This window comes from Lolium perenne, chromosome 2 (genome assembly GCF_019359855.2).
Source record: "Lolium perenne isolate Kyuss_39 chromosome 2, Kyuss_2.0, whole genome shotgun sequence".
Taxonomy (NCBI): Eukaryota; Viridiplantae; Streptophyta; class Magnoliopsida; order Poales; family Poaceae; genus Lolium; species Lolium perenne.
The window spans coordinates 302,534,066-302,678,244 of NC_067245.2; the positions used below are offsets into that span (position 1 = coordinate 302,534,066).

Genomic DNA, 144,179 nt, shown 5'->3' on the forward strand with positions numbered 1-144,179 from the left:
CCGGCGCGCCGGCGCGCCGGCGGCAGATCGATCCCTCCCGAGAGGAAGATCAACCCTACCACCACCAACTCGTGCTCGCGCTAGGGTTTCCGACGACGGAGGAGTACAACTTCTTCTCACGACGATCGCGGCAACAGAAGACACATGCACGACGATCGGCGAGTTTTAAGCGGATTAGATCTTAATTAACTGCTCACGTGATCACCTTTTTTTTTTAAAACGTCACGTACATATACCGTATCCATACATATGGGTATACACGGGCTGGATATGGGTTCGGGCTAGCCCAACGCTTTAAAAAAAAAACTCAATATGACCCCTCAACTTCACTTAGGGGGGAGCACCGGAGCAGCCCCCCCAGTGTAAATATTCTGCATTTCTTTATGAATGGGTGTTGGTGACTCTGGTAGTGAGTGTTGTGGAACAGAATGTTCTTACTCCATGTATAGTTTTGTAGACTAAATTTTTAATCGCTCGAGTTGCCACGGAGGAAAGCTGGTCCAATTTGCTCCAACAGCTAGTCAGCATGGTCAACCGCAAGCATGCTAGTCACTCCACATGGCACAATTGTTTCTTGCCCCGTTCCACACTTCATAAGGTTATGTGCCCTTAAATATTACTACAAATGTTTCAACATCACAGGTTGATCCTCGTTCTAATGTATCTGCAACATGTTGGTCTGTTTATGTTCTTATAAGCTTGTTGCTTTATCATGGTTCTGCACATTAACGGATGACTTCTATGTATCCCCCGTCACCATAAACCCTGTGAACTTTTTTACCGTAAAGTGCATCTTTATTAACTTTTAACAGAAAATTTCGAACAACGACAACCACTGGGCCTAGGGTTTCACAAAACCACACCAAAGAAATTTTTATCAGAACAGCACAAACTTTGTGGCCAATTGTTTCAGAGAACCCAAATCTCAAAATTCAGTAAGTTCGACAATGTTTCCAATTACCCAGGCCCACAAGTGAAGTGCCGTGTGGTAGAGGGCGAAGCACCACACGTGATGTCCTCAGAAATTCCCCTGGAATTTGTCCTGAGAAAGGGCCGGAACATCCAGTACTGCTACTGCAGAGTCCAGTTAAAGAATAATACTTGTGGTTGCTCATTTGGAATTTCAGAATGAACAAAGAGAGCATAACAAGAAAATCAGGTAAAGAAAAAAAATTGAAACGCATGAAGGAATGAAGTTATAAATCACCTACTTCCCTTCTGAGGTACCTCTTCAGGTATGTAAATACGCCAAGAATCATGATGCTAATTCAGAAAATAGCACCCTACACTCTGATCAATTTGGTTTCTGTACTTAGCACAACACAAGTCTAAAAGAAAATAGCATTTTTATGGCTTAACCTTTAACAATGCACCATTTTTAACAGAAGCATTTGGTCAACCAGATGGGAGTAGTCTGGCGATTAATAAACTGCCAGTCTCATATAGTAAGCATAAAAATAGCACGAAGACTCTAATCAATTTGGTTTCTGTACTTAGCACAATACAAGTCAAAGAGAAAATAGCTTGTTTATGGTTTGAACTTTAACAATGCACCATTTTTAACAGAAGAATTTGGTCAGCTAGATTGGGGTAGCCTGGTGATTAATGAACTGTCAGTCCCATATATTATGGACAAGGCGCTATCATAATAATATCTTGCTCTTTTGAATGTCCCAATCTTTCATCTAATTCAAATTCTTGGGGAGCTCATCACTTGTCTACGATAATACGAGTTGATTATTGCGAGAAGTCGCTGCGTGTCCACGACACCTCCAAATGTGAGGTATCCCAAGATGTAAATAAAGAAGAGAGGGTCGAATTTCACTGGTTGGTGAAGAAGAAGACAGCGACAAACGATTAACAGCAAATAGCCAGACCAGGATGGATCAAACTTGCAGCGTCCGTGCGTGCGTGGCACATCCCCGCCACTCTTTGCTGCTACGAAACTGGCATGTCAAACTGCTGCCCACTCCCTAATGACCTGCGCCATGACTACTCGGGCTATTATTTCCCAAATAAAAACGGGAATAAAAATTGAGAATCTATTTCTACATTCACTACTAGGAATAAGCTTATAGCCGCACTTCTTACCGCCGGCGAGTCTGATTTGAAGATGCCGGCGGTAAGGCATTTTAGACCCTCCTCACATTACCGCCGGCGAGTTGAAACAGGGTCGCCGGGGTAGTGCAGTTACCGCCGGTGAAATGGAACCGAAAACACCGGCGCTAAGGTGGGCCGAGACAACCCGGACGGGCCTCCAATTACCGCCGGCGATTTGGACTCAAAAACTCCGGGGTAACACAATTATCGTTGGCGAGATAGAGTTGCATGCGCCGGGGGTAAGTTGGGCTGTTGTGGGCCAAAATTAGCTTTTTCCCTTTCTTTTTCCCTTCTCTGTATACCGGCCTGGCCGATTCGTCCTCCACTCCTCACGCCCATCCTCCACTCCTCCTCCATTCCCCAACCTCTTCCTCCTCTCCCACCCGGCGGCGCCCCGAATTCCCACCCTCTCCCTCCTCCACCTCTACCTGGCGGCGCCCCCCACTCTCCACCCTCTTCCTGCTCGAGAGGCCCCAGCACCCCGAGGAGGAGCGGCGCGCGCGGCCAGGAGGAGCGGCATGGCGTGGCGCGGCGCGATGCGGCGACGGAAAGGTGCGCGGCGCAACGCGGCGACGGCATGTCGTGGCGCGGCGCGATGCGGCGACGGCAAGGGCACGGCACGATGCGGCGATGGCAAGGCGCGACGCGACATGGCGACGACTGGCGGCGCGAAGCGGCGACGACTGGCGGCATGACATGGCGACGACCAGAAGGGCGGCGCCGGCAAGCGGCATGACGCGGCGACGGCCAGTGGCGCGGCCAGGCTTGGCAGATTAGCAGGACTTGATTGCTTTTTTTTTAGTTCATAGGGACCTAACTGAAATGTGTGTATAAACAATTAAATGAACAGACAGGACAGTGGCCTGGTGAGTGACCGTGGCTTTTTTTTGGTGCCAAATAGAGTATCACCGGCGAATATGGGAAGGCGCCGGGGATCACATCACTTTACCACCGGCGAAAACGAATGTGCCGGCAGTAATGCATTACCACCGGCGAGGTGATCGCCGGCGAATGCGAAGGCGCCGGCGATAGCTAATTCTATGTGCCAGCGGTAAGCCGGTAAGGTAATTCCTAGTAGTGATTGCCTTGGCACTTCTTACAGTGAATGAATTTGTAATGTGTGGTGATGACTTACCAATGGTGAATCTGCTCTTCCCTGCAGGCTGATGCTGGACCTCGGAGCATCCCAAGCAGTCAGCAGTGGGGGATGGGATTCAAGTCATCGAGGGGGCAAGGTGTCTTGCAGACGGCGTCTATCGCCCGCGAGGGAGATACTCGCCGCCGACCCGCTCGAGCACGGCTCTCACAGGCCGGGAAAAGTTGACTAATCTAACGGCTCAGCCCTAACTTGGACGGCCCAGCTATCTGGAACGTACATTTGCTAAGCTTTGTTTTGGTGTGTGCCCTATTGGCCAAACATGGGCGCGCCTAAAGAATGCCCGTTAGCGTGCGGTTTGTACGCATCGCACGCACAGGGTCTGTAGTTGGGCTTGGCCCATTTAGTTGTTCTGGTTAGCGACGATTTGGACCGAGGTTCTGTTTGCACGTACGGATGGACAAAATTTCAAATTTGAAATTTGCGCAGTTTTGAAATTTGCTCAGATTCAAAATTTCCAGAATTCAAAATTTTCTTAGATTTATAATTTGCTCAGATTCAAAATTTGCTTGAATTTAACAGTATGAAAAAACTTTTGGTTTCTTGTTTACTTCAGACATGAGGCGGTCCTTGGATGAAGAGGGTTTGAAGGATCGTTGTGTCAAACTTGAGGCTGCACTTAAGCATAAAAACCGTAGGAAAATTCATGGAGAAGAATTGTGGGAGGAGTTAATTTTTATCCATGATTTACTTGAGAAATCTATGGATCCTCTTGATATTATGAAGATTTTGGAGAAGCGCCCCTTCTATCCACACCGTGAGGTACCATCCATGGTGCACTCGTCTATCACATAACAATAGGCTCGCCTATGTTTGGCCACGCCGTCCTACTATCCCTGAATGGTCACATCGCCCGCCCGCCCCGGAACTTGGCCATGGCGGAAGCTCTCGGGAAAAGGATGGGGAACTAGGACAAATGCGAGCGGAGCACACCGGAAGGGAGATGGTGGAGGGAATCGTGTTGAACAACTCTAGCGGATGTACAGGTGGAAGCAGTTGGGCAAGCTAAAATTGCTGTCCCGCCAAAACGCGAGGAGGAGTACATGTCACACTCGGTTTGGCCGTGCAACATGTGTATATTTAAGGCTTGTTTGGTTTCTAGCCACACTTTGCCAAGCCTAATTTTAGTAAGTGTGGTAGCCACAAAAGTGTGGCTAGGATTTTGGAAGTCATAAAATGCGGCAAAAGTTGGCAACAAATTCACTTTATGACAAGTGGGCCACATGAATAGTAAAGTGTGACAGTTCTAAAGTGTGGCAAAAACTAAACATATACCAAATTGCTAAACTTTGGTTTGGCAAAATATTGCTGGGAACCAAACAGACCTGTAGATCAGTTGGGGATTTTCTCTGTGGCCTGTAAAAAAATTTACGGGTCACGCAGGTTCACACGAGATCTGATCTGCGCCAATTTTTCGTCAGAAACTGAAAATCAACTACTCCGTATTATTTTACAGTTCCGTCTTGTTTATACTAGATCTTCTATAGATGCTCTGATCATCTAAGTTGGGTAAACAAAAAGTTCTAGAAACGGCGATTTGCACACGTGTCCTCGACGACGTACGTACTCGCGGAGCTTAACGCGCCTAAGCAATCCCTCCTCAATCCGTGTGACCCGTCGCTCTCCGCCATATCTACCGGCATGCGCCACCGTGCCACCATTTAAGTCGACGAACCCCTCAACGCTGCCTTCGTGACTAGGCTCGTAGCAGCGGCGTCGCACTCGTACGCGTCACCGTCGACAGACGGAAATAGACCGGAACCCTGTGACACCCGGCGTAGACGAGAAGATTCAACTCGCCGGGGAATCCGCCGTGCGCGGACCCACGGCCACGGCTTCTGCCTACGCGCGCCGGCGCCGGCGTCCAAGCAGGAGATTCCACGGACGAATGGGGCCCCGACCCGAGCAATTGGACGCGCCACCACACCAACCGTCGCCCACTTGCCACTCTTGGCTTGCTCCGGCCGTCGGAGGACCCAGATCCAGGGATCACCGTGGTGGTGGTCCGAACTAATTTGGACTCTTTCTCACCCGAATCAGCTACTAATAGGCTGTATTGCATTTTGCACCAACTATTTCTTCTATGGCTGCTCTTGTACGTCATCGGTCGTCGTTGCGAGCGCGCGTCTGCGCGCACGAGTTTTCGCCGCTCACCCATTCCATTTGCTTCTAGATTTGCGAGTTGGGTGGGCATGTCTCTACTCTGACGTTCGAGCTGGGTTTCATGGACTGGCTCTTGTGTTCAAGTCTGATGATTCCTTGAACCTTGTCTCTGTACATTGTGCCTGTGATTGTTTCAATAGCGTCGTAGCTGAGTTCGAGTGGTTGGAATATAGTAGGTCGTATGCATGTGTAATGCTTCATTCAGCGAAATAAACATATATAATGCTCCGTGAACAAAAAAAAAAATCATCAGAAGATAAGGAAAGGACAACAAACGCAGGTTAATTTTCTTTCCTTTATAGCAGATACAAAACAGAGACATCCTCCATGTTTTCGAACTTTTAGAGCATCTCGGGCGGTGCCGTGGGAGTGTCGGCACACTGCGCCACGTCGCAAAACAATAGATGCTACAGAACCGCTAATGACACGAGGCAAAATTGATGAGGACATCCCTACCTCAATGCCACCTCCGTCATTACAAGCTGAAGATGAACCTGCTGTGAAGGTCAAGTCCGATGAAGTAAGGATTGGACCGATAACAAGAGCTCGTGCGAAGCTACTTAAACAACAGGTGAATTTGTTTCTAAACGATACTTTGATTGATGAGAACTTTATACTGCCTAAGTCCTATGATTTATGTATCATCAGGTATCAAAAGGAGACAAGCATCGCACGAGGAGGAGAGGAGCAGCTGGACATGAAGATGGACGTCAAGATGGACGTGAAGCTGGACATGGAGCTGGACATGAAGATATCTCATGGACGCGCGAGGGAGGAGCGGGAGGAAGGCGCGAGAGGAGAAGCAGAAAGTCCAGGCCGGTCCTGCACCCGGTCAACCGGCCCCCAGGCCGGGCAGCCCGGTCCCTGACCCGGTTGACCGGGCGCCAACCGGACCGGGCGCCAACCGGATTTTGACGCTCGTACCGGACGAAAACCGGAAACCTCGCAGCTTCCGGTTTCCGCCGGCCGATCGACTCCACGACCGGACCATCCGGTCCACAGCCCGTTGACCGGATTCCAGGCCGGACGCGTCCGAGTCTGTTCTCGACAGATCTATTGCAGGTCGGTTTTCTTTGTATCTTTTCGACAGAACTTGTCCCGACGCCTATATAAGTGCCCAGGACGCCCCTAGTCGCTTTAGACCACGTTTAAGATAAACCCTAGTTCTTAGTTGTTTGCTTATGCAAAACTATTGAATCCCTACACCATATTGCTTGATATTGTGTAGATCCTGATAAAGTCTTGTGTGATCTGCTGTTCCATTGGGAATTAGACGGTTGCAACTTACCGCTTCGTGGTCGGCGGCTACGTGCGCAAGTGTGTGGAGTTGCGAATATCTTGCAGGATTGAGAGCTGTTGCATTGGCGACAGGGACCAATCGAGAGATCTCGTTGCGTCATACAAGTTATCATCCACTTCATCGTCGTGTTCCTCCGCTGCTATCACCCCGTGATCATCATCACCACCGTCGCTTACTGAGAAGATCGGGCCACCCCATATCATCTTGGTATCAGATTTCCAGTTTTCCTCGGTAAGCCATCCACAATCCACCCCATAGTTGAGTTGTGAGTGTTTTCCTATCCAGAAAAAGCCAAAAATATTAGGGTTAGGGTTTGCCATAGCCTTAGATTGCACTAATTTTGAGTTTTAGTTGCTTTTCGTAGTTGTTTTTGCGTATCTTTGTCTTCCATCTAGTTTTTAGGGTTTGATTTTACTCTATCATCGTGTGTTTTCCATTATCAAGTGGTGTCAGTTTTTGTTACTCCGAGTCCACATAGCGTACAGTGTGCTTGTTCCCAACCATAGACACAGCCTATCGATATAAAGTGACTAGGAACTTCCCCAAAAGAGACTAGTTTTACCGCTCGTCAGGCTGCTCATTAGGTTTGGTGTGTTGCATATTTTGTTGGCCGTGTTATCAAGGAGTTGAGTCATAAAAAAAACAGAAAATAGAAAAGAAGCAAAAAAAGAGCTACATAGCTGCGTGTGTTCTACAAAAAGAAAATCTAAAAAGAAAAGTGAAGTGCTAGTTGAATCAAGTGAAGGCCTAAGTTTACTTTACTGCACCCGTAGTTGAGCAATCTTGTGCCTGTCTCGTTGAGCTTTGCTAGCGTCTCTCGTGTGCATTGCAACTTTTCCCACATATAGTTGCATTGCCCCATTATATCGCCTTGTGTGAGTATCATTGGTTGTCTACGGTCAGCGCTAGAGCTTGTTATTGGTGCAAATAGGTAGCCTAACTACAGCCCCACATATATCCTGCTTTGTCGTGTGATTTGTTCTTATACCCTTGATATTCGCTTCGCTACATCCGTGCACTAGTTGTTACTACAAGTGGTAAGCAACACTAATTTACTTTGGAACGGTAAGATCTCCTTTTCTTCTCAGTTTTGAGTGAGTTGTGAGAGTACCACCAAATATTTTTCATTTAGTGCACTAATCTACTAACGATGTCTGCTAGTGATCATAAACTTGTGAACCAGAAAAACAAGAGTGCTGCAGATATTATCACATGGAGGGAGTATGAGGCTCTTCGTAATGAGATGCGACGTGAATTCCGCGCTCAGGATGATGAGCTTAAGGGGACGGTCCAAGAGATCTCCCAGAAATTGGATGCTACTCATGTGACCGTCACTACAATGCAAGATCAAATGACGGATGTACAGCACAGTCTTGTTGATTTGCGCTTGGCTGTTGAGAATTTGACCGCACAACAACAACAAGACGATGATGACGATCCTGATTTGCAAGATGACGCACACAATGCTCGTGGTGCGCCACGTGGTTATCGTCCTCGCGGTTGGGCTCCACTTGGCCGCAATGGTCGTGGACAAGATGAGGAAGATGGATTGGGTAAGCCCAAGTTTTCTATACCCAAGTTTGAAGGAGGAGCTGATGTTGAAGAATACCTCACTTGGGAGCTCAAGATTGAGAAGTTGTGGAACTTACATCCACATTATACTGAAGATAGAAAGATCAAGCTTGCTTCTTCTGAATTTGATGGCTATGCATTGCGTTGGTGGGATGCTTTTGTTCGTAACCGAGACGAGGATGGTGAGCAACCTATACGTACATGGCGTGCCATGAAGGAGGCGATGACTTCTCGCTTTGTGCCTACAAATTACTTGCGGAATATATATGATAAGCTGACTCTATTGAGACAAGGTGTGAAGACTGTCGATGAATACTACATGGAGATGGAGATGCTAATGCAGCGTGGCCGTGTCCGTGAGTCTCTTGAGATGACAATGCAGCGTTTTCTGAATGGTTTGAAGTATGATATCAAAGGCATTGTTCGTCACTACAGTTACACCAATATGAATCAATTGTTACATCATGCAAGAGAAGCTGAATCACAGTTGGCTGACGAAGCAAAGATCAAAGGACAAGCTACAGGAGCTGGGCGTTACACACCCCGCGCGGCCCCATCTACGGCGCCGGCGCCTTCGACGCGCTCCGCCCCTTACTCTACTCAGCCTAGTAAGCCGGTCTCCAATGTGTCTAACACAAAGAAGTCCGAATCTGCTGCAAGTACGAGTGGCTCTAATGTGTCTACTGCGCGTAACCGTGATATGGTTTGTCACACATGTGGTGGCAAAGGTCACTTCAAGAGAGATTGTCCTAACCGCAAAGTCATGATTATCAATGAGGACAATGAGTATGAGACTGGAGATGATGTTGATCCTAATGCTCCAGAAGATGATGACTATGACACTGATGGTGAAGATGCATACCCGTCTGATGCTCGCACCATTGTTGTGTCGCAGCGTGCTCTTAATGTGTTGCCTAGTGCCTCTACTCAGCGCTGCAATTTGTTCCAAACAAAAACTTTAGTTGGTCCTGACAAGGCTTGCAAGGTCATTATTGATGGCGGGAGTTGCCGCAATTTAGCAAGCAAAGAATTGTGTACCAAGCTGAAGTTGAAGTATCTACCGCACCCGCATCCATACTATATTCAGTGGTTGAGCGATAATGGTGAGATGAAGGTAAACCATATGGTGCGTGTTGAATTTGCTATTGGACCGTATAAGGATTGCATTGACTTTGATGTCGTTCCTATGACGGTGTGTCACCTTTTATTGGGTCGGCCTTGGCTCTATGACCGTTCTGTGCAACACAATGGCCGCGCCAATACATATCACTTGGAGTTCAAGGGCAAGAAAATCAACCTACAGCCTATGACACCACAGCAAATTGTCAATGAGTCTCGTCAGAAAGTTGAAGTGAACTTGGAAGATGCATCTTTAGATAGGCGAGAGAATTGTAATGTTGTGAGTGATATAACGAAAAGTGAGAGAGTGAATTCCTTAGTTTCATTAGCCACCAAAGACGACATGAGAGAATTTAGTGAGGATCCTACAGCCATGCCTTTTGTGCTCTTATACAGGGGTACGGTTTTGGTTTCTAACGACATGACCCCTCTTCCTCTTGGTGTTTCTAATGTTTTGCAGGAATTTGGCGATGTGTTTCCGGATGAGGTACCCGCAGGACTTCCACCATTGCGAGGTATTGAGCATCAACTCGACTTGATTCCCGGAGCTTCGCTACCCAATCGGGCACCATATAGAACGAACCCCGAAGAAACGAAGGAGATACAGAAGCAAGTACAAGCGCTACTCGACAAAGGTTATATCCGCATAAGCCTTAGTCCTTGTGCTGTTCCTGTTATTCTAGTTCCTAAGAAAGTGAAGGAGATATGCCCAAGAGGCAATAATAAAAGTGGTTATTATATATCTTTATGTTTATGATAAATGTTTATATACCATGCTATAATTGTATTAACCGAAACATTGATACATGTGTGATATGTAAACAACAAAGAGTCCCTAGTATGCCTCTTAACTAGCTTGTTGATTAATGGATGATTAGTTTCATAATCATGAACATTGGATGTTATTAATAACAAGGTTATATCATTGTATGAATGATGTAATGGACACACCCAATTAAGCGTAGCATAATATCTCGTCATTAAGTTATTTGCTATAAGCTTTCGATACATAGTTACCTAGTCCTTATGACCATGAGATCATGTAAATCACTTATACCGGAAAGGTACTTTGATTACATCAAACGCCACTGCGTAAATGGGTGGTTATAAAGGTGGGATTAAGTATCCGGAAAGTATGAGTTGAGGCATATGGATCAACAGTGGGATTTGTCCATCCCGATGACGGATAGATATACTCTGGGCCCTCTCGGTGGAATGTCGTCTAATGTCTTGCAAGCATATGAATAAGTTCATAAGAGACCACATACCACGGTACGAGTAAAGAGTACTTGTCAGGAAACGAGGTTGAACAAGGTATAGAGTGATACCGAAGATCAAACCTCGGACAAGTAAAATATCGCGTGACAAAGGGAATTGGTATCGTATGTGAATGGTTCATTCGATCACTAAAGTCATCGTTGAATATGTGGGAGCCATTATGGATCTCCAGATCCCGCTATTGGTTATTGATCGGAGTGAGTACTCAACCATGTCCGCATAGTTCACGAACCGTAGGGTGACACACTTAAAGTTGGATGTTGAAATGGTAGAACTTGAATATGGAATGGAGTTCGAATATTTGTTCGGAGTCCCGGATGAGATCCCGGACATCACGAGGAGTTCCGGAATGGTCCGGAGAATAAGATTCATATATAGGAAGTCATATTCCAAATTTGGAAATGATCCGGTGCATTTATGGCAGGTTCTAGAAGGTTCTAGAAAAGTCCGGAAGAAATCATCATGGAAAGTAGAGTCCCGGAGGGACTCCACCTTGCATGACCAGCCAACCCTAAAGGGGAGGAGTCCAAGGTGGACTCCCCTAGGGTGGCCGGCCAACCCACCTCAAGGAAAGGTGGGAATCCCACCTTGGGTGGGACTCCCTCCTTGAGTAGGTTTCCCACATATGGGAGGTTTTAGTGTTGGGGTCTTATTCGAAGACTTGGACTAGAACTCTTGGTGCTTCCACCTATATAATAAGGGGCATAGGAGAGGGGGGCTGATCACTTCAAGCCTCAGCCTTGGCCGCACCCCTTAGAGGGCCGGCGCCCAACCCCCCTCTCTCCCCAAACCCTAGCGGTCTCTCTCCTCCACCACATCCCGCACGCTTAAGCGAAGCTCCGTCGGATTTCTCCACCACCACCGACACCACGCCGTCGTGCTGTCGGATTCAAGAGGAGCTACTACTTCCGCTGCCCGCTGGAACGGGGAGGTGGACGTCGTCTTCATCAACAACCGAACGTGTGACCGAGTACGGAGGTGCTGCCCGTTCGTGGCGCCGGAACCGATCGTGATCAAGATCTTCTACGCGCTTTTGCAAGCGGCAAGTGAACGTCTACCGCAGCAACAAGAGCCTCATCTTGTAGGCTTTGGAATCTCTTCAAGGGTGAGACTCGATACCCCCTCGTTGCTACCGTCTTCTAGATTGCATCTTGGCTTGGATTGCGTGTTCGCGGTAGGAAAATTTTTGTTTTCTATGCAACGTTCTCCTACAGTGGTATCAGAGCCGTGTCTATGCATAGATGGTTGCACGAGTAGAACACAATGGTTTTGTGGGCGTTGATGCTCTTGTTATCTTTAGTTTGAGTACTTTGCATCTTTGTGGCATAGTGGGATGAAGCGGCCCGGACTAACTTTACATGACCGCGTTCATGAGTCTTGTTCCTCGTTCGACATGCAACTTGTATTGCATAAGAGGCTTTGCGGGTGTCTGTCTCTCCTACTATAGTGAAGATTCAACTTACTCTTCTATTGACAACACTAGTATCACCGTTGTGGTTCATGTTCGTAGGTAGATTAGATCTTACTCGAAAACCCTAAACCACGTAAAATATGCAAACCAAATTAGAGACGTCTAACTTGTTTTTGCAGGGTTTGGTGATGTGATATGGCCATGATATGATGATGAATATGTATGAGATGATCATTATTGTATTGTGGCAACCGGCAGGAGCCTTATGGTTGTCTTTAATTTTCATGTTGAGTAGTATTTCAAAGTAGTTGTAATAGTTGCTACATGAGGTGAACAACCATGAAGACGGCGCCATGGACCTTGACGCCACGCCGACGATGATGGAGATCATGCCCGAAGATGATGGAGATCATGTCCGTGCTTTGGAGATGAAGATCAAAAGCGCAAAGACAAAAGGGCCATATCATATCACATATGAACTGCATGTGATGTTAATCCTTTATGCATCTTATTTTGCTTAGATCGCGACGGTAGCATTATAAGATGATCCCTCACATTAATATCAAGATAATAAAGTGTTCTCCCCTCGTATGCACCGTTGTACAGTTCGTCGTTTCGAAGCATCTCGTGATGATGGGATGTGATAGACTCAACGTTCACATACAACGGGTGTAAGCAATGTTGCACACGCGGAATACTTGGGTTTGCTTGACGAGCCTAGCATGTACAGACATGGCCTCGGGACAACGGAAACTGAAAGGTTGAACACGAGTCATATGGATGATATGATCAACATGTTGATGTTCACCATTGAAGCTACATCATCTCACGTGATGATCGGTTTTGGTGTAGTGGATTTGGATCGTGTACCACTTAACAACTATGAGGGATGTTGTATTAAGTGGGAGTTCATTAGTAATTAGATTAAAACATGAACTAATTATCATAAACATAGTCTGAGTAGTATTTTGTATTAATTTTGTAGTATTGGCATCCGTTTACTAATATGCGCTAGTCTTGTTATTGAGATAGAAATACTGTTAAATCTGATAAGAAACTTTACGGATTAGTACCGTATTGTTAAAGAATCAAGAATTTATTAAGTCCTATTGCAAACTTTTAGTAAACCTCACATTATTGATTCAAAGAGCTATGGTTTCAATTATTACCCAAAGTTATCTTGTCTCCGTGAAACTTGAAGTTCAAATCTGTTTGAAAAGAAAGGAGCTGAAAATTTAGTTTTCAGAAATAATCAAGGTATGAGATATATGTGATATCTAAGACCTTATTGCAAGATGATAGAATATAAATTTGGTGAGACTACATAAACTCATAAGTTTTATGGGAATGTATGAAGGTTGAAGACGCCAGGCGTCACAATCCTCCAACTATTGGGGCACTAATAATATTCGCATATTCATGAAGATTATCATCCTTAGTATGCACCGTTGCTAAGACTCGTCGTTTCGAAGCATCACGTGATGATCGGGTGTGATAGATTCTACGTGTGCATACAACGGGTGCAAGCCAGATTTGCACATGCGAATACTAAGGTTAAACTTTATGAGCCTAGCATGTACAGACATGGTCTCAAAAAGTTGTCATGAATTGATGGATAAAAATATGAGTGAAATTGTTCATCATATTACAAAGTTACTAATAAGTGAAATCTAGAACACTTGTCATATGATGATCAACTTCAAAGAAAGAACCTCAAGGTTATTGGTATTTGACCAACAAACCTAGAAGTTATTGATGTTGAAGTGTTTTTCTGAATAATGAGGAAAGCTAAAAGAGAAACTGCAAAAGATATTTTGGCAAAAAGAAAGAAAAGACTAGAAAGTCTAGCTCAAGTGTATATAAATGATATACATGTTATGGTTATATTCCTAGTTAGGTCACACAATGAAATTCTTGGGTATTTGTACCATATTGGTTGGTATGAAGTGTCATACAAAACAACGCAATACAAGAATACAATGGCCTAAGTGACTGACAAGGAATATGATAAGAATGCACGTCTGGAACAAAAATAAAGTGTTATTATGTTCGTCGTTGGCATTCTATCTAGCCCTTAGAATTTATAATAAAGAACTTAATAATTGTTATTTTGCTCTGGTCAAATGAAAACAATGAGTTGTTCAAATTATGACATTACTCCATGTACGATGGATACGTTATTATAAATCTTAATGGTGAAACACATATACATAACACTGACGCTAAAATGCCATAAGGCAAATGATTTGAATTCCACTTATTTGTGGAACCGCCATTTAGGTCATGTTAGAAAGGAACGCATGAAGGAACTCCATGCAAATGGATTTTTGGAGTCATTTGATTTTTGAATCGTTTGGCGCTTGCAAATCTTTTCTAAAGGGAATGATATAAATACCGTTCATAGGCCAAAAGTTGAACGGGCAACTAACTTAGTGGAAAAATACATGAGGATGTATGTGGTTCACTGGGCATAGTTGTGTGCGGGAGATTCTTCTACTTCATGAAAACTTTCAACAATGAATTGAGTATATATATGTGGATATATTCAATAAGGAAGAAGTTTGAAACATTTGAATGGATTCAAATAAATTTCAGCATGAAGTGGAAATCATCGTAATAGAAAAGTCAAATATCTATGATTGGATCATGGTGGAAATATTTGAATTACGAGTTTTAGCGAACATCTAAGAGAGTTATGAAATTGTTCAACAACTCACATTTCTTGGAGTATCATAATGATGATATAGTATCCAAGATATGTATCCAAACCTTGTTGGATTAATGATGAGATAAAAATATTATGACGCCATTATATTTTTGTGGATTATGCTTTAGTGACTACCGCTTTTACACTAAATAGAGCATCATCATGATCCGTTGAAATGACACCATACGAGTTATGGCATAGGTAAGAAACCTGATAGTCTTTTCTTAAATTTTGGTATGCATAGCATAAGTAAATAAGTTTACAACCAAAATCGGATGAATGTCTTTGTTGGTTATCCCAGAGATTTGATCGGGAATTCTTCCCACGAGACAAAGACAAAAGTGTTTGTCAATGTTTCTTATTTCCTAGAAATTGTTTCTAGTGAAGTTTTTGAGTGGGAGGACAATATAATTTGATAAGGTTTATGAACCTGAGCATAATGATCAGAGTAGCGCAGCATCGGAATTTGTTTCGGAAGCGGCCACAACGATCATGACTCCCATGACTACAAAGTGTTTTAGTCATGGAGATCGAAGTACATATTGAACCTTGTAGGTATGGTTTACTTTGTGATCAAATAAATGATTTGTGGACAAAGGATTGATTTTGAACAATGATAAACCAACTACAAACAAGGAAGTTATGATGGGCCCTGACTCCATTAAAATGGCTATACGCCATGAAATCCAAGATAGATGAATACTTTTTGACAGTAAATAGATCTATAAAATTGATGGACTTGGATGGATTATCCTTGAATAAGCTCGACTTATCGAAAAGTTGTTTACGACAAAGTTCAAAGAGTTGACTACGACAAGATTAGATCTTCCGTAGCAATGCTTAAAATCCATATGGATTATTCTAGTAAACACTACATATTTCCTTTATGAGATATGTTAGTAGGATGGCAAAATACATTACTTATCAGAAGTGTGTATTAAAGGTGTATACAAGATACAACCAGGAGTTTTGCTGGTCCATGGAATACTAGATAGGTATACGACTTCAAATTGGATGAAGTAAGTATCACGGAGTTGGAATCTTCACCAGATGAAATAGTCAAAGAGTTTTTGATTTCATCAGAGACGATGAAGAGGCTTGCATTTGCAAGAAATTAAGTGGGAGCGCTAAGACATATTTATAATACTTTATGTAGGTGACATATAGTTGGTTATAAATAATGTAATTATATACTTGATTAAAAAGGTTTCATTCAGAAATTAACTTCAATGAAAAGATATGGACTGAAACAAATTTAGTGTCAAGATCTATGAAAATAGATTGAAACACAAAATAAGTTTAAGTCAAAGTACATAGAATGGATATTGAAATAGTTCAATATAGAAATATTAAGAAGATGTTCTTGTCATGTGAAGTTTTAACAAGACTTGAGTGTATCTGACACTCAATGAGTAAAAACACATGAGTGATTAAAGATCACGAATAATATGTACACAATCAGATATCCTATGCTCTAAGAGTGTTATGAGCATGATTCATGTGATGATCACTGAAAAACAGTAAGAATATTCTTGAGTACTTAAGAAGAACCAAGTATATATATATAGTTTTATATGGAGAAATGACAAAACAAATCGCTGTAAGGTGTTGCACCGATACTAATTTTGTCACATATGAAAATAAAATTTCAAATCTCAAATTAGACTAAGTGTTGTTTAAAAGGTAGCACAATGAGCTAGAAGTTGTCTATGCTAGATTTAGAAGAGTTCTAAATATTGTGACGGATTCTACAAAAGAAGGCAGAGTATGTCATTGTTTTGACAATGACAAAGGATGTTAAGTCAAGAAGTTCTTTGAGAACTTGGTGTAGTTCCGATAGTGTCAGAACTTTGAAGCTATATTGTGTGTGACAATATTAGTGACATATTTCAGACCGCGGAATTAAGGTTCCACCAGAAGACATATTTAATGCCGACTCATTTGGAAATGAGTGATGCGTTGAGACGCGAATGAATTACAAAATACATACGTTTCTGAACGTGTCAGATCCGTTGACTAAAACCTCTCCCGTGAGCAAAACATGATAAAGCACCGGAAGGCCAAGGTGTTATATCTTTACAAATGTAAACTAGATTATTGACTCTAGTGCAAGTGGGAGACTGAAGGAGATATGCCCAAGAGGCAATAATAAAAGTGGTTATTATATATCTTTATGTTTATGATAAATGTTTATATACCATGCTATAATTGTATTAACCGAAACATTGATACATGTGTGATATGTAAACAACAAAGAGTCCCTAGTATGCCTCTTAACTAGCTTGTTGATTAATGGATGATTAGTTTCATAATCATGAACATTGGATGTTATTAATAACAAGGTTATATCATTGTATGAATGATGTAATGGACACACCCAATTAAGCGTAGCATAACATCTCGTCATTAAGTTATTTGCTATAAGCTTTCGATACATAGTTACCTAGTCCTTATGACCATGAGATCATGTAAATCACTTATACTGGAAAGGTACTTTGATTACATCAAACGCCACTGCGTAAATGGGTGGTTATAAAGGTGGGATTAAGTATCCGGAAAGTATGAGTTGAGGCATATGGATCAACAGTGGGATTTGTCCATCCCGATGACGGATAGATATACTCTGGGCCCTCTCGGTGGAATGTCGTCTAATGTCTTGCAAGCATATGAATAAGTTCATAAGAGACCACATACCACGGTACGAGTAAAGAGTACTTGTCAGGAAACGAGGTTGAACAAGGTATAGAGTGATACCGAAGATCAAACCTCGGACAAGTAAAATATCGCGTGACAAAGGGAATTGGTATCGTATGTGAATGGTTCATTCGATCACTAAAGTCATCGTTGAATATGTGGGAGCCATTATGGATCTCCAGATCCCGCTATTGGTTATTGGTCGGAGTGAGTACTCAACCATGTCCGCATAGTTCACGAACCGTAGGGTGACACACTTAAAGTTGGATGTTGAAATGGTAGAACTTGAATATGGAATGGAGTTCGAATATTTGTTCGAGTCCGGATGAGATCCCGGACATCACGAGGAGTTCCTAATGGTCCGGAGAATAAGATTCATATATAGGAAGTCATATTCCAAATTTGGAAATGATCCGGTGCATTTATGGCAGGTTCTAGAAGGTGCTAGAAAAGTCCGGAAGAAATCATCCTGGCATGTAGAGTCCCGGAGGGACTCCACCTTGCATGACCCGCCACCCCTCAAGGGGAGGAGTCCAAGGTGGACTCCCCTAGGGTGGCCGGCCAACCCACCTCAAGGAAAGGTGGGAATCCCACCTTGGGTGGGACTCCCTCCTTGAGTAGGTTTCCCACATATGGGAGGTTTTAGTGTTGGGGTCTTATTCGAAGACTTGGACTAGAACTCTTGGTGCTTCCACCTATATAATAAGGGGCATAGGAGAGGGGGGCTGATCACTTCAAGCCTCAGCCTTGGCCGCACCCCTTAGAGGGCCGGCGCCCAACCCCCCTCTCTCCCCAAACCCTAGCGGTCTCTCTCCTCCACCACATCCCGCACGCTTAAGCGAAGCTCCGTCGGATTTCTCCACCACCACCGACACCACGCCGTCGTGCTGTCGGATTCAAGAGGAGCTACTACTTCCGCTGCCCGCTGGAACGGGGAGGTGGACGTCGTCTTCATCAACAACCGAACGTGTGACCGAGTACGGAGGTGCTGCCCGTTCGTGGCGCCGGAACCGATCGTGATCAAGATCTTCTACGCGCTTTTGCAAGCGGCAAGTGAACGTCTACCGCAGCAACAAGAGCCTCATCTTGTAGGCTTTGGAATCTCTTCAAGGGTGAGACTCGATACCCCCTCGTTGCTACCGTCTTCTAGATTGCATCTTGGCTTGGATTGCGTGTTCGCGGTAGGAAAATTTTTGTTTTCTATGCAACGTTCTCCTACAGAAAGATGGTACATGGCGTATGTGCGTAGACTGTAGAGCTATAAACAATATCACTATTCGATATCGTCATCCTATTCCCCGTTTAGAGGATATGCTAGATGAATTGAGTGGTGCTGCTGTGTTCTCTAAAATTGATTTGCGTAGTGGTTATCATCAAATTAGGATGAAAGAAGGGGATGAGTGGAAAACAGCCTTTAAAACAAAATTTGGTTTATATGAGTGGTTAGTAATGCCTTTTGGTCTAACTAATGCACCTAGCACTTTCATGAGACTAATGAACCATGTTTTGCGTGAATTTATTGGCAAGTTTGTGGTTGTGTACTTTGATGACATATTAATCTACAGCCGCAATGAACCTGATTATGCTATACATATTCGACATGTTTTGCAAGTGTTGCGTGATAATAAACTCTATGGTAATCTTGAGAAGTGCACGTTTTGCAAAGATAAGGTCATATTTCTGGGTTATGTTGTCTCTAAGCATGGAGTAGAAGTAGATGTGTCTAAAATTGAAGCTATTCAAAATTGGCCTACTCCCATGAATGTGAGTCAAGTAAGAAGTTTTCATGGTCTAGCTGGGTTTTATCGCCGTTTTGTGCCCAACTTTAGTACTATTGCTGCACCTTTGAATGAATTGACTAAAAAGGGTGTTCTATTTGAGTGGGGCGCAGCCCAAGATCATGCTTTTGATGAACTGAAATGATTGTTAACTTCTGCACCGTTGCTTGCACTTCCTGATTTCAATAAGCAATTTGAGATTGAATGTGATGCTAGTGGTATTGGAATTGGTGGTGTGTTGATGCAAGAGGGTCGTCCAATTGCATATTTTTCTGAGAAACTATCTGGTGCTAAGTTGAACTATCCTATCTATGATAAATAATTGTATGCTTTAATTAGAGTTCTTGAGGTTTGGCAACATTATTTATGGCCAAAAGAATTTATCATACATTCTGATCATGAAGCTTTGAAATACCTGAAAGCTCAGTCTACTTTGCATAAGCGTCTTGCTAAGTGGGTTGAGTTCATTGAGTCTTTTCCATACATTATTAAGCATAAGAAGGGAAAATATAATATTGTTGCTGATGCTCTATCCAGGAAGAATATGCTATTAACTCACCTTGATGTTAAAATTCCTGGATTAGAAGTGCTATGTGATTTATATGCTACTGATCATGATTTTGCTGAACCATATCGCTTATGTGCTCTTGGTAAAGCATGGGACAAATATCACATACACGATGGGTTCTTGTTTAGAGCTAACAAACTATGTGTTCCAGAATCGTCTGTGCGTTTGCTCTTATTGCAGGAATCACATGCTGGAGGTTTGATGGGTCACTTTGGGCGTGAGAAGACGCTACTCATGCTAGCTGACCACTTTTATTGGCCAAAGATGAGGAGGGATGTGGACAGGTATGTGAAGAGGTGCATTACTTGCAACAAGTCCAAGTCCAAGCTGAAGCCTCACGGTTTGTATACTCCATTACCGGCACCTACTACACCTTGGGAAGATATTAGTATGGATTTTGTGTTGGGTTTGCCGCGTACTAAAAGAGGCCATGATTCTATATTTGTGGTAGTGGACAGATTTTCTAAAATATCACACTTTATTGCCTGCCACAAAAGCGACGATGCGTCGCATATTGCTAACCTGTTTTTCGGGGAGGTTGTGCGACTACATGGAGTCCCGAAGACAATTGTTTCTGATCGTGACGTGAAGTTTATGAGCTACTTCTGGAAGACGCTGTGGGGAAAGCTAGGAACAAAGCTGCTGTTCAGTACTACTTGTCATCCCCAAACTGATGGTCAAACTGAGGTGGTGAATAGAACATTGTCACAACTATTGAGATCCATGATCAAGAAGAACCTGAAGGAGTGGGAAGATTGTTTGCCGCATGTGGAGTTTGCTTATAACAGGGCGGTACATTCTACCACGGAGCTATGTCCTTTTGAGGTGGTGTATGGTTTCAAACCAATTACTCCACTTGACTTGTTGCCTTTGCCCATACATGAGAGAGTTAATATGGAGGCATCCAAGAGGGCAGATTTTGTGCGTAAGATCCATGTGAAGACTAAAGAGTTGATAGAGAAGAAATGCAAGAGCAATGCTGCAAGGATGAACAAGAAGCGCAAAGAGATGTTGTTCAAGCCTGGTGATATGGTCTGGGTACATTTTCGCAAGGATAGGTTCCCGAAGCTGCGGAAGTCTAAGTTGAAGCCTCGTGGTGCTGGTCCTTACAAAGTGCTTGCCAAGATCAATGATAATGCATATTCGATAGATCTTCCAGTTGATGAGTTTGGTGTCAGTAATTCTTTCAATGTTGCTGATTTGACACCATATGACGGAGAAGACCTTGGAGCGTCGGGGTCGACGCCTTTTGAAGGGGGGGGGGGGAGATGATGAGGACATCCCTACCTCAATGCCACCTCCGTCATTACAAGCTGAAGATGAACCTGCTGTGAAGCTCAAGTCCGATGAAGTAAGGATTGGACCGATAACAAGAGCTCGTGCGAAGCTACTTAAACAACAGGTGAATTTGTTTCTAAACGATACTTTGATTGATGAAAACTTTATACTGCCTAAGTCCTATGATTTATGTATCATCAGGTATCAAGAGGAGACAAGCATCGCACGAGGAGGAGAGGAGCAGCTGGACATGAAGACGGACGTCAAGATGGACGTGAAGCTGGACATGGAGCTGGACATGAAGATATCTCATGGACGCGCGAGGGAGGAGCGGGAGGAAGGCGCGAGAGGAGAAGCAGAAAGTCCAGGCCGGTCCTGCACCCGGCCGACCGGCCCCTGTGCCGGCAGCCCGGTCCCCGACTCGATTGACCGGGCGCCAACCGGACCGGCGCCAACCGGATTTTGACGCTCGCACGGGACGAAACCGGAAACCTCGCAGCTTTCCGGTTTCCGTCCGGCCGATCGGACTCCACGACCGGACCATCCGGTCCACAGCCCTGTTGACCGGATTCCTGCATCGGACGCGTCCGAGTCTGTCTCGACCAGATCTATTCTGGGTCGGTTTTCTTTGTATCTTTTCGACCAGAACTTGTCCCGGACGCCTATATAAGTGCCCAGGACGCCCCCTAGCTGCTTTAGACCACGTTTAAGATAAACCCTAGTTCTTAGTTGTTTGCTTATGCAAAACTATTGAATCCCTACACCATATTGCTTGATATTGTGTAGATCCTGATAAAGTCTTGTGTGATCTGATGTTCCATTGGGAATTAGACGGTTGCAACTTACCGCTTCGTGGTCGGCGGCTACGTGCGCAAGTGTGTGGAGTTGCGAATATCTTGCAGGATTGAGAGCTGTTGCATTGGCGACAGGGACCAATCGAGAGATCTCGTTGCGTCATACAAGTTATCATCCACTTCATCGTCGTGTTCCTCCGCTGCTATCACCCCGTGATCATCATCACCACCGTCGCTTACTGAGAAGATCGGACCACCCCATATCAAAAATCTATTTCACTTTTCCTCTTCCCACCACTTCTCCGCACTCATTCCATCCTCTCGTCCGCCACTCCCGTTCTTGCATAACCCGCATTGTCGTCGTCACATTGTGTTTGCCTTTGCTGGTGGGCCAGCTCAGAAAAACCAACGAGACGCTTCTCAAGGAGTGTGTCATTGTCTTCCACGACCAAGTTTGAAGAGAGACATGTGGTGATGCCAATCCGGTTCTCTTCCGAGATTGGTGAGAACGAGCCTACCTTCAACCAATGCCATATTTTTGCCAATTATGTCATCAACGTCAATCTTAACTGGTCCTACTTCGCCTCTCCAACCCTATGGAGAATGCCACTCACGTTCGCCGACAAACACCGACAACCAGGCTTGCCATAGAGCCGGTTCACCATGCCAATTGGTGGGGCCGAAGGGGACATCCTCAACTTGTTTGACGGGATGTCGGCCACTGGCTTCGGCGGTGACGAGGTGCGCATCTGCAACTATTATCATAATCCTCAAAGTATGTGTTCATGGTTCATTAGGATTTGTGTTTGTGTTAGGAGGGCGCCAAAATCTTAGCAAACATGATCCACAATCGCAATGCCGAGAGAGAAAAAATGATGCCGCCAAGATTGCAACTCACCATGATCAAAGAAGACATGTCAAGAATCAAGGGCATGAATGAAGCGTCGCAATTTATGGTCAAGAAAATGAAACCTGATGCGAAGATCTTGATGGCCGACACGTCAAACATGAATTCAAACACAAAAAGAAAAAAAAAATTGGTATATGATGAATCATGAATGCATCCTCTATGAAATGAGTCTTGGTAGTGTACCAACAGCATGGTGTCAACACCGACGACAACTGAGGAGCCATAATGTTCCATTTGTAAATTTAGTGTCGGTTTACTCAACCTGAAGTAAGAAAGAAAATTAAACAATTGTAGTAAAGTAAAGTAAAGAAAGGAAAGGTAAAAAGAAGGAAAAGAAAGAGAAGTCAGAGATTGGAAGCGGTGTGTGTGGGTGAGGCTGCCATCACGGACGCCAATGGGACGGCATTGCGGACCTGGACTGGACGCCAACGCCGGACCTGCAGGGGCAGGGCAGTTCCCCATTCGAACGCGGCCGGGGTCGCTTTCCCTTTCCTCGGCGTCCTCGCCTGCTCACCATCTTCCTCCTATTAATTCTTCTCCCCACGGCCGCGTCCCCGTCCCCGTCCCAAATCCTTCCAAACTCCAGCGCTCCAGCCTCCAGGTCCACGCGCACAAGGGAACGGAGGAACCCACCAAGCCTCGCCACTAGGTAAGACTAAGATCCATCCATGGCTGCCCTGCTACCCCCGCCAGGCGGGATCTCGCCTCCCTCTATAAACCCCCTCTTGTCCCAGCATTCTTGCTGGTAGTGCCTTTTCTCCTTGGTCACTACTCGCGAGCGGAATTCGATTCGATCCGCGTGTGTATTGGTTGTTGGAGTGCTTGTGAGTCCCCACCCTCTTTCACTGGATCCACGCGCGGCGGTTGCTTTTGCCTTGGCGGTGGCCTGAACCCCGAAGGGCCTGCCTTCGATTGGGGATCTGGTTCTCCTCCTCCTTCGCACTAGGATTTTTTCGTCTACGGCTGGTGGTAGTTTTCTTCTGCCCGGGTGCTTCTTGGTATGGCGCAATCTGCCGATGGCGCTGATCGCCTGTGGACGCTGGGAAGGCGATGGGCTCACGGCATTGTTTTCGGGTACTACCAAGATTAACCTCTAGCACTGACACTGGGGAATTTCTTTCCGATGCTTCCTTTTTCACAGTATCTAATTTTATTTTATTGTGGGGAGAAAGTGCGCCCCTTGTTTAGTTCTGCCAAAGTTCTCTGCGCGGTCATATTTTATCATGCTTTCTGTTTCTTGCTGCTTGTGTTTGTACTAACATACACTAGAATGCCGATTGCCAAAGCCTGAAGAGCGAAGATGCTGAATTGTACCCTGTAGGAGGGCAATGGTCATAGGAATTTCTCAGTCATAGGATGCGCTAGGCTAGGCTATGCATATGTCTTTGTGATATCCTCCAATTTTCATGCGGCAGCAGGCCACCTATGCCATCCTAGCGTTGGATGCCATTCTCCAATCAGTGCCGGTCCTGAGATTTCGGAGGCCCGGGCGAAACTAAAATTTTGGGCCCCTCTTACTATTTTTTTTCGCATGTATGAGATGATGAAAAATAAATACTTTTAAGTATACATAACTTCAATATTCATATAAAACAATATTTACATGATACCTTAAAATTTTCTCCGCCAATTCCTACAAGCAAAGTCCGTGACGATGGAATCAATATCAAACTCGTCCATTAACTTCTTCTCGATGTATAGAGTTGCCAAACCAGTTAACCCCGCTCCTACAAATAAGAACAAACACTGCTAATCAAAATTCAGAACCCGAATTATAGGCGAGCATATAGTAGAATTTCGAGAGAGCTGCAGCGGGTGTTCTTACCTTCTATCTTAATCTAATACGTAGATTGGATGATTGCCTGATTGACGATGGCTGAACTAGGACTACCAACTGCGATGTCCACTGGCCGCCGGACTAGCAAGCAGCACCGTAGTACGTAGGAGGGCAGTAGTCAGCAGATCGTCTCGCGGTCGGTTGGTCGCAATCGGCGAGAACGAGGGCACGAACCAGGCGGCCTGGGAGATAGCCACGAACCGCGAGAGGGCAGACATGGAATCGTGGCGTCTGACTCAGGCAAATTGGCGATGTTTCACATATCGATAGATGGAACGAATTTAGGCGCTGACTCAAGTCGTGGCCGGCCAGCCGGATTGAAAACCAAAAGGAAAAGAAAAAGGTCCAACTGTAGACCATGCCCATCTAAAATCGTAAAATTGCTCTCTTTTTTCTGCAATGTATAGTAAGCCTATATAGAAAATATGGGCCCCCAATTTTTTTGGGCCCGGGGCGGCCGCCCCGCTAGACCCTCCCCAGGGCCGGCCCTGTCTCCAATTTACACCTTTTAGAGATGGTATCAAGCCCTTTTTTTTTTGCTTCTTATCTCTACATTTTGTGGTTGATAATGAAATGTTTTTGCTGTTTCACTCATTCTCCATTCCCGCAATGTTTCCTAACATTTCGTAAAGAATTTCATTGAACTGCTGATTTTAACAATCTTTTCTCTGAGAATGGCTTGGACCCAGCCCGTTAGTTCTAAAAGATACTTCTAAATATTCCACCGCTTTCTAGGTGGAATACTGGAGATAGCCTAAACTTACATTTTCTATTATACTGTTGCAGGATGGATGGAAGTACAAATGGCGCTAACGGTTTGGGCTCCAAGTCATGCGGTCCGCTGACCGACTACTACATTCCAGATTACATACTCAAACCGGACTCCGAACCAGTCCTCATTGACAACGCACCATCTTGTCCTGTGGTAGTCTTCATCAACTCTAAAAGTGGTGGCCAACTTGGAAGTGGTTTGATCAAAACGTACCGTGAACTTCTCAATGTAGCACAGGTACCTGGCCTAGCGTTTAGAGAAGCTTTGATGTCGAAACATTGCATTCACGTGATGCAGAGTAGCACTTTATACCATGGTCTGATAGCTGCTCACTCTTTCGCAGGTTTTTGATCTCTCAGAAGAGTCTCCTGATAGGGTGCTGCACAGACTGTATGCCAACTTTGAAAAGCTCAAGTCTAACGGAGATATTCTTGCTGTTGAAATCCAGAGGAAGCTTAGACTAATCGTGAGTGTCCTCCCTCTGATTCTGATCTGCAAAAGAAGGCCCTTTTGCCTGGTGTTTCTTTGTCTTATGTAAGGAACTTTCAAACAGGTTGCTGGTGGTGATGGAACGGCAAGTTGGCTGCTTGGAGTAGTTAGTGATCTTAAGCTTTCTCACCCACCCCCTGTTGCTACTGTGCCTCTGGGAACCGGAAACAACCTTCCTTTTTCATTTGGATGGGTATGCTAATGGCTATTCTTTATTATGAGCATGTTTATATAATGTCTAATTTTGCACTTCATGTTTGCTGGTACTCAAACACTTATATGTTTTTCACAACAAAAGAACATACCACGAGCTAGTTTTCTTGTTAGACTGTATCCAATTGTAAGAAATGCTTGCCCAATAGATGTAAAACTTTTGATAAGTAGTGACCAGCAGATGGTTGGTGTTTACATTGTATTTCCTTTGTTTCATTGTATACTGCTGCCCTTTGAAGGAATGTAACTTTTCATTTTGATGTACTAGATTTTTTTAATTCAGAGGTAACTTGGTAGTGGTTAGTTGTTATTGTAAATCTGTCAGTTTCTTCCATATGTTCTTTTTAGCTGCTCTGCATACAGTACAAGGCCGAATTTTGTATAACCTTTGCTTATCAGTTTACCAATAAATTAAGTATAAGTATTTTTTTTATTCATGTAACTTGAACTGCAGGGAAAGAAGAACCCAGCTACTGACCAAGAGGCAGTGAAATCATTCCTTGGGCTAGTAAAAGGAGCAGGAGAAATGAGCATTGATAGGTATTGTCTCACATATATATAGTATGGAGTATTACCTTTATTTGTAGTCTATGCTTCTGGAATCAAAATAGGTCCTCATATTCTCATGTTTGCATCTTGACACAAACAGTTCTTTGCACATCTAGATGCACTTTCCTGGTGTCGTCCTGCTCAGTTTAAAGTATGGGTGAAATGTATCCTCTATTCTGCTTATGACAGAAAACACTCAATCTAGATGCACTTTCCTGTTTCAGTTGGCATATCATCATGAGGATGCGAGTTCCACAGGAAGGTCCATGTGATCCTATTGCTCCCTTAGAGCTTCCCCATTCACTACATGCATTCCACCGTGTATCAGGGTCCGATGAGCTCAATGTGGTATGACAAATTTCTGTTGCTACTATTCGTATTTAATCCCTTTGGTTAATAATGTGATAGTAATGGACTAATGATGGACTGTTACTTCTGAATAACACCTATAGACCGAAATGGGCAAATGTTGTCAGTCTAATTAAGCACTTATGTCTTTGTTCAGGAGGGTTACCACACATTCCGTGGAGGATTTTGGAATTACTTTAGTATGGGTAAGAATTGCTTGTGCTCAGTACTTTTATTTCAGACAAGGGCTATGCACCATTTCAGACAATAAACTTAATCAGAATATCTAAGATATATTTTGTAGTAAATACATAAAGCTTATTATAGGGTTTGGAACACTGCAAGAACTTAAGCAAATGAACTTCATGCTTTTATATGCTGCAGGAATGGATGCACAAGTGTCTTATGGATTCCACTCTGAAAGGAAGAAAAATCCGGAGAAGTTCAAAAACCAGCTAACAAATCAGGTATTTTTGTTTGTTTGTGTGGAAAACAATAGTTTTTATATTTTCCTTCGATTATTTAGAAATAAAAATTGCTAGCTCACCTGCTTGATGTATGAATATATGACGTCTTGCAATGCATTTTTCTGTGCAGGGTACATATGCTAAGCTTGGACTTAAACAAGGATGGTTTGCTCCTTCTCTAACCCATTCATCTTCAAGGTAGTTTGTCACTAATCCAGCCATCGCGCTTCTGATCTTGCTCATGCTATATTTGATTTTTAGCACTTTGAGAAGTTATTAAGCTACAAAGTACCAATCAGTTTAGATTTGTGGGTGGAACTCTTAACAGAGTGCCATCAGCTTTAAGATAAGATTACTTTGACCTCAGATGTGTATATGACATTTTGAGCGCCCATTTTCAGGAACATCTCTCAGCTTGCAAAGGTGAAGATCATGAAAAGACCTGGTGGCCGATGGGAAGACCTTAAAATCCCCAGCAGGTAGATAAATCCTCATTGCCTTTTCCAATCGGTTTGCCACCTGCCAATTTCTGCTACTTGAGGTGGCATACACTTGGAATTCTGCTTCTCATTATTGATAAGAATTGGATGACGGTCGATGCCAAAAATTAATCAACAATCATTCTCTCCTTTTTCAGTATTCGATCAATTATCTGTCTGAATTTGCCAAGTTTCTCGGGAGGATTCAACCCCTGGGGAACACCTGGCACGAGGAAAGCACAGGACGTAAGTTTCGCTTCTTGGTAACACTTTACAGAGTCGCCTTGTCCCATAGTAATGACTCCTTCGGCAGAGATTTATAAGTTTTCCTGGCAATATGCAGAGAGACCTGACTGCGCCTTATGTCGATGATGGGCTCATCGAGGTTGTCGGCTTTCGTGATGCTTGGCATGGGCTCGTTTTGCTGTCCTCTAAAGGACATGGGACTCGTCTAGCACAGGTGAAGTACCTACACTGGTACACTGTTCGATTCATTACCGCTGACTGTTGCTGATGGAAATTTCACTGCCAGGCTCACAGAATCCGGTTCGAGTTCCACAAAGGAGCAGCTGAGCACACATTCATGAGGGTCGACGGCGAGCCATGGAAGCAGCCCCTCCCCAAGGACGACGAGACTGTCGTGGTTGAGATCTCGCATCTCCGCCAGGTCACCATGCTGGCCAACCAGCCGTGCAAATCGAAGAGCATCGATGACCCAACATCCCCATCACACCGTGCTGAAGACAACGATGACAGCGACAGCTTGGAGGATGAGGACGAGTGGAAGGAGGGGAGGAAGAAGTTCGGAGCAGCAGATACCTTCAAGTTGCCCGACGAGGTCGAGATCGCACATCTTAGCTGAGGTTTTAGCCCAGGTTCCTGCCCTGCGACCTGTTGATATGATTGAGATTTCAGAATGGTAGCTGCTAATGCTGTCAGTGATACTGCCCCTTGGTATTAGTTGCCTTAATTGTGTAGACTGGCTGGTATATTGGTTTAGCTAACTGCGAAATTCAAAGCTTTGGATTTGCATGCAAAACAGCAATACAGTTGTTCTTTTTTCCTGGAAGAGATCGTTTGGCTCGCATCTTTGGGGCTGGAATCAAAAAATTCATTTGTGATTCCGAGAATCAACTTGTTTGGCTCTCATGGAATTGGTATTAGAATTCAATTGAGAATTCCATAGATTTCATCCCATGCTTAACCTTAATTCTTCTTAGTACCTTCAGTATTTATGCTCCCTCTGTTTCGAAATATAAGGCGTCCTTACATAATGCTGGTAAACGACTTTCAACAATAACTGTGATTTGTATTTATAATATTTTCATAAAATTTGTATAAATATATATGAAATAAAAGTGAATTGCAAGATGAATGTAACGATATTATTTACACATTGTAAATCTGTATGTTTATAAAATTAGTGGTCAAAGTTGTGCATCCAAGAAGGTGCGGAAAAAAATCTGTGCCATGGAGGGAGTACATTGTTTGAAGGAAAGCAACAATTGTTAACGAAGAAGCACCAAACCGTTGAAGCCGTGACAGGCAAAGCGCGTAACAGATGACATCAAAATGGTAGGATAAGCACGGGTGACAATGCGAAACAGCTTCTAGACTTATCCCTATCCGCGGCTAACGCCCGCCGTTTCCCTGGAAAACCCACCAAAAACCACAGCGCACGCCCGTGGAAACTCAATCTGTGTACGCCAACACGCTAACGGTTACCGCTTCCACTCCTCAGTATATAAACAATCGCCGCGCCTCATTTCGTCCAAACCACAACAAGCAAAGCAAGCAAAGACAGTCTTGTCAACCACAACCAGTGTGCGAGAGCAGCTAGCGCAAGAGCAAGGAATCGGTCGATGAGCTTGAGGTACATGATCAGCAGGGTGGGCGCGCGAGCGGCGCAGGCCGTGCGGGAGGGCGCCGCCACCGCCAGGTCCGTCAAGGACAGGGCGCAGCAGCAGTCCATGGCGAGGACGACCAGGACGCCGGCCACGGCGCAGACGGTGGAGTCTGGGACGGGGAGGGCGAGCTCCGCGGCGATGGCGAGGAAGGCGGCCGAGGAGGAGAGGCGGAGGAGGGCGGCCGAGGAGTCGCTGCGCACCGTCATGTTCCTCTCCTTCTGGGGCCCGAACACTTGATATTAATTTTTTGTTTTGATTTCCATTTGAAACTAGTTATGTATAGGTGTGGCCGCGTGGTGTGAGGCGGTTTTCTGAATGTTAAGTCTGTGCAAATCTCTGTATACAGTACTGTACTACAAGGCTGAAAGTCAAGCTCCAACGATTTGTTTCTCTGTCAAAACATGGTACTCGTATCAGAGGTGAAAATGAGTTCAGACAAAGTTCATAACCCTAGCAAAATTTTCTCAACTCTGGTCAGATTTCTTCTATCAATTAGAATTTAGAAGGTAAGTTGTTTTTAGTAACAGGAAGATCATCACCTCCTGGCTCCATTGCACAACGGAGCCTGTGCTATTTTTCTGCTGAAGCTCTCCGTTTGATGCCAGATTTTTTTCTTAAACGGAAATCGGAAGCTCTGGGTATATGTGGTCTCTAGGACTGTCGACAGGTGTTCTAAATTCTGATGTAGGAGTTGCAAGCAACGAACTGAAAAAGCAGTACAAAACGTGATTCAGTTTGAAGACTTCCACGGCATACACAACCACCAAATCACCGCACGCTCGTGCTATTCTGGATGTACAAATCTTATTGTCGAGATAACGTGAAAAAGGAAAACACCATACAGGCTAGGGAAAAATTCCTTTTTTCGCGGACACGCGAAAGGCGTGCCAAATCTTTATAGAAAGGAGCAAACAAAATACAAAAGACCAACGGGAGATGCAAGCATCTACCCGCGGTCAACCCACACACACCACTCTAGCCTAGAGGCCTACTCTCGCAACATGACTCTCCGCTCCCCTCCCCGTGGACATCTGCCTCCCTAGGTTACCAAAGACCATGGCATTTCCAGAGCGTCCAGGCAATCAGCAAGACTAGAGTGTCGCTTGGGAAAAATTCCAATTCTGGAGATAATGGCTTATTGTCTCAGTAGTCAGTAGTGATACGAGGGAAAAAACACCATAATGGCTTATTGTCTCAGTAGTCAGTAGTGATACGAGCGAATGCAATTATTCAAGTTCCAAAGATTTTGTTTCTCTGTTAAAACATGATACTCATATCAGAGGTGAAAATGAGTTAAATTCATACTTCTAGCCAAATATCTCAACTTTGGTCAGATTTCTTCTATCAACTAGAGTTCAGTGGTTTGCAATAACAGGGAGATCACTTCCTTGGCTCCATTGCACAACGGACTCTATGCTACTTCAACTGAAAATCGCCGTTTGGTCCCAGATTTTCTTTAACACGGAAATCGGAAGCATTGCATACATGTGGTCTAGGACCTGACATATATACTACTGTAATACAAAATTCTCATTTAGGACTTGCAATCGACAAACTGAGAGCATCACAAAATATGATTTCAGTTTAAAAGAGTTCCACGGAATACACAACCACCAAACTGCACGCTGGTGCAATTCTAGAGATACAAGCTTATTGCCTGAGTAGTGATACCAGGAAAAAGGAACATCACATATGCATACACATCTCATAACGCGAGAACGATCTGCCCTGCATTCAGATCAAGCCTTGGGTGGAACCATGCTTGCGCTGATCTTCTTGATGGCCGGCCTGGCCATGATCCTCTCCCACCACGCCTTGACGTGCGGGTAGGAGTCGAATAGCGCCGCGTGTGGTGTCGCCATGAAGTAGAAGGTGTAGGGGAAGTGGTTGAGGTCCGCGAAGCTCACGAAATCCCCGGCCAGGTACTCGTGCTGGGACAGACGCGCCTCGTACACCTCCAACACCTTCTTGAGTTTCTCGAGGCTCTCGGCCACGACCTTCTCGTCCGTGGGGATGCCGCGCATCATCGGGTTGATGAGGCACTGGTACACGATGGGGGACAGGGCCGGGTTGTAGGTGTGTGCGTCCACCTCCGTCCACACATCCACCATGGCCGCCTCCTTCAGGTTGCCTTCCCTCAGCAGGTCGACCTCGTCCGTCTTGTACTTGCGTAGAACGTACTTCGAGATCGCGCGTGACTCTGGGATCACAAGGAATACAATGTAAGGATTGACTAAAGTTGGAAAAAATACTAGAAATCGATGGTCCGCAAGGTTGGAAGGACATGGTCTTGTGGAGGCGAGTGCTTTCGCGAACTGCTCAATTTTGCTCTCAGGGAAACTCATGAATAAAAAGTTGACCCAATCTTCTTCCATATCTAAAGATAATAGTCCTCTTATTTTTATATAAACAGCTAAGTTAGGCGCGGAGAGAGGAATTGAATCCTTGACCTCAAGGTCGTGAGCCTCTGTGAGCTACTACCTCTGTACGGATTTAATCGACGCATGGATGTAAAGCAACTGAACTAGCTGTGGTTCTAATCAAAGTCAATTACATAAGAACGGAGGGAGTACCAAACTGCTATGCTCTGCTCTAGCGTAGCAAATATGAATAAAAAAAGTTGAATACAAGACTTTACCATGTGTAGACAAAAAGAGTACTCCTTTTATAGAGAATGTTACTTTGGAAAGGCTATGGGTTATAGTCGATGTTGATTGATTATTTTTCACGTCTCTAATTCAAAACGGAGCAAAAAAATTTAATTTTATTTGGCTCCTTTATGGATACTTTCACCACTTAACATCTATGTCAATTTTTCTATTTGAATGGAACCAAAGCGCTATGTTTTCAGGGTAAAAAAAAGCGCTATGTTTTGCAGATTATTTCCTTGTAGAATATGAGATAAAAAGTCAATCTAAATCCATCAAATCTACTTATTTCGTTCTGTACTTTCATTCTGGAGATCCCTAGGGAGATTCAGATAACTGGATTTAAACCGAGCCGAAACAATATGCTGTTGGTTATAGTAAAGCACCAGAATTATCCTGTTATAATGAAACGATTGGAAATTTTAAAAAATATTAAATATACGGTGCAAAATTATACTTCGCGACTCTGTATCGATAAACTAATTTGTATTTTATATGCAATTTCTATTTAGTCTTTACATACAAATCACAAGAATGTACTTCCTCCGTACCTATTTATAAGACGTTTAAGAGTACTAAAACAGTGTGTCACAACGTCTTATATTTCCGTATAGAGGAAGTATATTCTTCCTCAATATGCTATTGAGAGGAAAAGGATAAAATCCTTTATACGATTTTTTTTTGATGAATGGAAATTTTTAAAATATGCTTTTGAGTATATCATTACAAATTCAGTCATTAATAAGTTGATTCAGAGATCGTCAAAATGACTGAAAAAGACAGGCGAACTAGATCATACCCCAGAGAAGCAGATCCCCGTCCTGGAAAGCAGGGATTTGGCCGAACGGCTGCAAGAAAAACAAGGCACGCGCCAAGATAGAAAAACATCAGCACCAAGGTCTGCTTCTACAATTCAACAGGAATGGTCATCGAGATCTAGAAAAGAAACGAAGCAGGGGATGGGTTTAAACTCATGGAGGCTACGTACGTTTCTGGCGAGGTGCTCGGAGCTCTTGTGCTCCATGACCTTGAAGTCAATGTCGACGACCTCGTACTCGGCGCCCACCTCCTCCAGGAAGACCAGCACCCGCGCCACGTTCGTCGACATCGCCGGCCCGAACACCTTAACCGGCGCCATTTCTCTGAGCTGATGCAGGCTGATGGTGTGAGATGGATCAGGTGTGTCTGTGCCTGCGTATCTATCTGCCTGTGTGCGAGCGGTGTGCAGCATGATGTTAATACCGTCCCATTTTATAGGGCATCTTCCAATTAATTCTGCATTGATACTTTGGTTGGTGGGAAGTGTGTGGACGTCATTCGTGGCTTTCTCTCGACGATGGAAGGAGGAGACTATCATGAGGTCAGTGCTGAGCCATGCGGTCAACAAATGCATGGTCTGCTAACGTCAGCAGTGAGGTAGGTGGTAGGTGCCACTGCCTTCGAGTGTGTTCTAGAACAAGCAAACTTTCCATTTTGAGATTTTTGGCCCCAACTAAAGTGATCCAGATATTTTTAAAAGATTTATATTGTAGGCAATATAGAAAAAATAATAATAACGTGGATCTAAGTATGCATACTTTCGTAGGCTTCATCCTTAGGCGTTCGCTCCCCAGGACGACGCCAGGGGCTCCAAAACCCTAGCGCCGGCAGCCCTCCCCCCGCGTCCTCTCTATCTCCGCCGTTGGCCACGGTGGCAGCGGGCCCCGGCACCAAACGTGCCTGGGGGATGATGGAGGTGGTGACCAGCGGTGACGACTGGGGCGGCAGCCAGCGGTTTCGACTCGCTTTCTCTCGGGAGGTGTGTGGATGTCATGCGTGGCTTTCTCTCGAAGATGGAAGGAGGAGGCCATCGTGAGGTCACTGCTGAGCCCCGCGGTGAACGAATGCGTGGTCTGCTAACGGTCAGTTACGTGGTAGGTGCCACTGGTTTCGAGTGTGTTCTAGAACAAGCAAACTTTCCATTTCGAGAGTTTTGGCCCCAACTCAAGTGATCCAGATATTTTTAAAAGATTTGAAAAAATATCATATGTAGGCAATGATGTGTGCAAAATATAAATTTAAAATACTTTATATTGTAGGTAATATAGAAAAATAATAATAACGTGCATCTAAGTATGCATACTTTCGCAGGCTTCACCCTTAGGCGTTCGCTCCATAGGGCGATGCTAGGGGCTCCAAAACCCTAGCGCCGCCAGCCCTCCTCCCGCGTCCTCACTACCTCCGCCGCTACCATCGTCGCTAGCCATGGTGGCGACGGGTGATACGTCGTAAACGTATCTATAATTTTTGATGATCAATGCTTGTTTTACACCAATTTATATACGTTTTATCTACACTTCGTTGCACTTTTATTCATTTTCTGGCACTAACCTATTAACAAGATGCCACAGTGCCAGTTCCCTGTTTTCTACTATTTTTGTATTTCAGAAAATTTATACAGAAAATATTCTCGGTATTGGATGAAACAAAAGCCGAAGTCAATATTTTACCGTAACGAAGACGAAATTCGAATGAGAGTCGAAGAGGAGCCACACGGGGGCCAGAACACCCCATGGCGCGGCCTGGGTGTGGCCCGCACCTAGGGGTGGTGTGGGCCACCTTGGCCTCCACCGACCTCGTCCTTCACCCTATTTATTGATGTTCCCGGGAAAAACCTACACACCCGAGTCTTCATCCACGAAAAGTTTCGTCACGTCCACCATCACAGACACTAGCTCGGGAGGGGTCTGAAGCTCTTCTCGGCACCCTGCCGGAGGGGGAGATCATCGCCGGAGGCATCTACATTCTTCAAAGTGATGTGTGAGTAGTTCATCCCTCAACTATGGGTTCATAGCAGTAGCTAGATGGTTCTATTCTCAATTTGTGCATCATGTTTAGATCTTGTGAGATGCATATCATGATCAAGTTCATCCTTATGTAATATTACATGTTTTGTTTGCTGGGATCCGATGAATATGGAATACTATGTTGAGATCGATTATATATTCTTGTCATATTTTATTTGTGATCTTGCATGCTCTCCGTTGCAAGTAGATATTTTGGCCAAGTAAATGCTTGTAACTTCAAGAGGGAGTATTTATGCTCGATAGTGGTTTCATGGCTCTAGTTTTCTGCAAGAGTGACAATAACTTCTAAGATTGTAGATGTGATGTTGCTACTACGGAGAAAACAACAATGTTTTATCCAAGGTTAATTCTAATATTTATTTTACATACATTGGTTAATGCGATAATCTGTTGCTTGCAACTTAATACTGGAAGGGGTTTAGACGATAACCGGAAGGTGGATTATTATTCATAGACGCAGTTGGATTATAGTCTATGTATTATCTTGTAATGCCCAAACGAATCTCATAGTAATCATCCTGTCATGTATGGTCTTTATTTTGTCAATTTTCCAGCTGTAATTTGTTCACCTAGCATGTTATTTATCTTTATGGAGAGACAACTCGAACGAACTGTGGACCCTAGTCTTTTCCTTTACACTGATAAATTCATCTAGGGCAAGCACTGGTCTCTTTAATTGCACTGCAAACATCTCTTTCCACTCAATACGTCTAATCCTTTGTGTTCAGCAAAATCGGTGAGATTGACAATCTCACTGTGAGTTGGGCAATTTGGTTGTGTTGTGTGTGCAGGTTCCACGTTGTTGCTGGCGCCGGTAGTGCGCCCTGCAAATAGTCAGCTAGCAACATCTTCAAAAGTCACATCTTTCTCCTACTGGTCGATTAAACCTTGGTTTCTTACTGAGGGAAAACTTGCTGCTGTACTTAGCACACCTTCCTCTTGGAGTTCCCCAACGCGATTGCCGACTTCCACGTCAACTGCCAGCAAGATTTTCTGGCGCCGTTGCCGGGGAGAAAGATGATTCTGCAAGGGAGTCTCTCATCTCCAATCTCTTTACTTTTTTATAGTTTTGCTTAGTTTATTTTACTTTGTCTTGTTTGCTTTATTATATCAAAAACACAAAAAATTAGTTTCTATTATAGTTGTTATTTTTATTGTTCTGTTTTAATTTTGCTAAAATGAGTATTTCTGAAGTTGAGGTTCGTTCTTTTAAGCAACAAGTGAGAGAAAGTTTGAGAGATGCTTGGTATAGAATAAGTAATGCACATCATAGATGTACTAAAAAAATATTCTACCATGATCTTTCTTAGAAATTTTTATATTGGTATGTCTAGCTGGAATATGTATGTTTTGGATAATCTCACGGGGGTAATTTTCTAGATACTCCCGCTTTGGAAGCTTGCAATTTAGTTGAAAGCTTAGTAGGAATACCACCTATTAATGTTGTTAAAACTGAGATCACTTTAGAAGATGTTGTAGAAAGACTGAGCTCTCTAGAGAAATGTTTACCAAATTGCTTTGGTAATGCTAGCCAAATTAATAAAGCAGTAGAAAGTATCAATAAAAAAATCACTGTTTTAGAGGTAGCAATACCCATGATAGTATAAACCTTAGGATTGGTAAACTAGAGGAGGCTATGAAAACTTTAACTTCAATTTTTTCTTATTTTGATTTTAAGAAGGAGAAAATTTTTGTGAGAAAAGAGCAAAAATTCATGTATGTTCCCAAGGTATCTAAGCAAAAACCCCACAATATGTTTAAAATTGATAAAACTTTTAGTACAACTAAGAGTGATTTACATGTTGAATCATCTCCAGGGTATCTAAGTGCATATTTTGACAAATTGTGTGTTAGAGGAAGTAATTGATATTGATGCTTCTTCACTTGATAATACTTGATGCTAGTTCCTTTTCTGCATCCAGCGGAAAAGCATTAAATAAAAGCACTCTTAGGAGATAACCCATATTTATTTTCTATAATTTTTCTTTTATTGAATCTTGGAAGTTATTGCCTCCGATTTTCTTCTATCAATTAGTAGTTAAGTGGTTATTAATAACAGAAAAATCACTCCGGGCTCCATTGCACAACGGAGCCTGTGCTATTTCAACTGAAATTCTCCATTAGGTGCCAGATTTCTCTTAAACGGAAATGGGAAGCACCCGCGTACATGTGGTGTCTAGGACTGTCGAGAGATATTCTAAATTCTGATGCAGGACTTGCAAGCAACAAACTGAAAGCACTACAAAGTATGATTTCTACTGAAAGAGTTTCACGGAATAGACAAGCACCAAATCGCACGCTGGTGCAATTCTGGAGATACAAGATTATTATGGTCTCAGTCGAGATTTTTTTTCGAAATGGGAGCATAGCCCCAGCCTCTGCATCAATTGATGCACACAGCTTTCTTTATTAAATCAAGTTCAAAGTATGCGGTAATTTAAACGATTACAATCATGGATCGGCCAACGTCGATACATGGATCAACCATAAGAAAATGAGACACATAAAGAAACTATCCATTTGATAATCTGTTAATGTGTCGCCATCCAGTAGCCTGGAAAAAGCAGTCCTGAGCAACCGTCAACAGCCGGTTGCATCCAGAAGCCATGTGCTCCCGCTGCTCCTCCGGGAGAAGGAACGCCCATAAGTGAATCCAGTGCGCAGCTCGCCGAATAACCTGCAAGAAATTAGTAGATTTTTGTTTATTAAAGACCATGTCATTTCGACTTGTCCAAATGGACCAACATAAAGCTGCAATACCAATACGTATGCGAGCTTTATCACATTTGCTAACTCCATTTAACCAGTTACCAAACATATTATTAATACTAGTTGGCGCGGGTATATTAAAAGCAAAATACACCATACGCCAAACAATCTTTGCAAACGGACAATTGAGAAACAAATGATCAACGGTCTCGTTCGAGTCACAGAAACAACATTTTAGACAGCCACTCCAATTTCGCTTTGCCAAATTGTCCTTTGTTAATAAGACTTTATTATGAAGGAACCACATAAAAATTTTGATTTTTAACGGAATTTTCATCTTCCACAAATATTTACGAAGAAATCTAGTATGCCCATTCATCAAGTCTAGATACATAGATTTAACCGTAAAAAGTCCTGATTCATTCAGGTTCCATATAAATTTATCCGGTTCCGGTGTTAGAGTCACAGTGATTAATTTTTGGCACAAATCCAGCCATTCAATCCATTTGTGATCATTTAGACCCCGCCTAAAACATACATTAATGGGGGTTTGATTAAGAACCGTCGATACCATTACATTTTTATGTTGAACAATGTTATAAAGGGAGGGATATTGTTGGGCAAGAGGCACATCCCCAAGCCACGTATCCTCCCAAAACCTTGTCGCTAATCCATTTCCGACCTTAAAAACGCCTCGCGAAAAGAAATCTTGCTTAACCCTCATTAAACCCTTCCAGAATTGCGAATCCGTAGGTTTAGCTTCTACCTGAGCTAAAGTCTTATTCCGAAGATATTTATTATGTAACAATTGTTGCCATACACCATCTTCGGTAAGTAATTTAAACAGCCATTTGCTAAGTAAACACTTATTTTTTAGCTCAAGTACCTCAATTCCTAAACCCCCTTGATCCTTAGGACGACAAATCATATTCCACTTTGATAGACGATATTTCTTTCGATTTTCATCTGATTGCCAAAAGAAATTAGACCGAAAGAAGTCAAGTCTCTTTCGGACCCCTTTTGGAATCTCTAAAAACGATAACATGAACATCGGTAAACTTGTTAAAACTGAATTAATAAGAACAAGTCTATCACCATAAGATAATAACTTACTTCGCCAGCACCCTAATTTAGCAGTGAATCTATTTTCCACCGGATTCCATTCAGCATTTCGCAGAGTTCTATAGTGAACAGGTATACCAAGATATTTAATCGGTAATGCGCCAGCTTGGCAACCCATAATTTGCATATATAGTTGCTCCATTTCCTTAGCTTTACCGAAACAAAAGAGTTCGCTCTTGTGAAAATTTATTTTTAGGCCTGATAGTTGTTCAAAAACACAAAGAATTAATTTCATATTTTGCGCTTTTACCACGTCATGCTCCATGAACAGAATGGTGTCATCAGCGTATTGTAGAATCGATAAACCTCCGTCAACTAAGTCAGAAAGGAGACTCCCAACGTCCCCTTCTTCTTTAGCACGATTAATAATAATGGCTAACATATCCACTATTATATTAAAAAGAATAGGCGATAGAGGATCGCCCTGTCTTAATCCTTTTCGAGTTTGGAAATTATGGCCTATGTCATCATTAACACGGATTCCCACACTCCCCCCTTGTACATATTGTTTGATTCGGTCACACCAAATAGGATCGAAACCCTTCATACGCAAAACTTGTTGGAGGAATGGCCATTTAACCTTATCATAGGCCTTCTCAAAATCAATTTTGAAAAGCACCCCGTCCAATTTTTTCCTATATAACTCATGAACAGTTTCATGAAGCACAACTACTCCCTCAAGAATGTGTCGCCCTGGCATAAACGCAGTCTGAGTGGGCCTAACCACAGTATGAGCCACTTCAGAGATACGATTAGTTGCAACTTTGGTAAAGATTTTGAAACTAACGTTTAATAAACATATGGGTCTGTATTGTTGGATCTGCACAGCGTTTTCTTTTTTGGGAAGAAGGGTAATTACTCCGAAATTCAACTTGTACAGAGGTAATGATCCGCTTTGAAAACAAGCAAACAAAGCCATTAGATCACTTTTAATCACGTCCCAAAATTGTTGATAGAATTCGGCCGGAAAACCATCCGGGCCCGGGGCTTTATTATGTTCCATTTGCTTAATGGCTGCGTGAACCTCCTCCATTGAGAAGTCCGCCGTCAAAATAGCATTTTCATCATTAGAGATTTGAGGGATATCCTGTGTTTGGTTCTCAATCATTGAGAAATTATTTTCCTCCGGGGCACCGAATAGTTTCTTGTAATATTCCGTAATAAATACTTTAAGATTTTCATCCCCTACATATATGGGAAAAAAGGAAACACCACACACACACATATGAAATCAAGCCTTGGGCGGAACCATGGTGGCGCTGATCTTCTTGATGGCCGGCCTGGCCATGATCCTCTCCCACCACGCCTTGACGTGCGGGTACGAGTCGAAGAGCGCCGCGTGGGGCGTCGCCATGAAGTAGAAGGTGTAGGGGAAGTGGTTGAGGTCGGCGAAGCTCACGAAATCACCGGCCAGGTACTCGTGCTTGGACAGGCGCGCCTCATACACCTCCAGCACCTTCTTGAGCTTCTCGAGGCTCTCGGCCACGACCTTCTCATCGGTGGGGATGCCGCGCATCATGGGGTTGAAGAGGCATTGGTACACGATGGGGGACAGTGCCGGGTTGTAGGTGTGCGCGTCCACCTCCGTCCACACGTCCACCATGGCCGCCTCCTTCAGGTTGCCCTCCCTCAGCAGGTCGACCTCGCCCGTCTTGTACTTGCGGAGAACGTACTTCGAGATCGCGCGTGACTCTGGGATCACAAGGAGTACAATGTAAGGATTGACTAAAGTTGGAAAAAATACTAGAAATCGATGGTCCACAAGGTTGGAAGGACATGTTCTTGTGGAGGCGAGTGCTTTCGTGAACTGCTCAATTTTGCACTCAGGGGAACTCATGAATAAAAAGCTGACCCAATCCTCTTCCATATCTAAAGATAATAGTGCTATTATTTATATATAAACAGCTAAGTTACGCGCGGAGAGAGGACTTGAATCCTTGACCTCAAGGTGGTGAGCCTCTGTGAGCTACCAAACTGCTAGCTATGCTCTGCTCTAGAGTACCAAACATGAATAAAAAAAAAGTTGAATACAAGACTTTACCATGTCTAGACAAAAATAGTACTCCTTTTATAGAGAATGTTACTTTGGAAAGGCTATGGGTTATAGTCAATGTTGATTGATTATTTTTCACATCTCTAATTCAAAACCGAGCGTGAAATTTTAATTTTATTTGGCTCCTTTACAGATACTTTTACCACTTAACATCTATATTAGTTTTTCTATTTGAATGGAATCACAGTTCTATGTTTTCTAGATTATTATCCTTGTAGAATATGAGATAAAAAGTCAATCTAAATCCATCTAATCTACTTGTTCGTTTTGTACTTTCATTCTAGAGATCCCTAGGGAGATAACTGGATTTTTTTTTGAACAAAGATAACTGGATTTAAACCGAGCCGAAACAATATGCTGTTGGTTATAATAAATCACCAGAATTATCCTGTTCTAATGAAACGACTGGAAATAAAAAAAGATTAAATATACGGTGCAAAATTATACTTCGCGACTCTGAATCGATAATCTAATTTGTATTTTATATGCAATTTCTATTAGTCTTTAACTACAAATCACAAGAATGTACTTCCTCCATACCTATTTATAAGACATTTAAGAGTACTAAAACAGTGTGTTACAACGTCTTCTATTTCCGTATAGAGGACGTATATTCTTCCTCAATATGCTATTGAGAGGAAAAGAATAAAGAATCCTTTATAAGAACAAAAAAAAAATCATGAATAGAAAATTTTAAAATATGCTTTTGATTATATCATTACAAATTCAGTCATTAATAAGTTGATTCAGAGATCGTCAAAGTGACTGAAAAAGACAGGCGAACTAGATCATACCCCAGAGAAGCAGATCCCCGTCCTGGAAAGCAGGGATTTGGCCGAACGGCTGCAAGAAAAACAAGGCACGCACCAAGCACTACAGGAAAATCAGGCGCTGCCGTGCAGCATATCATTGCCGTGAGGCACCGCACGGCAAAGAATTCTTTGCCGTGCGCCGCAATAGGCACGCACGGCAAAGAATATGTTCACGGCAAAGTTACAGGGTGGCGCACGGCAAAGATAAAGAGCACGGCAACCTCACCCATGCCGCACGGCAACGTTCCCTCGCACGGCAAAGTTCCTCAAACACGCACGGCAAAGAAACCATGACGGCAAAGCCAACAGAGGCCGCACGGCAAAGAAACTGTGCTCGGCAAAGGACTGGGACATTGCCGTGGGCTTCCCTTTGCCGTGCGGCCAGATAAAATGCACGGCAAAGACGCCTTTGCCGTGCACTCCTTCTTTGCCGTGCGCCATACTTCATTTTATTTGTTTTTCTTTCTATTTTATTTCATCTAATACTTATATTTATTTTTTTATTAGTTTTACTTTTTGATGACTATTTATTAGTGTTACTTAAGACAATGTGCAATACAAAATTAGTCTCCATGCTCATCCCCCACAAATATCAGGGTTCCGGTGCTCCGGCGGCCGTCCCCCTCCTTCCCCCCAAAACAGCGGGACGGCGGGTCTACCCCCGTTGATTTCTCCGCGCGAGGGTGCACAATGTACTTTTTCATTCTCTTAGGTTTGTTAGGGTAGGTTTTAGGTCCAGTTGCAAGTTTTGGTTGCATTTCGGTGCTCCGGGGGTCATTCCCCCCTAAAAACGGCTGTCTGTGGGCCCCGGATGGTCTACCCCCTAGATTTCTCCGCGCGAGGTTCCACCAATATACCTTTTCATAGGTTTAGGTTTGTTTAGTCCATGGACATATGGAAAACCATGTGTGGCACCCTTTGGCACAGTCTAGCCCCCGATATACCCGCGGCGGGACACTTCACCGTACACGTCCAGAATACGGTATGTTATCGCCCGAAGGTGAGGGATGTCAGACCGGGGATCCATGCCATGCACCATTTGGTGAATTACACCTAGCATCACACTTTGACACATATCATAGGTCCACATGCAAGGTTTGGTGGGGTTCCGGTGCTCCGGCGGTCGTTCTCCCCCTCCTCCCCCCAAAACAGCGGAACGCGTGCCCCGGCGGGTCTACCCCCCTAGATTTCTCCGCGCGAGGGTGCACCAATGTAACTTTTCATTCTTTTAGGTTTGTTTAGTACATATACACATGGAGAACCAAAGATTGGGACCCTTTGGCACATATACCAGCAGCTAGAGCCATTATCACACGATCGACGGTGTGCCTGGTCTACTGGTTAGGGTTAGGTGTAGGGTTAGGGCTAGGGTTTAGGGGCTAGGGCTAGGGTTTAGGTTAAAGGGAAAGTATTTATGGTTAGGTATAGGTTTAGGGTTTAGGGTTAGGGTTTATGATGCATGGTTCTGCAGCTCTGGCGTCGTGGTTTAGGGATTTAGAGGGGTTTAGGGCTCGAAGCCTCCCCAGTTTAGGGTTTAGGGTTTAGGGGAGCTACTTTTGCACCATTAGACCTTGCATCACACTTTGACACATATCATAGGTCCACATGCAAGGTTTGGTGGGGTTCCGGTGCTCCGGCGGTCGTTATCCCCTCCTCCCCCAAAACAATGGAACGCGTGTCCCCGGCGGGTCTACCCCCCTAGATTTCTCCGCGCGAGGGTGCACCAATGTAACTTTTCATAGGTTTAGGTTTGTTTAGTCCATGGACATATGGAAAACCATGTGTGGCACCCTTTGGCACAGTCTAGCCCCCGATATACCCGCGGCGGGACACTTCAGCGTACACGTCCAGGGAATCATAGTGTTATCGCCCGAAGGTGAGGAATGTCAGACCGGGGATCCATGCCATGCACCATTTTGTGAATCACACCTTGCATCACACTTTGACACATAGAATAGGTCCACATGCAAGGTTTGGTGGGGTTCCGGTGCTCCGGCGGTCGTTATCCCCCTCCTCCCCCCAAAACAGCGGAACGTGTGCCCCGGCGGGTCTACCCCCCTAGATTTCTCCGCGCGAGGGTGCACCAATGTAACTTTTCATTCTTTTAGGTTTGTTTAGTACATATACACATGTAGAACCAAAGATTGGGACCCTTTGGCACATATACCAGCAGCTAGAGCCATTATCACACGATCGACGGTGTGCCTGGTCTACTGGTTAGGGTTAGGTGTAGGGTTAGGGCTAGGGTTTAGGGGCTAGGGCTAGGGTTTAGGTTAAAGGGAAAGTATTTATGGTTAGGTATAGGTTTAGGGTTTAGGGTTAGGGTTTATGATGCATGGTTCTGCAGCTCCGGCGTCGTGGTTTAGGGATTTAGAGGGGTTTAGGGCTCGAAGCCTCCCCAGTTTAGGGTTTAGGGTTTAGGGGAGCTACTTTTGCACCATTAGACCTTGCATCACACTTTGACACATATCATAGGTCCACATGCAAGGTTTGGTGGGGTTCCGGTGCTCCGGCGGTCGTTATCCCCGCCTACCCCATAAAAAGAGGTACGCGTGCCCCGGCGGGTCTACCCCCCTAGATTTCTCCGCGCGAGGGTGCACCAATGTAACTTTTCATAGGTTTAGGTTTGTTTAGTCCATGGACATATGGAAAACCATGTGTGGCACCCTTTGGCACAGTCTAGCCCCCGATATACCCGCGGCGGGACACTTCAGCGTACACGTCCAGGAATCTGTTAAGTGTTATCGCCCGAAGGTGAGGAATGTCAGACCGGGGATCCATGCCATGCACCATTTTGTGAATCACACCTTGCATCACACTTTGACACATATCATAGGTCCACATGCAAGGTTTGGTGGGGTTCCGGTGCTCCGGCGGTCGTTATCCCCCTCCTCCCCCCAAAACAGCGGAACGCGTGCCCCGGCGGGTCTACCCCCCTAGATTTCTCCGCGCGAGGGTGCACCAATGTAACTTTTCATAGGTTTAGGTTTTTTTAGTCCATGGACATATGGAAAACCATGTGTGGCACCCTTTGGCACAGTCTAGCCCCCGATATACCCGCGGCGGGACACTTCAGCGTACACGTCCAGGAATCTGTTAAGTGTTATCGCCCGAAGGTGAGGAATGTCAGACCGGGGATCCATGCCATGCACCATTTTGTGAATCACACCTTGCATCACACTTTGACACATAGAATATAGGTCCACATGCAAGGTTTGGTGGGGTTCCGGTGCTCCGGCGGTCGTTATCCCCCTCCTCCCCCCAAAACAGCGGAACGCGTGCCCCGGCGGGTCTACCCCCCTAGATTTCTCCGCGCGAGGGTGCACCAATGTAACTTTTCATTCTTTTAGGTTTGTTTAGTACATATACACATGGAGAACCAAAGATTTAGGTTAAAGGGTAAGTATTTATGGTTAGGTATAGGTTTAGGGTTTAGGGTTAGAGTTAGGGTTTATGATGCATGGTTAAGTATTAATGTGTTAGGATTTATGGTTAAGTATTAATGTGTTAGGATTTAGGGTTAGGGTTTAGGGTTAGGGTTATGATTTAGGGTTATATGATTTAGGGTTAGGGTTATGATTAATGTGGCTAGATCAATGGGTTAGGATTTAGGGTTAGGGTTAGGGTTATGGTTAATCACACATTTCTTGAAAAACATGAAACATATAGTATTAAATAATACACATTTTGAAAAACAAGTTTAATATAATTTACAAATAAAACTTAATGTTATTGATAATTTACAAATAAAATTCTTAGTGTTATAGAAGTGGTAAAAAAAAAAATGCTTTGCCGTGCGCAGGCGCACGGCAAAGAACCCTGCCGCACGGCAAAGGCCGCCATGCGCACGGCAAAGAGTGCCCGCACGGCAAAGGCCCTTTGCCGCACGGCAAAGAACGGCGCACGGCAAAGTGTGGGGATAAGGTACCTGGTCGGGGCACCTGAGCCACAAACGCATCGACCTCGCCCTTCACTGCATCCACGCCGCGCCGCCTCGCCCGCATCCACGCCACCATCGCCGCCAGCCATCGCGCTTCCCTCCCGCCGCTGCCGCCACGCACACCGCCACCCTCCCCTGCCGCCGCCAGCCACGGACACCACCGCCCCTCCCCAACCACTGCCGCCAGCCACGCACGCCGCCATTCCCCCGTCGCCGCTGCTGCTTGCGCCCGCCCCCTCCCCCACCGCGCTGCTGCTCCCTCCCCCACCGCTGCTGCTGCTCCCTCCCCACCGCCACCGCGGCCGAGCTAGGGAGCTAGGTCCCGCCGCCGCCCCGCCGCTCGCTCCGATTCCGGCGGGATACGGGAGGTCCTCCACCTGCTGCCTCGACCCGACGGCTCGCCGACCCGAAACGACGGCCATCGCCCATTCCGCCAATCCGCCAATCTCGCAGCAAGGTGTGTTTGTGTGTTCCCGACCCGACGGGTTGTTTGTGTGTTACATTGAAATGAACGCTGCTAGATGTAGATAAATTTGAAAATCATGAGCTATTTGTGTGATATTTTGACATGAGCTGGTATTTTATTCATATCATGCATGAAGTTAAAATACTTTGCCTTATGCCTTTACATGGATCAAGATAAGACACGTAAAGCACATTGAGATGCATTGATTTTGTGAAATTTGCATACACGAGCGTACGGAAAAATTTAGGTCTCGGTAGGTCAAAATTAGGGCCATTTAGCAAATAGGAATTTGAGGCAGAATTTAGTCTTGACTTGAATGACTAATTTATTTTTCTCGCTATGCAGACGATGTTTCGAGGTGGATACAGGGGCCGGCGTTGTCGGGGTGCTTGAGGAGCGTTGCCGGAGGGTCATTGGTCTTCTTCGCCGGCTGTCGGTCACGCTTCGAGGGTGAGAATCCGTTCGCCTCTCTTGTACCTAGGTTTTTTCTTTATGTCTAGATCACCAAGTCTGTCGCGATACCTAGGCGTCTCTTCCCGACCGTAAGGGTTACGCGGATAAATATGCATTAGTGGTCTCGCATATTATGAACCGTAACTCTTACGGCATTTATCGGGACAGCCGGCGGATGCGTAGTTGGGTACGTTCTCCGTGCTCTACCCCGATCCGAGACAGGATTTCGGTAGCGCCTCCCCGTTGTTCTCCGGATGCACACCCCTCTCGGCTTTTTGCCGAGACGTGTATCGGGAGAGCAGCGGGGAGGTGCTGCCGAAATTCTGTCTCGGATCGGGGTAGAGCACGGAGAACGTACTCAATCTACGGATCCGGCGGCTGCTAGGAGCCCACCTAGTAGAGTTTCAGGTTGATGCACGCGTAACATAAATAAATATATGATGCATTTATTTCCTATTTGATATATAAATGCTATGTTCGTCTGTTTTGTTGCTGATTAGAGGATGGATAATCGTGGCTGGATGTACGATGGCAGAATCAGTCAGTGGAACTATACTGATGAATGGGGAGAAAAGACCGAGCAGTTTGTGGATAGGGCGTTTGCCATCCCTAGCAGACCTATAAGTGTTTGGTGCCCTTGTAGTAAGTGCGCTAACCGAAAGGCACAGGACAAGGAAACTATGAGTATGCACTCGATCAAGTTTGGGTTCACACCGTCCTACAGGATTTGGACTTACCATGGAGAAAAGGCAAAGAAACGTGCTAGGAAGGAGGTGCGGCAGATTCAACCTAGGGGGGAATATGACACTGGTTTTGATAGGTGCTTAGAAAACTTGGCTAATGGTAATGTGCCTGAAAGCTCTCATGTAGAGGTGGAGACACCTCAGGATGCGGAGACAAGTGAGGACCCGGAGGAAAACACAAAGGAGTACTATGAGGCTCTGTTTGCTTCGCAGAAACCCCTACATGAAAATACAGAGGTTACCCAACTAGATGCCATCGCTCGCCTTATGGCCTTGAAGTGCCATAGGAACTTGTGCAGAGATGGGTTCGATGAACTTCTGGTCATCGTAGGCAGCCTTCTGCCGAAAGGGCACCTCTTGCCGCAAAACTTCTACTATTCGACCAAATTGCTCAGTGACCTTAAGATGTCATCTCAGCAGATACACGCTTGTCCAAAGGGATGCATGCTATTCAGAGAGGAGCACGCTGACACAAATTATTGCATCAAATGCAATTCCTCTAGGTACTTTGAGGTAGACCGCAATGGTGATGGTCAGAAGAGGCAGACCACGGTTGCCAAGAATATCCTCCGCTATCTTCCAGTTCTACCGAGGATCCAGCGGCTCTTCATGACCGAGGATATCGCCCAGCAGATGAGGTGGGCCGTGGAAGGAAACAGATACACCGACAAGATGATACATCCGTCGGATGGTACCGCATGGAAGAACTTTGTGAAGAAATTTCCACCGAAAGAAGGTGACCCGATGAGCGTAGGTCTTGCTATATCTACCGTTGGGTTCAATCCATTTGGTATGTAGGCTGCAGTATACTTTTGTTGGCCAGTGTTTGTTATTCCAATGAACCTCCCCCCTGGCGTCGCATGAGATCGAGAACATGTTTGTGTCGATGATAATCCCAGGGCCCAAATACCCGGGCAAGAACATGAATGTGTACCCGGAACCGCTGGTGGATGACTTGGTTCGTGGCTGTGAAGGTCGCTGGATCATAAAATATGACGCATCAAAGAAGGAGTACTTCGATATGTATGTGTGGTACCACACGTCCCCGCATGACCTGCCAAAGCACGTGCTTTGTTCTGCGGGTGGTGTACACATGGGAAGTGGCCTTGCCCACAAGTGCATGTGCCGTGACTTTCTTCTCGCTAAACAAGGGAGGCAAGTATTCATGCTTTGATGAAGCTCGACAGGTTCCTTGAGCGGAGGCATGCATACAGGAGTGATGTAAAGAGTTTCAAGAAAGGCCGTGTTGTCCGTGGCCCGAAGCCAATTCCGAAGACCGGAACGGAAATCAAGGCCGAGTTAGATGCTCTTCAGCCTAGCCCGGAGGGGACTGGTTTCTTAGGATATGGGGAGACACACCAATGGACTCACAAGCCGTGCTTATGGAAGCTCCTTACTTTGAGTTTCTCGAGCTCCCGCATAACATTGATGTAATGCACACCGAGAAGAATATCAGTGAAGCCATTTGGAGCACGATTGTGGACACTGAGAAGACGAAGGATAACATAAAGGCTCGAATTGATCAAGAAAGGTGGTGTGATAGGCCGGAGTTGAACATGCAGCCACCTAATGGTGCCAAAAAAACTTGGACTAAGCCACACGCTCCGTTCTGCCTCACAAAGGCCCAAAAAAGGGAGGTCTTCCAATGGATGAAGGACTCCTTGTTTTTCCCCGATGGGTTCGCAGCCAACTGGATGAGGGGCCTGAACATTGAAACGCTGCGAGTACAAGGACTGAAGAGTCATGACTACCACATATGGCTTGAGCGGATAATGCCGGTGATGATTCGAGGCTATGTCCCTGAGAAGACTTGGCGAGTGCTAGCGAGGTTGAGTTTTTTCTTCCGCCAGATTTGTGCTAGGGAGTTAGACACTAAAGTGATTGAGAAGCTGGATGAAGAGGCACCCGTGTTGCTTTGCGATCTGGAGAAGATCTTTCCTCCAGGGTTTTTTAATCCGATGCAACACATGATCCTGCACCTCGCGGAGGAGTGCTTAAAGGGGGCCCGAATTGGGGCCGTTGGCAGCTTGGTCCCGAGAGAGAAACACAAAAGCTTCGTCAAATGATCGGCAATAAATGCAAGATCGAAGCATCCATAGCCGAGGCAGTCCTGAACGTGGAGGTGGCAAACTTCACCACTAAGCACTATGATCCCAACATTCCCACAAAGCACAACCCGGTCCTCCGTTTAAATGCCGCCAACAATGAAGAAGTACCCAAGCTTAGCATCTTCGTGGGGCTTGGTGGCAAGTCAAGTGGCTCGAAGCCGTACGTAACGGACCTACCTGAGCGGACCTTGATCCACTCGTATGTCTTAAACACCATGGTCGAAGTGAAGCCGTACATCGAGTAAGTGCGAACCATTTAATTATTCGCAAACGTTCACTCGTATGTTCGTGGCTAACTCTTCCTCTTTTCATCGGTATAGGAAATTCAAGGCTATACATTGGAAGAATACCCACAGGGAGCCTACCCGGAAGAATCCAAGCAAATTTTCGATAAGGGAGGCGGTTTCGGTTTCAGTAGCTGGTTTTGTAATTTGGTACTATTCTATCCAAATTAGCTAGCACTTCCTACATTTATCGGTCATTTCTCGTTCTAAACTTCTTGTGCTAAACTTGTAGGCAAGAACTGACAAAGAGATGAAGTCAGAGCTAAGAAAAATTGCTAGGGGCTTTGACCATTCCGTAGAAGCGTTCAACTCCTATGACGTGAACGGGTATCGCCTGCACTCCATCAATACACAACAAGCCGGCCCAACGCGAAGACAATAAATAGTGGGGTGGTATGTCAAGGTGATGATGGGCTCCATTACTATGGAAGAGTCGAGGGTATATACGAGCTGAATTACGGGTTTCACAAAGGGCTAAATCCCGTCGTCTTCAAATGCCATTGGTTTGACCCACGTCGGGTGAGACGGGATCCTGAAATTGGGTTGGTCGAAGTTGAAAGGAACTCCATTTATAAGGGAGAGGATGTGTACATCTTGGCAACCCAGGCCTTTCAAGTATTCTATCTCCCATACGCGTGCAGAAACCCGACAAAACGTCTACATGGATGGGATGTTGTGATGACGGTGCCTTCACGCAATAGGCCGCCCCCGCCAAACAAGGACGATTACCGCCGCGTAGACCCCACAGCAAGGAGTGTCGAGTTTTATCAGGAAGAAGGGCTCCCCGGCCATTTCACAATCGGCTTGCCGACTATCGATGACATGGTCGTAGACGATGAACAAGAAGACGCGGGCATGGATGGAGACAATGCGTAAGATGAAGCTGAGGATGTCTGTGCCCCGGAAGACCTGAGTTTGCTCGAGGCGTTCAAAGCAGGGATTGACCTCGATGCAGATGGACCACCTCCAGGTTTCATTGATGATTATTGGTTCGCCGAGCCTGATGACGATGAGGAGACACGCGGTCCAATCACGGATGGCGACACAAAGCTACTGATCTATGTAGTATTAATTGTGAGGCTAGCCTATTTGTAATAACTCCGTGTAATAGAGATTGTCTAGCTAGGTTATTTGTAAGAACTCCGTGCTATATTTGAGAGAACTCTATGGTAGCTATTTGTTGCTTCCACTAATTAATTAATGTTCATCCTTTTGCATTATTTGTTGCTTTCATTAATGTTCATCTACTTATATTTCGTTGCTTTCACTAATATTTATCTCTTTACAATATTGCGTACTAATAAACCACTCTCTTCATTTGTGTTTGCAGGTGATTGAAGCATGCCGCCAAAAAAAAGGGGTGGCGGTCTTAAAAAGAAGCTCAAGGACTTGGTAGGTGTAGGGACTTCGAGGCGGGGCCCCCCACCTAGCCCCCCTCCTAGCCCCCCTCCTGTCGCTCCCACAGGGCGGCCGCGTAGGAAGAATGCGACGCGGGTACTCACTCCTAGTCCTAGCCCCCCTCCCGCAGCCGATGATGATGACGAGGAGGAGGAGGTGGGTGGGGAGGACCAGGAGGAGGAGGTGGGTGGGGAGGACCAGGAGGAGGAGGGGGGTGGGGAGGACCAGGAGGAGGAGGGGGACGAGGAGGACCTCTCGGAGGATGAGGGGTGGGGGAACGTAGTGTTCGATCCTGTTCCAAGCCTAGAGTGGTGTGAGCCGGAGGATTACCCGATGCGTTCCAGCTTTGGAGAGGCTGAGGCCACGTGATAGGAAGCCATATCGGCGTGGGATAACACAGCTCCCTCGCTGAGAAGCTGGCGCTACAGGCACGTTGTTCTTGTGCCCTATGGAAGGAGGTACATGTTATTTTTTGGCATTTCGTTATCGCAATTTTGTCATTATCAAAATTATTATCACATACATATTGATGTTGTCGTTTCATGGTGCAGCTCGTTCCAGTTTGAAGACCCGACGCAGAGACCGCCACGTGGGTACTCGAACATCCTTGGGGGCCTACTTAGGTGGTATTTCCCTGGGATAGTCAACTTCCCTACTGGTGGCTGCGACGTAGCTTGGAGGTGGGCGCACTACAGCCTCGCGGAAGATCCTCTTGGCCGCGGCACCGCGGCGGATATGGTTGTTGCCAAATTCTGGGTACGTGACTTTTGACTTCTTACCATTCATACACTCTCCTTGGTTCACAATAATTGCACTAATGCCCCTTGTTTTACCTATGTGCATGGTTGCGTAAATACTTCAAGAGGGCCGAGGGCAAGGAGAATGCGTGCGATGATGTCCTACACCAGCTTGCAAGGAAGAGGGTGATCGGCATGCACTACGAGGCACGTATTCAATGCGTCCGCGATCGGCACGCCGACCGCTTCGTCCACATGAGTAAGGAGGACGCTCGCGACACGCTCATGCAGCCGTGGCAAGACTTGCATGTGTATTTGCATTTATGTGTTATTGATTTCTTTATCGCCATGTAGTTTATTTTACCATAATGGGTTTATCTTGTGCATGTAGAACCCTCCTCGCACGTCGGCAACGACGATAGGTGCTTTCGTGCGATGGTCATGTGGTGGACATGCCCCCGTACCTCAAGAAGCACGAGGAGGGCAAGGCGAAGCGGGCAGAGATGCGAGGTGGATCGCATATCCAAGGCAGCATCCCCATCTCTCTTCACCTGCAGAAGGAGGTGAGCAAATTAATGGTTCCTTCATTCTTTGAATTCATGTTATATATTTGTTAACTCCGCAAGGGTGTGTCACTTCACTCAATTACATGTTCTCTTTTGCAGGAAGTCGTGACAGAGCGAAGCCTAACGTCTTTGCCGTGCTAAAGAAGATGAAGCAAAGGAAGACGCCCGATCCTGAGACGGGGTCCTTGTGGGTTAACCCGCAATCCGAGACCTGCACGGCGTATGTCTCCAAGTTCAAGCAGAAGCACGGCGAGGACGCCAATCCAGAGGCCGAGGACTTTGACCCTGAGGTCGCGGTGCTTGCGGGAGAAGGCTTGAAGCATGGCCGCCTATGGTTTGGTGACGGGTGCGTCGACCCAGCGAGGGTTCCCTCTCGCCGCCGCATCCGTCGTGGTCGTAAGAGCGGCCAGCTCGAGGTAGAGCCCGGCCACGGGCTTCGGATCTAGCTGTCGAGCGGTTACGGGTATGTTCTTCCTCGGGTCTCTACATTTCCTTTACATGCTTTCCATTGAAATGTTAATGACATCGCGGCAACACAACGTAGGAGGAGATGGCAGCGAAGGAGCAGGCGGCCCAGGAGCAAAGGGCGCAGATGGAGCAGCAGATTCTGCAGTACCAGCAGCAGCACAGCATACGTATGATGCAGCAGATGCAACAAGCAGCGAGATGATGCAAAGAAGAAAGTACAGATGAGTTGGCTCATGAGCCGACGGCTCGTCTCCACCGGTGAGTATTCCTGCTCCTCCACCTTACTCCATGCCGTGGATGCCGCCACCGCCCACTCAGAGCCCGGGGACACCTCTCACCGTGAACAACTTGAACATCATCCGGAGCATGAACCGCGGTGAGTCCTCTTGTGCACAACCCGGTACTTGTACTTGTTCAAGTGTTCAATATGCAAATGCAAATGTTCATTCCATCAACCTTATAGATTATATGTCACAAGGAAATGACGATGAGGCCGGCGGAAGCGGAGGAGGACAAGGTTGATGGCATGGTCTTCGTGCACTTTGTCGGATTGTATGCTTGTAATGGATTGTAATATTGGACATTGCACTATGGACTCTATGTAACTTGTGTGGATGGACTATGGACTCTATGTAATGCATGAATATGTGTGTTTGATGTATTTGTGGTGTTCCCGTAGTGTTTGGTGATGTTATGTTGAAGATTATATGAGTATATGCTTTATTGTCAATTGCTATATTTGAAATGCAGGGAATAAGCAAAAAACAGCAAAAAAATGAAAAAAACAGGGCCCTTTGCCGTGCGTGTGCACACGGCAAAGGACATTTGGTCACTTTGCCGTGTGCACACGCACGGCAAAGGGGCCACGTGGCGGCAGCCTGTAGACCTGGGAGGTCCTGGGGGGTGTGCTGCAAAGCACTTTGCCGTGCGAGGCGGCGCACGGCAAAGCGTGCGCACGGCACAGAGCAGCCGCACGGCAACGTATGCGCGCACGGCAAAGTGTTGGCCGCACGGCAACGTACGCACGCACGGCAAAGCATCCAGCGCACGGCAACGCAGTGCCGCACGGCACAGACTTTGGCGCACGGCAGAGAACTGAGCGCACGGCAGAGGGCTTTGCCGTGCAAAACGAGCACGCGCACGGCAACGTTGGCTTTGCCGTCGCTACCTTTGCCGGGCAAACTTTACCGTGCGCACGCGCACGGCAAAGCCTTTGCCGTGCGTATAGGTGTCTTTGCCGTGCAAAGTGGCGCACGGCAACGCCCTGTTCTCCCGTAGTGAAGATAGAAAAACATCAGCGCCAAGGTCTGCTTTTACAATTCAACAGGAATGGTCATCGAGATCTAGAAAAGAAACGAAGCAGGGGATGGGTTTAAACACATGGAGGCTACGTACGTTTCTGGCGAGGTGCTCGGGGCTCTTGTGCTCCATGACCTTGAAGTCGATGTCGACCACCTCGTACTCGGCGCCCACCTCCTCCAGGAAGACCAGCACCCGCGCCACGTTCGTCGACATCGCCGGCCCGAACACCTTCACCGGCGCCATTTCTCTGAGCTGATGCAGGCTGAACGTGTGAGATGGATCAGGGTGTGTATGTGTGTCTGCGTATCTATCTGCCTGCGTGCGAGCGGTGTGCAGTATGATGTTAACACCGTCCCATTTTATAGTGCATCTTCCAATTAACTCTGCATTGATACTTTGGTAGGTGAGAAGTGTGTGGGCGTCATTCGTGGCTTTCTGTGGAAGATGTAGGAGGAGTTGACCATCGTGAGGTCAGTGCTGAGGCCTGCAGTCAACGTATGCATGGTCTGCTAACGTCAGCAGTGAGCTAGGTGGTAGGTGCCAGTGGGTTCGAGTGTCTTCTAGAACAAGCAAACTTTCCATTTTGAGATACTTGGCCCCAGCTCAAGTGATCCAGATATTTCTAAAAGATTTGAAAAAATATCAGATGTAGGCAATGATGTATCTTATGAACGTGCAAAATATCAATTTAAAATCCTTTATATTGTAGGCAATATAAAAATAATAATAACGTGCATCTAAGTATGCATACTTGTTGTAGAGGCTGAGTGTAATTGGTATCTTCTGATATTAATATATTCCTTTTATCAAAAAAGTATGCATACTTTTAAATCTCTAAATTTTTCTGATTTTGTCATTCCTGACACAGGTGAAGACCATTGTAAGGTCAGCGGAGACGATTTGCTTTACAGATCGTGAGTTTCTTCCAGCATGCTCACATGACCTGTTGCTGCTTGTTGTTTCTCATAAGGCCTAAAATGCAATAGGCACTGGTAGGAAATAGATTATAGGAGAAAAAACAACGACGACACACCTCCAAGAGTCCATGCCGCCGGTTTTGGCCAAAATACCGGTGGCCCAATATTTTTCATTGCTGCTGCTAATTATCTAACTAATGCGTGGTTGCGTATTCGGACCCACCGCTATGGTGGGCCCTAGAAGCCCAGCTTGCATAAAAAAAGGAGGCGTGGCTCACAAGTCTACGTCGCTAGTACAACCCGTATTTGCGGCGTAGTCTTATGGGCCACGCCGCGTTGGTCCCAAAAAAAATCTACGCGCGAACCCCATGGGACGGACATACTCCTCTCGCACTCAGCTCACCCCGCTCACACAAACTCCCACGACGCTCCGTCTCCATCCGCGCCGCGCAATCATCGATCCGCCGGTGAGTGTTGCGCCCCTTCTCTCTTTCGTCAAATTTATGTAATATAAATTAGTTGTGTACTACAAATTGCTAGTGTATTAGTATTTATGTATTGTAAATTAGTAGTGTACTACAAATTGCTATCTACTGTATTCGTTGTTAGTTAGAAAATTGTAGATGTTATAGTATGGTTGCAAAATAGTATATATATAGTTAGTAAAATGTAGATAATTTACAGGAACAATGTCTCGCTGCGTCCAATCCTGTAAGGAAGCACTACACACACTAATAGAGCGGAAGAAATCAGCATCACTCGCACAAAGAGATCGGAGGGAAGTGATGCTATGGGCTCCCACTCACTACGCGGTGCCACCTCGCGCCCTAGTATGGGGCGTGACCTCCTCCTCTGCCAGGTCTAGAATGTTGTTAAGTTAGTTAGATATTTTCATTAGCTATGATACTTAGCTCTTTTAGAATTGTGCTAGCGTTTTAGAGTGTTTAACATAGGGTTAATGCAGAAATTGATTGTATTGTATGTTCATAGTGTGGTGACAAGTGGTTGCATGTGTGCCACCATGTGGCTAAATATCCGAATTTTACGATGTTGAGAGGCGCACCAAGGTGCTTCTACCTTGAGCTTCTGTTTTCTTCCTACATAAGACAATATGTTTTTGTTCAAGATGCATGTGTCTTTCTTTTGGTTATACTTTTTCTATATGTGCCATTAGACATACTTCTTCAATACGTGTCATTAGACAATGTCTAATTATATTTTTCAACATATGTCTTAGATCATCACATGCCTCAGCAAGGTGATAAGTCTTGGAGAAGTTCAACATTGCCATTGACGAGGAGACCTCAGCAGTGGCCGAGTTGACGATGACATGGAACATTATTGACCCAATTGATATTGATGAGTCCAAAAAACTGACATGTTTTTCAATACGTAAACATATACTTTTTTTTGTTCATTACATGATCTATCTAGCTCTGACTATATCCTTATTGCGTGTTTACAAGTATTTATTCATTTTCATGAGAGAATTACACAACTAGTAATTTTAATAGGATTTTATCACTTCTTGTCTTTGTCGTGTTTATAGGTGTACTTGAGATTTTTTAACAAAGCACGAAATATGGAGGATTAGAGTGTCCCGCCACGTGCTCCAAAGGGGCCTCCAAAGGATTTTGGGTGCGTAGAATAAAAATCGTTGCCCAATGGCGGCCCCCAAACAAGTTTTGCATCTGGTGTGGACCAATATTCTGTCCAACGTCGCTAGGCCGTCCCCGAACCACATGAGATGCGGCCTGGCCTCGTCGGACACGAGCCACGCCACGTGCCACGATGGAAATCATCATATAGGCTAGGCATGTCAGCGGCACACTGGTTGGTCAGCGTTAATAAAGACCTACGCATGCCGGTTTCCCTCATTATGGAGGCGGCAGTTTCCCCATCATGCGGCAGGGACGTGTCCCATCGTCGACACCTCCACTTTCCCATGCGGCGGCGTGAAGGTTTCCCACCTGCCCCCTAGAGTAAATGCTGCATCGACGTCTTTCCAATGATAAAATAGGCCTCGGCAGAGCACGCACCGCTCACTCCACTCAGCCCTTCCAATCCCTATCTTCTAGAGCACCGCTGCCGCTCAGAGCGTCGCTAGCGAAGACCATGGCAATCATGCATCACAAAGGGGTGGCGGAGAACTGATTCGCGCCGCGCAACCTCTCCGTCGATGAGCCCTAGGCTCTATACGAGCACCAGTACCTCGCCCCGCCATATATGTGCTTTCCATCGGGGTGGAGGATGAGTGACGACGGCATCGACGTCCTGTTGGTTCCCACCACTCAGTGGTGGCGCGAGGTAACCGCCCATCGCAAGAATTTCTCGTCGACGCAGCGAGCTTATCTGGCCTGGGATGGCGAGAACACCGAGCACTGGTTAGCGTTCTTCAATGCCAACCGACAACGTGATGGTAGTTCGCCAGCCCATTCAAGTCGGTGCAACAGAATTGGTGTGATCAAGGCTATTGTGGATGCTGGATGGGATGCATGGAGCAAGGAAGAGGGAATTGGTGTAATCATTCGTGATCATATGGACAGACCATTATGTTAGAATGGAAAATTTATTTTGTGTTGTACTGAGCGTGGAAGATCTAGACAACTGTGCTTTCTTGGAGAGCCTGAACATCTAGGGTGTGATTGGTTGCTAGCAGGGTTTTCTCGCATCTGGGGAACATGGATCTATGGATGTTGTCCGAGGTAATGCAATCTATAATCCACTTTGTGCAACTTGTTTGGATGCAAAAAATTCCTACTCCATCCTGTCAGCGCAAGATACGTGTTTGCCTGTGCCTTGTGATCCATGAGGTAGCTCAGAGCACAGTGGCGTATATCATTTTTATCTGAGCATAGTTCTCTATGGGCTTGTTGATGATATCCACATCCCTAGGACGAGTCTGCAATGATGAGGTTAGTTAGTTCTTCGTCATGTGCAAGCTACCAACATTTAGTGAAGAAAGTGAAACAAAAGGTGCACTCATCTTACCTTAATGTGGGCATAGTATGCATCATCGTCCATCATGATTATTGATGTCTTCTCCACCCAGCACACCTCCTCTAGAATTTTTAGCCTGCAGACATAAACCCACCTTGCTCTCCAGTGCCTCGGATGGTTGTAGAGTTGGTAGACACCAACTTCACGCGGTGAACTTGAGAACAACCCGTACAATCGCTTTCAGGTCACAGTTCCTGGAGAACTTCACTCCGATCATCCCTTCCTAAACCAACTCACACACCTGGTTCAGCACGAAGGTGGACAGAGCGGCATGCCATATCATGATGTTCTTCTTCCTAATAGGACATTTCCTATCAGGAATCGGGATGTACTGGAGCTGCTGAGTCGGCACCACAGAGTTTGCCGACAGATCAGGGGAGGTCGCGTCTTATATAGATAACCAAATTACCAAAGTGCAAGGACAATGGTAAGGAAGCTGCTTGTTTGACACTTACAAGCTAACATGACAACATCGTTGACAATGGTAAGCAAGCATGCTACAAGCTTCATGAAACTAGCAAACACCTTGTGTGTAAACACTATGAACATAAGACAATACTAATCATCTATGACTGTTGTCATATCTAAGTGTGAAGCTAGTACAAGAAGAAGTTGCACACACCGTACAACTGTTATCACCAGAATTTGACCGAGTCAGAGGTGGGCCGCGATCAAGATGGGCTTGAAGGCTATATATATGGAAGAATATGCGAACCGGCCTTATACACGAAGTTTGGGCTAGTTTGCCCTTGTATCTGTAAATATGATAGGATACGTGTCGGTTAGTTAGAGTTTGGCTCGTGCACGGTTGGGATTATTCCCACGTTAGAAAGTCTACGGACTATAAATATGTATCTAGGGTTTATGAAATAAACAACAATCACGTTCACCACAAACCAATCTAGGCGCATCGCCAACTCCCTTGTCTCGAGGGTTTCTTCCGGGTAAGCTTGCGATCTAGGCAGTACACGTTTATTCGCTGTTCATACGTTGCTCGTACTGAAGCCTTTTTGATGGCGAGCAACGTAGTTATCTTAGACGTGTTAGGGTTAGCATTGTTCCTCGTATCATATGCTATCGTCGTGCAACCCTGAGACGTCTAGCCGCCCTTACGCCTATCTTAGGTGTAAGGGCGGCACCCCGCTTGATCATTATTTAGTAGATCCGATCCGTTATGATTGCTCCTTGTTCTCCAAGGATTAGTTTAATATCTGCATAGTTAGGCCTTACAAACGGGTTGAAGGATCCAGTGGCGCGTAGGGTGTAGTTTGCTAGCCCTAGACAGGATGTTCCGGGGATCAACCTCGTGTTGGTTTTTAGGCCTTGTCTAGGGTTGGTTTACGATCACCGTGCGTGGCCGCCAGGCTCAATCATGAGTAGGATGTTCCGATTATGCGGTGAAAACCCTAAATCGTAGTAAGTCGTTTTAGCTTTATTCTGATCAAGCAGGACCACCATATATTCGTACACCTCGTACGGATCATGGGTGGATCGGCTCTTTGAGCCGATTCACAGGACAACCTGAGAGCCGATCGAGGCTCGTATTTAATGTTTACGTGTATGCCATGCAGGAAACTAAGCGAGGCACATCCATCACCTTCCTGACCAGGTATAGGTCAGGTGGCACGCCCTTGCACCAGCATCGGACGTGCGTGCCGAGTCTTTGCGGGCCGTCGCTCGGAGGGACCAGGGCCAGCCGCAGTCCTGGGAGCCTCCCGGCTCTACTGTGTTGCCCGTCGCTGCTCGCCGGTGGGTTTCTGACCGCAACACATTCTGGCACGCCCGGTGGGACAGCCTGCGACATCAACCACATCGCCATCTACATCTGAGATGGCGGACGGCACTCCAGTCACATACGAGGATCTGACCGAGGAGCTCAAGAAGAAGTATGACGAAGTCAAAGCAATCCTCGAAGCCGACCTCATCGGCTCTTTTCACAGAACCCGCTCACATGGCATCAGGTGGAAAGGGTTCTCACCTGAAGGCGCGCTCGATGGGGTGGACCTGTCCGCCCCGTCAGAAGAACGCACCAGGTCCCTGCGTCAGGAGGTTAACTTCATGGTAGCTCATTCGCTACACCGCCATTCTGAGAGCCTGGTGAACACTTTGGAGCGTGTCGCTCTTCGGGTGATCCAGAAAATCATGAGGCATCAGTACTCTCCGTCAGGACCAGCTCTCGGGACTTACCAAGGAGAGATGCCACTCCAGTCCCGTCCACCGCTGCCATTCGCGTTGGCAGCACCTGAAGTGCCGAATTCACCGGCATACGTCGTCTACAAGATCGGTGGTGACCCTAGTGACTACCAGTTCTTGCATGAGGCGCCTAAGGAGATCCCTCACGGATACACGTGCACATACGTGCCGCATCGCAGAATCGGGCACTCACAAACCAGACTGCAACAGCAGGGACTTCTGGAACAACATGAGGAACTTCGGGAACAGATCTTGAGAAGCAGACGTGGCTAGCTAAGTATGCCACTCCGACAAACCTCCAGAGCTCAGCTCCTGCAGTTGGCTCAGAGCTGGAAAAGCAAGCATGGCTGGCTAAGTATGCCACTCCGGCGAATCTTCAGAGTTCGACTCCTGCAGCCAGACCAGCGGATCAGATCAGTACCATCCTGAGAGACCAGTTCGGCATGGTGCCGAAAAGGAGGACAATCGGCTATTCCAAGCCGTACCCCAACGAGTACGAGTTGATCCCGCTACCACCCAAATATCGGCTCCCTGATTTCTCCAAGTTTAATGGATCAGATGGTTCCAGCTCCATCGAGCATGTGAGCCGATATTTGGCACAGCTGGGCGCGATCTCAGCAGCAGATGAGCTGCGTGTGAGGTTCTTCGCACAGTCCCTCACAGGATCGGCTTTCGGGTGGTACACATCGCTGCCACCAGACTCAATCCGGACGTGGAAGCAGTTGGAAGAGCAGTTCCACATGCAGTATCACTCAGAGGCTTTCGAGGCCGGCATTGCCGATCTAGCACAAGTACGTCGAAGCGTGGAGAACCGTGGCGAGAATACGTCCAGCACTTCAGAACTGTTAGGAACCGATGTTATTCGGCTCGTGTGACTGAAAAAGAAGCAGTCGAGTTGGCAGTGGTGGGCCTTGCGTCACCAATCAAGGATATGGCCTCCCAAGCAGACTACCCTTCACTAGCGCACATGGTTCAGAAACTGACGTTATATGAACAGCGCCACCCAGACTTGTACCAGGACAGATTCAAGCGTGCGGTAGTCTTGGTTGAAGCAGATGAAGATGAAGGGTCCGCGGGAGATCAAGAGGTAGCAGTGGCTGAATGGACTCGGGGGGCAACCCCCATATCCTGCAAATGGGTTAAGCCACCAGGTCCGCCCAGAGGGTTTGATTTCGACGTAACTAAAACTGAGCAAATTTTTGACCTCTTACTTAAGGAGAAGCAGCTGAAGTTACCCGAAGGCCTCAAAATCCCCACGGTACAGGAGCTGAACGGAAAGCCATACTGCAAATGGCATAACTCGTTCTCCCATACCACCAACGACTGCAGGGTGTGGCGTCAGCAGATCCAAATGGCGATAGAACAAGGACGTCTAATTTTCAACCAGTACGCCATGAAAGTCGACACTCACCCCTTCCCCGCCGTTAACATGGTGGAGTGCACTTACCCTGGAGGGTGCCAGCCAGGATTCTCGTTCAACATCAACATGGTAGCACCTGGACACCACTCTGGTAAGGACGGAGACGAGGGCAGCTGCTCTCGTAGCAAGGACACAGAGGAAGCCGTTCCACGCGATCGGCTCCGTCATGATGGCAAGCGCTACATCACAGAGGGAGAAGTGAGGAACGTGAGATATCAGCGACCTCTCTCTGATCACCTCCTCAACAAGTATGTGAGTCAATATGACCAACGCCGACGACCCAACGACGATGATGAAAGAGATCGTCTGGCTAGGGACGCCAGGAGACGTCGTCGGCATGATCGCGACGAGGAGAGATATGAGCGCCACGCCAAGGAAAGGTCAAGAGAGCAAGACGACGAGGATAGGCACTGGGACTGCCCCTTCTTCATACACTGCTGGGATTCAGGAATGAGCCGATTGCCTACAATCGGCAACTGCCCAGAATGTAGACAGAAGAGGAAGGATGCAGCTAACGTGTCCGTGTTCAAACGTCTAGGGCCTCTCCAGCCTCGGAACAAGCACGCTGAGTCCTCTCGGGTGGAAGATCTCGAGGAATTGGAAGACGACGAAGAAGAAGAAGATAAGTACCACCGGCCAAGGTGGTGCCCTGCTGGACTCAGCCGTTCCCAAAAGCGTAGGGTTCAGCGACTACGTGGTTTGGAGGAAGCCGAGAGGTTATACCTGCACACGTTGAGGAAGGCGCGGCCTGATCTGGCCGCTAAAATTCAGCGAACCCTGGACGAAGAGGGTCGGCCACAAAGGAAAGAGTGGCGCCCCAGACAAAAGAAAGCCGATGATGAAACATCGGCTAGCACAAACATGGTGTTCATCCTTCCGACGGAGTTTAGTCCTCCAGGATTAGACGAGGCACCCGTGGCACAACTTGACTGCGGCCCACGGCCAGTTATCTTTGAGAAGCCACGAGAAAGAAGCTACAGACATCTGAAGGCCCTGTACTTGCGAGGTTATATCAATGGGCAGCCTGTCAACAAGATGCTGGTGGACACCGGAGCGGCAGTCAACATTATGCCATACTCCATGCTACGTCGGTTGGGACGCTCTAGCTCGGATCTGATCAAGACCAATGTGACATTGAGCGATTTCAATGGCCAAGCGTCTGACGCACAAGGTGTTCTGAATGTGGATCTGACCGTAGGAAGGAAAACCATCCCTACGACGTTCTTTATTGTCGATATCAAGAGCACCTATGCTGTCCTGCTAGGAAGAGATTGGATCCACGCCAACTGTTGCATTCCATCCACGATGCACCAATGCGTAATACAGTGGGATGGAGATGAAGTAGAGGTCGTCCATGCAGATGACTCAGCCGAGATTTCAACGGCTGGCATGAACGCTTGGGAGACAACAGGCCAAGAGCCACTCTCAGGCATCAATTTGGACGATTGCGAGCGCATCGACGTGAAGAAGGACGGGGTTAGGCTGGTCTTATCCACCGGCCTGACCGTCTAGCAAGAACAAACCTATGGACAAACGTGGCGAGGCCGATCCTTGGGATCGGCCCCAATGATCTATGGAGGAACATTGCAAAACCTTCATTGAGCGATTCAATCAACGTGGAGGCCGATTCCAGCAATCGGCCAAAATTATCCTCACCATACGTTCTGCCTGTGTTCAACGTCGATCTAATGGGCAGCGGTTTTACGTCAGCTGATGAGCTGGAAAAAATCAACATTGGTCCTACCGGAGCCGACGTGCAAATACAGTGCCTTGGCTAACTACAAAGCCGATATCCGCAGTTACCTGGCAGATTCGGCTCGGGGGACACCTAATCAGATGAACATGTGCGATACATGTGCAGTGAAATATTGGGGGCCGATAGAAAAATCGGCCAGTAAATTTTTTTTTCTCATGGTATACAGCCGATGCACGGACATCGACTTTAGAGCTAAGAAACAAAGCCGATGCACAGCCATCGACTCTAGTACAAATTACACAAGATCTACCAGCTGCGTGTTCAAGACGCGGATTTTCACCAAGACGGTCTTCAGTTCAGCTTCAAGGCCTTCTGCTTCATTGAGGGGGTGAACAATGAGAGCTTCCTCAGCCGCAATGAGCCGATTTTGGTGCCCGAATTTTCTCTTCGAGGACTTCCAACCCTTTGCGCCAGTTCAGCAGTACTGTCGGAAGCGTCAGTTTTGGCATGCAAGGTAGCCTTTTGCTCGTTAAGCCGTTGGTGTTTCGTCTACAATATCGGCTTTCAACGGAAGAAGAGGCGATCGATGGGGGCAAGTTTGGCTGGCTCGGCATGGTGGCTGTCTCAGAATTACCTGAGTTCAAAGCCATTTGACGGATCTGTGCATCCTCACCGATATTCTCGCCTTGACTGAGGCTCGGGGGGCAGCTGGCCTGGTAGATGCTCTGTTTTAGAAGCCGATTGGGGTGTCATCGGCTGATCCTTCGTCGCAACCTTCTTCAAAAATGGTGAGTTCTTGCAGAAGAGGATCAGTGGACCTGGTGGGAGGAATTTAAGGGCTCTCTTGAAGACTCCACATTATCCACCAGATCTCAAAGTCATCAGTTGAAGAATTGAAGGATGGATTGTGAAGAACCGATGCGTTGCTATCGGCTCATTGAGCATTGGCTAAGTGAACAATCGGCAAAGTCAGTATGAAGGGGAATCGGCTAAATTAGCTTAAAGAAAATCGGCAAAATCAAACTGGGGGAAATTCTTCATTGATAAATAGGATTTCTTACATAAAGAGCTGATTGCTCTCAAAAGGAAATACTAGGGGGTACATTGCCCCATCTACTACTGCTGATCCTATGCTAAGGGTCCTATCTACGGGCCGTCGCTGCCCTCGTCGTCGCCGTCGTCGCCGCTGTCGGCGCTACTCCCGGCGGGCTCGTCGTCGCTGCTGCAGCGGCCGCCGGCCGGGCCCTCGTTGTCCTCGTCCTCCTCGTCAGCGTCGTCGTCGTCGCTGTCGAAGTCGCTGAGGTTCCCCGGCCAGGGGCAGAAGCGCTTGGCCGGCGGTTCGTCGGAGGAGGTGTCGTCCTCCTCCTCCTCCTTCTCCTCCTCCTCCTCCTCGGGGGAGGTGAAGTCATCACAGGAGAAGCGATCGTCATCGCTCTCCTCCTCCGTTTCCCCGTCGGCGAGGAAGCGGAGGTCACTTTCCCCGTCGGTCGAGGACTTGTCGTCCTCAGACCAGACGGAGAAATCGTGACTGGATTCCTCCCCGGCTTCGATGGCGCGGCGGATGTTGGCCGCATGGGCCTCCTCCGGGTTCCACTCTGGCGTCGGCTCGCGGGAGGAGGAGGATTGGGTGAAAAGACCCGATGAGGCAGAGGAGGAAGAAGACATGGTGGCGCAGGAGGGCTTTTGGAGTGCTAATGCGAAGGGGATGAAGAAGCAAACTGTTTGGAGCGGTTAAATAAAAGGGGATATAGTGGAAATTCAATGCCATAACAGTTTCCGAGGAAGTGGTGCCCAACGAAAAAAAAAATTTGCCAGGGCACGCAGAAGTGGAAGAGGCAAGGCATCATGATGAAGGATACTGCGACGGTTCTGCCACGACATGACCCGACGAAGAAAAAGCAGAGTGATTTTGGAATTATCAATTCCAAAACCAGGGGGGCATGTGTTATCACCAGAATTTGACCGAGTCAGAGGTGGGCCGCGATCAAGATGGGCTTGAAGGCTATATATATGGAAGAATATGCGAACCGGCCTTATACACGAAGTTTGGGCTAGTTTGCCCTTGTATCTGTAAATATGATAGGATACGTGTCGGTTAGTTAGAGTTTGGCTCGTGCACGGTTGGGATTATTCCCACGTTAGAAAGTCTACAGACTATAAATATGTATCTAGGGTTTATGAAATAAACAACAATCACGTTCACCACAAACCAATCTAGGCGCATCGCCAACTCCCTTGTCTCGAGGGTTTCTTCCGAGTAAGCATCATGCTGCCTAGATCGCATCTTGCGATCTAGGTAGTACACGTTTATTCGCTGTTCATGCGTTGCTCGTACTGAAGCCTTTTTGATGGCGAGCAACGTAGTTATCTTAGATGTGTTAGGGTTAGCATTGTTCCTCGTATCATATGCTATCGTCGTGCAACCCTGAGACGTCTAGCCGCCCTTACGCCTATCTTAGGTGTAAGGGCGGCACCCCGCTTGATCATTATTTAGTAGATCCGATCCGTTATGATTGCTCCTTGTTCTCCAAGAATTAGTTTAATATCTGCATAGTTAGGCCTTACAAACGGGTTGAAGGATCCAGTGGCGCGTAGGGTGTAGTTTGCTAGCCCTAGACAGGATGTTCCGGGGATCAACCTCGTGTTGGTTTTTAGGTCTTGTCTAGGGTTGGTTTACGATCACCGTGCGTGGCCGCCAGGCTCAATCACGAGTAGGATGTTCCGATTATGCGGTGAAAACCCTAAATCGTAGTAGGTCGTTTTAGCTTTATTCTGATCAAGCAGGACCACCATATATTCGTACACCTCGTACGGATCATGGGTGGATCGGCTCTTTGAGCCGATTCACAGGACAACCTGAGAGCCGATCGAGGCTCGTATTTAATGTTTACGTGTATGCCATGCAGGAAACTAAGCGAGGCACATCCATCACCTTCCTGACCAGGTATAGGTCAGGTGGCACGCCCTTGCACCAGCATCGGACGTGCGTGCCGAGTCTTTGCGGGCCGTCGCTCGGAGGGACCAGGGCCAGCCGCAGTCCTGGGAGCCTCCCGGCTCTACTGTGTTGTCCGTCGCTGCTCGCCGGTGGGTTTCTGACTGCAACAACAACTAATTCTCATACCAAGTATTGCACTTATACCTGGACAGTGCATCATAGAATAACAGAGAACCATGTGTTCGACGCAAATGCCAACTCGAAATCATAGCAATCCACTTTAGACTTACAGATTGAAGCAAGAACTAAGCAAAAATACTCTACAGTTATAGATCGAGGCAAGAACTAAGCAAAACTACTCGATCTACTCTTACAGATTGAAGCAAGAAGTAAGCAAAACTACTCTACTCTTACAGACCGAAGCAAGAAGGAAGCAAAACTACTCTAGGCTTACATATCGAAGCAAGGACTAAGCCAAACTATCAGATCAAACCATGAACTAAGTTAAGCTACTCTAGGCTTACAGATAGTAGCTACCATATTCTAGATCTAAGTTAGGGTTGGAACGTACTCATAGTGATGGCAGTCGGTCCCAAGTCCCAACGGAGGAAGACGACGACGACATGTCGGCGATGCATAGGAGGATGAACTGCCGAGGCGAAGCTCCACCAGCCTAAGAAGAGACCGTCCCTTACCTGGTTGCCGGTAAAAAGCTATGGACGCGGAGCTCGAAAGGGGGGAAATGGTGGCGCGACTTTGGGCGGTGAGGCAGGGAGGTGTAAATAGGCGAGGAGTATCGGCAGGAGGTGAGCGAATTTATGCAATGGCTTTGCCCGCTATGCTAACGTGTGGGGCGGCGTGGGGATGATACCACGTCACGCTCACCTCACATCCCCTGGAGAAAATTGGAAACAAATTAGGGCATCTTTTCTCTCCGTCACTAACCTTGTGTCTTAAAAAAACAAATCAAAACATTTTATGTTTTTCTCTCGCTCATCTCATTCATTCTTTTTTTCCTAATTGGGTAGCAAATCTAGAATAACTTCTCTTTTTCTTTTGCTTACCTATTTCAGCTTGGCCAATCTAATAGCAAACATCTACATTAAATGCAAATATAAGGTACCTACCATGGTGTTGAGAATGCTTTATCTCTGTTAGGCAAGAGTGGTAATGGGTTGCATGAGATTTACCGGTGATTTAGTGCTAGCTTACAGTTAAAAGAAACATTCATATATGGGATCAGTATTAGAAACTAAAGTTACATTTACCATAAATTAGTACATGAAGATAAAAATAGTACTCCTACATAATCGAATCACAAAATCCGATGCATTACAGAAACATGCGATCTCCTGCGTGCCCACACACAATATTGTCTTGCACGAATTTGATCCCAAGCAGTTTGCCATCGACTAACGAGGACAAAAGAAACGTGGGATTTATAATGCATAGCTGCCATGTTTCCAGTATGGCGAAAACAAGGGACGGGAATAGGGGATGAGAGCCGACTGCTTGAAAATATAGGGGACAACAAAGATACACATCTCTCGCTCGATTTTTGTACATGAGGGACGCGATCCAACCAGTTTCAGTAAGATGAACCCGGTACGTTACCTTTGGCCGAGGAACGTGAGCACGGCGGTTATGAATTTTCAGCAGCTTGTACAAAAGACAGAAGAAAAATCCACAAAGACCATGATTAGCAGGAGAAACAAACTAGAAATTACATGTAATCTTTGAGCCCTTGAGGTGTTTACCTAGCAGCCAGTGGCTTGTGATTTGAGTTCGACTCATGCCGGGGCCATCTCGCCGCTTGGATGAGTGTACTTATAGATGATCCATTAATTAGCATGATGTGTGGTTTGAAGTTGATGGACAATACAGAAGGTGGAGTCATTGGAAACAATAGTGGAGGGAAAAAAGAAACGGCGACGGCAAGCATTATTTACCATGTCGAAGTAACTATTAGTAGTTGGGTCGAACTGAGGTTGCAGGGTCAGTGAACTTGGGTCGAGTACAGACAACCGGGGAAACCTTTGGCACTAACTCCTAAACGGTACGTGCAGCGAAAACAACAAGAGGCGGCGGAAAAGGGCACAAAACCCATCAAGGATTCCGTCCTCCTCGCCGGCGATACTTCTGGTCTGCTTCGCCTCCGGTGGCCTTGCGGCCTTGGAAGTGTAGCGGACCATAGTCCCTCGCTGGCGGGGAGTTCTCGTTTTTAATTTAGTTTGCTTTTCAATCTCTTTTTAGGATCATGAGGCGGCGGCTACATCCTAAAGTCAGAATAAAGTCCTCCCCTCCCTATCCTCTGGTGCATCTAGCGTTGACGGAGGACGCGTGGAGTTGTGTGCCCATCGGATCTCCTAGGATCCAGTCAGTTTTCATGTTTGTTGGTGTGGTTTCATGTCAGTCTCTTCCAGTGTACAGTTGTCATCATTACCGATGGTTGCTGCTCTGGTGCGTTGGTCCTTTGGGACCTTAACACGAAGACTTTCCTACTACAACAAGCTCTACTACGACAAGATTTGCCTGACTTCAGCGATGGAGGGGCGAGGACAGCGGCGCGCCTTTGGCTCATGCTAGTGTCTGTAGTCGTCGCTAGGTGGTCTGAGTATCAATTTGTATTTTTTTTACTTTTTTAGATTATTTGTACTACTGTTGATGATTATTAATAGATCGGTGAATTCCTGGCAGAAAAAAACCCTACTAAATCGAACCTCGTTCCCGAATCCAATTCTGGGAAGATGAATCGGGATCATGGGACGGGCAAGGGTTCCCCCGTTTCCGGCGGTTGTGGGATTTACTACGCATCTGTGAAAGCACTAGGGCGAAATCCCTTGGAAATTCGGCGAGTTAGCGTACTTATCTAGCTTGAGCCAAGCTCTTGTGAGGACGAGCGCCCTCGAATCACCATGGTACGAGCGCCGCAGTGGAGCGAATCACTCCACCTGCGATGGAAGCTCGCCTCAGCTACCACGTTGCGGAACACCCACTCAGCGAAAAACTCCAATTGCTATTGCTTGAGATATCCACCGCCGGCCGTGGCTGAGGAGAGAGGCGATGAGGGAGGGGAATTTGGTCTCTAAAAAATCTAGAAAGCATCGTTTGACTGTCGGCAAAAAAGGGTCGCTTGCTCCGATCATGACGACGACCGCACGACCCAGCTGCACATGTGACTTTGCTATAGGACGCGATCGAGGATGATCCCGGAATAGACATTGCGTTTATGTGGCCCAACTCCGAATTGTATGTCAGTGCTAGTCGCAAATGATTGTAACAGGGATACGCCTAATTAATAAAGCTCACTGTTCTTTGAAAATAACTACCAAACTTTGGTTTAATTTCCAGAGTTTTCAGATCTTTGACATGTACACAATGGCACAACAACCAGACTACACAATCAAGCAGTTCCACATATACTAACAGCTTATACGCTATAAACTATATATCTATGCATCGGCAGAGGCTGAGATGTCTGTTTTTGTAAAAACAAATATCCTTATTAGTGGTACCAGGAAAAAGAAGCACGATATCAGCAATGCCAACCCAGGGCATGAGACCTCTCCTGCATTCAAATCATGCCTTGGGCGGAATCATGCTGGCGCTGATCTTCTTAATGGACGGTCTGGCCATGAGGCGCTCCCACCATGCCTTGACGTGCGGATACGAGTCGAATAGAACCGCGTGTGGCGTCATCATGAAGTAGAAGGTGGAGGGGAACTGGCTGAGGTCCACGAAGCTGACGAAGTCCCCGGCGAGGTACTCATGCTTGGAGAGGCGCGCCTCATAGACCTCCAACACCTTCTTGAGTTTCTCGAGGCTCTCGGCCACAACCTTCTCGTTGGTGGGGATGCCGTACATAATGGGGTTGAAGATGCACTCGTACACGATGGGGGACAGGGCCGGCTTGTAGGTGTGCGCGTCCACCTCCGTCCACACGTCCACCATCGCGGTCTCCTTTAGGTTGCCCTCCCTCAGCAGGTCGACCTCGTCCGTCTTGTACTTGCGGAGGACATACTTTGAGATCGCGCGTGACTCTGGGATCATAAAGAATATAATACGAGGATATAGTAAATTGGAAGATATAGAGACCGATGGTTTGCAAAGTACGGAAGGAGCCTTGCATTCTGTTCTTGTGGAGGCAAGTGCTTTTGCAAACTGCTCAATTTTGGTTTTGCCCTCTAGGGGAACTCATCAGTAAAAAGTTGACACAATTCCTCTTCCATATCTAAAGAAAATATGTCTCTTATATTTATATAGACAGCTAAGTTAGGTGTGGAGGCAGGAATTGAATCAGTGACCTCAAGGTTATGAGCCTCTGTGAGCTACCAAACTGTTCGGCTCTGCTCTAAAGTGCCAAACACGGGAAAAAAAAGGTTGAATACATGCCTTTACCATGTCTACACTAAAAGAATAATACTTTTACAGAGAAAGTTAGTTTGGAAAAGCTATGGGCTATAGCAGATGTTGATTGATTACTTAACACATCTCTAATTCAGCTTTTCTATTTGAATGGAACCAAATTAAGCTCCATGTTTTCTAGATTACAATCCTTATAGAATATGAGATTAAAAAAATCAATCTAAATCTATGTAATCTACTTATTTCATTATGTAATTTGCATACAACTCACGAGAATGCATTTCATTATGTAATAAGACGTTTAAGAGTACTAATACAGTGTGTTACAACGTCTTACATTTCCATATAGAGGAAGTATATTATTCCTCGATATGCTATTTAAAAGGAGAAGGACAAAATCCTTTATAAGAAGTAAAATTTTGATCAGAATAGAACATTTTAAAAGATGCTATTAAGTATATCATTTCAAATTCAGTTATTAATAAGTTGATTTAAAGTGAGTGAAAAAGACAGACGAACTAGATCATACCGAAGAGAAGGAGATCCCCGTCCTGGAAAGCAGGCATTTGGCCGAACGGCTGCAAGAAAAAAAAAAGGCACGCACCAAGATAGAAAACATGAGCACCAAGGTCTGTTTCTACGGGAATGATCATCGAGATCTAAAAAAAGAAACGAAACAGACCATAGGTTTAATCATCGAGGGTACTTACGTTTCTGGCGAGGTGCTCGGGGCTCTTGTGCTCCATGACCTTGAAGTCGATGCTGACCACCTCGTACTCGGCGCCAACCTCCTCCAGGCAGACCAGCACCCGGGCCACGTTCGTCGACATCGCCGGCCCGAACACCTTCACTGGCGCCATTTCTCCGAGCTGATGCTGGTTGAAGGTGTGAGATGGATCAGGGTGTGCAGAATGATGTCAAGACCGTCGAATTTTATAGGAAATTTTCTAAGAGCATCTTCACCGGTGGTCTTCAAATAGTCATTGGCAGGGGCGCCGGCACTGCCGTATGGGGGCGCTGGCACTGCATCCTCTATTTGGGGTGTTGTTCAAACACCGACACCCCCAAACCGGTGGCCCCGATATGATTTTTTAAAGAAACTAAATATTTATATTTGTAGTTTCATTTTGTCATTCAGAATTGAGGAATGAATAATATTTTAGGGCAAATCCGAGTAAAACAGTATTCACTCCTCGACCCCCGATGATATGTGAAACCTGCTTCATCTCTAGCCTACTATCTAGTGTCCACCCAGCTCTGTGGAGAGGTGGACGATCGCCCGCAGCTCTCTCCCCTGCTACTCCGTCGATAATCCCCTGCTCTCACCGCCTCCTGATGCAGATGCCACTCCAGCTCCTCCCGCTGCTGACGGTGATTCAACTCCTGCCTCTGTTGGCAGAGCTGCAACTCCGCCAAACGCCGCCGCTCGTAGACTTCATCCTGACGCTGCTGCTCCTCGCGCATCGACCGCTGCAGCGTAAGCTGCTCCCACCCCTGCCGCTGGCGCACCTCCTACCGGCACTGCCGCTGCCTCCGCGCCTCCTCCAGGTGCTGCTGCTGTTTCGCCTCCTGGTCCAGCCGCTCGTCCGTGGTAAATGCATCTACGGTCGCCGCTAGCGCCGCCTCCTCCCATGCCTCGTACTCTGCGAGCTGCGGGTCCTCCTCCATGACATCTACGGCCGCCGCTAGCGCCACCTCCTCCCACGAATCGGACATTGTGATATTTTTTATGGTTTAGATTTTTACACCAATGAGGCGGGGGGGGGGGGGGGGGGGGAGACCTGCGACAAAGCGGGAAACCTCCTGTCAGGCGTCGTGGCGGGAGAGTTTCCAGGCCGGTAAAATCTCCCTCCCGGCGCCCTAGCCTCACTGACAGGCGGCTCCCACGTCCAAAAAAATTCGTCTCGCGAGGCGCGAGCGCGCACGTTTCGCGCCCTTCACCAAGGGGCCGACACGGGGTTGCCGACGCTTCTATTGGGCTCGAAAAAGCGCCGGCACTATTTGGAGTGCCGGTGTGAGCCCTTTTTCGCTCCCGATCCCCAAATCGCTATCGGAACCGCTATAAGGCGTGCCAGTGCACATGCTATAATCAACTCTGTATTAGTATTTTGGAAGGTGAGAAGTGTGTGGACGTCATTGGTAGCTTTCTCTCGAAGATGCATGGAAGGAGGAGACCATCGTGAGGTCAGTGCTCAGCCCTGCAGTCAACCAATACATTGTCTGCTAACGTCAGCAGTGAGGTTGGTGGTAGCAGCCACTGGTTTGGAGTGGGTCCTAGAACAACCAAACTTTCCATTTCGAGAGTTTTGGTTCTCAGCTCAATAATCGTGTTACTTAAAAAATATATCAAAAATAATATTTACTTATTTCAAGACGATTTGAACTGCTTTTTTAAACATAAGGCCCATGGCCCGGTTTTATATATAAAGCCATCACGGCAGAATCACACGATACAACAATAAGTCTCAGACCGATCCCACTAACATCCACACTGATACACATCCGGACATACGCCACTAAGGCACATCATACAAGGAAAAAGGAAAAGGGTAGATCACTAGGACGCCTGTTATGTCGCTGTCGTCCTCGTCCTCGCATGAAGCCGCCTAAGCTCTCCCAGCGCCTCGTCCAGTAGACTCCGGTCCCGATGTCTGACCAGTACTCTCCAGCTCTGCATGTATAAAGACATCAAGAACAGGGCATCAGCCGAATGAGCAATGACCTTCCCCTCTAGAGCTAGCTTGTTGCGTGTATTCCAAAGCGTCCAACCTAGCGCCACAAAGGCATACCAAGCTAACCTACGTAAGGGGCCCGACAGGCCTTGCACTAAGGCGATGAAATCGCCGACCCCTGTCGGATTCCAATTGCATGAGAGGAGTTCCCTAACTCCTGCCCATAAGAATTTCGCGAGGTGGCAGTTGAAGAAGATATGGTCGCAATCCTCCAAGACTCCACACATCGCACAACTCCCGTCAGACGGACCATGTCTCTTGGCCACCTGCTCCGCAGACGGAAGCCTCCCCCTAATGAGTTGCCAGAGGAACACTCTAATTTTCGGGGGGACCCTAGTCGCCCAGACCTCCTTGAAGAACGTAACAGTCGCCCCTTGCGACAAGCGTAGGTAGAGCGAGTGAGATGAGAAAATCCCGGACGGCTCCAGGGCCCAAGAGACCTGGTCCTCCCCCATGGAGTGCGGGTTGAGATCAAAAATCCTGCAAAGGTTTTCCCATTCCACCCTCTCTGCCGTGCCGAAGGTACGCCGAAATCTGATGTGCCACCCTCCATCCGCCCTGATCGCGGCCACCGTGGCGAAGTGGTTATCGCAGCAAGCGAACATGCGAGGAAAAGACAGGTGTAGGGGGGCCCTCCCCGTCCACCAGTCTAACCAAAAGTACGTCCGCCTCCCATCGCGAACAAGATGCTTAGCGCCAAGTTTGAAGTACCATTTGAGCTTCTGTATTGTATTCCAGAACTGGGACCCTTTAGTTGAGACCAGAGGAGAGAACAGGTCATTATTGCCCAGGTACTTGGCTCGGATGAGGTCCGCCCAATGACCTTCCGCATTATGATAGAGCTTCCAAATCAACCCTACCACAAGCGCAATGTTCATGTTTTTGGTGTGGAGGATTCCCAACCCACCGTACTCCTTAGGCCGACAAACAGTAGCCCAGTCCACCATATGATACTTGCGTTTGTTACCAACTCCTTCCCAAAAGAATCGGCCACGAGTGGTGTTCATCGCCCCATGCGTCGAATCATAAAGAAGGTAGAGGCCCATGGCAAACATCGGTAAGCTGGAGAGGCAAGAGTTAGTTAACTCTAGTCTTCCCGCCGATGTCAGGTAGAGGCCCTGCCAGGGGTCGACCCTATGTCCCACCTTCTCCGTCAAGAAGAACCAGTCCGCTACAGTCAGCCTCCTGTCGCTCATCGGGAGGCCAAGGTATCAGAAAGGGAAGCTCCCAAGCTTGCAATTCAGTGCCGCAGCCACTCTGCATTGCTCCACCTTTGAGACCCCTGTCACAATGGCTTCGCTCTTGTCGAAGTTAATCTTGAGCCCCGACATATTCTCAAAGCAGAGGAGGATAAACTTCAGATTCGCAATCCCCAACTGCGAAGGTTCGATCATAATCATCGTGTCGTCCGCGTATTGGAGGTGGGTCACCCCTACCGGGATGAGATGAGGCACCATTCCTTGCATGTGCCCTGCCTCCTTGGCCCTCGAAAGAATTGCCGCCAACGAATCCGCCATGAAGTCAAATAGTATAGGCGAAAGCGGGTCTCCCTGACGCACGCCCCTTGCATTCCGAAAGTAAGGGCCAATCTCCCCATTGACGTTCACCGCGGTTTGTCCCCCCATGACCAGTTGCATCAGACGGTGAACCACCGTCCCTGAGAATCCCTTTCTCAGGAGGACCTCCCTCAGGAAATCCCAGTTGACCCTATCGTAGGCCTTCTCGAAGTCCAGCTTAAGAAGAATAGCCTTGAGTTTCTTGACTCTCAACTCGTGAGAAATTTCATGCAGGGCCATCACACCCTCGTGCAAGCACCTACCCTTGATGAACGCAGTTTGATTCCTGTCGATCGTCCTATTCGCTAAGGGTCCAAGCCTAATCACATACGCTTTAGCTATAAAGTTGAAAATGACGTTGATGAGAGCTATCGGCCGAAACTGCTTAATCTCCTCGGCCCCTTTCACCTTCGGTATAAGGGAGATAATACCATAGTTTAACCGAGCGATGTCCACCCTCCCTAGGGCAAAATCGTTGAGAATCTGAAGAATAGGTCCTTTAAGAGTTCCCCAGAATCTCTTAAAGAACACAACCGGCAAGCCATCCGGACCCGGAGCCGAGTCCTGTTTCATGGAGTGAAGAACCTCGTCTAGTTCTTCAGGCGTGAAAGTAATTTCTAGGCGTCTAATTTGAACTGCTTTTCAGATGTACCTCGGAAAGGGAAACCACACTTTAGTTCTTTGGTTGGAAGACGCACTCAGTGGTCGTTCCGAAATGAGAAAAAGTATGGAATTTCATAAGAGTTTTTTATACCTTCTTCATTAGTGACGTGCAAAATATCAAATTTTAAATACTTTATATTCCGGTGGCTGCTGCTGAGGAAAAAACGTTTGCCAGAGGTGGCATCACTTGCACTGCCTAAGCCACTATTTATGTCCCTTCTTCGAGAGTTTATGTGGCCCCTCCTTTGTCCATGTTGGTCACCGCCAAGACCTACTAGATGGCGGGAGGTTGAACTGCTAGCTCTTCAAGAGTGAGTTAAGCCTTATACTTCCTCATGGCGCCGGCATAGTCCTCGTCGTTGATGGATTCGTCATCCGACGCTCGGTCGAGTGTCTCCAGGATAGATCCATTATTGTTCTTGGCTTCGCTGGAGCCAAAAGTTGAACTATAACCAATGCAGCCAACGAAGCGATACATTTGCGTCTCTTAACACCTAGAAAATCTAGTTAAATTTGTATTGGTCTTCCACCATTATTTTCTGCTCACGATCGGTTTGGATGGGCTTTGTTTCCACTTTACAGTAGATCTAAGTTGGAGAATTCATTATTGAGGTTATGCTCAGATCCCTCTTCCACGATCGTGATCAGCCTAAAGGCGGTCCGTGTGGGTTTTGACGTCATGATGGGGTCTTGGGAGTTAGATCCCACACCGATTTCAGCGATGAAGTTGTGGATGCCACCGGTTATAACGATAGCGTAGCAGGCGACGTTTTTCTTAGGTGGAAGAACTCGTCGTTGGGGATAATGGGGAAGTTGCTGGGGTAGAGTACGCGACCGACGGCGATGGTGTCCCCGGTGCACTCAAAGGCGGATCCTGTCCAGATCCACGCTCCAGGCGTCTCTGGCCCCACCATGGTGCCAATTGTCTAACATCACAGGAACAGTGTGGTGCACCGGGATGGAAATGCCTCAATTTGTGTGTACTCCTAACTCCTTACCTTCGCAGCTACTATGAATTCTGATAATCTAACCGTTTTCAGTGTGTCCAAGCCTTTTCAACCAACAACTCAGCTAGTTCATCAAGTTGGTGCAATTACAGGGAATGCCAGGAGCTCCTGTCGTTTATTAGGATCGCAAAATTGGATCGCATGAGCAATGTTTTGTTGCGCATGACACAGTTATAGAAGAGTGGAACTAGCGGGTGTCGTCCCAATGATTGTTTTTTAAACAGAAAGAACGAGTGCCCAACTATAAATTAATAAAGTTTTTTACGGTACCCAGTTTACAAACCATCGACCATACAATCACAACAAGAAAGAAACACTAAGAATAACTTGAGATAGCCGAGGCCCTCAACCACGACCAGCAGCGGAGTCTGGAGAAGCTAGCTGAAGAAGGATCCAGCACACCTGACACCATGGATTGCACCTGGGCAGCGGAAACTGCAATGTCACCCAGTCCATCGCCGAAGAAGGCTCCCTTCCTCCTCGTCTTGGTTCGAAGGACACCGTACCGTCGGCCGATGGCAGCGCCCTCCCTGAGCCTGAATGGGAAATGTAGCCGAGACCCCCGGAGGACCACCGTGCACAGCCAGACACTGCAAGCACACATCTTGAAGAGAGCCACCCCGTAGTCCCGTCGCTCGCCTCCGAGAAGAAACTGCACGGGAAGCCGGAGAAGAATTGGGCGCTGCCAACCGCTGCAGCACCGCCCACCGGACACTTGCAAACCTCCACAGACCGCCAGCGGCCACAGACCCCCGTTTCTCGCCCAAGGTCGCGACTTCAGCAAGGACAGCGACACCACCGGTGCCGCCGCGGCCCAATCAAAGATCTAGGCTTTCACCCGGGGGAGGTAAGGGGAAGGGAGATGAGAAGGACAAACCACGATGGCGCCCCCAAGGAGGTAAACGGCGCGAAGGGTGTTGCCGCCGTCGAGACCGTCAAGCTGGTCTGGGATTTCTCCCGGTCGTCGATCCCCTCGCCAGCACCCCTGCCAGATCGAGTGCTGGACGCACCGGCCGTGGATCTGGAGGAGTGGGATGAGGCAGGAGAGGGAGGGGCTGGCGCTTCGGATCTAGGCACGGCGACCACGCGGACCACCTGGCCGAGACCAGCCCCCGTCGGCACCGCGCCGCCCGCGCGGCCACGAGGCCATCCCGCACCTGCGAGCACCACTAGCCGCCGAGCCGGTGTCGCCTCACTAGACGAGGCCGCCGCCTCGGAACCGGATCGGAGCCCCCACAGTGGAAGTCGCCCATCAGATCGCCCTTCGCCTCAGACCCAACCAGGGCCAGCCATCGGAGGAAGTGGAGCCCGTCGAGCAGCTACCCAGGTCATGGCGGTCCTGGCGCGGAGGTCCTCCACCTAGACACCGCGCGGGGGGCAAGGGCTCAGGTCCCCGCCGCCCCCTTCACCGGTGTCGCGGGCTTAGCCCACCAACGTCTCTGGGGCAACGAAGAGGGGAGGAGGAGGGAGGGAAGGCGGTGGTGGCGGGGCTAGGGTTTCGCCCCCTCGGTCGCCTGGAGGGGGCGACCCCAGGAGAGCGAAGCGAAGTTGCCATGCATGACCAGATCGATCACGTACATTTGCATCTGCATTGCATCATCCCAATTATTGTAACTCAGTTATGCCCAATTATTGTGGGCTGCGGTGGCGGCTGTGCCGTTCCAGGGGCATGGCGATGAGAGTGCGGACAAGGTTTCTTGGAAGTGGCGAGGCGATGGCCATTTCTCTCCTTGAACAGCATACCGCATGTTGTTCCAAGGCACCGTTGGCCTGACCGGAGCCCAATTGGTTTGGCACTCCTTCGCTCCACTCAAGTTCAAGATGCACGCATGGCTCGCATTGCGGAGGCGATGTTGGACGGCAGATCGGCGTCTCCGAAGGGGGTTGCCGTCCCATACACTTTGCCCGCTATGCGGTGCCGCGGACGAGACCCTCGATCACCTCTCCTTGCAATGCAGCTTCGCTCGCGAGGTTTGGTCTGGCCTCGTCGCACGTTTGGGCCTCCCCGCCATCCTGCCCGGGCACGACGCCACCCTCAATGAGTGGTGGTATAACGCCTCTGGCCCTTTCCCCCGCGCCGACCGCAAGCAAGCTAACTCCGTCATCATGCTAACCCTTCGGTACCTTTGGCTAGAGTGCAATGCTAGGGTTTTGGAGGGGCAGAGGTCTACCGCTGCTGCGACCTTGAGCTTGATCATGGACGAGTGGCGGGCTTAGTTAGATTGTAGAGGTGGGATTGTAAGAGTAGTGCACTAGTGCTCCTCGGCCTTTGGCCGTTCTTAATCGCCCAAAGTGGCGGTTGAGCTGGTGGTGCTTGGAAGGGCTCACCTTTTGAGTTGTAATCGTGTTGTATGGGACTTTCTTTCGTCCGTCTTCTCAAGCTTAATACAATAGCGCGCAGATCTCCTACGGGTTCTCGAAAAAAAAAGCTGACGGTTCCTTAAAAAAATAACGAAACTGTGGTTCAATTTAGAGAGTTTTCAGATCTCTGACGTGTACACACTAGCACAACAACCAAGTAGCTGATGGCCTTATTAGTGAGACCAGCAAAGAGAAGCACGATACACATCAGCGATGCCAACACAGGACGTGAGATCTCTCCGTGCATTCAAATCATGCTTTGGACGGAACCATGCTGGCGCCGATCTTCTTGATGGACGGTCTGGCCATTATCCTCTCCCACCAGGCCTTGACATGTGGGTACGAGTCGAAGAGCGCCGCATGGGGCGTGGCCATGAAGTAAAAGGTGTGGGGGAAGTGGTTGAGGTCCGCGAAGCTGACAAAGTCCCCGGCCAGGTACTCGTGCTCGGACAGGCGCGCCTCGTACACCTCCAGCACCTTCCTCAGCTTCTCGAGGTTCTCGGCCACGACCTTCTCGTCGGTGGGGATGCCGTACATCATCGGTTTGATGATGCACTCGTACACGACCGGCGACAGGGCTGGGTTGTAGGTGTGCGCATCCACTTCGGTCCACACGTCCACCATCGCGGCTTCCTTGAGGTTGCCCTCCCTCAGCAGGTCGACATCGTCCGTCTTGTACTTGCGGAGGGTGTACTTTGAGATCGCGCGTGACTCTGAGAGCACAAGGATTACAATTACAATGTGAGGAAGTTTAAGGAAATTTTTAAAGAACATAGATCGATAGCCTGTCATCAAATTGATTCAGGGAACGTCAAAGTGACTGAGAAAGAAGATAGGCGCGCGAGCTAGATCATACCGAAGAGAAGCAGATCCCCGTCCTGGAAGGCAGGGATTTGCCCGAACGGCTGTAGGGAAAGAAGACATCAGCACCAAACTCGGTTGCTAGAATAGAATGGCCATGGCGATCTAGAGAAAAACAGAGCGGGGGGATGGGTTTAATCATGGAGCGAGGCTACGTACGTTTCTGGCGAGGTGCTCGGGGCTCTTGTGCTCCTTGACCTTGAAGTCGATGTTGACGAGCTCGTACTCGGCGCCCACCTCCTCCAGGAAGACAAGCACCCGCGCCACGTTCGCCGACCTCGCCAGCCCGAACACCTTCACCGGCGCCATTTTTCTGTGCTGCTGCTCAAGGTATGTATGTGCGTGACTGTGTGTATCTGCGTGCGTGCGAGCGGTGTGCACCGTGATGTCAACACGGCCATATTTTGTAGGGGATCTTCCCATTTCCGCTAATGGCTGGTGGGAGGTCTTTCTCGTGGACGAGACCCCTTACTCGTGCTTCTGTCTCAAAGATGGAAGAGGTCAGTGAGTGGTGCCCTACAGTCAATGAATGCATGGTCTGCTGGCGTCGGTAGTGAGGTGACAGTATGTGCCACTGCTTTCCAGTATGTCCCTGGAACGATCGGACTTCCATTTCGTGGAGTCTTATTTGGTTTTGGAGGTGACGAATTAGAAACATCGATAGATAAGAAAATTAATACTCATCGACAGATAAGAGAATACTCACGAGGAGCAGCACACGCAAATACATGAGAAAATACAGTCCCGTGGTGTGTGAGAGTAGAACCAGCGTCGGGCCGTGAAGTTTATGTCACCTCTGCCGGTGAAGAGAGGACCACTCACGAAAATAACCAGCCACCAGCCAGCGTCCCTGTCTAGAGTAACTCAGTGCCTCTCGTCGATCAATGTGAGATGGCATCTTCATCAACAACCGGTGCCGGTGTCTAACGGCATCTTCAACAGGGCAACGTATATCAGACGTTTAAAGTGGTTACGCGCGTCTTTTCGTCGTCTCTTGGATACGAAATTTATTGTTTTTGATCGCGTGTCTGTTTACGTATGAGTGCTTCCAGCAGACGTTCGCATATTTTTTTTCCTTTTTTTTTCCTTTTACATTTAACCATAGATAAAAATATTACACAAACTACTATATAGTTTGGAACATGGATTAAACCTATGTTCTTAGATGTGCATGGAAAAACACCCAGAAACCTCACTAGTAGTTTCAATTGGCCGGTGGCCTTCTTCGCTAGAACACTCGAACAAAACTAGTTGTCAGTGTTCTCGCCGGACTCGTCCGTGTGGTAGTGCCTGCGGCAGGATGTCTTATCGAACACTTTAACGATCATCTCGTCATCACCTTCCCAGAGGAAGGTGAACAAGCGCCGACCTCGAGATTGTGGGCGCAGACGAACTTGTCCCACCCGGTGTGCATGTACATCTTGCCCTGCCCGTGGAACAGGACCTTGACAGGCCACCGGTAGAAGCTGCATCTGGCCTCCCGCAGCTGCAACTCAGCCGGCTCGGCGCCGTCGATAAACTCGGCGAACTTGTCTGGCAGACGGTTGATGCCGAGCGGGTCCTTGTCGATGCGGAGGATGAACTCGAAGCACCCCCGCCTCCTCTGAAGACGACGACAACGCAGATGACGGCGAGCGGCGGGCCGAGGCTGCTCCAGCGCGGCGGCCCCGGTCGCGACGCCCGTGGCCTCGACCGCCTCGACGTCCACCTGGAGCAGCCATGGATTCCCTCTTGGAGTTGTGGAGAGTGGTGCTACAGTGAAGGTTGTGCGGCGGCTAGGGTTTATATGGAGCAGATGAGATGGGGCAGCCTAGAAGAAATAATAAAAATACTATCTTTGTGCTTCACTAATTATTACAACCACACAAATGAAGTAACAATTTGCTAGAATACTTACTCCCTTTAGTTACTCCACTCTACTTCATTCACTTCATCTTACTTTACTTTACTGCACTTTACTTGTATTGCATTTTACTCATTGCATTTTAATTTCAGCATTTATAGTCTTATAGCAAAAGCCTCTTCACACGTACACATTATATATCCTAGCTTTGCATAGAAGGTCATATAAGTGGGTTGTAGGGCTTTAGAGAATAAATAATTTACCTTCAGCTTCTCGTGGGTTCGAAACTCAAATACTTATCAAATTGTACTACAATGATTCCCTGCACTTGGGAATTATACTTTTCTAGCGCCGTTGCCGGGCAGCGTAGCTCTAGGATTTTATTCTTGCCTGCATTGCTAGTTTTACTTTTAGTACCTTTATTTTAGAAAATGTAAAATACAAATAATACTCATGTTATGAGCACAAGGATGAATATCAATGACATCCTTTTTATGTACTTGAATTTTGCTGAGATTGCTAAGAAATATAGAGAAACAAAAGGAGGTATGAGACTAGAATGTGGCTTGGAAATTCTAAATTTATTGTATTGAATTGCTTGAGTACTATGATGATAAAAACTGTTTCTCTGAACAAACTTTTAGACACTTTAAATTTCAATGTACTCAGTTGCCGAGTATTCCGAACTATTTGGCTGTGGGCAAGGCCAGTTTCCTATCAATTATTTGGGTATCCTGATTCAGTATCGAAGATTAACGATGGCTGAGTGAAAATTAGTCGAGGAAAGAATTCAGAAAGACTTAGTAGTTGGAAAGGTAAAATGATATCCCTAGGAGGAAGATTGGTTTTCATTAATGCAGTTCTTACCAATACGGTGTTGCATATGATATCATTTTTCATACTACCAAAAGGTGTATTGCACAAGCTTGATTATTGTAGATCGAGATTCTTTTGGTAAAGAGATAGTGAGAAAAAGAAATATCTACTGGTCAAGTGGTCTTTCGTATGCCGACCTAAGGATATGGGTGGGCTAGGAGTTCACGATCTCGAAGTTAGGAACTTAACCTTACTAGGTAAGTGGCTTTATAAGCTACTAACGAAGATGGCGTATGGCAGACCATGGTTAGAAGAAAGTACATAGGCACCAAAGCCTTATCCCAGATCCTTTGAAAATCAGGAGACTCGCATTTTTGGCCTGGCCTAATGGCAACTAAAAAATTCTTCTTCAGATATTGTACTTTCAATATTAAGGATGGATCGCAGATAAGGTTCTGGGAGGATACATGGCTAGGTAATAGGCCTCTCTCTGAACAATATCCCGCGTTATATAGCATTGTTCGTCGCAAAAGTGATACCGTTGCATTAGTAATAGCAACCTCACCCCCGACTGTGACGTTTAGACGAGATTTAATCGGTCTGAGACTTCACGCATGGAATGCCTTACTATTAGATTTGCAATCCATTCAGTTGTCTGAGGGGCATGATGAATTTCGTTGGAACTTACATCCCAATGAGAAATTCTCTGTAAGTTCTTTGTACAATGCAATTATCCAACCGAAAATACCAGTTGATAAAAACAAGAAGATTTGGAAGATGAAAATACCACTCAAAATTAAGATTTTTGCCTGGTATTTACGTCGAGGAGTAATCCTAACCAAAGATAATACTACAAAATGCAATTGGTATGGGAGTATGCAGTGTGTTTTTTGTCAACACAACGAGACAATTAAACAATTGTTCTTCCAATGCCGCTTTGCCAGGTCTATATGGTCATGCATCCAAGTAGCTTCTGATCTGTATCCTCCGATTAGTGTCGCCAATATCTTTGGTAATTAGCTTCATGGTATCGATTACAGATTTAGAACGTTTATTAGGATGGGGGCGCTTGCCATTATATGGTCGATATGGCTATGTAGAAATAACAAAAAAATAATGACAATAATTGTTCTCTCTTGTAGGTTAACTACAGATGTACCGCTACCTCCATGCGTGGTATGCACTGCAGAAGATGGAGAATCGTGACCTGTTTACGGAGGTCTGTACACGGTTAGAGGATATGGCCAGTGATACTTTTTCCCTACATGGGTGGCAGCATAATCTACGGATTGGGCCTCCGCCTTCACCTTAGGTGTTTTACATTTGCTCAAGTCTGATATGTACTTCCCCCTTTTAGCAGTCCAGATTTTAGAGACTTTTTAAACGGTTGTGTGCATCTTAGGTATGCAGAGGTCGGGTGTAAATGCTTTCATAAGGAATAAAGTGCTCATTATAAAAAAAATTTAAAATAGAAGCTACTAGTCATTAGATGAATTGGATACCATTTAGTTGCTTTTATTTATTCATATATAAAATGCCAATGCATAGGAAGAGAGTGAGATTTAAAATTTAATGGTTTCAAATCTTGTGGTTTTCTCCATATGCTTTCAAGTAACTTTTAATTTGAGCACACCTCTATGTCCTTGTTAAATAGATTTAATTCTTATTACATATTAATGAGTTTGTAAGTTTCAATAAAAGAAAAAATAAAGTATGGAAGAGTAAATTAGAAGGATGAGCAATGAAGAAATTGGGATCGACCTTGAGCATGTGTTGTTCATACCAATAGAACTATTGCAAAGTCTATATCATTAAAATTGTTCCTACAGTAAAACAAAATAAAAAGAGTGTTTTATTTCTATATACATGTTAGCTTATTTCATCAAATGATTTCCCAATAATTCATATAGCTCGCATGTTGATAGAAATTATCATATTATTTTTTTGGAGAACTAACCATCTTGTAGGCATTGGAGTATCATGGACATGAAAATAGATCTTTATTTGAGAGGAGTAACATGATATGATGAGGAAGAAGTAGAGGACCAGAATTATCAAGATCATAAGCTTTGGGTTGCCCATGAATCCCCCTCTTATTTCAAATATCTCAAGTAAATCATTTCAAACTCATGTTCTAGTTTTATCTTCATGATTCGTTTGAATATTTGCGGCGACCATGTTTTTTTTTGGCTTTTCATATGCATGATTGCTGTAGCATGTTAGTTTTCTTTTAGTTTACTCTCTGATTTCTAAATAAAGTACCAAATTTTTACCCATTTGGATGATAAAAGTTGCAAACAAAATATGGAGATGCTGATTCCCGCGCTACACTTTTTAGTGCACGATTTTTCTGATTTTTTGTTAACTCCTAAAATATTTCTCAATTCACATTAGCTGTAACTTTTTAATCCTCTATATGCACAAAAAGGGCTAAAACTTCTGACATATATAAGTGGTATTAAAAATTCAGTTCTACTGCAGCAAAAATTTGGGATTCTTCATTTCAATGATAGATCCATTCTTTTGAGTATCAAAATGGTTTTGGGTTCAAACTTTTGATATATTAGAATGAGAGTAGAACATTATGTGCTCTCTGGTTCATAAATATATAGTTTTATTTATGAAGAAAATAGCAGTAAGACATATATTTTTACCACTAATGTCACCCCATAGAAATCAGTGGGAAGAAAGTTTTGTGTTGAAGTTTTTTCACACGGAATTGAAGACCACACAAGAGCAATACAAGAATGGTGAAGACCATAAGATTGGGGATTCCCGAGGCACCCCAATGGACTCATAATAAATCTCTCGTTTTACACTTCTAAACTTTGTTTTTTGAGCAACATAGAATTTTCGCAAAAATTTGGAGCGTCCTTTATTAGTTTTATGTCTAGTTTTGCTTTGAAATAAATGTTACCATCATGTAAAATGCCTTGGATGATTATGAAAGAAATACTGAAGTAATTTATCGTATTCTTAAAAAAAAGTTGCATGCTTATGTGGGACTTGATAAAAGAAAGTATGACACCTTTGTTATATTTATGTATGCACTTTAATCATAGCAAATACTTGTGCATAGTTTCATCAATATTTGGGAAAGTGATATTAGATGTTTACTATCTCTGTGTTATCCTCTCTATATTTGAACATGTGCCAAGTCCACAATAGCAAGCATAATGAGATGCATAGACTTTTATTCGAAGCTAGCAAATACTTGTGCATAGTTTCATCAATATTTGGGGAAGTGATATTAGATGTTTACTATTTTTGTATTCTCCTCTCTATATTTGGTGCAAATGAGATATTATTACGTAACATTACTTATACTTGATTGAGAGATAGTAGCTTTGAATAAAAGTCTATGCATCCCATTATGATTGCTACTGTGGACTTAGCACATGTTCAATGATAAATAATTATTATATCAAAGAATTAATGGGCTAATACTAAGAAGTGCCCGAGGAATAAACATATTCCTACGTGTCTTTAAAATATGAAGGTTGATGTCTATGTGTGAGTCCAGTCTTTTTAATGGTGAACCTCATCGTTAAAGAATATGTATGTCAGTTGATAGTATCTTTTGTTGACCAACCAACCTCTTGCTAGCGTTTGAACCAATAAGCCACTACTTAGAAAGAAAAAAAAGAGAGAAAAGAAAAGAGAAGGAAAAGAGAAGGAAAAGAAATAAAAAAAAGAGGAAGAGTTAAAACCCAATGAGTCGACTATTTTTATATCGAGGGGAAGAACCCATGTCAGTCATAAGGTGAAAATCTAAGAATTGAACACCTGGCCCATTTTCATTCCACTTTATGGTCAACAAAAGATACTAGCTACTTACTCATGTATGATTCTTCTATGAGAGGTTGAATATTAAAATAATGGAAGGATACGGCATCCTCCCATTATTTGGTTTGCAATGCAAGCATGATGAATTTCTAGTCAACAACTAAAGGAATCAAAGATCTCAAAAACCTTGCTTATGATTCAATCAAATACGATGTTAGAACTCTATTTGTTGCTACTACCAATTAATATTGTCCAAGTAGTGTTGCCATACATTATCTCTTTTACACCATGTATAGATATCATCACACCAACATAGTAGATCTTTATTAGCACTTTGCTATTCATTAATTAAGCTATGTTTCAGATATTTTCCATGTTAAATTGTTATTCATGAAAAGTCTTTGCTATATGATTTAGTTGTTTAATCATTATCTTTACCATTGCTTCGAATCACTGCATTCATCTCATATGCTTTACAATAGTATTGATCAAGATTATGATAGCATGACACTTCAGAAATTATCTTTGTTATCGTTTACCTACTCGAGGGCGAGTAGGAACTAAGCTTGGGGATGCTTGATACGTCTCAAACGTATCTATAATTTCTTATGTTCCATGCTACTTTTATGACAATACTCACATGTTTTATATGCACTTTACATCATTTATATTCATTTTCCGGCACTAACCTATTGACGAGATGCCGAAGAGCCAGTTGCTGTTTTCTGCTGTTTTTTGGTTTCAGAAATCCTACAAAGGAAATATTCTCGGAATTGGACGAAATCAACGCCCAGGGTCTTATTTTTCCATGGAGCTTCCAGAAGACCGAAGAGCATACGAAGTGGGGCCAGGAGGCACCGCCACCATAGGGCCGCGCGGCCAGGGAGGGGCCCGCGCCGCCCTATGGTGTGGGCCCCTCGTCAGCCCTCCGACGCTGCCCTTCCGCCTATTTATTTCCTCCGTCGCGAAAACCCTATTACCGAGAGCCACGATACGGAAAACCTTCCAGAGACGCAGCCGCCGCCAATCCCATCTTGGGGGATTCAGGAGATCGCCTCCGGCACCCTGCCGGAGAGGGGAATCATCTCCCGGAGGGCTCTTCATCACCATGATCGCCTCCGGATTGATGTGTGAGTAGTTCATCCTTGGACTATGGGTCCATAGCAGTAGCTAGATGGTTGTCTTCTCCTAATTGTGCTATCATGTTAGATCTTGTGAGCTGCCTATCATGATCAAGATCATCTATTTGTAATGCTACATGTTGTGTTTGTTGGGATCCGATGGATATGGAATACTATGTCAAGTTGATTATCAATCTATCATATATGTGTTGTTTATGTTCTTGCATGCTCTCCGTTGCTAGTAGAGGCTCTGGCCAAGTTGATACTTGTAACTCCAAGAGGGAGTATTTATGCTCGATAGTGGGTTCATGCCTCCATTGAATCTGGGACAGTGACAGAAAGTTCTAAGGTTGTGGATGTGCTGTTGCCACTAGGGATAAAACATCAATGCTTTGTCTAAGGATATTTGTGTTGATTACATTACGCACCATACTTAATGCAATTGTCTGGTGTTTGCAACTTAATACTGGAAGGGGTGCGGATGCTAACCCGAAGGTGGACTTTTTAGGCATAGATACATGCTGGATAGCGGTCTATGTACTTTGTCGTAATGCCCTGATTAAATCTCATAGTAGTCATCATGATATGTATGTGCATTGTTATGCTCTCTCTATTTGTCAATTGCCCAACTGTAATTTGTTCACCCAACATGTTATTTCTTATTGGAGAGACACCACTAGTGAACTGTGGACCCCGGTCCATTCTTTTACATCTGAATACAATCTACTGCAAACATTGTTCTTTACTGTTCTTCACAAACAAACATCATTTTCCACACCATACATTTAATCCTTTGTTTACAGCAAGCCGGTGAGATTGACAACCTCACTGTTAAGTTGGGGCAAAGTATTTGGATTGTGTTGTGCAGGTTCCACGTTGGCGCCGGAATCCCTGGTGTTGCGCTGCACTACACTCCGCCACCAACAAACTTCACGTGTTCCTTGATTCCTACTGGTTCGATAACCTTGGTTTCTTACTGAGGGAAAACTTGCTGCTGTACGCATCACACCTTCCTCTTGGGGTTCCCAATGGGCGTGTGCTTGACGCGTCATCAAGACTATTTTTTGGCGCCGTTGCCGCGGAGATCAAGACACGCTGCAAGGGGAGTCTCCCACTTCCAATCTCTTTACTTTGTTTTTGTCTTCCTTCACTTTATTTTATTTACTGCTTTGTTTGCTTTATATCAAAAATACAAAAAAAATTAGTTACTTGCTTTACTTTATTTACTGTCTTGTTTGTGTTCTCTATATTAAAAACACAAAAAAATTAGTTACTTATTTTATTTAGTTTGCTTTATTTACTACTGCTAAAATGGGTACTCCTGAGAATACTAAGTTGTGTGATTTCACTAGCACAAATAATAATGATTTCCTATGCACACCTATTGCTCCACCTGCTACTACAGCAGAATTTTATGAAATTAAACCTGCTTTACTAAATCTTGTTATGAGAGAGCAATTTTCTGGTGTTAGTTCTGATGATGCTGCTGCCCATCTTAATAATTTTGTTCAACTTTGTGAAATGCAAAAGTATAAGGATGTAGATGGTGACATTATAAAATTAAAATTGTTTCCTTTCTCCTTAAGAGGAAGAGCTAAAGATTGGTTGCTATCTTTGCCTAAAAATAGTATTGATTCATGGACTAAATGTAAGGATGCTTTAATTGGTAGATATTATCCTCCTGCTAAAATTATATCTTTGAGAAGTATCATAATGAATTTTAAGCAATTGGATAATGAGCATGTTGCCCAAGCATGGGAAAGAATGAAATCTTTGGTCAAGAATTGCCCTACCCATGGACTGACTACTTGGATGATCATCCAAACCTTTTATGCAAGACTGAATTTTTCTTCGTGGAACCTATTGGATTCAGCTGCTGGGGGTACTGATACGTCTCCAACGTATCGATAATTTCTTATGTTCCATGCCACATTATTGATGTTATCTACATGTTTTATGCACACTTTATGTCATATTCGTGCATTTTCTGGAACTAACCTATTAACAAGATGCCGAAGTGCTAGTTGCTGTTTTCTGCTGTTTTTGGTTTCAGAAATCCTAGTAAGGAAATATTCTCGGAATTGGACGAAATCAACGCCCAGGGTCCTATTTTGCCACGAAGCTTCCAGAAGTCCGAAGACGAGACGAAGAGGGGCCACGAGGCAGCCAGAGCATAGGGCGGCGCGGCCCCTGCCCTGGCCGCGCGGCCCTATGGTCTGGGCCCCTCGTGCCGCCTCTTGACCTACCCTTCCGCCTACTTAAAGCCTCCGTGACGAAACCCCCAGTACCGAGAGCCACGATACGGAAAACCTTCCAGAGACGCCGCCAACGCCGATCCCATCTCGGGGGATCCAGGAGATCGCCTCCGGCACCCTGCCGGAGAGGGGAATCATCTCCCGGAGGACTCTACGCCGCCATGGTCGCCTCCGGTGTGATGTGTGAGTAGTCTACCCCTGGACTATGGGTCCATAGCAGTAGCTAGATGGTTGTCTTCTCCCCATTGTGCTATCATTGTCGGATCTTGTGAGCTGCCTAACATGATCAAGATCATCTATCTGTAATTCTATATGTTGCGTTTGTTGGGATCTGATGAATAGAGAATACTTGTTATGTTGATTATCAAAGTTATATCTATGTGTTGTTTATGATCTTGCATGCTCTCCGTTACTAGTAGATGCTCTGGCCAAGTAGATGCTTGTAACTCCAAGAGGGAGTATTTATGCTCGATAGTGGGTTCATGCCTGCATTGACACCGGGACAAAGGATGAAAGTTCTAAGGTTGTGTTGTGCTTTGTTGCCACTAGGGATAAAACATTGATGCTATGTCTAAGGATGTAGTTGTTGATTACATTACGCACCATACTTAATGCAATTGTCTGTTGCTTTGCAACTTAATACTGGAAGGGGTTCGGATGATAACCTGAAGGTGGACTTTTTAGGCATAGATGCAGTTGGATGGCGGTCTATGTACTTTGTCGTAATGCCCAATTAAATCTCACTATACTCATCATGATATGTATGTGCATGGTCATGCTCTCTTTATTTGTCAATTGCCCAACTGTAATTTGTTCACCCAACATGCTGTTTGTCTTATGGGAGAGACACCTCTAGTGAACTGTGGACCCCGGTCCAATTCTCTTTACTGAAATTCAATCTACTGCAATACTGTTTTACTGTTTTCTGCAAACAATCATCTTCCACACAATACGGTTAATCCTTTGTTACAGCAAGCCGGTGAGATTGACAACCTCACTGTTTCGTTGGGACAAAGTACTTTGGTTGTGTTGTGCAGGTTCCACGTTGGCGCCGGAATCCCTGGTGTTGCGCCGCACTACATTCCGCCGCCATCAACCTTCAACGTGCTTCTTGGCTCCTCCTGGTTCGATAAACCTTGGTTTCTTTCTGAGGGAAAACTTGCTGCTGTGCGCATCATACCTTCCTCTTGGGGTTCCCAACGAACGTGTGAGTTACACGCCATCAAGCATAAATTTCTGGCGCCGTTGCCGGGGAGATCAAGACACGCTGCAAGGGGAGTCTCCACTTCTCAATCTCTTTACTTTGTTTTTGTCTTGCTTAGTTTTATTTACTACTTTGTTTGCTGCACTAAATCAAAATACAAAAAAATTAGTTGCTAGTTTTACTTTATTTGCTATCTTGTTTGCTATATCAAAAACACAAAAAAATTAGTTACTTGCATTTACTTTATCTAGTTTGCTTTATTTACTGTTGCTAAAATGGCCAACCCTGAAAATACTAAGTTGTGTGACTTCACCACCACAAATAATAATGATTTCTTATGCACACCTATTGCTCCACCTGCTACTACAGCAGAATTCTTTGAAATTAAACCTGCTTTACTGAATCTTGTTATGCGAGAGCAATTTTCTGGTGTTAGTTCTGATGATGCTGCTGCCCATCTTAATAATTTTGTTGAACTATGTGAAATGCAAAAATATAAAGATGTAGATGGTGACATTATAAAATTAAAATTGTTCCCTTTCTCATTAAGAGGAAGAGCTAAAGATTGGTTGCTATCTCTGCCTAAGAATAGTATTGATTCATGGACTAAATGCAAGGATGCTTTTATTGGTAGATATTATCCCCCTGCTAAAATTATATCTTTGAGGAGTAGCATAATGAATTTTAAACAATTAGATACTGAACATGTTGCTCAAGCTTGGGAAAGAATGAAATCTTTGGTTAAAAATTGCCCAACCCATGGACTGACTACTTGGATGATCATCCAAACCTTCTATGCAGGACTAAATTTTTCTTCACGGAATTTATTGGATTCAGCTGCTGGAGGTACCTTTATGTCCATCACTCTTGGTGAAGCAACAAAGCTTCTTGATAATATGATGATCAATTACTCTGAATGGCACACGGAAAGAGCTCCACAAGGTAAGAAGGTAAATTCTGTCGAAGAAACCTCTTCCTTGAGTGATAAGATTGATGCTATTATGTCTATGATTGTGAATGATAGGACTAATATTGATCCTAATAATGTTCCATTAGCTTCATTGTTTGCACAAGAAGAACATGTTGATGTAAACTTCATTAAAAATAGTAATTTCAACAACAATGCTTACCGGAACAATTCTAGTAACAACTATAGGCCATATCCTTATAATAATGGCAACGGCTATGGTAATTCTTATGGGAATTCTTACAATAATAATAGGAACACACCCCCTGGACTTGAAGCCATGCTTAAAGAATTTATTAGTACGCAAACTGCTTTTAACAAATCTGTTGAAGAAAAGCTTGGGAAAATTGATATACTTGCTTCTAAAGTCGATAGTCTTGCTGCTGATATTGATCTTTTGAAATCGAAAGTTTTGCCTAATGAGAATCATCATAATAAAATTGTTACTACAGCAAATGCCATCCAAGTTAGAATTAATGAGAATATAAGATTAATGGCTGAACTGCGTGCTAGGTGGGATAGAGAAGAAAATGAAAAACTAGCTAAAGAGAAGAATGTAGCTAAAGTTTGGACTATTACCACCACTAGTAATGCTAATGCTACACATGTTTCTGCACCTCCTACAATTAATAATAAAAGAATTGGTGTTAGCAATGTTTCCACTTCTAATGCAAAGCGCGAGAAACTGGCTCTCAAATCGCTAAAATCGCTGAAATCGCTTGTGATAAAGCTGCTGAAATTTTTTCCAACATTGGGGATGATGATCCCATTGCTTTAGATTATAATGGTTTGAATTTTGATGATTGCCACATCTCTGAAGTTATAAAGTTCTTGCAAAAACTTGCTAAAAGTCCTAATGCTAGTGCTATAAATTTGGCTTTCACACATCATATTACAAATGCTCTCATAAAAGCTAGAGAAGAGAAACTAGAGCGCGAAGCCTCTATTCCTAAAAAGCTAGAGGATGGTTGGGAGCCCATCATTAAGATGAAGGTTAAAGATTTTGATTGTAATGCTTTATGTGATCTTGGTGCAAGTATTTCTGTTATGCCTAAGAAAATTTATGATATGCTTGACTTGCCACCGCTGAAAAATTGTTATTTGGATGTTAATCTTGCTGATCATTCTACAAAGAAACCTTTAGGTAAAGTTGATAATGTTCACATTACCGTTAACAATAACCTTGTTCCCGTTGATTTTGTTGTCTTGGATATTGAATGCAATGCATCTTGTCCCATTATATTGGGAAGACCTTTTCTTCGAACTGTTGGTGCTATCATTGATATGAAGGAAGGTAATATAAAATATCAATTTCCTCTCAAGAAAGGTATGGAACACTTCCCTAGAAAGAGAATGAAGGTACCTTTTGATTCTATTATGAGAACCAATTATGATGTTGACACTTCGTCTCTTGATAATACTTGATACACACTTTCTGCGCCTAGCTGAAAGGCGTTAAAGAAAAGCGCTTATGGGAGACAACCCATGTTTTTACCTACAGTACTTTGTTTTTATTTTATGTCTTGGAAGTTGTTTACTACTGTAGCAACCTCTCCTTATCTTAGTTTTGTGTTTTGTTGTGCCAAGTTAAGCCGTTGATAGAAAAGTAAGTACTAGATTTGGATTACTGCGCAGTTCCAGATTTCTTTGCTGTCACGAATCTGGGTCTACCTCCCTGTAGGTAGCTCAGAAAATTAAGCCAACTTACGTGCATGATCCTCAGATATGTACGCAACTTTCATTCAATTTGAGCATTTTCATTTGAGCAAGTCTGGTGCCATTTTAAAATTCGTCAATACGAACTGTTCTGTTTTGACAGATTCTGCCTTTTATTTCGCATTGCCTCTTTTGCTATGTTGGATGAATTTCTTTGATCCACTAATGTCCAGTAGCATTATGCAATGTCCAGAAGTGTTAAGAATGATTGTGTCACCTCTGAATATGTTAATTTTTATTGTGCACTAACCCTCTAATGAGTTGTTTCGAGTTTGGTGTGGAGGAAGTTTTCAAGGATCAAGAGAGGAGTATGATGCAACATGATCAAGGAGAGTGAAAGCTCTAAGCTTGGGGATGCCCCGGTGGTTCACCCCTGCATATTCTAAGAAGACTCAAGCGTCTAAGCTTGGGGATGCCCAAGGCATCCCCTTCTTCATCGACAACATTATCAGGTTCCTCCCCTGAAACTATATTTTTATTCCATCACATCTTATGTGCTTTGCTTGGAGCGTCGGTTTGTTTTTGTTTTTGTTTTGTTTGAATAAAATGGATCCTAGCATTCACTTTATGGGAGAGAGACACGCTCCGCTGTAGCATATGGACAAGTATGTCCTTAGTTTCTACTCATAGTATTCATGGCGAAGTTTCTCCTTCGTTAAATTGTTATATGGTTGGAATTGGAAAATGATACATGTAGTAATTGCTATAAATGTCTTGGGTAATGTGATACTTGGCAATTGTTATGCTCATGATTAAGCTCTTGCATCATATGCTTTGCACCTATTAATGAAGAAATACATAGAGCATGCTATAATTTGGTTTGCATATTTGGTTTCTCTAAGGTCTAGATAATTTCTAGTATTGAGTTTGAACAACAAGGAAGACGGTGTAGAGTCTTATAATGTTTTCAATATGTCTTTTATGTGAGTTTTGCTGCACCGGTTCATCCTTGTGTTTGTTTCAAATAAGCCTTGCTAGCCTAAACCTTGTATGGAGAGGGAATACTTCTCATGCATCCAAAATACTTGAGCCAACCACTATGCCATTTGTGTCCACCATACCTACCTACTACATGGTATTTTCCGCCATTCCAAAGTAAATTGCTTGAGTGCTACCTTTAAAATTCCATCATTCACCTTTGCAATATATAGCTCATGGGACAAATAGCTTAAAAACTATTGTGGTATTGAATATGTAATTATGCACTTTATCTCTTATTAAGTTGCTTGTTGTGCGATAACCATGTTCACTGGGGACGCCATCAACTATTCATTGTTGAATTTCATGTGAGTTGCTATGCATGTCCGTCTTGTCTGAAGTAAGAGAGATCTACCACCTTATGATTAAGCATGTATATTGTTAGAGAAGAACATTGGGCCGCTAACTAAAGCCATGATCCATGGTGGAAGTTTCAGTTTTGGACATATATCCTCAATCTCATATGAGAAAATTATTAATTGTTGTTACATGCTTATGCATAAAAGAGGAGTCCATTATCTGTTGTCTATGTTGTCCCGGTATGGATGTCTAAGTTGAAGAATAATCAATAGCGAGAAATCCAATGCGAGCTTTCTCCTTAGACCTTTGTACAGGCGGCATAGAGGTACCCCTTTGTGACACTTGGTCAAAACATGTGCATTGTGATGATCCGGTAGTCCAAGCTAATTAGGACAAGGTGCGGGCACTATTAATATACTATGCATGAGGCTTGCAACTTATAAGATATAATTTACATGATACATATGCTTTATTACTACCGTTGACAAAATTGTTTCATGTTTTCAAAATCAAAGCTCTAGCACAAATATAGCAATCGATGCTTTTCCTCTATGGAGGACAATTCTTCTACTTTCAATGTTGAGTCAGTTCACCTATTTCTCTCCACCTCAAGAAGCAAACACTTGTGTGAACTATGCATTGATTCCTACATATTTGCTTATTGCACTTATTATATTACTCTATGTTGACAATATCCATGCGATATACATGTTACAAGTTGAAAGCAACCGCTGAAACTTAATCTTCTTTTGTGTTGCTTCAATGCCTTTACTTTGAATTATTGCTTTATGAGTTAACTCTTATGCAAGACTTAATTGATGCTTGTCTTGAAGTGCTATTCATGAAAAGTCTTTGCTATATGATTCACTTGTTTACTCATGTCATATACATTGTTTTGATCGCTGCATTCACTACATATGCTTTACAAATAGTATGATCAAGATTATGATGGCATGTCACTCCAGAAATTATCTGTGTTATCGTTTTACCTGCTCGGGATGAGCAGAACTAAGCTTGAGGATGCTGATACGTCTCCAACGTATCGATAATTTCTTATGTTCCATGCCACATTATTGATGTTATCTACATGTTTTATGCACACTTTATGTCATATTCGTGCATTTTCTGGAACTAACCTATTAACAAGATGCCGAAGTGCCGATTCTTGTTTTCTTCTGTTTTTGGTTTCAGAAATCCTAGTAAGGAAATATTCTCGGAATTGGACGAAATCAACGCCTGTGGTCCTATTTTGCCACGAAGCTTCCAGAAGTCCGAAGACGAGACGAAGAGGGGCCACGAGGCAGCCAGAGCATAGGGCGGCGCGGCCCCTGCCCTGGCCGCGCGGCCCTATGGTCTGGGCCCCTCGTGCCGCCTCTTGACCTACCCTTCCGCCTACTTAAAGCCTCCATGACGAAACCCCGCACCGAGAGCCACGATACGGAAAACCTTCCGGAGACGCCGCCAACGCCGATCCCATCTCGGGGGATCCAGAGATCGCCTCCGGCACCCCGCCGGAGAGGGGAATCATCTCCCGAGGACTCTACGCCGCCATGGTCGCCTCCGGTGTGATGTGTGAGTAGTCTACCCTGGACTATGGGTCCATAGCAGTAGCTAGATGGTTGTCTTCTCCCCATTGTGCTATCATTGTCGGATCTTGTGAGCTGCCTAACATGATCAAGATCATCTATCTGTAATTCTATATGTTGCGTTTGTTGGGATCCGATGAATAGAGAATACTTGTTATGTTGATTATCAAAGTTATATCTATGTGTTGTTTATGATCTTGCATGCTCTCCGTTACTAGTAGATGCTCTGGCCAAGTAGATGCTTGTAACTCCAAGAGGGAGTATTTATGCTCGATAGTGGGTTCATGCCTCGCATTGACACCGGGACAAAGGATGTAAAGTTCTAAGGTTGTGTTGTGCTATTGCCACTAGGGATAAAACATTGATGCTATGTCTAAGGATGTAGTTGTTGATTACATTATGCACCATACTTAATGCAATTGTCTGTTGCTTTGCAACTTAATACTGGAAGGGGTTCGGATGATAACCTGAAGGTGGACTTTTTAGGCATAGATGCAGTTGGATGGCGGTCTATGTACTTTGTCGTAATGCCCAATTAAATCTCACTATACTCATCATGATATGTATGTGCATGGTCATGCTCTCTTTATTTGTCAATTGCCCAACTGTAATTTGTTCACCCAACATGCTGTTTGTCTTATGGGAGAGACACCTCTAGTGAACTGTGGACCCCGGTCCAATTCTCTTTACTGAAATTCAATCTACTGCAATACTGTTTTACTGTTTTCTGCAAACAATCATCTTCCACACAATACGGTTAATCCTTTGTTACAGCAAGCCGGTGAGATTGACAACCTCACTGTTTCGTTGGGACAAAGTACTTTGGTTGTGTTGTGCAGGTTCCACGTTGGCGCCGGAATCCCTGGTGTTGCGCCGCACTACATTCCGCCGCCATCAACCTTCAACGTGCTTCTTGGCTCCTCCTGGTTCGATAAACCTTGGTTTCTTTCTGAGGGAAAACTTGCTGCTGTGCGCATCATACCTTCCTCTTGGGGTTCCCAACGAACGTGTGAGTTACACGCCATCAGGTACTTTTATGTCATCACCTTAGGCGCCGCAACAAAGCTTCTTGATGATATGATGATAAATTACTCTGAATGGCACACTGAAAGGGCTCACAAGGTAAGAAGGTAAATTCTGTTGAAGAAACCTCCTCCTTGAGTGATAAGATTGATGTTATTATGTCTATGCTTGTGAATGGTAGGTCTAATGTTGATCCTAATAATGTTCCTTTAGCTTCATTGGTTGCTCAAGAAGAGCATGTTGATGTGAACTTCATTAAAAATAATAATTTCAACAACAATGCTTATAGGAATAATTCTGGTAACAACTATAGGCCATATCCTTCTAATAATGGTAATGGTTATGGTAATTCTTATGGGAATTATTACAACAATAATAGGAGTGTACCCCCTGGTCTTGAAGCCATTCTTAAAGAATTTATTAGTACACAAACTGCTTTTAATAAATCTGTTGAAGAAAAGCTTGGTAAAATTGATATTCTTGCTTCTAAGGTTGATAGTCTTGCTGCTGATGTTGATCTTTTAAAATTGAAAGCTTTGCCTAATAAAACTAAAGATATTAAGTCATTTGCTACAGCAAACGCTATCCAAGTTCGAATTAATGAAAATATTAGATTGATGGCTGAATTGCATGCTAGGTGGGAAAAAGAAGAAAAATTTGCTAAAGAGAATAATGTAGCTAAAGTTGGGACTATTACCACCACTAGTAATGTTGATGCTTCACATGTTGATAAACCTCCGTATATCAATGGTAAAATAATTGGTGTTAGCAATGTTTCTACTCCTAATGCAAAGCGTGCAAAACTGTCTGAAACTGCTAAAACTGCTGAAACTGCTTGTGATAAAACTACTGAAATTTTTCAAAATATTGGGGACAATGATCCCATTGCTGTAGATCATAATGGTTTAGATTTTGATGATTGTCACATCTCTGAAGTATAAAGTTCTTGCAAAAACTTGCTAGAAGTCCCAATGCTAGTGCTATAAATTTGGCCTTCAAAAAACATATTACAAATGCTCTCATTAAAGCTAGAGAAGAGAAATTAAAACTTGAAACTTCTATTCCTAGGAAGTTGGAAGATGGTTGGGAGCCCATCATTAAGATGAAGGTCAATGATATTGATTGTAATGCTTTATGTGATCTTGGTGCAAGTATTTCTGTTATGCCTAAGAAAATCTATGATATGCTTGACTTGCCACCATTGAAAAATTGTTATTTGGATGTTAATCTTGCTGATAATGCTACAAAGAAACCTTTGGGGAGGATTGATAATGTTCGCATTACGGTTAACAATAAACTTTTCCCCGTTGATTTTGTTGTCTTGGATATTGAATGCAATGCATCTTGTCCCATTATTTTGGGAAGACCTTTTCTTCGAACTGTTGGTGCTATTATTGATATGAAGGAAGGTAATATTAAATATCAATTCCCTCTCAAGAAAGGTATGGAACACTTCCCTAGAAAGAGAATGAAGTTACCTTATTATTCTATTATTAGAACAAATTATGATGTTGATGCTTCATCTCTCGATAATACTTGATTCACACTTTCTGCGCCTAGCTGAAAGGCGTTAAAGAAAAGCGCTTATGGGAGACAACCCATTATTTTACTTCTGCACTTTTGTTTTATATTTGAGTCTTGGAAGTTGTTACTACTGTAGCAACCTCTCCTTATCTTTATTTTATTGCATTGTTGTGCCAAGTAAATTCTTTGATAGTAGGGTTGATGCTAGATTTGGATTACTGCGCAGAAACAGATTTCTTGCTGTCACGAAATTGAGTAACCCCGTCTGTAGGTAATTCAGAAAAATCTGCTAATTTACGTGCGTGATCCTCAGATATGTACGCAACTTTCATTAAATTTGAGCTTTTTCATTTGAGCAAGTTAAGTGCCCCAGAAAAATTCGTCTTTACGTACTGTTCTGTTTTGACAGATTCTGCCTTTTATTTCGCATTGCCTGTTTTGCTATGTTTGATGGATTTCTTTGTTCCATTAACTTTCAGTAGCTTTGTGCAATGTCCAGAAGTGTTAAGAATGATTATGTCACCTCTGAATATGTGAATTTTTGATTATGCACTAACCCTCTAATGAGTTTGTTTTGAGTTTGGTGTGGAGGAAGTTTTCAAGGGTCAAGAGAGGAGGATGATATAATATGATCAAGAAGAGTGAAAAGTCTAAGCTTGGGGATGCCCCCGTGGTTCATCCCTGCATATTTCAAGAAGACTCAAGCATCTAAACTTGGGGATGCCCAAGGCATCCCTTCTTCATCGACAACTTATCAGGTCACCTCTAGTGAAACTATATTTTTATTCCGTCACATCTTATGTGCTTTACTTGGAGCGTCTGTATGTTTTTATTTTCGTTTGTGTTTGAATAAAATCGGATCCTAGCATTCTTTGTTTGGGAGAGAGACACGCTCCGCTGTTGCATATGAACACATGTGTTCTTAGCTTTACTTTTAATGTTCATGGCGAAGGTTGAAACTGCTTCGTTCATCGTTATATGGTTGGAGACAGAAAATGCTTCATGTGGTAATTGGTATAATGTCTTGAATAATTTGATACTTGGCAATTGTTGTGCTCAAATAGATCATGTTTAAGCTCTTTCATCATGTACTTTGCACCTATTAATGAAGAACTACCATAGAGCTTGTTAAAATTTGGTTTGCATGAATGGTCTCTCTAGAGTCTAGATATTTTCTGGTGAGGTGTTTGAACAACAAGGAAGACAATGTAGAGTCTTATAATGCTTGCAATATGTTCTTATGTAAGTTTTGCTGTACCGGTTCATACTTGTGTTTGCTTCAAGCAACCTTGCTAGCCAAAGCCTTGTATTGAGAGGGAATACTTCTCGTGCATCCAAAATCCTTGAGCCAAAAACTATGCCATTTGTGTCCACCATACCTACCTACTACATGGTATTTCTCTGCCATTCCAAAGTAAATTACTTGAGTGCTACCTTTAAAATTTCATTCCTTGTCTTTGCAATATATAGCTCATGGGAAAATAGCTTAGAAACTATTGTGGTATTGAATATGTAGCTTATGTATCTTATTTATTATAAGTTGCTTGTTGAGCGGTAACCATGTTTCTGGGGACGCCATCAACTATTACACCTTTGTTGAATATCATGCGAGTTGCTATGCATGTTCGTCTTGTTTGAAGTAAGGGTGATTTATCATGATCAAGTGGTTTGAGTATGCATATTGTTAGAGAAGAACATTGGGCCGCTAACTAAAGCCATGAATCATGGTGGACGTTTCAGTTTGGACATTAATCCTCAATCTCTTATGAGAATATTATCTGTTGTTGAATGCTTATGCATTAAAGAGGAGTCCATTATCTGTTTTCTATGTTGTCCCGGTATGGATGTCTAAGTTGAGAATAATCAAAAGCGAGAAATCCAATGCGAAATTTCTCCTTAGACCTTTGTACAGGCGGCATAGAGGTACCCCTTTGTGACACTTGGTTGAAACATATGTTATGCAATGATAATCCATGTAAATCCAAGCTAATTAGGACAAGGTGCGAGCACTATTGGTATTCTATGCATGAGGCTTGCAACTTATAAGATGTCTTATGCATAACACATATGAATTATTAGTACCGTTGACAAAATTGTTTCTATGTTTTCAAAATGAAAAGCTCTAGCACAAAAATAGTAATCCATGCTTCCCTCTGCGAAGGGCCTTTCTTTTACTTTTATGTTGAGTCAGTTTACCTACTTCTTTCTATCTTAGAAGCAAACACTTGTGTCAACTGTGTGCATTGATTCTTACATACTTGCTTATTTGCATTCATCATATTACTTTGTGTTGACAATTATCCATGAGATATACATGTTGAAGTTGAAAGCAACCGCTGAAACTTATATCTTCCTTTGTGTTGCTTCAAAGCTTTCTACTAAGAATTTATTGCTTTATGAGTTAACTCTTATGCAAGTCTTATTGATGCTTGTCTTGAAAGTACTATTCATGAAAAGTCTTTGCTATATGATCCAGTTGTTTAATCATTATCTTTACCATTGCTTCGAATCACTACATTCATCTCATATGCTTTACTATAGTATTGATCAAGATTATGATAGCATGTCACTTTAGAAATTATCTTTGTTATCGTTTACCTACTCGAGGGCGAGTAGGAACTAAGCTTGGGGATGCTTGATACGTCTCAAACGTATCTATAATTTCTTATGTTCCATGCTACTTTTATGACAATACTCACATGTTTTATATGCACTTTACATCATTTATATGCATTTTCCGGCACTAACCTATTGACGAGATGCCGAAGAGCCAGTTGCTGTTTTCTGCTGTTTTTCGTTTCAGAAATCCTACAAAGGAAATATTCTCGGAATTGGACGAAATCAACGCCCAGGGTCTAATTTTTCCACGGAGCTTCCAGAAGACCGAAGAGCATACGAATTGTGGCCAGGAGGCGCCGCCACCATAGGGCCACGCGGCCAGGGAGGGGCCCGCGCCGCCCTATGGTGTGGGCCCCTCGTCAGCCCTCCGACGCTGCCCTTCCGCCTATTTATTCCCTCTGTCGCGAAAAACCTATTACCGAGAGCCACGATACGGAAAACCTTCTAGAGACGCAGCCGCCGCCAATCTCATCTCGGGGGATTCAGGAGATCGCCTCCGGCACCCTGCCGGAGAGGGGAATCATCTCCCGGAGGGCTCTTCTTCACCATGATCGCCTCCGGATTGATGTGTGAGTAGTTCATCCTTGGACTATGGGTCCATAGCAGTAGCTAGATGGTTGTCTTCTCCTAATTGTGCTATCATGTTAGATCTTGTGAGCTGCCTATCATGATCAAGATCATCTATTTGTAATGCTACATGTTGTGTTTGTTGGGATCCGATGAATATGGAATACTATGTCAAGTTGATTATCAATCTATAATATATGTGTTGTTTATGTTCTTGCATGCTCTCCGTTGCTAGTAGAGGCTCTGGCCAAGTTGATACTTGTAACTCCAAGAGGGAGTATTTATGCTCGATAGTGGGTTCATGCCTCCATTGAATCTGGGACAGTGACAGAAAGTTTTAAGGTTGTGGATGTGCTGTTGCCACTAGGGATAAAACATCAATGCTTTGTCTAAGGATATTTGTGTTGATTACATTACGCACCATACTTAATGCAATTGTCTGTTGTTTGCAACTTAATACTGGAAGGGGTGCAGATGCTAACCCGAAGGTGGACTTTTTAGGCATAGATGCATGCTGGATAGCGGTCTATGTACTTTGTCATAATGCCCTGATTAAATCTCATAGTAGTCATCATGATATGTATGTGCATTGTTATGCCCTCTCTATTTGTCAATTGCCCAACTGTAATTTGTTCACCCAACATGCTATTTCTTATTGGAGAGACACCACTAGTGAACTGTGGACCCCGGTCCATTCTTTTACATCTGAATACAATGTACTGCAAACATTGTTCTCTACTGTTCTTCGCAAACAAACATCATTTTCAACACCATACATTTAATCCTTTGTTTACAGCAAGCCGATGAGATTGACAACCTCACTGTTAAGTTGGGGCAAAGTATTTGGATTGTGTTGTGCAGGTTCCACGTTGGCGCCGGAATCCCTGGTGTTGCGCCGCACTACACTCCGCCACCAACAACCTTCACGTGTTCCTTGACTCCTACTAGTTCGATAACCTTGGTTTCTTACTGAGGGAAAACTTGCTGATGTACGCATCACACCTTCCTCTTGGGGTTCCCAACGGGCGTGTGCTTGACGCGTCATCAACCATCATCATCTACCCATTGTAATCTCTGGGCAAACATGATGAGTGAGGCAATATATTGTTGGGATTTCTACTTTCGTGCCCTCAGGGTCCTCAGTTTTACTCAGATTACCTAGGTTCTTAGTTTTTCCTTAGTTTTCCCCAAGCGCTTGTCTGAAACCCGCAGAAGGAGCTCGGACAGGAGGATTCCCGTTTAGTTGACCATTCTGTGCTGACGTGTGGGGCCGCGTCGTGTGGGGCCGCGTCGCGTGGGGCTGGTGGAAAGGGACCGCGTGGGGCTAGACAAGACCGTGTTAGGTCATACGAGCGGAGCGGGGGCCGTAGCGTGTGGGGCCGTAGCTTGTGGAGCCGTGTGGGTCCGAGATGTGGGCACGAGTGGTTTCTAATCTTTCATCCAGATTAGCAGTTTTCAATGCACCTTTTTCCTCTCTCTCGCTCGATCTCATTCATTCTTGATTGCCCAAATTGGTATCAAATCTAGAGCAGCTTCTCCTTTTGTTTTTTAACGCCATTCATTTATTTATGCCTTCATTTTTACCCAATCATGTAGAAAATCTAGGGCACAAATCCAGAGAAAATATAGGATAAGCTGCATATAGCAGCCAACATAGCATAGATATATTCATGACAGATCCAACAGTACTACCGGTAGATCCAACATAAGTTACATTGTACATGAATTTAAGATGCTCTACAGATAGAGCAATCAAATACAGAGAGTGCAGTAGGCACGTTCAATGCCTCCAGGTAGCGCATGTGACTCGCTTGGAGGCTGCGCAGGTGAATCCCAAGTGCTTTGTGTTGGGCCATGAACGCATGCACGTTCACGGTCGTTCCAACTCTAGCGCCGCATCTGCAAATGGATTCAGCATGGTTCACCAGGCAGTTGAAGTCGGTGGCGCGGAGCTTCCTGTTGCCGAAGGGGCACCTGGAAACGCCTCGAGCAAAGTGGCCATCGTAATGGCCGGACTGCAGCCTCCTGAGGACGTGACAAGTCTTGGTGTGGAAGGACTCGTCGTCGCTATCGACGTTGTTGCTCTGCACCTGTCACGTAGCACCAAAGATCGTGCAAAAAACACGGAGTCAATTGCAACGATGATGGAACACGGAGTGAACAAAAGATTATGCATGATAATATGCGCACGAAAAAAAGAGGTAGTCTCTGTTACATTGGACACACTTATATCCAGGATTTGAGTCAGTGAACCAAAGATCACGCACAACAAATTTGTACACACCAATTGTTCGCTGACCAAACGCTGAATCAATTTGTGCCCAAATATTCATCATCATCGGCACAAATTAACCTAATAGCGCAAGATCTAACATAAAAGGATTGAACTAGTAACAGACGAATCCTAATAACGCTAGATCTAACACAAAAGGATTGAAATGGGATAAGAACAAGGGAACAAAGGGTTACCTCCGGCTCGTTGTCGACGATGCTGGTGTCGTAGGGGTTCTCCAGTGTGAAGTACGACACTGGTTCGTATGGGTCCCAAGCAACGGGGGCCTGGACGGGAGCGACAGCCGATGCTCCGGCGGCTGATGCACCAACGGCTACGTTGGAAGCAGGGTTGGGGTCCTGGACGGGGGCAGCGGCCGATGCACCGGCGGCTGATGCGTCGGCGGGTACGTTGGAAGCAGCAACGGGGGCCTGGACGGGGGCGAAGGCCGATGTGCCGGCGGCTATGTTGGTAGCAGTGACGGGGGCGGCGGCCGATGCGCCGGCAACTACGTCGAAAGCACCGACAATGGGTATCTCATTCTTCTCCATCGCCGGCGGTTTTCTTCAGGGTTTTTTCTTCGGTGGTGGAGAAGATGGTGGGACAGGAGAGGCGGCGTTGCGTGAGGGAGTGAGAGTGACAGTGATAATGCGAGGAGGCGAACAAGGAGAGGCATATATAAAGGCTAGGGATCCTAAATGTGACCCGCGTCCTACGTGTCCACTATTGCACGTCTGCATGTTTTCAACTTCTGCACCGCGACACACGTTCACGATTGCACGTCTTCAACTTCTGCATCGTAACACGCGTCCTCGAGTCTAACCTTGGAAATTTAGATATACTCAGGTATACCCTCGAGTCTTATACTAGCAATTTTTGTATGCTCAGTTTTCTCCTTGAGTGCTAATACTGGCTAGTGCAATATACTCAGTTTAACCCTCAAGTGGTTGGTCAACAGATAGTCAACAAATGGGATTGAGTTGGTTAAATGAGTCATTTAATATGCAAAAAAAATCCAAAAAAGATAAAACCATAGTGGCACTTACTCATGGAGTCTTACGCAACCTGCCACGTTGGGAACCATAACAATCATAGATAAATCAAGTTTTAAAACAAATTGTCACTTCTCAAATCACCTAGTAGCTATGAAGGTGTATGGCTTTCTACAATAAGCCCTCCCAAAACAGCTTTCCCCAAAACATACTTTGTCTGAATGAGGCCACAATTTTCACACTCATGTATATTTGTATTGCAAATAGTTGAGGTAGCCCAAGATGGGTTTCATTGTACAAAACACGCATTTTTCATTTTTAAATCTCATATTTGAATCCCTTAGTCTATTTACTACTCACGTGCCCTTGGTTTCTTGATAGTACTCAGTTTCGCCCTCTCCCTTCACAAATTCTCTCAGACGCCCAACCTTGCCCAGATTGGTCGAGCCCTTGTCATGCGGATCGTGCCCGCCGGCCGTTGATCATATGATCTAACGGGCAGGATAAACCCTCTCTCTCTCTGATCGGGGCCACCACCCTCTCTCTCTATCGGCGGCTAGCTTCCACCCTCTATGTATGCTAAATACCCAGTTTGCCACCTAATTCAGCAAGTTTGGTTTTTGTATTATTCTTCACGCGCTAAAAATTATGAACTCTTTTAGCCATTACTTTTCACGCAAAAAATGATAAACCATCACCGATTTCTTGTATAGCCATTACTTTTCACGCAAAAACTAGATTTCAGTGAATGCATTATTTGTCACCCCTCTAACAATTATCAACTCTCTTTAGCATTCCTTTTCTTTTAGGGAATATAGTTTGGGATATAGTTTTGGTTACTTGAAACTTCCCAAAAGTGGTATAATTTTGGTATAAATGATACGTCTCCAACGTATCGATAATTTCTTATGTTCCATGCCACTTTATTGATGATACCTACATGTTTTATGCTTACTTTATGTCATATTTATGCATTTTCCGGCACTAACCTATTAACGAGATGCCGAAGAGCCAGTTGCTGTTTTCTGCTGTTTTTGGTTTCAGAAATCCTAGTAAGGAAATATTCTCGGAATTGGACGAAATCAATGCCCAAGATCTTATTTTTCCACGAAGCTTCCAGAAGTCCGGGGAGGAAACGAAGTGGGGCGACGAGGCGCCCACACGCTAGGGCGGCGCGGCCCAAGCCCTGGCCGCGCCGGCCTGTTGTGTGGGGCCCTCGTGGTGCCCCCTGACCTATCTCCTCCGCCTATTTAAGCCTTCGTCGATAATAACTCCAGTACCGAGAGCCACGATACGGAAAACCTTCCAGAGACGCCGCCACCGCCAATCCCATCTCGGGGGATTCAGGAGATCGCCTCCGGCACCCTGCCGGAGAGGGGAATCATCTCCCGGAGGAATCTTCACCGCCATGGTTGCCTCGGGAGTGATGAGTGAGTAGTCTACTGATACGTCCAATTTGCATCACTATTTTGTATCATAATTTGCTGTTATTCATTGATATATTTCATATTTGGACACGATACTTATGTTATTTCATCTATTTTGCATGTTTCATCATTATTGGAGGATCAAGCACCGGAGCCAGGATTCTGCTGGAAAAAGCACCGTCAGAACGCAATATTTCGGAAGATCAACTGTGGAAGGAAATTATACCAAAAATCCTATTTTTCAAGATGACGAAGGAAGCCAGAAGGAGGAGCTGAGAAGGCCCAAGGTGGGGCTGCACCACGTGCCGGCGCGGCCCATGGCCTGGCCGCGCCACCATGTGGTGTGGGGGCCCCACAACCCCTTTCGCCTCCTTTTCTTCGCGAAACCCTTCGTCCCGAAGACCTAAGCTACAGAGGGTACCTCGCGAAGAGCCACAGCCGCCTCTGCGGGGCGGAGAACACCAGAGAGAAAAGAGCTCTCCGGCGGGCAGGAATCCGCCGGGGAAATTCCCTCCCAGAGGGGGAAATCGACGCCATCGTCACCGTCATCGAGCTGGACATCATCTCCATCACCATCATCATCATCTCCACCATCATCACCGCCGTCTCCACCGCTGGACACCGTCACCGCCGTAGCAATTTGGGTTTGATCTTGATTGTTTGATAGGGGAAACTCTCCCGGTATCGATTTCTACTTGTTGTTGATGCTATTGAGTGAAACCATTGAACCAAGGTTTATGTTCAGATTGTTATTCATCATCATATCACCTCTGATCATGTTCCATATGATGTCTCGTGAGTAGTTCGTTTAGTTCTTGAGGACATGGGTGAAGTCTAAATGTTAGTAGTGAATTATGGTTGAGTAATATTCAATGTTATGATATTTCAGTTGTGGTGTCATTCTTCTAGTGGTGTCGTGTGAACGTCGACTACATGACACTTCACCTTTTTGGGCCTAGGGGAATGCATCTTGTACTCGTTTGCCGATTGCGGGGTCGCCGGAGTGACAGAAACCTAAACCCCCGTTGGTATATCGATGCAGAAGGGATAGCAGGATCTCAGAGTTTAAGGCTGTGGTTAGATTTATTCTTAATTACTTTCTTGTAGTTGCGGATGCTTGCAAGGGGTATAATCACAAGTATGTATTAGTCCTAGGAAGGGCGGTACATTAGCATAGGTTCACCCACACAACACTTATCATAACAATGAAGATTATTTAGCCGTATGTAGCGAAAGCACTAGACTAAAATCCCGTGTGTCCTCGAGAACGTTTGGTCATTATAAGTAAACAACCCGGCTTGTCCTTTGTGCTAAAAAGGATTGGGCCACTCGCTGCAATTATTTCTCTCGCATTTTACTTACTTGTACTTTATTCATCTGTTACATCAAAACCCCCTGAATACTTGTCTGTGAGCATTTACAGTGAATCCTTCATCGAAACTGCTTGTCAACACCTTCTGCTCCTCGTTGGGATCGACATTCTTACTTATCGAAGATACTACGATACACCCCCTATACTTGTGGGTCATCAAGACTATTTTCTGGCGCCGTTGCCGGGGAGTGAAGCGCTATTGGTAAGTGGAATTGGTAAGGAAAACCTTTACTGTTTGTGCTGATTTTATTTCTGTCTGCTGCTATAAGTCATTATGGAGAGATCTTCTCTTCAATTTCTATTTGGGAAATCTACTACTACTGCAACGGTAGTGGATGAGGCGCCAGGTGAGGAAGTGATACCATATAAAATACCTATGAAAATTATTGAACGTGTTATGGATAACCGCTATGAAGGGGATGGAACTGTCCATCCTGGTGATCATTTACTGTTTTTGCATGAATTATGCGGGCTATTCAAATGTGCAGGTATTGCCATGAATGAAGTTAGAAAGAAACTATTCTCTATATCGCTGTCTGGTAAAGCGGCGCATTGGTATAAATTGCTGAAGAATGGTGATTCTCTTGATTGGGAGGACATAGTGCCTTTATTTTATTCTAAATTCTATCCTCCAAGTGAAATTCACAAAGATCGTAACCGCATATATAATTTCTGGCCTCATGATGGAGAAAGTATTGCCCAAGCTTGGGGGAGATTGAAGTCTTTAATGCTCAAATTCCCCATTCATGAGCTTCCTGGTAATGTTATTATTGATAATTTCTATGCAAGACTTTCTTTTCAAGACAAGACCTTGCTGGATACTTCTTGTTCTGGATCATTTACACGCAACAAAGAAGAGTTTAAAAGGGACCTTCTTGATCGGATCCAAGAAAATACTGAAGGTTGGGAGAACGACAAGGATAGAGAATCGTATAATTTATGATTATAAATGCATTGAAGCTTTTATGGATACTGATAAATTTCGTAATATGAGTGCTACATATGGTCTTGATTCTCAAGTTGCTGCAAATCTTTATAAAGCTTTTGCCTCTCATTATGAATTGCCTAAGAAGAATTTTGATAAGTATCATGAACCGTATAAAGATAAAATTGATTCATCTATTAATAAATGCGTTGTAGTTGAAACTGTTGATCATGTTATTCCTGAAGCTTATATTGAAAAAACTCCTTTCCCTGCTAAAATGAAGGAGTACTCTGTTATAAATAGTGCGGTTCATAAAAGTGAAAAGAAACCTGTAGAACCTGAAGAACAGATAAAAGTTGAACCTGCTGTTGCAATAGTTAAAGATCTTGTGATCGAAAATGTGGAGGATGGTCATATTATTTTCTGTGAAGATGCTTCTAATATTATTTCACATCCTAATAAACCCAAACAAGTTAGTGTTCCTATGCTATCTGTTAGAATTGGTGATCATTGCTATTATGGTTTATGTGATATTGGTGCAAGTGTTAGTGCTATTCCTTATGAGCTTTACACGGAGATTATGCACGAAATTGATTCTTGTGAACTTGAAGATATTGATGTGATTATTCAGCTGGCTAATAGAGAAACTATTTCTCCAATTGGTATTGTTCGAGATGTGGAAGTTTTATGCGGTAAGATTAAATATCCTGCTGACTTTTTGGTACTTGGTTCTGCTGCTAGTGATTATTGTCCTATTATTTTTGGTAGACCTTTTCTAAATACTTGTGGAGCTATTATAGATTGCAAGAAAGAGAAAATTTTGACTAAATTTGCTGGTGAATCATATGAGTTTAACTTCTCTAAATTTACCAAAGCTCCTTATAAAGCTGATTTGCCTAATAATGATTTTAAAATGGAACAAAGGTGCATCTATTGTTCTTGTTCCTAATAATCCTTTGCAGCAACATTTGGAGGATAGCGAGAGTGAAGTTTTTAGGAAAGAAAGAGATGAGCTTGAGGAAATTTTTCTTCGCCAACCTATTCTTAAGCATGATTTACCGGTGGAAGATTTGGGTACAACACCGCCGCCAAAGGAAGATCCTGTTTTTGATTTAAAGCCTTTACCTGATAATCTTAAATATGCTCATATTGATGATAAGAAAATATATCCTGTTATTATTAGTTCTAAGCTTTCAGAGATTGAGGAAGAAAGGTTATTGGAAATATTGAAGAAACACCGAGGAGCTATTGGCTACACTCTTGATGATTTGAAGGGGATTTCTCCTTCTATTTGCCAACATGCTATTAATATGGAAGATGATGCAAAGCCTGTTGTTGAACATCAGCGTTGTCTAATTCCGAAGATGAAGGAGGTGGTAAGGAATGAGGTATTAAAACTTCTTGAAGCTGGTATTATATATCCTATTGCTGATAGTAGATGGGTTAGTCATGTGCATTGCGTTCCCAAGAAAGGAGGAATGATCAAGTTGTGCCTAATGATAATGATGAGCTCATCCCTCAAAGAGTAGTTGTAGGGTATAGAATGTGCATTGATTTTCGAAAAGTTAATAAAGTTACTAAGAAAGATCATTACCCTTTACCATTTATTGATCAAATGCTAGAAAGATTGTCTAAAAATACTCATTTTTGCTTTCTTGATGGTTATTCTGGGTTTTCACAAATTGCTGTTAAAACTAAAGATCAAGAGAAAACCACTTTTACTTGTCCCTGTGGAACTTATGCTTATAGGCGTATGCCTTTTGGTTTATGTAATGCTCCTGCTACTTTTCAAAGATGCATGTCTGCTATTTTTCATGGCTTTTGTGAGAGTATTGTGGAAGTATTCATGGATGATGTTTCCGTCTATGGGAATTCTTTTGATAGTTGCTTGCGAAACCTTGATAAAGTTTTGCAGAGATGTGAAGAAACTAACCTTGTTCTTAATTGGGAGAAATGCCACTTTATGGTTAATGAAGGAATTGTATTGGGACATAAAATTTCTGAGAGAGGTATTGAAGTTGATAGAGCTAAAGTTGAAGCAATTGAGAAGATGCCCTATCCGAGGGATGTTAAAGGTATTCGTAGTGTTCTTGGTCATGCTGGGTTTTATAGGAGATTTATTAAAGATTTCTCCAAGATTTCAAAGCCTCTTACTAATCTTCTTCAAAAAGACGTACCTTTTGTTTTTGATGATGATTGTAGGAAGCTTTTGAAACTCTAAAGAAAGCCTTAACAACTGCTCCTGTAGTTGAACCTCCTGATTGGAATTTGCCTTTTGAAATTATGTGTGATGCTAGTGATTTTGCTATAGGCGCTGTTCTTGGACAGCGAGTAGATAAAAAACTGAATGTTATTCATTATGCTAGTAAAACTCTTGATGCTGCTCAAAGAAATTATGCTACAACTGAAAAAGAATTATTAGCTGTAGTCTTTGCTTGTGATAAATTTAGATCTTATATTGTTGATTCAAAAGTTACGATTCATACTGATCATGCTGTAATTAGATACCTTCTGACAAAAAAAGATGCTAAGCCGAGGCTTATTAGATGGGTACTTCTTTTGCAAGAATTTGATTTACATATTGTAGATAGGAAAGGTGCTGATAATCCTGTTGCTGATAATTTGTCTAGATTGGAAAATATTGCTTATGATCCTGTTCCTGTTAATGATAGTTTTCCAAATGAACAATTGGCTGTAATAAAGGTGAGCTCGCGAGACAGTCCTTGGTATGCTGATTATGCTAACTTTATTGTCTCCAAGTACTTGCCTCCAACCTTTTCAGCTCAGCAAAGGAGGAAATTCTTTTATGACTTGAGGCATTATTTCTGGGATGACCCACACTTATATAAAGAAGGAGTGGATGGTATTCTGCGAAGGTGTGTTCCCGAATATGAACAACAAGAGATATTGAGTAAATGTCATGGTAGTACTTATGGAGGACATCACGCCGGAGAAAGAACCGTGCAAAAGGTTCTACAATCAGGTTTTTATTGGCCAACTCTCTTCAAGGATGCGAGAAAGTTTATTTTATCTTGTGATGAATGCCAAAGGGTTGGTAATATCTCTAGACGTAATGAAATGCCTATGAATTATACTCTTGTTATTGAACCATTTGATTGTTGGGGATTTGACTTCATGGGACCTTTTCCGTCTTCAGAAGGTAACACTCATATACTTGTTGCTGTTGATTATGTTACTAAATGGGTGGAAGCCATACCTACAAAAAGTGCTGATGGTGAGACCTCTTTAAGAATGCTTTTAGATATTATTTTTCATAGATTTGGAGTTCCTAGATATATTATGACTGATGGAGGTTCTCGTTTTATTCATGGAGGTTTTAGAAAAACTCTTGCTAGGTATGGTATTAATCATAGAATTGCTTCCGCTTATCATCCTCAAACTAGTGGGCAAGTAGAATTATCAAATAGAGAGATTAAATCTATCCTGCAAAAGACTGTTAATAAAACTAGAAAGAATTGGGCTAGTAAATTGAAGGATGCACTATGGGCTTATAGAACTGCTTATAAAAATCCCATGGGAATGTCACCTTATAAAATGGTTTATGGGAAAGCTTGTCATTTACCTTTAGAACTAGAGCACAAAGCTTATTGGGCTGTTAGAGAATTAAATAAAGATCCTAAACTTGCCGGTAATAAGAGGTTGCTGCAATTAAGTTCTCTAGATGAATGGAGAAGTGAAGCTTATGAAAATGCTAAACTCTTTAAAGAGAAAGTTAAGAAATGGCATGATAGAAGGATAATCAAAAGAGAGTTTAATGTTGGGGATAAAGTCCTATTGTATCGGTCTCGTCTCAGATTCTTTGCAGGGAAATTACTCTCGAAATGGGAAGGACCATATGTTGTTGAGGAGGTGTATCGTTCAGGAGCAATTAAAATTAGCTCTCTCCAAGGCAATGCTACGCAAGTGGTGAATGGACAAAGACTCAAGCATTATATCTCGGGTGATTCTTATAATGTTGATGTTGATATTATTCAAGTGGAAACACCGGAGGCTTTCATTAAAGGACAAATTGACAGTCCGCTTAACTCGACTTTGAATAGGTAACAAGATCGTAATGAAAAGTTCGCAATTTACTTTCCGAACAATATTTTTGCTGTTTTTGGAAAATATGAAAAATTACGAGATCGAAACGGAGTGGAAAAGACGCACGAGGGCGTGCCACCATAGGCCGGCGCGGCCTGGCCTGGGCCCGCGCCGCCCTATGGTCTGGCCGCCTCGTCACCCCTTTCCGACTCTGGTTCGATTTGGTACTTTCCTTTTGTCGTGAAAATTTTTGCTATATAATCCCCCGGACCCCTGGAGGTCCGTATATCGTTTTCTCGACGTGTTTTGTTTCGAGCTGTTTCTGCCAGGATTTGCTTCGGATCTAGAGCCATCATGTCTTCGTCGGAAACTCCGAAGGACAGCTCCCGCAAGGATGTTGGCAACTTGTACATGGAGGAGCTGAGGATGCACCCCAAGGAGTTGCTGCTCGTTGAGGGAGAACTGCAGATCAAGGATGTCCAGGGCCCTAAAGGAGAAGGAAGCTTGGAAAACAGGATGGAGAAGCTAGAACAAGAGGTCTTCAAATACAAGAAGATGGCTGAGCGTGAGGTGGATATCTTCCACAAGATTGTGTCTGAACTCATTGCTGAACACGAGAAGGAAACTGCAAAGCTTTGGGGCGACATCCTCTCACTTCACGACACCACCAACAAGCTCCAAGCACAACTCTATGACGTTCAGAATCAGAACTGTGAGTATGAAAATAGGTTTAAATACATAAGCCGTGCTGCTAGTTTCAGGATCCCAGAGACCAAGATGTCGTTTCTTGATGGAGAGCCTCTTCCTTGGAAGTCTGATGACGGGAGTTCATCACCACCATCGCCGCAGGAGTAATTCATCATCGGTATTGGCATCCCCTTGGTTTGTTCCAAGCTTGGGGGAGTGCCGCGGTATCACATCATCACTACCTTTTACTTTTTATTGTCAAGTAGTGTCATATCATGAGTAGGGAAGTTATCATATAAGATGGGTTGCAGTTTGGAAGTATCTCTCCTTTAGTTGGTTGTCTATGTATCCCTTGGTGTGAGTTATCGTTATGGAATATTAATGAGAAGTCTTATCATTTACATATTGCACATCTTATTTTAGTTTGCAATCTCTATTATATGATTTATCTTGTCATTAGTATTGGTATCACTTTGGGAGCATTGAATAAATCTATTTGGTTTTGGCAAACTTAGCATTGGTCAATAGCAACAACACTTTGAGGTTTAAGTAGAAAAGAGAAATACATGTAGTTGTTTCATTGTCTTTCTTTCTTGTTAGCTCATAGCTTATTATTCTGAAGTTAAAATTGTTTGTGCTTACAAGGAAGATGCATGATTGTTTCTATCACATGTATATTTGTTTGTTTCCCTCAACTCTTATGCTTGCTAATTAACCTTGCTAGCCAAAACCTGTACTGAGAGGGAATACTTCTCGTGCATCCAAACCTTAGCCCAAACCTATGTCATTTGTGTCCACCATACCTACCTACTACATGGTATTTTCTGCCATTCCAAGTAAATACTTTCGTGTGCTACCTTTAAACAATTCAAAACTTATTATCTCTTATTTGTGTCAATGTTTTATAGCTCATGAGGAAGTATGTGGTGTTTTATCTTTCAATCTTGTTGGGCAACTTTCACCAATGGACTAGTGGCTTCATCCGCTTATCCAATAATTTTGCAAAAAGAGCTGGCAATGGGATTCCCAGTCCCAAACTAATTAACCTAATAGGACACTCCTCCATGGTATGTGATTGATGGATGGCACCCGAAGGATTCGGTTAGCCATGGCTTGTGTAAGCAAAGGTTGGGGGGAGTGTCATCATCATAATAAAACTAAAATAAAAAGGCACTCCTTCATGGTATGAGATTGTTGGCAGGCACCCGAGGATTCGGTTAGCCATGGTTTGTGAAAGAAAGGTTGGAAGGAGTGCCACATAAAATGAAAATAATATGGGAGCCGCTCTTTGAAGGTTTGTCTGGCAAGGGGGTTAGAGTACCCGCTACCATTCGTTGACAACAACAAACACCTCTCAAAATGTTACTTTTATTCTCTTTATATGATTTCAAAACTGAAAAAGCTCTAGCACATGATTTAATCCCTGCTTCCCTCTGCGAAGGGCCTGTCTTTTATTTTATGTTGAGTCAGTAAACCTATTTCCCTCCATCTCAAGCAAGCATTTTAGTTGTTGTGATCAAACCATTATATTGTGATTTGCTTTATCATGTCTTTTATTCTTCCTTGTTTAGTACAAGTTTTATCTAAATGGATATAGCTTTGCAAGTTATCAATGATTATGAGGAGACTATTATGATTGAGTATGCCAGTTGTGCAATATAAACTTTAACATGAGAGCATTGCTCGATAGATAAATATAACCTGTTAATTGTTCTCTGACCAAGAACGAAGTTTGCCATCACCAACTATGATTTCATATGCACCTTTATTTGTGATTACCTTATACTTGTTTCAAGTTGAGTTATATGAGGAAGTTGTTTACTAGAATGTCTTGTGTGAATGAATATGATGCTTCTTGTCCGTATTTTATTTATCGACTCTTCACTCCATAAACATGTGGTCCTGTTTACTGAGTTCAGTTTCGCTTGGGGACAAGCGAAGTCTAAGCTTGGGGGGAGTTGATACGTCCAATTTGCATCACTATTTTGTATCATAATTTGCTGTTATTCATTGATATATTTCATATTTGGACACGATACTTATGTTATTTCATCTATTTTGCATGTTTCATCATTATTGGAGGATCAAGCACCGGAGCCAGGATTCTGCTGGAAAAAGCACCGTCAGAACGCAATATTTCGGAAGATCAACTGTGGAAAGAAATTATACCAAAAATCCTATTTTTCAAGATGACGAAGGAAGCCAGAAGGAGGAGCTAAGAAGGCCCAAGGTGGGGCCAGACCACAGGACGGCGCGGCCCATGGCCTGGCCGCGCCACCATGTGGTGTGGGGGCCCCACAACCCCTTTCGTCTCCTTTTCTTCGCGAAACCCTTCGTCCCGAAGACCTAAGCTACAGAGGGTACCTCGCGAAGAGCCACAGCCGCCTCTGCAGGGCGGAGAACACCAGAGAGAAAAGAGCTCTCCGGCGGGCAGGAATCCACCGGGGAAATTCCCTCCCGGAGGGGGAAATCGACGCCATCGTCACCGTCATCGAGCTGGACATCATCTCCATCACCATCATCATCATCTCCACCATCATCACCGCCGTCTCCACCGCTAGACACCGTCACCGCCGTAGCAATTTGGGTTTGATCTTGATTGTTTGATAGGGGAAACTCTCCCGGTATCGATTTCTACTTGTTGTTGATGCTATTGAGTGAAACCATTGAACCAAGGTTTATGTTCAGATTGTTATTCATCATCATATCACCTCTGATCATGTTCCATATGATGTCTCGTGAGTAGTTCGTTTAGTTCTTGAGGACATGGGTGAAGTCTAAATGTTAGTAGTGAATTATGGTTGAGTAATATTCAATGTTATGATATTTAAGTTGTGGTGTCATTCTTCTAGTGGTGTCGTGTGAACGTCGACTACACGACACTTCACCTTTTTGGGCCTAGGGGAATGCATCTTGTACCCGTTTGCCGATTGCGGGGTTGCCGGAGTGACAGAAACCTAAACCCCCGTTGGTATATCTATGCAGGAGGGATAGCAGGATCTCAGAGTTTAAGGCTGTGGTTAGATTTATTCTTAATTACTTTCTTGTAGTTGCGGATGCTTGCAAGGGGTATAATCACAAGTATGTATTAGTCCTAGGAAGGGCGGTACATTAGCATAGGTTCACCCACACAACACTTATCATAACAATGAAGATTATTTAGCCGTATGTAGCGAAAGCACTAGACTAAAATCCCGTGTGTCCTCGAGAACGTTTGGTCATTATAAGTAAACAACCCGGCTTGTCCTTTGTGCTAAAAAGGATTGGGCCACTCGCTGCAATTATTTCTCTCGCATTTTACTTACTTGTACTTTATTCATCTGTTACATCAAAACCCCCTGAATACTTGTCTGTGAGCATTTACAGTGAATCCTTCATCGAAACTGCTTGTCAACACCTTCTGCTCCTCGTTGGGATCGACATTCTTACTTATCGAAGATACTACGATACACCCCCTATACTTGTGGGTCATCATCTACCCCTGGACTATGGGTCCATAGCAGTAGCTAGATGGTCGTCTTCTCCTAATTGTGCTTCATTGTTGGATCTTGTGAGCTGCCTAACATGATCAAGATCATCTATCTGTAATGCTACATGTTGTGTTTGTTGGGATCCAATGAATATTGAATACTATGCTATGTTGATTATCAATCTATTATCTATGTGTTGTTTATGATCTTGCATGCTCTCCGTTACTAGTAGAGGCTCTGGCCAAGTTTTTGCTTGTAACTCCAAGAGGGAGTATTTATGCTCGATAGTGGGTTCATGCCTCCATTAAATCTGGGACAGTGACATAAAGTTCTAAGGTTGTGGATGTGCTGTTGCCACTAGGGATAAAACATCGATGCTATGTCTAAGGATGTAGTTGTTGATTACATTACGCACCATACTTAATGCAATTGTCTGTTGTTTGCAACTTAATACTGGAAGGGGTTCAGATGATAACCTGAAGGTGGACTTTTTAGGCATAGATGCATGCTGGATAGCGGTCTATGTACTTTGTCATAATGCCCAATTAAATCTCACAATACTCATCATATCATGTATGTGCATGGTCATGCCCTCTTTATTTGTCAATTGCCCAACTGTAATTTGTTCACCCAACATGTTTATTCTTATGGGAGAGACACCACTAGTGAACTGTGGACCCCGGTCCATTCTTTTAATCGAATACAATCTACTACAATACTTGTTCTACTGTTTTCTGCAAACAATTATCATCCACACTATACATCTAATCTTTTGTTACAGCAAGCCGGTGAGATTGACAACCTCACTGTCACGTTGGGGCAAAGTAATTTGGTTGTGTTGTGCAGGTTCCACGTTGGCGCCGGAATCCCTGGTGTTGCGCCGCACTATACTTCGCCGCCATCAACCTTCAACGTGCTTCTTGACTCCTACTGGTTTGATAAACCTTGGTTTCTTACTGAGGGAAACTTACTACTGTACGCATCACACCTTCCACTTGGGTTTCCCAACGGTCGCGTGCTGTACGCGTGTCAAGCTAAATTTCTGGCGCCGTTGCCGGGGAGATCAAGACACGCTGCAAGGGGAGTCTCCACCTCCAATCTCTTTACTTTGTTTTTGTCTTGCTTTGTTTTATTTACTACTTTGTTTGCTGCACTAAAACAAAACACAAAAAATTAGTTGCTAGCTTTACTTTACTTGCTATCTTGTTTGCTATATTAAAAACACAAAAAAATTAGTTACTTGCATTTACTTTACTTATTTCATCATGTTTCCTCCTAATTTTACTTTAAAAGATATACATGTGGGACAAGGGTCTATAATTGTAAGAGCTAATATAGAAGAATTTTTCACCCATGTTAGTATGCACGAAGATCTTAAAGATATACCCCTGGCAAAAGCTATCCCTACTTATGAAGATGCCTATGTTTGTTTGGTACACATGATGGAAGCTAGATTTATTAGTCTCAACCCCATGATACAACACATGTTTCTTACACTTTCTGATATGGAGAGGGGAGAAAAGAGAGATTTTGTTTTAAAAGTCCTTGTGCGAGAATTTGAGGATATAGCCAAAGAAGCTAGAAAAGTTTTTATTAAGCATAAGAGGCTTGGTATGTTCACCGATTTTAAAAGAACGCTTGAAAAGATGGATATGGATAGAATTAAGTACACTAATAATGTTAATGATGGTGGGGAGATTAAAGCACCAATACCTTGTAAGCTCCTAGGAATGCATGAAGCTCTAGATGATAATTATGCTTGGATTGTTCCTGAAAATTTGTTTGATGAGAGTAGCAAGCCAAAGACTAATGAAAGGGGAGCCTCTGAAACTTATGTATACAAAATACAATGCATGGTTGAGAAAACTCCAAACCCCGCTGTAAATGCATCATCTCTTGATAACACTTGATACACACTTTCTGCGCCTAGCTGAAAGGCGTTAAAGAAAAGCGCTTATGGGAGAAAACCCATGATTTTACTACTGCACTTTTATTTTATATTTGAGTCTTGGAAGTTGTTACTACTGTAGCAACCTCTTCTTATCTTAGTTTTGTTGCATTGTTGTGCCAAGTAAAGTCTTTGATAGTAAGGTTCATACTAGATTTGGATTACTGCGCAGAAACAGATTTCTTGCTGTCACGAATCTGGGCCTAGTTCTCTGTAGGTAACTCAGAAAATTATGCCAATTTAGGTGAGTGATCCTCAGATATGTACGCAACTTTCATTCAATTTGAGTATTTTCATTTGAGCAAGTCTGGTGCCTCAATAAAATTCGTCTTTACGAACTGTTATGTTTTGACAGATTCTGCCTTTTATTTCGCATTGCCTGTTTTGCTATGCTTGATGGATTTTTCTATTCCATTAACTTTCAGTAGCTTTGTGCAATGTCCAGAAGTGTTAAGAATGATTATGTCACCTCTGAACATGTGAATTTTGATTGTGCACTAACCCTCTAATGAGTTGTTTTGAGTTTGGTGTGGAGGAAGTTTTCAAGGATCAAGAGAGGAGGATGATACAATATGATCATGGAGAGTGAAAGCTCTAAGATTGGGGATGCCCCGGTGGTTCACCCCAGCATATTTCAAGAAGACTCAAGCGTCTAAGCTTGGGGATGCACAAGGCATCCCCTTCTTCATCGACAACATTATCAGGTTCCTCTAGTGAAACTATATTTTTATTCCATCACATCTTATGTACTTTGCTTGGAGCGTCTGTTTGTTTTTTGTTTTTGTTTTGTTTGAATAAAATGGATCCTAGCATTCATTGTGTGGGAGAGAGACACGCTCCGCTGTTGCATATGGACAAATATGTCCTTAGGCTTTACTCATAATGTTCATGGCGAAGGTTGAATCTTCTTCGTTAAATTGTTATATGGTTGGAAACGGGAAATGCTACATGTAGTAATTGATAGAATGTCTTGAATAATTTGATACTTGGCAATTGTTGTGCTCATGTTTAAGCTCTTGCATCATATGCTTTGCACCTATTAATGAAGAAATACATAGAGCTTGCGAAAATTTGGTTTGCATAATTGGTCTCTCTAAGGTCTAGATAATTTCTAGTAACGGTCGAAAAACAAGGAAGATGGTATAGAGTCTTATAATGTTTACAATATGTCTTTTATGTGAGTTTTGCTGTACCGCTTCATACTTGTTTTTGTTTCAAATAACCTTGCTAGCCTAAACCTTGTATCGAGAGGGAATACTTCTCATGCATCCAAAATCCTTGAGCCAAACACTATGCCATTTGTGTCCACCATACCTACCTACTACATGGTATTTCTCCGCCATTCCAAAGTAAATTGCTTGAGTGCTATCTTTAAACACTTCAAAAGTTATTACCTCTTATTTGTGTCAATGTTTTATAGCTCATGACGAAGTATGTGGTGTTTATCTTTCAATCTTGTTGGGCAACTTTCACCAATGGACTAGTGGCTTCATCCGCTTATCCAATAATTTTGCAAAAAGAGCTGGCAATGGGATTCCCAGTCCCAAATTAATTAACCTTCATAATGTTACAAAAATAGACACTCCTCCATGGTATGTGATTGTTGGACGGCACCCGAGGATTCGGTTAGCCATGGCTTGAGAAATTAAAGGTGGGGAGGAGTGTCATCTAAATAAAACTAAAATAAAAAGGCACTCCTTCATGGTATGAGATTGTTGGCAGGCACCCGAGGATTCGGTTAGCCATGGTTTGTGAAAGTAAAGGTTGGAAGGAGTGCCACCCAAAAATAAAAATGTTTAATGGGAGCCGCTCTTTGAAGGTTAGTCTGGCAAGGGGGTTAGAGTGCCCACTACCATTCGTTGACAACAACAAACACCTCTCACAACTTTACTTTTATACTCTCTTTATGTTTTCAAAATCAAAGCTCTAGCACAAATATAGCAATCAATGCTTCCCTCTGCGAAGGGCCTTTCTTTTACTTTTATGTTGAGTCAGTTCACCTATTTCTCTCCATCTCAAGAAGCAAACACTTGTGTGAACTGTGCATTGATTCCTACATACTTGCATATTGCACTTATTATATTACTTTATGTTGACAATATCCATGAGATATACATGTTACAAGTTGAAAGCAACCGCTGAAACTTAATCTTCCTTTGTGTTGCTTCAATGCCTTTACTTTGAAATTATTGCTTTATGAGTTAACTCTTATGCAAGACTTATTGATGCTTGTCTTGAAAGTACTATTCATGAAAAGTCTTTGCTATATGATTCATTTGTTTACTCATGTCATTTACCATTGCTTTGATTGCTGCATTCATTACATGTGCTTACAATAGTATTGATCAAGATTATGATGGCATGTCACTTCAGAAATTATCTTTGTTATCGTTTACCTACTCGGGACGAGCAGGAACTAACCTTGGGGATGCTGATACGTCTCCAACGTATCGATAATTTCTTATGTTCCATGCCACTTTATTGATGATACCTACATGTTTTATGCTTACTTTATGTCATATTTATGCATTTTCCGGCACTAACCTATTAACGAGATGCCGAAGAGCCAGTTGCTGTTTTCTGCTGTTTTTGGTTTCAGAAATCCTAGTAAGGAAATATTCTCGGAATTGGACGAAATCAACGCCCAGGATCTTATTTTTCCACGAAGCTTCCAGAAGTCCGGAGAGGAAACGAAGTGGGGCGACGAGGCGCCCACACGCTAGGGCGGCGCGGCCCAAGTCCTGGCCGCGCCGGCCTGTTGTGTGGGGCCCTCGTGGCGCCCCCTGACCTATCTCCTCCGCCTATTTAAGCCTTCTTCGATAATAACTCCAGTACCGAGAGCCACGATATGGAAAACCTTCCAGAGACGCCGTCACCGCCAATCCCATCTCGGGGGATTCAGGAGATCGCCTCCGGCACCCTGCCGGAGAGGGGAATCATCTCCCGGAGGACTCTTCACCTCCATGGTCGCCTCCGGAGTGATGAGTGAGTAGTCTACCCATGGACTATGGGTCCATAGCAGTAGCTAGATGGTCGTCTTCTCCTAATTGTGCTTCATTGTTGGATCTTGTGAGCTGCCTAACATGATCAAGATCATCAATCTGTAATGCTACATGTTGTGTTTGTTGGGATCCGATGAATATGGAATACTATGCTATGTTGATTATCAATCTATTATCTATGTGTTGTTTATGATCTTGCATGCTCTCCGTTACTAGTAGAGGCTCTGGCCAAGTTTTTGCTTGTAACTCCAAGAGGGAGTATTTATGCTCGATACTGGGTTCATGCCTCCATTAAATCTGGGACAAAGGATGAAAGTTCTAAGGTTGTGGATGTGCTATTGCCACTAGGGATAAAACATCGATGCTATGTCTAAGGATGTAGTTGTTGATTACATTACGCACCATACTTAATGCAATTGTCTGTTGTTTGCAACTTAATACTGGAAGGGGTTCGGATGATAACCTGAAGGTGGACTTTTTAGGCATAGATGCATGCTGGATAGCGGTCTATGTACTTTGTCGTAATGCCCAATTAAATCTCACAATACTCATCATATCATGTATGTGCATGGTCATGCCCTCTTTATTTGTCAATTGCCCAACTGTAATTTGTTCACCCAACATGCTTATTCTTATGGGAGAGACACCACTAGTGAACTATGGACCCCGGTCCATTCTTTTAATCGAATACAATCTACTGCAATACTTGTTCTACTGTTTTCTGCAAACAATCATCATCCACACTATACATCTGTTGTCGTCAGAAACCCACCGGCGGGCAGCGACGGGCAACACCGTAGAGCCGGGAACAACCTAGAGCTGCGGCTGGCTGAGGTCCCTCCGAGCGACGGCCCGCAAAGCCTTTCTGGTCACACGTCCGATGCTGATTGCAAGGGCGTGCCACCTGACCTATACCTGGTCAGGAAGGTGATGGAGATGCCTCGCTTAGTTTCCTGCATGGCATACACGTAAACATTAAATACGAGCCTCGATCGGCTCTCAGGTTGTCCTGTGAATCGGCTCAAGGAGCCGATCCACCCATGATTCGTACGGGGTGCACGAATATATGGTGGTCCTGCTTGATCAAGATAAAGCTAATTAGATCTACGACGATTTAGGGTTTTCACCGCATAATCGGATCATCCTACTCCAGGTTGGGCCTCGCGGCCACGCACGGTGATCGTAAGCCGATCCTAAACAAGGCCTAAAAACCAACACGAAGTTGATCCCCGGAACATCCTGTTTAAGACTAGCGAACGACACCCTACGCGCCGCTGGATCCTCCCCCCCCCCTTTGTAAGGCCTAACTATTGCAGATATTAAACTAATCCTTGTAGAACAAGGAGCAACCGTAACGGATCAGATCTACTAAATAATGATCAAGCGGGGTGCCGCCCCCACACCTAAGATAGGTGTGAGGGCGGCTAGACATGCAAGGGTTGCACTACGATAGCATGTTACGCGAAGAACTATGCTAACCCTAACCCATCTATGATAACTACGTTGCTCGCCATCAACAAGGCTTCAAAGACGAGCAACGCATGAACAACGTGGAGCTTGTGCTGCCTAGATCGCAAGATGCGATCTAGGCAGCATGTCGCTTACCGGTAGAAACCCTCGAGACGAAGGAGTTGGCGATGCGCCGAGATTGATTTGTTTGGTTGAACATTTGTTGTTGTTTATTCCATAAACCCTAGATACATATTTATAGTCCAAGGGACTTTCTAACGTGGGAATAATCCCCACCGTGCACGATACAAACTCTAACTTTTAATCTAAGATACAATCTACCATAATTAAAGATACACGGGCAATCCAGCCCAAACCCCTCGTGCAAGGCCGCTTCAGAGATCTTCTACGTGTAATCTTCCAAGCCCATCTCTCTTACGGCCCACCTCCTGATTTGGCCAAAATCTGGTGATAACACATGCCCCCCTGGTTTTGGTAATGATAATTCCAAAACCACTCTGTTTTTCCTCTGAAGGGTCATGTCGTGGCAGAGCAGAGCCGTTGCAGTATCCGTTATCATTATGCCCTGTCTTCTCAGCTTCTCTGCAAAATTCGATAGCTCTGGCGTCATCTCCTCGGAAACTGTAATGGCATTAAATTTCCACCTGGCTTCCCATTATTTAACTGTGCCGATCGATTAGCCCTCTTCATCACCTTCCTCTGTTCTAGCTATCGGCACCAAAAAACCCCCTCCTCCTGTAGCAATGTCTTCCTCTTCCTCTTCCCTCTCAGGCCTCCCCCTCCAATCCTCGCCGAAGAGGAAGAACGAGGACGACCTTCACTCCGAGGTGAACCCCCTCTCCTCCGACAATGAGACGAAAGAAGGAGAAGTAGCGAAGGCCAAGGCCTCCCCCTCCGCCAAGCTCCTGCCGAAGAAGCGCTCCCGCATGTGGGCGGACAGCGAGGACAAAGATGACGATGAAGAAGGAGAAGAGGAGGAGGAAGATGAATCTTCCTCTTCCGCTGGGTACCCGCCGACGAAACGCTTACGCCCTTGGGCGGACAGCGAGGATGATGATGATGACGAGGAAGATGAAGCTCCGACCAAAGGCTGGGGCAGCAGCGACGAGGAGCTTCCTGGGAGCAGCACCGACGACATCGACGGCGGTGATGACGAGGACAGCGACGACTAGTAGAATAGGACTAGTAGTAGCAGTGCACTAGGCACCAGATCCCTCTTTTGAGAGCCATCGGCTCTTTCTTGTAAAGCCGCTCCTTTGAATTAATGAAATTGTTCTTTCAATTCATCCTTCAATTACTCCAATTTCATTCCTTCCGCCTGTGTTATGCCAAGACCGATAGCAACGTATCGGATTTCTTCTCTTTTGGACGCCCGTGAAGCCGGACTCACATGCCGATTAGCCCGTTGGTCAAGCACTTCCCAATTTCAGACTGCGATTTGACCATAATTTTTCGCAATCCCTTAGCCGATGACTACTCATCGGCTATTTTGAGAATCCAGTCCCTTTCAGGACGGTCCAAAACCTGTAAAAGCCAACGGCCTCCTTTCCCGATTCCTCTCCATAGCTTCAGTAGTCCTCCTCCACAACACCTTACTACTTCAGAGAAGATCATAATGCAGGGCCAGTCGATGTGACTCCAATCGGCTCCCAAATCAGAGCATCTACCAAGTTAACTGCCCCCCGAGCCTTAATCAAGGCGAAGATACCGGCGAGGATGCACAGATCGTTGATCAGCTTTTTCCCACTAAACGTCGATGTCGACGTGAACTTTGAGCATATAGCCAGTAGGTCTTGGTCTTGTGTAAGTGTACTAGAGTCGATGGCTGCGCATCGGCTTCGCTTCTTGCGCAAATTTTTTTTATTTGGCCGATTTTTCTTAATCGGCCCCCAATGTTTCACTGCACGCATGTTTACACACGCTTATCTGCACATGTTCATCTGACTGTATGCCCCCCGAGCCGAATCTGCCAAATGACTGCAGATATCGGCTTCTATGGTTAGCCAGGGCACTGCACTTGCACGTCGGCTCCGTAAGGATTCGTGCAGACTTTCATCTGCCGACGTGGCCGCTGCCCCGTGGATCAATGCTGAACACAAGCAGAACACGTGGTGAAGATAATTTTGGCCGATTGCTGGAATCGGCCTCCATATCCATTGGAGCGTTGACTGAAGGTTCTGTAATGTTCCTTCATAATTTTTGGGGCCGGTCACAAGGATCAGCCTCACCCCGTTTGCTCATTGGTTTAATCTTGCTACTCGGTCAGGCTGGATAAAACCAGCCCAACCTCTGACTTGATGCGCCTGCTGTCGTCCACCTTGAGTGCATCGTAGAATCGTGGAGCACTAAGCTCCGTCGGAAGGACGAGCACCATGTTTGTGCCAGCCGATGTTTCATCATCGGCTTTCCTTTGCTTGGGGCGCCACTCCATTTTCCGTGGACGACCCTCTTCATCCAGGGTTCGCTGAACCTTTGCAGCCAGATCAGGTCGTGCCTTCCTTAAAGTATGCAGGTATAACCTTTCGGCTTCCTCCAGGCCGCGCAATCGCTGAACCCTGCGCTTTTGTGAACGGCTGAGTCCGTCAGGGCACCACCTTGGACGGTGGTACCTGTCTTCTTCTTCTTCTTGTCCCTCGTCTTCGGAATCCTTGAGATCTGCCCACCGAGGGGACTCAGCACGTTTGCTTTGTGGCGGGAGAGGCCCTAAGCGCCTGAACACAGACACGTTGGCTGCCTCCTTCTTCTTCTGGTTGCATTCTGGGCAATTGCCGATTGTGGGCAATCGGCTCATTCCTGAATCCCAGCAGTGTCTGAAGAAGGGGCAGTCCCAGTGCCTGGCGGTGTCATCTTGCTCCCTTGATTTTTCCATGGCACGGCGCTCGTGCTCCTCCTCATCGCGATCGTGCCGACGATGTCTTCTGGCTTCTCTAACCAGACGATCTCCTTCATCATCATCGGTGGATCGTCGGCGTTGGTCATACTGACTCACATACTTGTTGAGGAGGTGATCAGAGAGGGGTCGCTAATATCTCATGTTCTTCACTTCTCCCTCCGTAACGTAGCGCTTGCCATCATGACGGAGCCGATCGCGTGGAGCGGCCTCCTCTGTGTCCTTGCTACGAGAGCAGCTGCCCTCGTCTCCATCTTTGCCAGAGGGGTTCCCAGGTCCTACCATGTTGATGCTGAATGAGGATCCTGGCTGGCAACCTTCAGGGTAAGTGCACTCCACCATGTTAACGGCGGGGAAGGGCTGGGTGTCGACCTTCATGGCGTATTGGTTGAAAATTAGACGCCCTTTTTCTATCGCCGCTTGGATGTGCTGACGCCATACCCTGCAGTCGTTGGTGGCATGGGAGAGCGAGTTGTGCCATTTGCAGTATGGCTTTCCGTTCAGCTCTTGCACCATGGGGAATTTGAGACCTTCAGGAATCGTCAACTGTTTTTCCTTGAGCAGGAGGTCGAAGATTTGCTCAGTCTTGGTCACGTCAAAATCAAATCCCCTGGGTGGGCCTGGTGGCTTTACCCATTTGCAGGACACGGGGGTTCCTCCCCGAGTCCATTCAGCCACTGTTACCTCTTGGTCTCCCGCAGAACTTCGTCTTCCTCTCGCATCGACCAGGACTACCGCACGCTTGAACTTGTCTTGGTACAGTCCGGGTGGCGCTGTTCATATGTCGATAGTTTCGAACCATGTGCGCCAAGTGAGGGATAATCTCGCTTGGGAGGCCATGTCCTTGAGCTGTGTTGCAAGGCCTGCTACGCCAACTCGATCGCTTCTTTTTCAGTTATACGAACCGAATAACATCGGTTCCTAAGATTCCTGAAGCGCTGGATGTATTGTCTCGTCACGCTTTCTCCGCGCTTCGACGTAGTTGTGCTAGATCGGCAATGCCAGACTCGGAAGCCTCTGAATGGTACTGCATATGGAACTGCTCTTCCAACTGCTTCCAAGTCCGGATGGAGTCTGGTGGCAAAGAGGTATACCATCCGAAAGCCGATCCCGTGAGGGACTGTGAGAAGAGCCTCACGCGTAGTTGATCCGACACTGAAGCCGGTCCTAGTTGCGCCAAATATCGGCCGACGTGCTCGATGGAGCTGGAACCATCTGATCCACTGAATTTGGAGAAATCAGGGAGCCGATATTTAGGTGGCAGCGGGATCATCTCGTAGTCGTCGGGGTACGGCTTGGAATAGCCGATTGCCCTCCTTTTCGGCACCATGCCAAACTGGTCTCTCAGTATGGTACTGATCTGATTACCGCGCCGGCTGCAGGAGTTGAATTCTGAAGATTCGCCGGGGTGGCGTACTTAGCCAGCCATGTTGGCTTTTCCAGCTCGGAGCCCACTGCAGGTGCGGCGCTCTGGCGGTTCGTCGGGGTGGCGTACTTAGTTAGCCACGTCTCGCTTCTCAAGCTCGTCGCCGACGTCCCTCTGTTTTCCCGTAAGTCCCCGATGTTGTGGCCTGGTTTGTGAGTGCCCAGTTGCCACAATCTGGCACATACGTGCACGTGTACCCGTGAGGGATCTCCTTAGGCGCCTCGGGCAAGAACTGGTAGTCACTAGGGTCACCACCGATCTTGTAGACGACGAATGCCGGTGTAGCCGGCACTTCTGGTGCTGCCAACGCAAATGGCAGCGGTGGACGGGACTGGAGTGGCAACTCTCCTTGATGCGTCCCGAGAGCTGGTCCTGACGGCGAGTACTGGTGCCTCATGATCTCCTGGATCACGCGAAGAGCGACACGCTCCAACGTGTTGACCAGGTTCTCAGAGTGGCGGTGTAGCGAGTGAGCCACCAAGTAGTTGATCTCCTGCCGCAGGGACCTGGTGCGTTCCTCCGACGGGGCAGAGAGGTCTATCCCATCGAGTGCACCTTGCGGTGAGAACCCCTTCCATCTGATGCCATGTGAACGGGTTCTCTGAAAAGAGCCGATGAGGTCGGCTTCGAGGGTGACTTTGATCTCGTCATACCTCTTCTTGAGCTCGTCGGGCAGCTCCTCGTAGGTGACTGGCGTGCCGTCCGCCATCTCAGATGTAGATGGCGATGTGGTTGATGTAGAAGCTCGTCCCACCGGGCGTGCCAGAATGTGTTGTCGTCAGAAACCCACCGGCGGGCAGCGACGGGCAACACCGTAGAGCCGGGAACAACCTAGAGCTGCGGCTGGCTGAGGTCCCTCCGAGCGACGGCCCGCAAAGCCTTTCTGGTCACACGTCCGATGCTGATTGCAAGGGCGTGCCACCTGACCTATACCTGGTCAGGAAGGTGATGGAGATGCCTCGCTTAGTTTCCTGCATGGCATACACGTAAACATTAAATACGAGCCTCGATCGGCTCTCAGGTTGTCCTGTGAATCGGCTCAAGGAGCCGATCCACCCATGATTCGTACGGGGTGCACGAATATATGGTGGTCCTGCTTGATCAAGATAAAGCTAATTAGATCTACGACGATTTAGGGTTTTCACCGCATAATCGGATCATCCTACTCCAGGTTGGGCCTCGCGGCCACGCACGGTGATCGTAAGCCGATCCTAAACAAGGCCTAAAAACCAACACGAAGTTGATCCCCGGAACATCCTGTTTAGGACTAGCGAACGACACCCTACGCGCCGCTGGATCCTCCCCCCCTTTGTAAGGCCTAACTATTGCAGATATTAAACTAATCCTTGTAGAACAAGGAGCAACCGTAACGGATCAGATCTACTAAATAATGATCAAGCGGGGTGCCGCCCCCACACCTAAGATAGGTGTGAGGGCGGCTAGACATGCAAGGGTTGCACTACGATAGCATGTTACGTGAAGAACTATGCTAACCCTAACACATCTATGATAACTACGTTGCTCGCCATCAACAAGGCTTCAGTACGAGCAACGCATGAACAACGTGGAGCTTGTGCTGCCTAGATCGCAAGATGCGATCTAGGCAGCATGTCGCTTACCGGTAGAAACCCTCGAGACGAAGGAGTTGGCGATGCGCCGAGATTGATTTGTTTGGTTGAACGTTTGTTGTTGTTTATTCCATAAACCCTAGATACATATTTATAGTCCAAGGGACTTTCTAACGTGGGAATAATCCCCACCGTGCACGATACAAACTCTAACTTTTAATCTAAGATACAATCTACCATAATTAAAGATACACGGGCAATCCAGCCCAAACCCCTCGTGCAAGGCCGCTTCAGAGATCTTCTACGTGTAATCTTCCAAGCCCATCTCTCTTACGGCCCACCTCCTGATTTGGCCAAAATCTGGTGATAACAACATCTAATCCTTTGTTACAGCAAGCCGGTGAGATTGACAACCTCACTGTCACGTTGGGGCAAAGTAATTTGGTTGTGTTGTCCAGGTTCCACGTTGGCGCCGGAATCCCTGGTGTTGCGCCGCACTACACTTCGCCGCCATCAACCTTCAACGTGCTTCTTGACTCCTACTGGTTCGATAAACCTTGGTTTCTTAGTGAGGGAAACTTACTATTGTACGCATCACACCTTCCACTTGGGGTTCCCAACGGTCGCGTGCTGTACGCATGTCAATAAACATGAGGCATACATATTTGAGGGATTTCGGTGAATGGATTATTTTTCACACCTCTAACAATTATCAACTTTCTTTAGCATTCGATATAGTTTGGGATATAGTTTTGGTTATTTGAAAACCCAAAAGTGGTATATTTTTGGTATATACATGAGACATACATATTTGTGGGATTTGGGAGAATGCATTATTTGTCACCCCTCTAACAATTATGAACTATCTTTAGCATTCCTATATTCCCTAACACTTTTTTTGGTAATTTCGGTGAATGCACACACTAACTTTGAAAACAACTACAAGTACATGTAACTGGATAATGGATTTGTAACAAGGGATCCCTTGTAACAACTTCTAGCGCCTGATGAGCAATGAAAAGAATCCGGTCGCAATTATACAAGAAAAAAACAACCAGCCATCAGATTAGCTTGCTTCTTCAACTCGATCAGCTGCCTTAACTGCTTGTTTTTTTTTCTGCAGTTCTCCCTTCACTTCCACCAGTTCTGCATTGGGAGCATTAGGCATAATCGGAACGGCTCCTCTCTCCGCCGCATTCTCTACAACAAGTCCCCCCTCCCAAATTGCGCTCCCCAATAGCGCCAATTGAAGCCTCTGAACGTACACATCGATGCACTTGAAATTCCTGCATTTCTTCAGGATCTGAAAACAACAACGTGAACCCTAAATCCCAAATTCGAGGGAATAACAAGAAAATCGAGAGAAAACAGAGCAATTGGAGTGAGATATAACCTTATCCCCCTCTCTATATGGCAAGCTCTCGCATGCAAAGAACTCACGTCAACGGTTGCCGCTTTCGTCCGTCTTGCAGATCGACCACTTCAGAGGCTCCTGGCGTGGGCAGACATGGCATCTTGTCAAAGGCACGGGTCCATACTGCGGCCATGAAGAACGGGAGGTTGAAGAGAAACTAGACATCACCCGCCTGCCGGAGAAGGGTTGTCACTGGCGGAGAAGAAGAACAATGGGGCGCGGGGAAAGAAAGGGGAAGCAATGGTGTAAGAGCAAAATTCATATCCCATGTTTTGTGTGTTTGATGACAACACTTGAGTAATCTCACCGTGTGCCTTGAGTATCATTGTTAGATTTGCAAGTACACGGTGACCTCGCCGGACGCGTCAAGATCGGAAGACTGAAGCGTAGTTGATAGGTTTTCTGGTTTTGTGTGTGTTTAGCGAGGTAACAAAGTTGGAGAGAAAAAAGGAAGAAAACCAGATTAAGCCAGGCCGGTACTACCGGTACCTGTAGCGGTAGTACCGCTACCCCTATAGGTACCGCCCTCGGTACCGCTCTGAGTCTGCGCTGAATTCGTCCCCCATAACAAGTTGCGGTACCCCTGCAGTACCTGGGGCGGTAGTACCGCTCACGAGCGGTAGTACCGCTCAAGGTACCGCTTGAGGTACCGTAACGCGTTACGGTCGTACCGCTCCGGTACCGCCCTGGTACCGCTCTGGATCCAGTAAGGTCTGGACCCTATTGCGGTACCACGAGCGGTACCTCGGGCGGTAGTACCGCTCTGTGTCCTTTGACCAGATCTGGATCGAATTTGAACTCAGAGCGGTAGTACCGCTTACCCCAAAGCGGTAGTACCGCTTAGGCCGAATCTGGACATAACGGTTGGATTTGGAGGAGCCTATTTAAGGGCCCCTTCTTCCCCACCCGAGTTTACCTCTTCCCCTTCTCTCTCCTCCATTGTTGCTGAGCTTAATCCTTGAGGATCTCCTTCCCCCTCCAACCAATCTTGCCCTAATTTTGAGGATAGGTGGAGGAGACCCTGATCTATAGTTCTACCAAGAGAGATTTCACAAATACTAGCTATTCCTTAGTGGATCTTGGTGGTAGGGTTCCTTTGGTGGATCTTGGAGAAGAGTTCCTTTAGTGGAGCATTGGGGAGTTCCTTTGGTGGAGCCTTGGAGAGTTTCTTGGTGGAGGCTTGGAGAGTTTCTTGGTGGAGCATTGGAAGAGTTCCTACGGTGGAGCATTGGTGATGGGTTCCTATGGTGGAGCATTGGAGATGTGCAGCTATGGAGTCTAGCTTGGTGATGTACTAGCTCCATAGGGTGTTGGGAGCATCCTTGTGTGTGTGGAGCTCGCCCCAACCTTGTGAAGGAATCACCGCCTCGACCGGTGCCTTAGTGGAAGAGGGAGAGCACCTCCGTGGAGCTCTCTCGAGGAAGAGGGTGAGGCCTTCCTTCGTGGTGTGGCCGCCTAGTCTCTTGTGTGAGACTAGCACCTCCTCAACGCAGACGTACCTCCTTTAGTGGAGGGAACTGCGGGAAACAAACCTCGACTCGCCTCGCGCCCCCCCGGTTGTCTCGCTCCTTACTTTTGTTATCTTGTTGATTCCTTTACTTGTTGCACATGCTCTAGCTTCATTGTAGGATCACCCCCATCGCTAAAAGTCACACCTTTACCTTCCGTTGCATAAAACTTGAAAAAGACTAAAAATTGCCGTAGCGCCATTCACACCCCCTCTTGTTCGCTACGATCCGTTCAAGTGGTATCAGAGCAAGGTTTTCTTGCTCGGGCTTTACCGCCTAAGAAATGGCCGAACAAGAGACGGTTGTGAATGGGTCACCTTTCCTTGAGCCACCCGCTCCATCATCTCCCATCGATAGCACTACGGCTACGTTGGATGACCTCAAGAAATTGGAGTCATCCATCGTTGCCCAAATGAAGGCGATGATGATGGAGTTGGTGGTTCAAAAACCAAACCCTCCAGCAATAGCAAGTGCCGAAGATCCACCACCAAAAGCTAACACCCTTCCTCTTGTTGATTTTTTCACGGAAGCGACAAAAGATTCACAAAAGGAAGGGGTTGGGGATACCGGCACTTCAACAAAAGGGAAGGATGATGACACACCGGTTGCGGAACATCAAGGGGGTTATCATGCGGTGCCACCACCAAATGATTACACCATTAACATTCCGATACCGATGCTGCATATCTTGTCGCATGGTTCACCACCGTTACTCGAGTCAAACAACTTTGAGAATTGGCAATTCTTAATGCGTTCACATGTGCGCAGCGCTTCTACCGAGCTTTGGCGTATCATTGAGGAGGGCTATTCACCACGAGATCCCAAGAATATGACAAGAAGAGATGTGGTGGATGACCAACTCAACGCCACCGCCATCAACATGATTCATATGGCCATCTCTCCCAAGGACCGCGCTCATATCCGCTCGATCAAGACCGCCAAGGAAGCATGGGACAAACTTGAGAAGCTCTTCCTCGGCAATGCAAGCATACAAAGCTCTCGCTTTGATGAAGTGAACAACATGGCCGACAACTTCGTCATGATTGAAGGAGAGACCCCCGAAGAAATGTACCGACGCCTCATCGCTCTTGCCGTGCAAATGCAAGATCTTGGAGCAACGTTCGTGGATGACTATTGGATCAAGCGCAAGTTCTACAACGCTCTCCTCCCTTATGAGGAAGTGAAGTTGACGGCCATCCGCCAAAACGCCTCCTTCCGTACTATGACATCCGATGAAATCCTTAGCGAAGTCATCGCTATGGACATCTCCAAGAAGAATGCGAAGGATCTTGTTGCTCGCACCCACAACTCCCGCAAGCCCAATCTTGCATTGAAGATGAAGGTGCATGAAGCTAGTCAAAGTGATGAGGATCCCGTTGAGTGGGGTTCGGATGATCTCAAGCTCAACTACCATGAGCACATGGCTCTCGCCGCCAAGAAGTTTTGGGATGGAAACATGTCCCAAAACACAAGACCAAGAAGATCACGTGATTCTCCAAGAAGACCCTCCAAGAGCCCAAGAGAAAGGACAAGGGGAAGAACATGCTACAATTGCGGTGACAAGAATCATTTTGTCGCGGATTGTATGTTTGAGAGAAGAGAAGATCATGGTGGAAAGCTTATCCCAAAGGATAGGTACAAGCCACTCTCCAAGGGATTCTCCAAGTTCTCCCCAAGGTCCGATGATGACAAGGTCTCCTCCAACAAGAAGCCTAGAGCCTTCATCATCCGTGAAGAGTACACCTCCGATGAAGATGGGGAGCATGAGGACAAGCGCTCCAACAAGGAAGGAGAGGGAGTGGCCGCCATCGCCATTTCCACTCCCTCTACCTCCCTCTTCGACTCTCCAAATGAGAACCTCGTCACCAACAATGCACGGTGCCTCATGGCAAAGGTATCTACGGAGGTAAAATCCCCTTCCAAACCATCCTCTTCGACTAATGCCTCATATATTGATGATGCCACTAGTCTCACCGTTAAACGTGAGATTATGGGTTTGGATTTCTTGGATTCTTTTCTCACTAACATGAAGGGGGACACCAAGATCCATGTTGGGGATCTCTTAGCCCAACTTGGTGCGGCACAAGATCTTATCGAGAAGAGGGAGAAGTTGGAAAGGGAAACGGCCTTTGAGCTTGCCAATCTCAAGGAGGAGCTTGATGATGAAAGGAATCTTCGCATGTCTCTTGAAGCTAGTGTCATTGTGCTTGAAGACAAGAATGAAGCTATTGTTTCACGCCTCACCAAGGATCGTGACCATGCTCTTGAGTTGGTTGGTGACCTCAAGAAGAAGATGCTCTCGCTCGAGGAAGCCAACAAAGCAAAAGACGATGAAGACCCCGATTCTTCCCATGATGAGCTTGTGGATCAAGTTACTTCCTTGAGGAGGCACAATGCTCTCCTCTTGGAAGTCAATGCTCTTCAAGAAGAAGCCTTGGATGAGTACTATCGCTTGTTCAAAGAGAAGACCTCATGTTGCAACCATGAAGAAGAAATTGCCGCTCTTGAGATCACCAAGGCCAAGCTATTACGTTTGAGTAGCAAGCAAGAAGAGTCGTTGGTGGAATGTCTCCGCATGAGCAAGGAGAAGGATACGTGTTGTGATCATGAGGAGCAAATTGCCGCCTTGAAGAGAAGGGAAGCCAAGCTCATGGAGATCAACTCCATGCAAGAAGAAACATTGAAGGATTACTTTCCCTTGAGCAAGGACCGTGCATGTTGCACTCATGAGAGCGACATTGCCAAGATGGAAAATGACAAGCGCTTGCTCATGAAGTTGAACGCTCTCCAAGAAGAAGCATTGATGGAACACTTCCGGGTGAACAAGGCAAAGGAGGTCCAAGTGTTTGATATTTTCCATCCACACCCGGAGCATGAAGATGAAGTCAATCGCTTGAAGGCCAAGGTGGAGAGACTCCAAGTTCAAGCCAAGTACTTGGAAGGAATCATTGAAGCCAAAGATGGAGCCAAAGAGGGCTCTTGCAATGAAGGAGGAGTGGCTACCAAGCCAAAGAGAAAGAGGAAGAGGAGGACCAAGAAGAAGATGAAAAAGAAGAACATGGAGACCAACCGTGAAGGGAGCAATGCTAGCTCAAGAAGGGATGGAGTGTCCAACTCCGCCTCGACGGGTTTCGCCGGCTCTAACAACCCTTCTCAGGTTCTTTTTGTTGATTACTATGGACATATTCGTGCTCGCTTTATTGGCCCTCCAAAGGACAATGTTGATTGGACTATTTGGGTTCCCAAACCCCTTGTTACTAACATGCTAGGACCCATTGAAAAATGGGTACCTAAATCCAAGACTTGATTCCTTGTAGGACTATGCTTCCGGTGGCGCTAAATGGGTGGTTGATAGTGGAGCCACAAGTCATATGACCGGAAGCAAGGATATTGTTGTCGACCTCGTGCCTTCTCTCTCTACCGTTTCATATGGCGACAACACGTGCTCTAAGGTATTGGGTCTTGGCAAGGTGGTGGTAACACCCGACATCTCACTTGTGAATGTCCTCCTTGTCGAGACCCTTGGTTACAACTTACTCTCCGTTCATCAAATTGCTCGTATGGGATTATGCACATTCTTTGATGAACATATGGTGGTCCTCTTGTGGAGCAAGACACTCAATGTAGCTTTTGTTGGATATGTAGAGAACGGTTTGTATGTTGTCGATTTCTCCGGAAAGACAACATCTTCCGCTCTTTTCTTATTCGCCAAAGGTGACAAGGGTTGGTTATGGCATCGCCGACTAGCCCATGTCAACATGAGGACTTTGCAAAGTCTCCACAAGGGTGGCCACATTCTAGGAATAAAAGAAGATGTCTCTTTTTACAAGGATCGTGTTTGTACGGCTTGCGTACAAGGAAAAATGCATGGAGCTCCTCACAAGGCCAAGACCATCATCTCTACTACAAGATGCTTGGAGCTCCTACATGTTGATCTCTTTGGTCCACCTTCTCATGAAAGTCTTGGAGGAAAGAAGTATTGCCTCGTCATCGTTGATGACTATTCACGCTATTGTTGGGTATTCTTCTTCAAGTACAAGAGTGAGACTCAACGGACCATGATGGAGTTTGCCAACCAAGTTCAACGCAAGTATGACAACAAGATTCTCGCAATAAGGAGCGACAATGGAACGGAGTTCAAGAACTACACGTTGAATGACTTTCTCGGAGAGGAAGGAATCGAACACCAATACTCCACGCCATATACTCCCCAACAAAATGGGGTCGCCGAAAGGAAGAATCGAACCTTGATCGAAGCCGCTCGAACCATGATGATGGAATACAAGTCCAACTACAATTTTTGGGCGGAAGCTATCTCTACCGCTTGCCATGCTACTAATCGCCTCTATCTTCGCAAAGGTCTTGAGAAGACACCATATGAGATCCTCACCGGCAACAAGCCTAATGTGTCATAATTCAAGGTCTTTGGATGCAAATGCTACATACTTATCAAGGACACACGCCTATCCAAGTTTGATTCAAGAGCTCAAGAAGGAATTTTCGTTGGCTATGCTACGGATTCTCACGCCTATAGAATCTTCAACAAGTCAAGTGGACGTGTTGTAGAATCTTGTGATGTGACGTTCGATGAAAATGATAGATCTTTGGAGGAGCGAAGTGCTTCTTGTGAGAAAGGAGATGCAATTCCCCCGGTTACCATAGGAAGGATGAGTGTGGGCATTCTCCTACCTCAAATGCTACCTTCTATGAGTACCGGGGAAGGACCAAGTTCCACCCAAGTGGAGCCATCTACACCACAAGGCCAAGCTTCTTCCGTTGATCTAACAAATGCAAGCCAACCTCTACACCAACCTCAAGTTCAACCTCAACCTCAAGATCGACCTCGACATCTACAACAACAATCAAGTCCAAGTTCACCTCAACAAGCTCAAGAACAACATACACCGCAAGCTCGTCTACCTCAACACCCAACATCAAGTGACCAAGGTCAAGCTTCAAGTTCATCTCCGATTGGTTCGGGGAGAGTCTTCATGGACAATAATACTCCCTATACCCCCGAGCCATCCGGATCTCATGACCATGATGCCTCTTTCAATGACAATGGAAGTCAAGGCGAGGACCTAAACCGTGATGAAGGCCAAGATGTCTCACAAGAACCATCTCCTCAAGCCGACACTCGCCGTGAAGATTCTACTCCAAGACACTTGCATCTCAAGTCTCATTCCTTGCAAAACATCATTGGTGATCTAAAGAGAAATGTCACCACTCGGAGGCAACTTGCAAACTTTTGTGCGCACCATCCCTTTGTCTCTAGGGTGGAACCACTCAAAGTTGATGATGCTCTCAACGATCCCGATTGGTTGAATGCAATGCAAGAGGAACTCAACAACTTCAAGAGGAATGATGTATGGACTCTCATGAAGCGACCCGATCATTGCCGCAATGTTATCGGCACCAAGTGGATCTTCAAGAACAAGCAAGATGAAAGTGGCACGGTCATCCGCAACAAAGCAAGATTGGTGGCACAAGGCTATTCTCAAGTCGAAGGCGTGGACTTTGGTGAAACCTTTGCACCCGTTGCAAGGCTCGAGTCCATCCATATCCTTTTGGCCTTTGCCTCACATCATGGCTTTAAGTTGCAACAAATGGATGTTAAGAGTGCTTTTCTTAATGGTCCTCTACATGAGGAAGTATATGTGAAGCAACCCCCGGGGTTCGAGGACCCCCATTTTCCGGACCATGTCTTCAAGCTCAAAAAGGCCCTATATGGTCTCAAACAAGCTCCTAGAGCTTGGTATGAGCATCTCAAGGAGTTGCTTGAAGACCGTGGTTTCCAAGTGGGGAAAATCGATCCCACTCTTTTTACTAAGAAGGTCAATGGGGAGCTTTTCGTATGCCAACTCTATGTAAATGACATCATATTTGGCTCTACTAACACAAAATTCAACGATGAGTTTGCTATGTTGATGACAAATAGGTTTGAGATGTCAATGATGGGTGAACTCAAGTACTTTCTCGGGTTCGAGATCAAGCAAATGCGACAAGGCACCTTCATCAATCAAGCGAAGTACCTCCAAGACATGCTCAAGCGCTTTGATATGAAGGACGCCAAGGGGATCGGAACTCCGATGCAACTCAAGTGTCAACTCACTCTTGACGAGGGCGGCAAGGTGGTGGATACCAAGCTCTACCGTTCGATGATAGGTTCGCTTCTCTACCTTTGTGTCTCTCGCCCGGATATAATGTTGAGCGTTGGTATGTGTGCACGGTTTCAAGCAAGTCCGAAGGAAAGCCACCTTGTGGCGGTCAAGAGGATCTTTCGATATTTAGTTGATACCCCACACTTCGGACTATGGTACCCAAGGGACACGGACTTTGCATTGGTTGGTTTCACCGACTCCGATTGGGCGGGCGACAAGATTGATAGGAAGTCTACCTCCGGAGCATGCCACTTTCTTGGGAGATCTTTGGTGTGTTGGTCCTCGAAGAAGCAAAATTGTGTCTCCGTCTCCACCGCGGAAGCCGAGTATATTGCCGCGGCGAGTAGTTGTGCTCAAATCTTATGGATGAGGCAAACCTTGCGGGATTATGGACTCGAGTATAGCAAGGTGCCTCTTTTGTGCGACAATGAGAGCGCAATCAAGATCGCCTACAATCCGGTTCTTCATGGCAAGACGAAGCACATTGAGATACGGAACCACTTCATCCGGGACCACATTGCTCGCGGAGATATTGTACTATCCTATATTGGCACCAAGGAGCAATTGGCGGACACCTTCACGAAGCCCTTGGATGAGAAGCGCTTTATTGAGTTGAGGCATGAGCTAAATATAATTGATCCGTCGAACTTTGCTTGACCGTCGTGCGCACATACCAATCTTACCGTCATATCTAGATGAAAGGCACGCATGGACATAGGGGGAGTGCGGTTTAAATCCATTGAGCTATCACTCCCCCCATAATGCATAAAGAAATCCAAAACATTTGCTATTTGTCAATTAAGTGACTTATGAGCTTCATGTTGAGCTGTAGTCCGTGAGTCCTAGATACATCTACGCGACCTCACAACTACTATACTCTTACACGGTGGCTTCGGCCACCAACACCCCCTCTTTGAGTTTTTTCGGTTCTTCATGACCTTGTTTTGTCTTTCTTCTTTGCTTTCTTCTTCTTGTTTTAAGAACCTCCATCAAGCTTGTTTTCTCGTGATTTTTGCAAGCTTGGTTGTATGTTCTTTTTCTCCATCTCTCTAGTTTCGGTACCCTCCTTTTTGGTGTTCCGATGCCAAAGGGGGAGAAGTTCCTAGGTGGATGGAGACCCTTGTTGTTTATAGCCGTTTGGTTCTAGTTGCTTATCTTGTCTTATGGCTACATCAACAACCCTATGGAGGCATCCTATTGTGAGTTTGGGTATTCTCAAGGCTATGGTATGATAACTTCACCCAAATCTCAGTATATGATCTTATGTTGATCTTATGTTGTCTCCATATTGTGTATATGCCTCTTGAACATGTCATCTATCTATGTTGCATATGTGCTTGGTTTGTAAAAACTAGGGGGAGTGATGTCTCTATAACATGTGTATTTGTATTCAAATACATATTCATGATATGCACATGTGTAGGGGGAGCTCCGTCGAGTTTTTGCAAATCTAATGTTCTCGTCATAATATCAATTGTTATTGTCAACTCTTGTGTTGTCATCAAACACCAAAAAGGGGGAGATAGTAAGAGCAAAATTCATATCCCATGTTTTGTGTGTTTGATGACAACACTTGAGTAATCTCACCGTGTGCCTTGAGTATCATTGTTAGATTTGCAAGTACACGGTGACCTCGCCGGACACGTCAAGATCGGAAGACTGAAGCGTAGTTGATAGGTTTTCTGGTTTTGTGTGTGTTTAGCGAGGTAACAAAGTTGGAGAGAAAAAGGGAAGAAAACCAGATTTAGCCAGGCCGGTACTACCGGTACCTGTAGCGGTAGTACCGCTACCCCTATAGGTACCGCCCTCGGTACCGCTCTGAGTCTGCGCTGAATTCGTCCCCCAGAACAAGTTGCGGTACCCCTGCAGTACCTGGGGCGGTAGTACCGCTCACGAGCAGTAGTACCGCTCAAGGTACCGCTTGAGGTACCGTAACGCGTTACGGTCGTACCGCTCCGGTACCGCCCTGGTACCGCTCTGGATCCAGTAAGGTCTGGACCCTATTGCGGTACCACGAGCGGTACCTCGGGCGGTAGTACCGCTCTGTGTCCTTTGACCAGATCTGGATCGAATTTGAACTCAGAGCGGTAGTACCGCTTACCCCAAAGCGGTAGTACCGCTTAGGCCAAATCTGGACATAACGGTTGGATTTGGAGGAGCCTATTTAAGGGCTCCTTCTTCCCCACCCGATTTTACCTCTTCCCCTTCTCTCTCCTCCATTGTTGCTGAGCTTAATCCTTGAGGATCTCTGACAAGGTATCAACTTGTCAATGCCTATAGATTGTAGGCTAGGGTTTAGTTGGAAGTAGAGGGTAAGTAGATCTCGAAGGTTTCAGCCGGAAAATACTCGACGAATATGAAAATTAGGGTTTGCAGACAATGATTCGATTGATTCTTCGTCCCTCGACTCCCCCTTTATATAGGAGGTGGAGCCGAGAGATTCGTGCTATACAAGTTTACAGAGTCCGGGATGGTTTCTAACTCATCCCGCCAGATTACAAACAACACTTCCTATTACAACTCTATCTTTCCTTAGTAAATCTTGGGCTCCCGAATCTTCTTATTCTTCGGGTATTGGGCTTCCAGTAAACCCCGGGTACCATCTTCGGCAGGCCCATTTGGGATGCCTATGTCAGTAGCCCCCGAGATTTTGCTTGAATCGTAGAGTCAGGGAAAATCTCCACTGCTTATTTTTATTCGGAAGCTTTAACTTTTTTTATACTTCTTCACATAAAATTCTATATTGTACAGGGATAATGGTAGTTGGGGCTAGTTCATCTGACGGATCAGGTACTAGTTAACTGCTCTAGTGGCAATCCGCAAAAACCTACTTCAAAATCACGTCCCTGGACATGATCTCGGGATACTGGTGTAAACTTCGACAGGTGCCGCTTAAGGTCTTACCATTCTGTCGAGTCCCAGTCGAATTTATCGGGTACCTAACGCGTCCGTTAGGATTTTTCTTCGTATCTGTTGATACGGATAAAAGTAGCAGAGCGCAGTCTTTGGCGATGCCACGCCCAGCAGAACGGATCTGGGGTCTTACCTTCGCAAATTTGCGGCATTCAGAAATTGATCGCAACTTCGGCGTTCTGAGAATATATTGTCGAGTGCTTTTCCGGCTGTTGGAATGGCACATTTTATCGAGTCAAATATGACTTATATTGCTCTCCCGATGGGAGTATATGTAGAGTTAATTATAACTCGAAATATACTCTCTTGCTTTTCTATTTTTCCTTTGTTAATTTCATCGGGCACGCGAACAGCGTTCCCGATGGGAGTAGCCCCCGAGGCTACAACCAAGAACTTGTGCTTGGTTGTAGGCTCAACATTTTAGTCCACCTTGTCGCTGTATTTTCATTACTTCCCAATATGATCTCTTTCTTCTTCTCTTTTTTTTTTATCTCTCGGGTGCGCGAACAGCGCTCCCGATGGGAGTAGCCCCCGAGGCTACAGCCAAGGACTTGTGCTTGGTTGTAGGCTCCCGCAATTTCTATATTTGTCATACTCGAAAATTTACTTTTTTCTGAAGTAGCCCCCGAGCATTTGGGCAAAAACTTGTATTTGATCAAAGGCTCTCCGAAGTATTGAATAATTCTTTCTGTCGCCACTCTTCTTTTATTTTTCTTGTTGACATACTTCCCTTAATCAAATTTACTTCATCCTTCTCGAATAGTCGTGATTTTTCTGCCCTGTGGGTCCATTGCTTCTACCACGTTGACACGTCGTGCAAGTGGGGGACACACGTCCTCCGCTTTTCCTGGCGCACGTATGGTAACGCCTCTCTCAGTAAAAATACTGTTTTGCCCTTGTATCTAGAAGATCCATTCTCACCACACGATTTCTTCATCCAACGGCCCACTGCCTCACCTGATTCTTATATAAACCTTTCTTCAACCTCCGTTCATCCCCTTGCTTGCGCCGCTCACCTGTTCCTCTTCGCAAAACTTCCCCTGCGCCCAACTCTCTCCGATCTTCCGCACGCACATACATTGCTCTGCCCATTGCTGTTGATGCCACCACGCGCGCGTCTGACTCGCCACAGCACTCCGGAATCCAAGATGGCCGCCGAGGATCTTGAGTGGGAGAGATCCAAAATCTCCAACCAAGACACCAACATGCTGAAGAGGCTTGGCCTCATGAAGAAGGAGGACGCCATCCGCTTTCCTAGCGAAGAAAGCTACCCCAAGCCTCCAATGGAGTATCAGGTTAGTTTTGTTGATCATCTCATCCGTGGCCTCTCGACCCCAATCCACGATTTCCTCCGCGGTCTTCTTTTTGTCTATGGGATTCAACTGCACTAGTTGACCCCCAACTCAATCCTTCATATTTCTATTTTCATCACGCTTTGCGAATGTTTCCTCGGAATCCCTCCCAATTGGGCTCTGTGGAAACGCATTTTCTGCCTCTGTCGCAATGGCTCCCACAACGCCACTTATAACATAGGTGGCGTTGTTATCTGTGTTCGTACTGATGTCGACTATTTCGACGTCAAGTTTCCTGATTCTGTCCAAGGATGGCGCAAAAAGTGGCTCTATATTCACGAAGAAAGCGCCAACTCCGTTGATCACAACATAGTTCCTTTCGACGGAAGTGCCAAAATTCAGCGCCGCCGCTCCTGGGATGCCGAAGCTTCCGAGGAAGAGAAAAAGGCGACAGAGGCGCTCATGTCTCGTATTCGTCAGCTTCAAAACACTCGAGGCAAAGAGCTGTCTGGTGTTCAAATCACTGCCTACTTCCTTAGGATTAGAGTGCAGCCTCTTCAGGCTCGCAAAAATCCCCTTTGGACGTATTCTGGTAAAAATGACGCCAACAGAATCTCCGGTGATCTTTCCACCAAGGACTTGGAGAAGTTGATTCGAAGACTTTCTCGCCTGGGTAAAGACCCAATTCCTTCCTCTTGTCGCGTGGAACCGTACAGCGCCGCCAATCCACTCCCCGAGGTATTTTGTCTTGCCGAGTTTTTACCTTGTTTTGCACTTTCTCTGCATCTCATTATATTGTCATCTCTTTTAATTTTCCTTCTGGTCACTATTTTTTACAGAACC

The 144,179-nt window shown here is 45.2% G+C and overlaps 6 protein-coding genes and 1 long non-coding RNA gene across 8 annotated transcripts; 3 read left to right on the top strand and 4 right to left on the bottom strand.

Moving 5' to 3' along the window:
- The first annotated feature begins 23,320 nt into the window (after positions 1–23,320).
- Positions 23,321–29,112, top strand: LOC127337039 (diacylglycerol kinase 1). Of its 2 annotated transcripts, none has more exons than XM_051363913.2 (13): positions 23,321–23,477; positions 25,452–25,674; positions 25,781–25,903; positions 25,991–26,119; positions 26,594–26,679; positions 26,913–27,036; positions 27,194–27,242; positions 27,421–27,503; positions 27,634–27,701; positions 27,905–27,982; positions 28,141–28,228; positions 28,326–28,442; positions 28,515–29,112. In XM_051363913.2, exons 2-13 carry the CDS (start codon positions 25,453–25,455, stop codon positions 28,842–28,844), a joined length of 1,497 nt encoding a protein of 498 aa, XP_051219873.1. In that variant the 5' UTR covers positions 23,321–23,477; position 25,452; the 3' UTR covers positions 28,845–29,112. The 2 variants fall into 2 exon arrangements, with proteins under 2 accessions (XP_051219873.1, XP_051219872.1); XM_051363912.2 differs by lacking the exon at positions 23,321–23,477 and adding an exon at positions 23,653–23,902.
- A 587-nt stretch (positions 29,113–29,699) lies between these two features.
- LOC127337040 (uncharacterized) lies at positions 29,700–30,289 on the top strand. Its single transcript, XM_051363915.2, has one exon. It carries the CDS (start codon positions 29,845–29,847, stop codon positions 30,124–30,126), a length of 282 nt encoding a protein of 93 aa, XP_051219875.1. The 5' UTR covers positions 29,700–29,844; the 3' UTR covers positions 30,127–30,289.
- A 1,156-nt stretch (positions 30,290–31,445) lies between these two features.
- LOC139829895 (probable glutathione S-transferase GSTF1) lies at positions 31,446–33,763 on the bottom strand. The gene is made up of 3 exons (XM_051363904.2): positions 33,526–33,763; positions 33,337–33,385; positions 31,446–32,089 (listed from the first exon to the last, which is right to left on the bottom strand). Exons 1-3 carry the CDS (start codon positions 33,673–33,675, stop codon positions 31,629–31,631), a joined length of 660 nt encoding a protein of 219 aa, XP_051219864.1. The 5' UTR covers positions 33,676–33,763; the 3' UTR covers positions 31,446–31,628.
- A 6,641-nt stretch (positions 33,764–40,404) lies between these two features.
- Positions 40,405–54,888, bottom strand: LOC127337033 (probable glutathione S-transferase GSTF1). The gene is made up of 3 exons (XM_051363900.2): positions 54,638–54,888; positions 42,062–42,110; positions 40,405–40,906 (listed from the first exon to the last, which is right to left on the bottom strand). The coding sequence occupies exons 1-3, from the start codon at positions 54,785–54,787 to the stop codon at positions 40,446–40,448; spliced, it is 660 nt and encodes a 219-aa protein (XP_051219860.1). The 5' UTR covers positions 54,788–54,888; the 3' UTR covers positions 40,405–40,445.
- On the top strand, positions 53,509–53,972 carry LOC127337038 (uncharacterized). The gene is made up of 2 exons (XR_007873619.2): positions 53,509–53,618; positions 53,706–53,972. It is a non-coding gene; the product is annotated as an uncharacterized lncRNA (long non-coding RNA).
- Positions 54,889–70,031: 15,143 nt separating the features above from the next.
- LOC139829759 (probable glutathione S-transferase GSTF1) lies at positions 70,032–71,998 on the bottom strand. Its single transcript, XM_051363908.2, has 3 exons — positions 71,781–71,998; positions 71,600–71,648; positions 70,032–70,745 (listed from the first exon to the last, which is right to left on the bottom strand). Exons 1-3 carry the CDS (start codon positions 71,928–71,930, stop codon positions 70,285–70,287), a joined length of 660 nt encoding a protein of 219 aa, XP_051219868.1. The 5' UTR covers positions 71,931–71,998; the 3' UTR covers positions 70,032–70,284.
- A 7,466-nt stretch (positions 71,999–79,464) lies between these two features.
- On the bottom strand, positions 79,465–80,705 carry LOC139829758 (probable glutathione S-transferase GSTF1). Its single transcript, XM_051363899.1, has 3 exons — positions 80,410–80,705; positions 80,246–80,294; positions 79,465–80,102 (listed from the first exon to the last, which is right to left on the bottom strand). The coding sequence occupies exons 1-3, from the start codon at positions 80,671–80,673 to the stop codon at positions 79,642–79,644; spliced, it is 774 nt and encodes a 257-aa protein (XP_051219859.1). The 5' UTR covers positions 80,674–80,705; the 3' UTR covers positions 79,465–79,641.
- Positions 80,706–144,179: the final 63,474 nt, after the last annotated feature.

Excerpts from the sequence above, each read along its gene's own strand:
- LOC127337039 (XM_051363912.2), top strand. The coding sequence starts at position 23,829 with ATGGCGCAATCTGCCGATGGCGCTGATCGCCTGTGGACGCTGGGAAGG. Across the intron at positions 26,120-26,593 it reads TTCCTTTTTCATTTGGATGG|GGAAAGAAGAACCCAGCTAC; the intron begins GTATGCTAATGG and ends CTTGAACTGCAG. Across the intron at positions 27,504-27,633 it reads AAAACCAGCTAACAAATCAG|GGTACATATGCTAAGCTTGG; the intron begins GTATTTTTGTTT and ends TTTTCTGTGCAG.
- LOC127337040 (XM_051363915.2), top strand. The coding sequence starts at position 29,845 with ATGAGCTTGAGGTACATGATCAGCAGGGTGGGCGCGCGAGCGGCGCAG.
- LOC139829895 (XM_051363904.2), bottom strand. The coding sequence starts at position 33,675 with ATGGCGCCGGTTAAGGTGTTCGGGCCGGCGATGTCGACGAACGTGGCG. Across the intron at positions 33,386-33,525 it reads CCGAGCACCTCGCCAGAAAC|CCGTTCGGCCAAATCCCTGC; the intron begins GTACGTAGCCTC and ends TTTTTCTTGCAG. Across the intron at positions 32,090-33,336 it reads CGGGGATCTGCTTCTCTGGG|AGTCACGCGCGATCTCGAAG; the intron begins GTATGATCTAGT and ends TTGTGATCCCAG.
- LOC127337033 (XM_051363900.2), bottom strand. The coding sequence starts at position 54,787 with ATGGCGCCGGTGAAGGTGTTCGGGCCGGCGATGTCGACGAACGTGGCG. Across the intron at positions 42,111-54,637 it reads CCGAGCACCTCGCCAGAAAC|CCGTTCGGCCAAATCCCTGC; the intron begins GTACGTAGCCTC and ends TTTTTCTTGCAG. Across the intron at positions 40,907-42,061 it reads CGGGGATCTGCTTCTCTGGG|AGTCACGCGCGATCTCGAAG; the intron begins GTATGATCTAGT and ends TTGTGATCCCAG.
- LOC139829759 (XM_051363908.2), bottom strand. The coding sequence starts at position 71,930 with ATGGCGCCAGTGAAGGTGTTCGGGCCGGCGATGTCGACGAACGTGGCC. Across the intron at positions 71,649-71,780 it reads CCGAGCACCTCGCCAGAAAC|CCGTTCGGCCAAATGCCTGC; the intron begins GTAAGTACCCTC and ends TTTTTCTTGCAG. Across the intron at positions 70,746-71,599 it reads CGGGGATCTCCTTCTCTTCG|AGTCACGCGCGATCTCAAAG; the intron begins GTATGATCTAGT and ends TTATGATCCCAG.
- LOC139829758 (XM_051363899.1), bottom strand. The coding sequence starts at position 80,673 with ATGGGAAGATCCCCTACAAAATATGGCCGTGTTGACATCACGGTGCAC. Across the intron at positions 80,295-80,409 it reads CCGAGCACCTCGCCAGAAAC|CCGTTCGGGCAAATCCCTGC; the intron begins GTACGTAGCCTC and ends CTTTCCCTACAG. Across the intron at positions 80,103-80,245 it reads CGGGGATCTGCTTCTCTTCG|AGTCACGCGCGATCTCAAAG; the intron begins GTATGATCTAGC and ends TTGTGCTCTCAG.